Source organism: Canis aureus, chromosome 17 (assembly GCF_053574225.1).
Source record: "Canis aureus isolate CA01 chromosome 17, VMU_Caureus_v.1.0, whole genome shotgun sequence".
Taxonomy (NCBI): Eukaryota; Metazoa; Chordata; class Mammalia; order Carnivora; family Canidae; genus Canis; species Canis aureus.
The window spans coordinates 44,848,084-44,969,979 of record NC_135627.1 but is presented as its reverse complement, the minus strand read 5'-3'; the positions used below and the strand labels follow the sequence as shown (position 1 = coordinate 44,969,979).

The 121,896-nt window shown below is 39.3% G+C and overlaps 1 protein-coding gene and 2 pseudogenes across 1 annotated transcript; 1 reads left to right on the top strand and 2 right to left on the bottom strand.

The window, feature by feature from the left end:
- Window positions 1–13,506: 13,506 nt before the first annotated feature.
- On the bottom strand, window positions 13,507–15,430 carry LOC144288150 (serine/threonine-protein kinase 26-like; annotated as a pseudogene).
- A 20,464-nt stretch (window positions 15,431–35,894) lies between these two features.
- Window positions 35,895–89,822, top strand: LOC144287639 (uncharacterized). Its single transcript, XM_077854816.1, has 5 exons — window positions 35,895–36,024; window positions 54,194–54,462; window positions 54,703–54,892; window positions 78,404–78,560; window positions 89,488–89,822. The coding sequence occupies exons 1-5, from the start codon at window positions 35,895–35,897 to the stop codon at window positions 89,558–89,560; spliced, it is 819 nt and encodes a 272-aa protein (XP_077710942.1). The 3' UTR covers window positions 89,561–89,822.
- On the bottom strand, window positions 66,740–67,136 carry LOC144287944 (large ribosomal subunit protein uL15 pseudogene; annotated as a pseudogene).
- Window positions 89,823–121,896: the final 32,074 nt, after the last annotated feature.

The following is a 121,896-nucleotide window of genomic DNA, read 5'->3' as shown; positions in this document are numbered from 1 at the left end:
TCTTTATTTTATATTTTTGTTTTGGTCTCTTGAATGTTGGAGGATTTCCTCAAATACTTGGTGCTCCTAGGCTGTCTTTTGATACTTCCAGTAAAGTACTAAGACGTTTGGAAGCTCCACATGCAGGGGCAGGGCTGCCTGGCTGGTGAGTTTGCCGTGGGGTTATTGGGCACATTGGAGTTTTTCTTTGGAGTTCTAAAATATCAATATCTGTAGATCTTTCCTTTGGAATTCAGGTTTCCAGGGAAGACTCTTAGCCATAGGAGTCTGGCCGCTGGTGCTCTAGGGCTGGGCAGGAGAAGAGGAGGGCCTTGAGCTGCTCAGTAATTCTGTATGGAGTCTTTTAATGAATCATTCCACCTTTGCCCTCCACTGTATGAGGTGTCCTTGAGCCTAGTGAGCATTTGGGGGAATGCCTACCCACACAGACTGGGAAATAGGAACTTGAAGGTCTGCCTTTTCCTTAAAGAGGCTCCCACCCATCCCAGTATTTAGCTTTCAAGTGCACTCTGAATTCTGTGTTGCTTCTGATTTCTAAGACTTTGCAGCCTTTCAAAGGGCAGATTGCATGGCTTCTGGCTACCATTGCCCTCTGAAGGCACTGGAGCTTCAGCCTTTTCTGTGCTAAGTTAAGAATCAGATCCCACAGCAACAGATGCTTTGATGTTGAAAATCTCCCTTACACCTAAGTGATTAACAAGGCTTAGCTAATACCCATCTTATTTGCGTGTTAGTGGGTGTTCACGTTAATGGAATCTGACCAGTTTAATGTTAATTAATTACACTTTGTGGCTAGGTGGCTGCCTTTCGTCTTAAACACCAGAGTCTGACTTGCAGCTCTGCACATCATTAAGCAGATGCTTTGCCTCACCACTTGTCTTTCAGTTGCAGAAAGTATCTGTTTCATTGCAAAATGAGATTGGTATGTTTGTCTAATTAACTGTGAGTATCGGGACAAATTCTTTCCCTCTCTTCTTTTATTCCATAATCCTATTCAAAACCAGATCCCAGAAGGAGAAACAGCATGTTCTCACCAGCTCAGCAAGTTTATTATGAGGCAATGCTTCTTCCATTCACGCTCTGCTGCGTTAAGACGCAAGACTCTTTGGTGGCTGAGGGCGTCCCATCAGCTCTCACCCCCCAACATGTACCCCTCAGGAATCCCCCTTTATCAGGATTCTGTCTGAGAGGTCTTTGAACACAATGTGTTGGGTAGTATGACCAACCATCCTAGGTTTCTTGGGACTGGGGGGTTTCTCAGGACACAGGCTCTTCACTAAAACCAGCCGATGGGAGGTGAGTCAGCAGAGCTGTCTCAGGCCAGGCGTCCTGTGAAAGAAACCCTGTAGGCTGAAGGCTTATCTGAGCTGTTCACACAGATGGAGAGACGCTGCTCAACAACTACAAAGACAAGCACAGGGAAGCCAAAGACCAAGCCGCTACTGTCCTGCTCATCATCTGACCTGGGTAGCTGGGTAGCCCTGGATTATTGGGTACCTAAATAGGGAGAGAGAGACAGAGACAGAGATTGATTAAGGAGTCATAAACAACAGAAAGGATGATTGCTGTATTACTTAGGGTTCTCCAGAGGAATAGAACAAATAGTGAAGGAGGATCCAGTCATTGAACTGACTGACTCCATTTTGCCTTCAACCTGTAACTTTTTTGGGGGGGTAAATATTAGTTTTTTAATATATCTTATTTATTTTTTAAAAGTAGGCTCCATGCCCAAAGTGGAGCTTGAACTCAGGACCCCGAGATCAAGAGTCACATGCTCTAGGGCACCGGGGTGGCTCAGTGGTTGAGCATCTGCCTTTGGCTCGGGTCATGATCCCAGGGTCCTGGGATCGAGTCCCTCATCAGGCTCCCTATAGGGAGCCTGCTTCTCCCTCTGCCTATGTCTCTGCCTCTCTCTGTGTCTCTCATGAATAAATAAAATAAAATCTTAAAAAAAAAAAAAAGGAGCCCCACGCTCTACCCACTGAGGCAGCCAGGCATCCCTAGTCAGTTCCTCTTAATGGCTATGTTTTTCCCTCCAGCTTCTCTGTTAACTCAGGAAGGGGACACAGCTGGCAAATACCCTACAATGGGCACCCAAACTACCCCCATAGGCAGTAACGACTGCCCTGATGTCAGCAAGATCCCATGTGATTGACCCCAAGACCATGATCAATCTGTCCTTTGTTGCTCAGTTGGACATACCCACCAATCTTTGTCCTGCATTTTCCCTAAATAAACTTAGAAGTATTCTCAGCAGTTCTTGGGACACTAGTCGGCTGTCCCCCTGGTGTTGCCTCATTGAAGTAAAATCCTTTCTTGTTTCACCACTGCTCATCTCTCTGTCTTTACATTTTGTTAGCAGTGAGAGGCAAAACCTGGTCTGTTTGGGACCTTCCCCGTCTGTTGATCTTGAACCCTGGGGCTCTGGTAAAAATAGGATCTATCTATACCTTATATCTATATCTAATCTTGCTTTTTTTCTGATGTTTGAGACTTTTTCTATATACTATTTAAAGTCAAGCTCCCCAACTCAATCTGAATCCTGACTAAACCATGGATATTCATATACTTAAATTCCTTTATATTCATTTAGTCCTTTCTCTTGTGTATCTTGAGCTTTGAGGTTTGCTCACTTTCCTTTACATTGAGTCTTTAGTCAGTACAGGGAATTTTAGCTTCCCCTAGAATCCCTGAGAAACTCTCTCATTGATTTTTTATTTTTTGTAAAAATCAACAGTATTTTAATTTTGTTACTTCATTTAACAGTGAATTCTACCCAGACTCACATTTAAGAGCACCCTCTTCCCACTCAGGACCTCATTAATGCATCCTGTTTTAATCACAGGGTCTTTTTCAATATTTTTTTTCCAGGGCCCCTGGATTTAAAGTTAGCCTGTGGCTATCCTTTCATATTTTATTTTATTTTTATTTTTTTAAGTAGGCTTTACACCCAACATGGAGCTTTGACTCATGACCCTGAAATCAAGAGTCTCATGATCTACTGACTGAGTCAGCCAGGTGCCCCTACTCTTTCATATTTTAAATTTTTACCTAAGTTAGTGTTTGTTACTCTGCAGTTTTCATTTTAGTATTTTCTCTTTTCTAGTGTGTGCTTATTCTCTAAGTATATTAATTTGAAAACTTGAGATTTGGATGTTATTTTATTGTTTAGATCCATATGATTGCCATTTGTAATTTTTCTTCTGTTTTTTTTTTTGGGGGGGGGTTGCCTTTGCATATTCTCCCAGTTTAGTATCATCTAAACATTTCATCAGATGTGTTCTGTTTTCTTTTTCTGTTATTAGTGTTCAATGTTTATGGATCCTTGAGAGGCACAAGCCAGAAGAATCCCAGGGGAAGACATAATGCATGTGCTCAGTAGGACTTCTTGAAAATGATTCCACATTAGCAGGATAGTTTTAAGAGGAGTTACCAGCTCCTTGTGTGATATCACTCCCTTAGCCCTGTTGTCAAGGAAACATATCAAGACTTACTTATCATTTTTATGATTTTTGGCCAATTATTAGTACATGTGTAACAAGTGTCAAAGTCTCCAAGGGGCAGCCTCCTCAATATCTTTGGAAAAGAAGGTACTTATCATGTATTTGTCAAGGAGTTGTCTACTTGGTAGCTGATTCTTTGCATTACGAGTTCTCTGCAGTGGGCTCCACTCTGCTGTTGGTTGCTGCCCAGATTTCTTGGACTACATCCTGCTCAGTGCAGTGCTGCCACCACTTTACTCTCATACCTACTAGACTATAAACTCTGTGAGGGCAGGACTGACTTCCTATTTTCTGATCATCAAATTCTAGACACTTAGCATGATGTCTGTCCACAGGAGTTTGTAAAAGATATACTTCGGATGGATGAGTTTGTTAATTGTCTGCTATTTATAAAGCAAAATGATGCTAAGTGCTGGGGATCCAATGGCAATTAGGAAGTCCCTGCTTCTTATAGGCTATGGCATCACAAAGAAGATAAACTATTAAATAGGCACTTAGAATGGAATATGATAAGTGATGTGCCAGGTTGGTGAGGCTGATGGAGAATGAGGTAAGGGAAGACACTGGTGAGGGTTGAAGTAAGGATCTAAGTAGTGGGATAGGGGAACACCTTAAGATAGAGTATGTTGATAGGGAAGAGAGGTGTGTATTATCTGGAGGAAGCACTAAGTGAAAGAATTGGGAAAATTGAAATTGTGCTCAGAGAGTAGGGTGTTTGGCTCATTTTTTTTAAAGGTACAGACATACCAAGTAAAATCTAAGTTCATGATGTGTTCTGTCAAGGATGACCCAATGGAGAAAATCACTATCTAGGAATAGGTCAAAAAACTGAGAGGTCAGAGGCTGGGATGACTCATCGACATGCTGATAATATTTAGAATAATCAGAATCTACATTAAAAATTCAACCAAAGATCTCAAACTCTTCTTTCTCTAGGACACAGATCACCTCTTTCGAGTGGGGTTGATGTTCTAGGTGTACCCATGTGGCTTTGTCATGTCTCAGCACCCATCACAATGATTGGTCATTGCCCTTTTACATGTCATTTGAAATCAAGAACTACATTGTATCTCTGGCTATAGCAGAGGGCAATATACATAGAACGGCTTCATAAATATTTTTCAATGAAAACATGAATGAAGAATTCAGTTATTGCAAGTTGGCTTGCTTTCAGGTTTATCTTGATGAAGGGAGTCTACATCACTAGAATCTTTTTTTCTCTCCTCTATTTCTGGCCTCTACTTCCTTTGTTTTGGCCCTATTCTTAGACGTCTTTCTCTTTGTGTTAGAGAAATGGAACCAGATCTCATATTGCTCAGTCCACTGTCTCCACAATTGGGCACATGCATTCTACAACATGCAAAATAGTTATCAAAGCATAAGGACTGAGAGGAGGGAAGGCATGGTTACTTGGAGGAAAATCAAGGCATATATAGATATAGATATATCTCAAAAGAAGAGCAAATGGAAGCTGGGCAGCAGGAACAATAGATAGACAATAATAACAACAGTTGTTTTTCTTATGTTTTCTTATGACACCAATAACTTCAAGAAGCAAAGAAGTTGAATCTTGTTTTCTCTTCAGGGCACAGAGTCCTCACCTAGATGTTCCTGAGTGAAGGTCATCTGCCCATGTTCCTGATGAGATACTCACTTTGGCTTCTTGGAATCTCAGGGCAGCTGAACTGTAGAGTTTGGAGGTTGCTGGCTGTGGTTCACACTCCACACCTTCCAGGAGCCCTTTTGAGCCATATAGACAGTAGCACTGTGGCTACCATAGACAGATTCCTTTTGGGGAATCCATTTGAGATTTACTGATGGAGAGTTGACAGTGACTTCCAATTGAAGTTAGAGCCACAAGGCTTCCAGTAAATAACCTCACTGCTGAAAACAACTCCTGTCTTGGAGGAGAAATAAAGATAAAGGCATAAGGAGATGGAAAGGACTGTGTGTGTGAGAGTTAAAATGAGAACCACTGGAAGCAATAGGTGAAGATGAAGGTCTACAATAGATTTCAAGATGGCAGGAAAAAGAGAAGCATTGATGGTCAATGTTACATCTTGGAAGCCAGAGGCTAAATCTTTTCATGGCATTTAGCCACGCAGAGTGATCTAATAATCAGAATTTTTTTTACAAAATACAAGAAGCTTTAGTAGCAGGAAAAGTAACCAAATCCATTTTAGAAGAACTTAAGCAAATCTTGGGAAGGGAAAAATACAGAGTGATAGACAAGTTACTATATGGAAGGGACATGAGAACATTATCTTAATCTCCTGGCCAGGAGTCTCCCAGGCTTTGGGCCATTTTAATTCCCTTCCAATTTACAAATTACTTTAACATTTCTAAGGGACACAGATGTGTCTTAAATTGATAAGTGGAGTGTCAAGCATCACTTCCAGTAACAGGAAAAGAATCCACAGTCTTTAATTTTTACGTCTAATTGACTTCAGTTGAGGTGTAGTCAAATGTATATTATTTCTTAATTTGACACCTTCCATTTAAGAGGTCTTATTTTATATGTATCAGAGTCACAGGTGTGAAATTAGTCACTGGGAAGACTAACTGTTCCAGATTCTTTTGACCTTATGGCTGGAAGGAATTTAATTGTAACCTCATAAAAAGAAAGGAATTCTGGCCACTGGGGAAGATGATTACATGGTCATTGACAATGTGAACTTGAATGGCTACATTAGCTCTTTAATTATAATGAATCAAGAAGAAACGTTCAAGGTTGGAAAGGAGGCATTTGATAGGGGATAATGACAGGTACTTATGCAAATGGTATCAACACTGACAGAATGAAGAGGCTGGAGCCAGAAGGGAGATGTGCAACACCTACCAAAGATTCAGCATCTGTCACTTAAACTACTGTGTAAAGTGACACGTTTCTATTCACTGAATCTCAAGGTGGAGATTTTTGTTGTTAGTTAGTACTTCTGTTGTCTTCTCCCTCCTGAATTTTTCTGTGTCACTTCAGTGTGAAAATCCCTAAATGTGAATGGCGGGAGAAGGACAAAAAATAGCTGAGACCAACATGTCAAAACTCCCAGGAACAAAATGTTCTTTATATAGGTTGTGGCTAGTTAAAAAAAGAAAAATCATTTTTGTTTGTTTTTTAATTCCCAGCTTGGGCTTCAACATCTATCATCTCAAAGCACCCAGGGCAAGTTCTTAATGCATAGAACATTAAGATTTGATGAATACATTAATGGTTGAATGAATGGATGATTATGGGGACATGAATGCTGTAAAGGAGAAATAAGAAAACCTGAAAATGGAATTGAGGGAAACCGCTTCAATGTTAGATCTCAATTGTGAAACTGAACCAAGGAAACCTCATTTAAAATGGAGTGGGAAGGCCAAAAGGGGAAGCTCTCATAGAAATACCATCGGTGGGAGCTCTCTGCAGATCCCAATAGGAAGAAGCCTACTCTACTACCCTAGCAGGAGGAAAGAAGGTTTTCTCCTTGCTCAGCAACAGCCCAGCCAATGAGAGACTGTCACAAAGCAGCCAATGAAAAGACACTACATTTCCAACTCCCAGCCTACACCGAGTTACTTTGTGTTCATTACAGCCCTTTTCAACTGGCCCCTTTCCTCTATAAAAGTGGCTTCTCCTTTGTTCTTTGGGCTTGCCTGTGGTGCACCATAGCTTGCTTGTCCTGAATCACAATTCCTCTGCTATTCGGGAATTAACTCATTTTGTTGTTAAAATAACTGGCTGTTTTATTTTCAAGGTTGACACAACTTATATAACTTTTACAACACTGAAAATAGATGTATTTCTTGGAATTGTTTTAAGAAACTGTTGAGAACACTTATGAGATAATCATTTTTAGTCATAGATTACTTAATTAAGGTAAGGACATATAAACAGCTTGTACCACCCACAGGCAAAGTACTGTTGTTTGTCAGGGAAATGAAACTGATTTCTGCTTATAGAAAGCCAGGCAGTCCTCATTGGAGCTTTTTCTTCTCAACAGCAAGCACAACAACAACAGAAAGTCCCTACAGAAAATATGTTTTTTTAGGACGCAGAATCATCATCTTGGAGGGTATCTTTATGGGGAGAGAATGGTTATTACTTAGTCCTACTATTTCCTTCCTTGTGGATAGAACTTCTATTACAATAATCCTCCTCTTCTTCCCTTTTTACTTCTCTCAGGAAAAGAGACTTCAATATGTCACCTTGGGAGAAGAAACTGAACCTCACCCTCTTTTTTAGAGCCACCCTGACCCTGCTCACAAGAAGCCTACATTATTTGTTTCTCTAGGTCAGTGGTTCTCAAAGTATGTTCCTGAACCAAATGCATCAGGATTCTCCAGAGACTTGTGAGAATGTATTATCTAAATGAGCCAAAGATGGCCTCGGAATATTGGCCCTATGTGTCTTCTTCACAGCAGTATGTGACCAGCTAGCTTAATATCCCACTGGCATTACACTTATTTTTTTTACACATTCAGTTGTTTTAAGCAGAACCCTAATAAATTAGCAGATTTTTAGCCATATAGATCCTGCCCTCTTTGTGTGCCCCATGAAATTGCATTCAACATCTGCTAACCATAGATAAGTTAAAATAAACACCGGAGCTATAAAAAAAAAAAAAAAAGACCTCAAGATGCTGCTACCCTTCAGAACTCTGTGACCCAGATACTCCCCTTGGGCAGCTGAACAACATCACCTTGACACATGATCCCCTCACTGTGTAGCGGTCTCTGAATTGTCTCATGCTGTGAGAGACCTTTCCCACATGTGAACATGTCAAAATGTCACCTATATAAAGCTAACTGTATGTTATTGCAATGGTCACATCTATTATGTCTGTTCCCTAAGCAACTCCCAAATTCCTGGAACTCATCGAACAGAAGGCAGGTGCTTAACCAACTGAGCCACCTAGGTGCCCCCAGCCTCTTGGTTCTTAAGTTCCATTTTCCTGAAGGCGCCAGTTTGAGACTCTCCATTTCATATCCTCTGGTTCCATTTTTTAAATTTATTATTTATTTATTTATTTATTTATTTATTTATTTATTTATTTATTTATTCTATCTATCTAAAAAATTATTTATGAGAGACACACACACAGAGAGAGAGAGAGAGAGAGAGAGAGAGAGAGAGAGGCAGAGACAGGCAGAGGGAAAAGCAGGCTCCATGCAGGGAGCCTGATGTGGGACTTGATCCCAAGACTCCAGGATCATGCCCTGGGCCAAAGGCAGGTGCTCAACCCCTGAGCCACCCACGCTTCCTTCCTCTGGTTCCATTTTAGATTGAAATCTTTTCATACAAACATGGTGTGAATCAATAATCAAAGGTGATATTTTGCTTCTGTTTGCTCATGCCCCTGTTGCATTTGATTGTCAACTTGGATGGGGAAAAGCAATGTTATTGACCTTCTCAAAAACCAATTAAAAAATTGTAAATTATGGTAATCCCTCTCATGTCTTTCTAATTAATTGCCTACTATACCTCTCTGTCAGGAGGTCCCACAGCATCTCAAAATTAAACCCCTAGTATATCCTACTAAACCTGTTTTTGTTTTATTTCCTTCTTATAGCCGATAGCACCACCATCCATTCACCTGCTCAAGTCAGGAATCTGGGAGTCTCTTTTAGTGCCTGCCTTCTTCATCCCCCAAGGCCTGGTAATCATCAAATCCTGCTCACTTTACCTCCCAAATAGCTCTCAAACTGCTCCACCTCCTTTCCACCACAGTGCCTTTGTCTCAATAGCATTGATGTTACAATTGCCAACTCCCTACTTTTTCTGTGGAATAGTTTAGAGGTGGGACAGAGGGGAGGCCCGGGAGGCCAGCCAGAGGTTGTAGTGTCAATCCTATTGAAAGAAAAAAGTGGTGGTGGTGGTGAAAAAAGAGAACTAATCCGAGTGTCTTTTCTAAAGCATTCTCTTTCTTAGACCCCACCACCCCCCAGCCTGCCTCAGTAACTCCCCTTTGTCCTTAAAGTCCCAATTCCAAGTATGCATACAAGGCCTTCATAACCCGGTATGGTGTATATCTCCAGTTTACTCGCTTGCACACTATACTCAGCCACTCTGAACTTCCTTCAGACTCATGATTGATTATTTCTATTCACCACTGAACCCATTTTATACATTTCCCCCTCCATCTGAAATGCCTTTTGCTTCATCCTATTCACTTGTGAAGCTTTTATATGTTCTTTGGGGCTTGGTTTATACATTCTCTTTCTGGGAGGTCTTTCCTGACTTCCAAATTTGAGACAGAAGATTTTCTATGGTTTCCTTCAGCACCCCATGGCTAACGAATCCTAGCATGTACCAATATTGAGATGATGGTTTATTTGAGTCTCTCTTCCATTAAATTGCATAACACCTGAGGCAGGGACCATGTCCTCCTAACTGTTGTGTGCCCAGCCCTGTCCCGCGTTCAGCACTTGATACAATTTGTTGAATGAATGTTTTGTATTTATCAATTAATATATCTTTTACTTACACTCTCAGCAGAGGATTATCTCCTTTGATTGATGGCTCATTATTTCCTTTTACATCATCTGTCCCCCCATTCTCCCTCTTGCCCCTGTAACTCCACCACAGTCCTACTTCTTTTCTTCATCCTTTCTGGAATATTGAGTCCCTGCTGTATTCCAATAAGTGCTCTTATAGATTCTTTCTACCATTTCTTCACAGCTTCTGCACAGAGTTCTCATTTTGCTACTTTTCTATTTTTACTAAGAATGTAGCTGATTTTCAGGATCGTTCTTACCTGTATCTGCTCCTGTACTAAGTATATCAGAAAACAAGGCTTTGTGTGGAATCAGAGATGTGCTGCATTTGAGCCATGCTGATGCACATGTCTTGCTTTATTTTCTTCCTTAAATATTTAGACATATCTGAGTGAGCAGGTCTCCTAAGCACCTTCTAGAGGACCAAACTTGTGAGGAAAGGGATACCAAGGCTATCTGCAGAACTTCACAGTATGTGAGCAGATGTCAATGTGGCTGTCTCCAACATCACAAATTATGGAGACTTAGGTGACAGTGTGGTGCTGATCAAGGGACTCTGAAAAGACTAATCTGTTTTATAGCATTTGCCACTTTGTGTGGTATAAATACTTCTACCATGGTTGATTTCAAGCCACCTATACGGCATCATTGAACATGGAGTTGGGAAGTGATCAGTAGAATCGGCTCTCGCTGACTGGTACAAGCTGATCCAGCGCATCATTATTGCGTCAGGGGGCACAGGTTTCCAGGAGGGAGGTGCTGGGCACTATTATTAGTTTGACTAGCACCTTGCTCTCTTTTCTGAAACTTACCCTGCCCCTGGCAGAGCTGTCAACTGGATGATCCTGATGAGATTGGAGGTGCTCAACTCAAGTTGGGCCAACCAAAGTACTTTCTAATAAACTTAGATTTGGAATTTGGCTGGTTTCAAGGACCAAGATGTAGCTCAGGAATTACAGAGGCCATTTTCTTTCCACAGACTTAGAATAGAAAAACCCATCTGCAGCAAGAGAGAAACAGCAACAGGATATACAAAGAAGGGGATGACTGGGTTTCTAGAGGTCTTTAGCAGCAAAGATGAGGAATACGTCTGTGTATGGATATGAGAGACCACCTGACCCTACCTTACCTTTGCTTAAGTTAGCACCATGTAATTCAATGATAAAGATGTTAATAGTACAAAGGATCTGGTTAAAAAAACAAATATCATGCTTTTCTTTTCTGTGTTCATCCTCCCAACTATTTGTTCAGAAATTAACATCTAGGGATGCCTGGGTGGCTCAGCAGTTGAGCATCTGCCTTCGGCTCAGGGTGTGATCCCAGGATCCTGGGATCGAGTCCCCCATCGGGCTCCCTGCAGGGAGCCTGCTTCTCCCTCTTTCTATGTCTCTGCCTCTCTCTCTCTCTCTTTGTGTCTCTCTCATGAATAAATAAATAAAATCTTAAAAAGAAATTAACATCTAAAAATCACAGACTTTTGATTATAGGTTTTTTTTTGAAATTGAAATATTTATTTTTAAATCCTCCAAAACACTGGGGTGATTCAGCTAAAAATGGTTTACAGAACTAACAACTCCAATAATGAATAAGCAGTACAGTTCCTACTCATGATACAGTTGTGTTGTAAAGTCTCAAATAATAAAAAAATAAAGTTTCAAATAATCAGTTTATCAACTTGTTGCTTTTACTTCTACAAATTTCATTTAATCCATGATATGAATTGCAAATTATTTCCAGATCTCTATAGATTATAAGCTGTAATTGAGTTTTAGTTACATAGCAGGTGAACATTTTAACTGAACCATTACTTCAAGATACAATGTGTTACAAGTAATTATTACAGTACAGGCACCAAAGAAAAGAAATTTCTTGGCATATGATATAACCACAACTTATTCTAGTGTCCATATTATTATAGAAAAAGAAGAGGTAATGGCCCTTTCACTAAAAAACTGTATTCTTTACTTGACAGACATCTTTCTTTCTTATATTTGGCAATTATTCACATTTTTATTTTATTTATTTTTTAATATTTTATTTATTTATTCATGAGAGACACACAGAGAGAGAGGCAGAGACACAGGCAGAGGGAGAAGCAGGCTCCATGCAGGGAGCCCAACACGGGACTCGATCCTGAGTATCCAGGATCAGGCCCTGGGCTGAAGGCGGTGTTAAACCACTGAGACACCCAGGGATCCCCTTATTCAGATTTTTAAAAATTACTTTTGTGCAAAAACAAAACTGTGCAGATCAAAAAATAAAACATTAACTATAAAAACAATTAATATCAATACTACACCTACTGAAATGTAGCCCTGGTTTGGGACTTAGGCAGGCATAATATTTATACTGGGCTTAAAAGAAAAGGGGTATTATCCATGTAACAGTGCTGTAATTATAAATGAGAATTAACTGAACAGTCTAACTTAACTTTGTATGGGCAGAGATCAGCCTACTATGGTTATTTTCATGAATAAAAAATGCTTATTTAAATTTCCTTTCAAAAATGAGCACATGATGCTTATGTACTGAATGATTATAAAAAACAAAAATGTACAGTTTACAGGACATTTTACTACCATGACAAAACTATGCTGGTGTAATACCTGTCAATCAGGTATTTAATCACATGTTAATCAGCTTTTCTTAAGCTCCCCAAATCCAAGCATATTATAGGCGATATGAGTTGGAGATTTAAAAAATGAAGCCTAATTCCTCTAGTATTGTCAAAACTCCATCCATAGCTAATTAGTATTGCTTTAAATTTCCAACCATGTCAAATAGGGTTAATTGCCTCTTCTGAAAGGGAAGGTAACTACTGCACACCAAGAGGTACCTCTGTTGCTTCTAAATATTTCACACATGTGCCTCAAATGTGATCATCACTGAGCTGCCTGGAAAATCATCCCACCTTGGTAGAAGAATCAATACTTCTCCAGGTTTCATTTCTAAGAGTTTATTAAAAACCTCTGTCTTAAGAAGGTACGACTTGTTTCCACCTCTCCACCGATAGCCATTTTTAGAATGTGTTTTGCAGCTTGATGATTTACAAAAGTTGAATAGGATGACTCTGAATGACCTGTATGTTTCATGAGAGTTCATTCAAATAAAGATCAAAGCATGAAAGTAGTCATCCCAGTAACTTAAGAAGGATACCTAAAAGCAAAACTGTATCTCATCATTTAGTACAATACAGGTGAAACTATAGTATGGAAAGTTATTCCATAAAATAATCTCTTTAAAGTACAAAATTGATAGGCAGCCCGGGTGGCTCAGTGGTTAGACGCGCCTGCCTTCAGCCCAGGGCGCGATCCTGGAGACCAGGGATCGAGCCCCACGTCGGGCTTCCTGCACGGAGCCTGCTTCTCCCTCTGCCTGTGTCTCTGCCTCTCTCTTTCTGTGTGTCTCATGAACAAATAAATAAAATCTTTTTTAAAAAAGTACAAAATGATAAACACCATCACAAAATAGTTGAATAGCTTCTTCCAAATCTTCAATGCTGTAAAGATCAAAAGGCACATGGAGTTCATGAGTTAAGCATTGTTAAGCCTGAAGTAACTTTGGTGGGTTTCCCTGGTTCCGTATGGAATAGAAGCCAATAATAAGTTCCTTCGGGGGTTTCATTGGGTGGACACTTGCAAAATTTTTCAATTAATTTCCTCACCATTTTATCTGTGATGCCAGGCCAAGCGGCTTCTGTCCCAGCAATACTTTTCTCGAGTTCTTCAATTGCCTGATTCCTGCTAGCGTTATTCTCATCCTGCTGTTTAAGTTCAGCAAATGCAGGTGTGATTATCATAGACAAACAGCTCAGGGTTTGCACATGATCTTGCTCTGCCCCTTTCTGGGGTTTCCTTGGATTGGGCTTTCTTTAATACGGTGGTAAAGCTCCATTCGGGATCAGTGTTGTTTTCTCTGCTGGTGGCTTCCGAATTAGAGCCCTCAGAATTAATTTCATCATCCCTGTGCCCTTCTGCTTTCCAGCTCTTAAATCGATCTATCAGTTCCATCAGATAAGAAGTCTTCTTTGGATTTTTTTTTTTTTTACAATGAATTTGTGTTTCAGAAATTCTTTAGCTGTAGGACGAAATGATGGATCTTTGTTGATGCTTGCATCAATAAACCCCTTAAAGTACTTAGTGAAGTCTCCAACAAGAGTTGGAAGATTGTTTTCTTGGATTAAGATAACAGAACTCTCACTGGATGCATACCAGAGTTAGGTGGTCCTCCCTTGGCTAGTTCAATAATAATTCCCAATGACCAAATGTCAGGTTTTTAAAAAATATTCATTTTATTTATTTATTCATGAGAGACAGAGAGGCAGAGACAGACACAGGCAGAGGGAGAAGCAGGCTCCATGCAGGGAGCCTGATGTGGGACTCGATCCCAGGTCTCCAGGATCACGCCCTGGGCTGAAGGCAGGTGCTAAACCTCTGAGCCACCTGGGCTGCCCCCAAATGTCAGTTTTTGAGTCATGAGCCCCCTGTTGAATAACCTCAGGAGCCATCCAAGATGGTGTTCCCACAAAACTAGTTCTTTTAATTTGTATCAGCTGACCAGTAAATCCGAAGTCGGCAAGTTTAACATCTCCTTGTTCTGACAGCAAGACATTGGCAGCCTTTAGGTCTCGGTGGATTTTCTTTCCTGAATGCAGACAGTCCAGGCTTTTTAACATTTAGCACGGGAGCGATCTGGAGCTCATTAAATGGACCAGCTGGAAGAAGACCCAGTGCTGACCCACCACCCCCCAGGTATTCCATTGTTATCTGTAATTTTGAACCCTTTAAATACGATCCATAGTATTTTTTTTTTTTTTTTTTTAACATAAGAGCTGTCACACCAGCTCAGAATGGTTATTTCTTGCCAAAAGTCTTCAGTTCCATCCTCGGCCTCCTCAAGGTCTGTGATGTTAATAGCAACCACTTGCTGGATACAGTTATCAATTCCTGGGAAAACTCCTCCAAGGGAGCCTTTCCTGATGTGCTCTAAGGTTGCAAATCGTGCTTTCTGGATGGGCCATGTCGTTCTGTATCCTGGGAACTTGGACAGCTGCCCGTGAAGGCAGGTGAAGGCAGGTGAAGGCAGGTGCAGGCGACGGCTGCCCCGCACGGCTGCTGTGGACTCAGTCCCTGGGACTGGGTGGTGGTGCCCTGGGACTCAGTCTACCCTCCGGAGGGTGCAGCGCTCTTGCCACCGCTCTCTGCCCTGCAGACGGGCCCTGTGTGTGGCGGTGGCCAGGAACTGGGCCCCTATGATGCCACTCCTCTGTGCCTCCTGGCTGTATAGTTACAGATTTAAAGGAAGGAATGGTTCTTATAACAGAGAACTCTGGCCATACCAGCTTCCAGTAGGCTAGCGGTTTTCCAAGCACTTTTCTGGAACCCTAGCACCGCCTGGACTGCATCAGCAACCGAAGGGCAAGCACAGCGGGCGGAGGGCCGGGCTCCCATCCTAACACCAATCGGAGCAGCTCTGGGCTTACTGTTGCAAATGTTTTTTGTTCTATTTATAATTTTATTAAACAAATGTTTGCCCTGCTGAGGCCTTAGATAAAATTGTGGAGAGATCAGATGGCCTTCCGCGTTCTTCCTTAGTGCTCCCCTCCTGCTCCTTCTCTCCCCCCTGACATTTCTATCCTCACACTCACTTTATTTGACCTGTTCACCACTGCAGCTCTTGGGGAAAGGGACAGATAACCTAGAAGTCAGGAGTAGCTAAGGTCGAAGCATTACATTGCTAAGACTACCTGCATCCAATGGAGGACAACAACCGAAGACCACAAATGCGGCTCTAAAAATAAGAATTTCAACCATCATCCAAGAGGTGGTACAGTTTTGGTAGACGTGGGCGAGTGACATGAGGTGGGGATAATTTTCTGGAATTTTTGGAATTTACCACGTGAGTAATTAACTGCTTTGGAGAGTCATGAGATCTGTTCTGAAGTCAAGGGCATGATTCCCCATCCTTACCTGGGAACTGAGTCTGAGGTGAGCTAGCTCCAGTTTCTGTGCTGGTTTCATTCAAAGTTACTTTTATTGCCAGTACTAACATTTGCTCTTTTTAAAATTTCAATTTTCAATAGAAAATATGGAGAACTGTTCTGCTGGCGGTGGTATGTCTCTGACTTTTTTTTTTAATTTTTATTTATTTATGATAGTCACACACACACAGAGAGAGAGAGGCAGAGACACAGGCTGAGGGAGAAGCAGGCTCCATGCACCGGGAGCCCGACGTGGGATTCGATCCTAGGTCTCCAGGATCGCGCCCTGGGCCAAAGGCAGGTGCTAAACTGCTGCGCCACCCAGGGATCCCCTGTCTCTGACTTTCTTTGAGACCACAGTCCTTAATGATGTTTACCTAGTACTTGTCTTTCTCAGCTCAAGATTTGAGAATGTTTTAAAAAAGATTTTATTTGAGAAAGAACATGAGCATGAACAGTGGGGCGGTGGGGGGGTAGTTGTTGCAGAGGGAGAGGGAGAAGCAGACTACCCCTGCTGAGCAGGGAGCTTGATGTGGCCTTGATCCCAGGACTCTAGGATCAGGACCTGGGCACCCTGAGAATGTTTTTCAATAAAATTTGCAGGTCTCTAGGTGGTGGTGGCTTATCAAACTTACAGCATTAGTAAGATAATCAACAGGAAGATGGGCATGTGAATTAAAAAAAAAAAAGAAAACAGAAGACTCCCCTGAACATAATCATTTTTATAGATTCATAAGGAACCATGCTCAATGTAGGAGTCAGAGGTGTAGAGCACACATTGGCCGAGAAGTTCTAACAAGCCTTAGGCTTCAAATGAAATAAAATGCATTCCTCAGAAACCTCCAGGAGAGGAGACAGTGTGACATTTTCCACACATGTATAAAATCTGGAAATTACCTTCATTCCCGTGGGCTTTCTTTCTGGCCTTAGAAATGTAATCACATGTACTGGGTTTTGTACTGAGCACATCGACTTTGAATGTATTCACTCTAGCCCCTAGATTTTATTGTATATAACTCAATTAACGAAGTATTGAACAGATTTTCAGCTAGTACATTAAAAGCAATTGCTATTTGAATGCTTGAGAGTTTTAGGGAGACTTAGAAAAGGTGATTGCATTGCTAAACAAATATGTAATGTAAAGTATCTTGCACTCTTTTCTTGTTTTGTCTTGTTTCTTGTTTTTGGCTTGCCATGCAATCATTTAGCTCTGACATCTTGCTATAGGTTTTGTTTGTAGGTGTTCTGACTCAATTGAACAATTATATATGACTTTAATTTTAATACAAATTTCTCTCTGATGAAGATATCTTGTTTGCCTATCTTAAATTTATAGCCTAAATTTTATTCAATTAATAGTCATTATTTCCTTTTCTCATTTTTCCCTTAGGTACGTTTTTCTTTCAGATTTTCTTTTATAGTTATTTTAATGTCACTGATTTACTAGAGTGGGCTGCTATCTGGTGCTATGATTTGATCTTTTCTTACGAAGGTTTTTTGCAGCAATGGGACTTCCTGTCATTGCTTTGTTTTTATCATTCCCCCTTTCCCTGCCTCTGAGCGCAATTTGATTGTACATGGACAACTATATTTTTTAGAACTTGACACCTCCTTTCATAAGATTTTGGAAGGCTATAATTGCCTACCGTATAAACTGTTTGCTATGGTCAGAGCTTTTTTTTTTTTTTTTTTTTTAACAAGTTCGACAAACAAGGACATTGACCAAACATTTGCTACCTTCCTTCTTGCACCTCTGGGATGAAAATTGCTACCCAGATAAGCTGGAATGGAACATTCACCAAGTATCTACTAAGTATACGCTTAGTTCTTTAGCCAGGATAAGAAACAGAGATGCCATTTCTGTTACTCTTTATAACAAACCTGTATTTAAAGTAGTAATATCCTCAAGTTACCCACAAGACAGCTTAGGTATATATCAAGTGAATCACACTGATTTTATGGGACGGGGCATTTCCTATATGTTTCTGCATACATTTTTAAGACTTCCATAGGGAGATGTGAGCTCTAAGCAGTATCAAACAGCATTTCCAATATCCTGATGTCCTTGCTGCTGCACTATTTCTGAGATTCCATCTAAATATTGATGTTATCCTTGATTTGTTCTTTTCTCCTTGTGAAAAGGGGCTGGAGAAAATCCAATTGAGAGGAATATAGATAGCTGTCACTTCTTAATATTTTCACAACTGATTTTTCAAATAGGAGAGATTTCTAGAACTCAATATTGAGGATCCACTGGTTTGGAGGAAGGTCAACCATTTATTCATTTAATAAATATTTAGAGAGAACTGACTGTGTTTGTGAAGTTATTTGATTATTTGCTACTTCTAACTCTCTGCTGGTCATCTAAAGAGATTGGATCCCAACTGGAAAAGCCAAGAGACCAGCAAGTCTTTCTGAAATGAAAAGGGACATAGAAAGTTGAGGGCATGGATGGTAGTATGGAGGTTGGAAGGGTACATGAGGGGAAATGATCTAGAGCCGAGATCTGCTGGCTGGGAATTGCTAGGGACTTTTGAAGGGAGATATGTATTTATTCTTTATGGAAACCTATAAGGTATTATTAGCCTCCTTTTATAAGCCAAGAAAGTTGAAGCCGCCCAAGGGATACAGTTATATCCATGTAAAGCACTGTTCCAGAATAGCAGGATGCATGTTTGTGTGTTGGGGGTGGGGGACACACAGGTGAGCATCAAAAAGAGATGTCCTTTTCCAAACCATAATAAGATATGTGGATTGATAATGTTTTATTGTATGAACTACAACATAAAACCTTTTTTATGTGGTTGGCCACAAAATCAGTAGTGAAATATTTTATTGTTTTGAATGAGAAAAGTTCTTCTGTATTATGTGTGAATATATCTCTTGCTAATGATAAGTTGGGGCTATTTTGGATCAGGGTCAAAGTTACAAGTCTTGCTTTAGGGTGGTACTGGACAAGAAATGAGCTTTGAAAAGTAAAATGTTAGCAAGGGCTTGAACTCTGGTCTACCGACCCTGAAGCTGATATTCTTAATGATTGGCTCTTGCTCAGAGTGCATCAGTAGAGTTACCCACAGGTTTCTAATCAGAAGCATCCCAATTACCATGTCATCCCCAAGGATGTCATGGCCCTACATGAGGGGTTCTATTGCTAATAGGAGCAATGGTGAGAGGGGTGTACTACCATCTGCTTTAAACCATCGGTTAACCAGAAAAAGTTCCTTTGTAGTATTCATCAGAAATTCAACCGTAATTTGTAGGTGCTTTCTTTTCTTGATGAGATGTCCTATCTATCAACAAATCAATCTGTGAAGAGTCAGTGAGTGAGAAAGGAATGACTTTAGACAGCTTTGTTAGGATAATGAGACACCTTTTTTTTTTAAAGAAATGAAATATGTGGTGAAATATAATCTGCCCAAATACACGCACAGCTGCTTGTTTCAAAATTGTAGTTAAAAAGCCCTCACTTATTTGGAGCGATGAGTTCCCTGCTTCTCAGTGTGTGATCCTTTCACTGGCAGCCTTGCTATCCCTGGTGGCTTGTTGGAAATACAGGATCTCAGGCCCACCCAGACCTTCTGTTACAATCTGCTTTGTAACCAGGTTTACGAATGGGTGATTCGTAAGTACATGACGGGCACAGAAGCTCTGCTGTAAGGCAAATTTAGGTTCTCGGGTGGATTAAAAATATCAAGAATCGTCTTTGCCCTGCCTGAGCTTGCTTGTAATGGCAACGAGCTGAAAGCACAGGAGCTGGTAATTAACAACAGGCGTCAAGGGTTCAGTGCTAAGCCGGTGGTACCAACAGAAAAGGCTCTAAGTGTTCAGAGGAAAGAGCAATCACAGCCAATTAGGTCCACCAGGGGAATTTCAAGCTTACTGCTTTCGGGCATTTCAAGTTCTCTCAATGTCCTGTGCCTGCCATTGACGCCTGCAGCCCTAGGGGGCAGTGTGGTATAGTAAAAATCAGGATGGGTCTCCTCCCTGGTGTTCCTCTCAGTAGCCCCTGTGACCTTGAGAAATCACTTAATAATCCCACTGAACCTCAGTTTCTTCAGTGGAGGACTAAAAGAAAATAATACCTTCCTCAGAGGGCTTTTGTAAGGATTCAGAGCAAAAGAAATAGAATGTCCAACACATACTAGGTACTCCATGTCTCTGCTTGGCACCTCACCTTGTCTAATTCATACTTAGCAAATTCCTACTTCCGATGAAGAGAAAACTATATACTGCTTTTAGATGCTCAGAGTGTTAACATGTGATACTGAAGCAAATCAATCTGAAAGAAGTTGTCAGCAGTGGCTAGTTTGACAGACAGCTAGGTTTCCCAGAGGGCATTACTGGCAAGCAGTTTCTGCAACTGCCAGTGCTGGCTCACCGAGGCTGTAGGAATTCAGAAGACGCCTTCAGCTTCTTGCTGACTCTCTTCCCTTCCACAGCAGTGATAAGCTCAGGAGCATGGCTCTGTTGTAGCCATGAGAATGCCCACAGGCTCGGGTCCAAAGCAGTGCTTCGCAAGCTTTGGCTGTACCTCAGAATCTCCTAGGGATCTGCAAAAACTACTGGTTCCCAGGGCCAACACGACAACAGCTATAAAGAATCTCTGGGGGTAGGATTTAAGAAAGTACCACCCCAGGTGATTTTAATGTGGAGCCAAGGTTGAGAACCACTATAAAGCACTCATTACAGGCTTGGTACTTAAATGCAAGTGAGAGACTTCCACCCCAAAGGCTGTGTCTCTTCTGTCAACACACTTGCAAGGATTTTACAGCTCCTGAGAAAGATTTCAGTTTTATCTGTTTTACAGTGTGACAGTTGAGAAAAAAAAAAAACAAAACTGAAATAAAAGCTGAGTTTTATACATCCAGATGTTGGATTGTTTTTCCCCCCATTGCAAGTGGGATCTTTGGATCCTGTCTGGTTTCATTCTACATACTCTGTAACATTTGGAGTACTTGGTAATAAAGAGTTTATTTCCTTGAAATTTGCTTGCATCTTTCTATCTCTTTGTGATAGAGAAATCACTCTTCCCCCAGTCTTTATCAGATGAGAGATTGATTCATTTTCCCAATATTTGTATGTTTCCTAAACTTTTAACTGGTTATTTCCACTAAAATTCATCAGCAAAGACATTTAAGATTCTTTAAGTGTAATTTGAGCAGCTTAAGACACACTCTTTGAGAGGAAAAAATAAAACAAGACAAAGTCTGAGAGGGAGACAAACCATAAGAGACTCTTAATCATAGGAAACAAACTGAAGGTGGCTGGAAGGGAGGAGCAGGTGGGGACGGGATAACTAGGTGACCGACATTAAGGAGGGCACGTGATGTAATGAGCACTGGGTGTTATATAAGACTGAGACATCACTGATCTCTACCTCTGAAACCAATAATACATTATATGTTAGTTAATTAATTAAATTTAAATTTGAAAAATCTCTATATTTGTGTATATAGATATTTTAAAGACATTAATTACTTTTTAATTCATAATGTACACTATGCTACTCAAACTAGTTCTTGAGTGAGAAGATGACTGTATCTTAGCAACATATGGCTGCAGCAATATCTTGTCCTAAACTTTATAATAGTACAGAAATTGAAATTTATTTGAAATTAGACAATTTTTTTATCTGTCAAAAGCTACTTTCTTATGTTATTCTTCTTCATATTAAACAGTTCTCAAAAAAAAAATAAACAGTTCTCATTTTTAACTACAAAAAAAAAAAAAGAAGACACTCTTTGGTGTCCATGTGGCTCACAGCTCCTTCTAAAGCCTAAAGTTTCAGAAATAGTAAACATGTTCAAATTCATGTTTAGTGAATGGGAATAATACAAGTGAATTTCTCTCAGTGAGGATTAAATCTGTTAACATTTCCAAGCATCATGAGAAGTGCATGGTGCCTAGGAAGCTCTCAGTAAGCTTTGGCTTATTTTATTATGCCAGGAATTAGGGTCTGGGTGTCACACATGTGTTTGGAAACAGGGCACAGATTAGTTGGCTGTGGTAGGGAGAGACTTCAAATCACCCACCTTCAACAAGATTTGAGACATGAGAATAGACAAAATAATGACATGGTATTTATATGTATGTAGTTTTATATACATATAGAGATGACTGAAAGGGTTTGTGACATTCTGACACATTTGTGATAGTTCCATGTGTTTCTCCCCTGAGAGAAGCTGTGTGCCTTAGATGGGCATGGGCAGTGCTGTCAAATGCTATGAGTAATCAGGAGGGTTTTGGTTTTATTTCTTTTAACTTCTATCAAAGAAGACAGAAATCCGGACCTGCCCGAAGATGGCGGAAGAGCAGGGTCTCCAAATCACCTGTCTCCACCAAACTACCTAGAAAACCTTCAAATTATCCTGAAAATCTATGAATTCGGCCTGAGATTTAAAGAGAACACCTGGAATGCTACAGTGAGAAGAGTTCGCGCTTCTATCAAGGTAGGAAGACGGGGAAAAAGAAATAAAGAAACAAAGGCCTCCAAGGGGGAGGGGCCCCGCGAGGAGCCGGGCTGAGGCCGGGGCGGGTGTCCCCAGGACAGGAGAGCCCCGTCCCGGAGGAGCAGGAGCTGCACCGACCTTCCCGGGGGAAAGGGGCTCGCGGGGAGGTGGAGCAGGACCCAGGAGGGCGGGGATGCCCTCGGGCTCCCCGGGACAGTAACAGAGCAACTGCGCGCCCAGGAGAGTGCGCCGAGCTCCCTAAGGGCTGCAGCGCGCACGGCGGGACCCGGCGGGACCCGGAGCAGCTGGAGGGGCTCGGGCGGCGGCTCCGCGGAGGGGGCTGCGGGGCGGGAGCAGCTCGGAGGGGCTCGGGCAGAGGAAGAGGCTCCGTGCGGAGGGGGCTGCGCGGTTCCAGGAGCAGCTCGGGGGGCTCGGGGGCGGCTCCGCGGAGGGGGCTGCGCGGCCCGGGAGCGCGAATCCACCAGCGCAGGCTCCGGAGCACAGGGCGCCGGGACACAGCCCAGGATCCGGCCTCCCCCGGGACAGGCAGAGGCCGGGAGGGCCCAGGACAGCGAGGACGCTCCTGCCCCAGCTGAGCACATCAGCGGCCCCGCCCGGAGCCTCCAGGCCCTGCAGACGGAGTTCCTGCCGGAGCTGAATCCAGGTTTCCAGAGCTGCCCCGCCACTGGGGCTGTTCCTCCTGCGGCCTCACGGGGTAAACAACCCCCACCGAGCCCTGCACCAGGCAGGGGCACAGCAGCTCCCCCAACTGCTAACACCTGAGAATCAGCACAACAGGCCCCTCCCCCCAGAACACCAGCTAGACGGACAACTTCCAGGAGAAGCCAAGGGACTTAAAGAACACAGAATCAGAAGATACTCCCCGGTGGTTCTTTTTTTGTTTGTTTTTGTTTTTGTTTTTGTTTTTGTTTTGTTTTGCTTTTTGATTTGTTTCCTTCCCCCACCCCCTTTTTTTTCTCCTTTCTTTTTCTTTCTCTTTTTCTTCTTTTTTTTTTTTTTCGTTTTTTTTTTCTTTTTCTTCCCTTTTTTTTTTCTCTTTCTCTTTTCTTTCCTTCTTTCTCTCCTCTCTTTTTCTCTTTTTCCCAATACAACTTGCTTTTGGCCACTCTGCACTGAGCAAAATGACTAGAAGGAAAACCTCACCTCAAAAGAAAGAATCAGAAACAGTCCTCTCTCCCACAGAGTTACAAAATCTGGATTACAATTCAATGTCAGAAAGCCAATTCAGAAGCACTATTATACAGCTACTGGTGGCTCTAGAAAAAAGTATAAAGGACTCAAGAGACTTCATGACTGCAGAATTTAGAGCTAATCAGGCAGAAATTAAAAACCAATTGAATGAGATGCAATCCAAACTAGAAGTCCTAACGACGAGGGTTAACGAGGTGGAAGAACGAGTGAGTGACATAGAAGACAAGTTGATGGCAAAGAGGGAAACTGAGGAAAAAAGAGACAAACAATTAAAAGACCATGAAGATAAAGGGAAATAAACGACAGCCTGAGGAAGAAAAACCTACGTTTAATTGGGGTTCCCGAGGGCGCCGAAAGGGACAGAGGGCCAGAATATGTATTTGAACAAATTCTAGCTGAAAACTTTCCTAATCTGGGAAGGGAAACAGGCATTCAGATCCAGGAAATAGAGAGATCCCCCCCTAAAATCAATAAAAACCGTTCAACACCTCGACATTTAATTGTGAAGCTTGCAAATTCCAAAGATAAGGAGAAGATCCTTAAAGCAGCAAGAGACAAGAAATCCCTGACTTTTATGGGGAGGAGTATTAGGGTAACAGCAGACCTCTCCACAGAGACCTGGCAGGCCAGAAAGGGCTGGCAGGATATATTCAGGGTCCTAAATGAAAAGAACATGCAACCAAGAATACTTTATCCAGCAAGGCTCTCATTCAAAATGGAAGGAGAGATAAAGAGCTTCCAAGACAGGCAGCAACTAAAAGAATATGTGACCTCCAAACCAGCTCTGCAAGAAATTTTAAGGGGGCCTCTTAAAATTCCCCTTTAAGAAGAAGTTCAGTGGAACAGTCCACAAAAACAAGGACTGAATAGATATCATGATGACACTAAACTCATATCTCTCAATAGTAACTCTGAATGTGAACGGGCTTAATGACCCCATCAAAAGGCGCAGGGTTTCAGACTGGATAAAAAAGCAGGACCCATCTATTTGCTGTCTACAAGAGACTCATTTTAGACAGAAGGACACCTACAGCCTGAAAATAAAAGGTTGGAGAACCATTTACCATTCGAATGGTCCTCAAAAGAAAGCAGGGGTAGCCATCCTTATATCAGATAAACTAAAATTTACCCCAAAGACTGTAGTGAGAGATGAAGAGGGATACTATATCATACTTAAAGGATCTATTCAACAAGAGGACTTAACAATCCTCAATATATATGCTCCAAATGTGGGAGCTGCCAAATATATAAATCAATTATTAACCAAAGTGAAGAAATACTTAGATAATAATACACTTATACTTGGTGACTTCAATCTAGCTCTTTCTATACTCGATAGGTCTTCTAAGCAAAACATCTCCAAAGAAACGAGAGCTTTAAATGATACACTGGACCAGATGGATTTCACAGATATCTACAGAACTTTACATCCAAACTCAACTGAATACACATTCTTCTCAAGCGCACATGGAACTTTCTCCAGAATAGACCACATATTGGGTCACAAATCGGGTCTGAACCGATACCAAAAGATTGGGATTGTCCCCTGCATATTCTCGGACCATAATGCCTTGAAATTAGAACTAAATCACAACAAGAAGTTTGGAAGGACCTCAAACACATGGAGGTTAAGGACCATCCTGCTAAAAGATAAAAGGGTCAACCAGGAAATTAAGGAAGAATTAAAAAGATTCATGGAAACTAATGAGAATGAAGATACAACCGTTCAAAATCTTTGGGATGCAGCAAAAGCAGTCCTAAGGGGGAAATACATCGCAATACAAGCATCCATTCAAAAACTGGAAAGAACTCAAATACAAAAGCTAACCTTACACATAAAGGAGCTAGAGAAAAAACAGCAAATAGATCCTACACCCAAGAGAAGAAGGGAGCTAATAAAGATTCGAGCAGAACTCAACGAAATCGAGACCAGAAGAACTGTGGAACAGATCAACAGAACCAGGAGTTGGTTCTTTGAAAGAATTAATAAGATAGATAAACCATTAGGCAGCCTTATTAAAAAGAAGAGAGAGAAGACTCAAATTAATAAAATCATGAATGAGAAAGGAGAGATCACTACCAACACCAAGGAAATACAAACGATTTTAAAAACCTATTATGAACAGCTATACGCCAATAAATTAGGCAATCTAGAAGAAATGGACGCATTCCTGGAAAGCCACAAACTACCAAAACTGGAACAGGAAGAAATAGAAAACCTGAACAGGCCAATAACCAGGGAGGAAATTGAAGCAGTCATCAAAAACCTCCCAAGACACAAGAGTCCAGGGCCAGATGGCTTCCCAGGAGAATTTTATCAAACGTTTAAAGAAGAAATCATACCTATTCTCCTAAAGCTGTTTGGAAAGATAGAAAGAGATGGAGTACTTCCAAATTCGTTCTATGAAGCCAGCATCACCTTAATTCCAAAGCCAGACAAAGACCCCGCCAAAAAGGAGAATTACAGACCAATATCCCTGATGAACATGGATGCAAAAATTCTCAACAAGATACTGGCCAATAGGATCCAACAGTACATTAAGAAAATTATTCACCATGACCAAGTAGGATTTATCCCTGGGACACAAGGCTGGTTCAACACCCGTAAAACAATCAATGTGATTCATCATATCAGCAAGAGAAAAACCAAGAACCATATGATCCTCTCATTGGACGCAGAGAAAGCATTTGACAAAATACAGCATCCATTCCTGATCAAAACTCTTCAGAGTGTAGGGATAGAGGGAACATTCCTCGACATCTTAAAAGCCATCTATGAAAAGCCCACAGCAAATATCATTCTCAATGGGGAAGCACTGGGAGCCTTTCCCCTAAGATCAGGAACAAGACAGGGATGTCCACTCTCACCACTGCTATTCAACATAGTACTGGAAGTCCTAGCCTCAGCAATCAGACAACAAAAAGACATTAAAGGCATTCAAATTGGCAAAGAAGAAGTCAAACTCTCCCTCTTCGCCGATGATATGATACTCTACATAGAAAACCCAAAAGTCTCCACCCCAAGATTGCTAGAACTCATACAGCAATTCGGTAGCGTGGCAGGATACAAAATCAATGCCCAGAAGTCAGTGGCATTTCTATACACTAACAATGAGACTGAAGAAAGAGAAATTAAGGAGTCAATCCCATTTACAATTGCACCCAAAAGCATAAGATACTAGGAATAAACCTCACCAAAGATGTAAAGGATCTATACCCTCAAAACTATAGAACACTTCTGAAAGAAATTGAGGAAGACACAAAGAGATGGAAAAATATTCCATGCTCATGGATTGGCAGAATTAATATTGTGAAAATGTCAATGTTACCCAGGGCAATATACACGTTTAATGCAATCCCTATCAAAATACCATGGACTTTCTTCAGAGAGTTAGAACAAATTATTTTAAGATTTGTGTGGAATCAGAAAAGACCCCGAATAGCCAGGGGAATTTTAAAAAAGAAAACCATATCTGGGGGCATCACAATGCCAGATTTCAGGTTGTACTACAAAGCTGTGGTCATCAAGACAGTGTGGTACTGGCACAAAAACAGACACATAGATCAGTGGAACAGAATAGAGAATCCAGAAGTGGACCCTGAACTTTATGGGCAACTAATATTCGATAAAGGAGGAAAGACTATCCATTGGAAGAAAGACAGTCTCTTCAATAAATGGTGCTGGGAAAATTGGACATCCACATGCAGAAGAATGAAACTAGACCACTCTCTTTCACCATACACAAAGATAAACTCAAAATGGATGAAAGATCTAAATGTGAGACAAGATTCCATCAAAATCCTAGAGAAGAACACAGGCAACACCCTTTTTGAACTCGGCCATAGTAACTTCTTGCAAGATACATCCACGAAGGCAAAAGAAACAAAAGCAAAAATGAACTATTGGGACTTCATCAAGATAAGAAGCTTTTGCACAGCAAAGGATACAGTCAACAAAACTCAAAGACAACCTACAGAATGGGAGAAGATATTTGCAAATGACATATCAGATAAAGGGCTAGTTTCCAAGATCTATAAAGAACTTATTAAACTCAACACCAAAGAAACAAACAATCCAATCATGAAATGGGCAAAAGACATGAACAGAAATCTCACAGAAGAAGACATAGACATGGCCAACATGCACATGAGAAAATGCTCTGCATCACTTGCCATCAGGGAAATACAAATCAAAACCACAATGAGATACCACCTCACACCAGTGAGAATGGGAAAAATTAACAAGGCAGGAAACAACAAATGTTGGAGAGGATGTGGAGAAAAGGGAACCCTCTTACACTGTTGGTGGGAATGTGAACTGGTGCAGCCACTCTGGAAAACTGTGTGGAGGTTCCTCAAACAGTTAAAAATATACCTGCCCTACGACCCAGCAATTGCACTGTTGGGGATTTACCCCAAAGATACAAATGCAATGAAACGCTGGGACACCTGCACCCCGATGTTTCTAGCAGCAATGGCCACGATAGCCAAACTGTGGAAGGAGCCTCGGTGTCCAACGAAAGATGAATGGATAAAGAAGATGTGGTTTATGTATACAATGGAATATTACTCAGCTATTAGAAATGACACATACCCACCATTTGCTTCAACGTGGATGGAACTGGAGGGTATTATGCTGAGTGAAGTAAGTCAGTCGGAGAAGGACAAACATTATATGTTCTCATTCATTTGGGGAATATAAATAATAGTGAAAGGGAAAATAAGGGAAGGGAGAAGAAATGTGTGGGAAATATCAGAAAGGGAGACAGAACATAAAGACTGCTAACTCTGGGAAACGAACTAGGGGTGGTAGAAGGGGAGGAGGGCGGGGGGTGGGAGTGAATGGGTGACGTGCACTGGGTGTTATTCTGTATGTTAGTAAATTGAACACCAATAAAAAAAAAAAAAAAAAATAGACCTGCCCTAAGACCCAGCAATGGCACTGTTGGGGATTTACCCCCAAAGATACAGATGCAATGAAATGCGGGGACACCTGCACCCCGATGTTTATAGCAGCAATGGCCACAATAGCCAAACTGTGGAAGGAGCCTCGGTGTCCATCGAAAGATGAATGGATAAAGAAGATGTGGTCTATGTATACAATGGAATATTACTCAGCCATTAGAAACGACAAATACCCACCATTTGCTTCAACATGGATGGAACTGGAGGGTATTATGCTGAGTGAAGTGAGTCAATCGGAGAAGGACAAACATTATATGTTCTCATTCATTTGGGGAATATAAATAATAGTGAAAGGGAATAGAGGGGAAGGGAGAAGAAATGTGTGGGAAATATCAGAAAGGGAGACAGAACATAAAGACTCCTAACTCTGGGAAACGAACTAGGGGTGGTGGAAGGGGAGGAGGGCGGGGGGTGGGGGTGAATGGGTGACGGGCACTGGAGGGGCACTTGACGGGATGAGCACTGGGTGTTATTCTGTATGTTGGTAAATTGAACACCAATAAAAAATAAATTTATTAAAAAAAAATAAAAATAAAATGCAGGCAAAAAAAAAAAAAAAAAAAGAAGACAGAAATCCATTGAAATAACGAATTCACCCTTAGCAAATGAGAACTCTACGTTTCTGATGTATCACTGTTTTAATTTTCTCCACATCTAATTTATCAACACATCTTATTAGTTCCATTTTTAAAATATACCTTGAATCTGTTCACTTGACTTCTGCTAACACTGCTACAATTCTAGTTCTACCCTCTGCTTTGCTGCTGACCTACTATCACCACAGTAATTGTCTCCCTGTCTCTACTATTTACTAATTAGCAAAGTTTAATTTTTTAAACTTTTGTTTTGTTTTTTTTGTTTTTGTTTTTTTTTTGCAAAGTAGTCTTTGAAGGCAAAAATTGAATCATTGAATCATGTGGCTTCTACACTATAACCCTGTCCATTCCTTTCTATTGATCCTTGAGATAAGAATCAGACCTCCTTGGCATGGCCTTCAAGGTTCCAGTCTACTTTTTCAATTCCACTTTTGGCCTTCTCAACATTCCACCATTCAGCTCCTATGTCTGCAGAGACCAAAATCTCTTCTCTAGGCTTTGGTTATGTGCGCTTCCCTTAGCCTGGAATCCTCCCTCTTGTGGCCAGCTCTCTCCCTGTCCCATTCTTCAAATGGGGCCCTTTCTCCTTCTTCAGATCTGCATGTATATGACATCTCTTCAGAGAAGGTACTTTTGGTCAGCCTGTTGGGATTACATCCTATTCCACCCACCTGTTCATTTGTTATTTTCTATTACTGAACCCTGTTCATGTTAATAGCATTCTTCATCATTCATTGGTTCATTTCCTTGTTTATTGTCTGTTTCACTCAATAGACCAAAAGCTCAGCAAAGGCAGATGATGCCTCCAACACAGAAGATGACCATACCACTTATAATCGTCAAATATCATGGAATCTTTTCCATATATTAGGGTGCTAATTGTCTGCCACCTGCTATGAAGAGGCTGTCTGCAGTGAAAGAAGTTTTGCTTACTTCTGTTGCCCTAGCAGTAAGTGGTACCTGATGCAAGCTATTGGACAAAGTGCTAAAATGATAATAGTTCCTTAAATGTAGTGGGCATTTTACAGAGTAGATTTTTCCTCACATAATTTTTTTTAAGATTTTATTTATTTATTCATGAGAGAGAGAGAGAGAGAGGCAGAGACACAGGCAGAGGGAGGAGCAGGCTCCATGCAGGGAGCCTGACGTGGGACTTGATCCCAGGTCTCTAGGATCACACCCTGAACTGAAGGCGGCACCAAGCCGTTGAGCCACCTGGGCTGCCCACCCACATAATTTTTTAAATTTTATTTTTTTTATTTTTTTATTTTTTGTTTTTTTTAATTTTTAAAATTTTAATTGTTTGTATTGGTATCTGAGATAGTTTTATTAAGCCACAGGTGATACTCATGGAAAGTATGGTCAAAGTATGAAGTACATGTTTTCAGATGATCTCTATTTTTATTATTTTTTTGGAAAAATAGGTCGTACACACAGGGGAATATTTAACATATTTGTATGACCTAAAAAATAACAAAATAAACAGTAAGATACGTTAATAAATGGAGTAAAACAATAATTCAGAGTACCCTTATATGTCTCTCCATGACATCATCTTCTTCCTCTCTTCTCCGAAAGGGAATGAGAATTCGATTTTTTGTTTTATTATTGGCTTTTTTTTTTTAAATGCTTTTTTGCCACAGAGGTAGGTTTATCTAAGAAATATATTGTTTAATCTTACTTTTGACCTTTTTGTAAATGAGATTATGCTATATGTTCTTATATGTTTAGCTTTCTTCTCTCAATGTAACTCTTGAAATTCATCTGTGTTGATGAGTATAGGTTTAGTTCATCTATTTTTACTGCTATGTACTATTCCATCTCAGTGTCTGTGATACATGATTTTTTCCCCACTCTATTCTACTTGGACCATTGGGCTGTTTTTCAGTTTTCTTATATCACAAATAATACTCCAATGATCATTTTTAGGTCTATCTGTTGGTGGACATATGCAAATTTCCCTGAGCTGTAAACTCATGTAGAATTTCAGGGTCATGAGGAGTGCATATGTCCAACTTGGCAAGATAATGCCTAATTTCCCAAATTGCACCAATTGAAAGTCACTAGTAACGTCTCAGAATTTCTTTTGGTGTATATCTTAGTCAATACTTTCAATTTTTTATCCATCTTATGAGAATAAAATGGCATATCACTGTGCTTTTATTTTGTTTTCTCTTGATTAATACTGAGATTGAATATCTTTCTATTGGCCACTTGTGTTTCCTCTTCTGTGAAATGTCTGTTGATGTACTTTGACCATTTTTATGAGAGATTGTCTTTTTCTTATTGTTTTGTAAGAGTTCCTTATATATTCTGATTAACCTTTTAGCAGTTATACATATTGCAAGTATCTTCTCACAGAATGTAACTCGTCTTTTACCTCCTTTATTGTATGTGTGTGTTTTCCTGAATAAAAGTCCTTACATTGAATGTAGTTGAATTCATTTATCTTTTCTTTATAGTTTGTACTTTTTGAGTTGTTTAAAAGAAATTCTTTCTTATGCTGAAGCCATAAAGGTATTTCCTGATATTTTTTCCCTAAAAGTTGTACCTTTCATTTTAAAGTCTTTGATCCACCCACAGTAGATTTTTTTTTTAACAAGGGCAAAGTGGGTATTTGAATCCATTTTCCCCCCATATAGTAACAATTTTCCAGCTTTACTTTTCAGTCTTCTTTTTTTTTGGCCTATTTAGCTGTGTTATAGCTCTATCTTATAGTAGGTTTTTATATATGTGTGGTCTATTTCTGGGCTCTCTATTCTGTTTCCTTGGTTTATTTGTCTATCCCTCAGGCACCAACATACTAACACAGGGATACTCTCTGTCTCTGGTGTTGAGCACTTACAATAAAATGCGAGTTTATTTCCACTTGTTTTTGCATAAGACACATTGCTGCTGAATCTGAGAACTAGTCTTATAAATTCTGAAAAAATGAACAGTTATTTTCTCTTTGAATACTTCCTTTATTCTATTCTTTTTTTTCCTTTCCATATGATATTTTATACTTGCTATCCCTTTGATTATCTATATTAAATTCTGGGTAATTTCTTTTGGTCTATATTCCAGTTCATTAAATAATTTTTATGCTGTGTCCTATCCTCTATTTAATCTCTAATTGAAATTTTCATTTAACTTTATTTTTTTACTTCTAGAGATCACAATTTGGCCTTCTGAAGTGTCTTATTCCATTGCCATACTTTTAATAACCCCTTTTATTTATTTTTAAAATGTGTTAAACTCATTTTGACAAACTCATAGTTTTGTGAATCTCCTTCTATACTTTGTTGTTTAGGTCAACTCTCCTCCTGTTACTTTGGTCCTCATGTGTTCCAAGAATTTTGATTATGAGTTCATGTCCCTGGGTTATTCTGTCTAGGAATTCTTTGAAGTGTGGGCTTAAAGTACCTTCTCTCATGTAGGATTGTGTTAGTTTCTGCTAGGTGCTAGAAAATACTACCAATGTGAGTTCATATTCAAATAAAATTTAACTGCAATTTTTGGACTACCCAGGGATATAACTTCTATTTCTAAATGTGTGTGAGTGTGGGATCCATTCAGAACTATGCATTTAACTTCCCCATCTCACTTTGTCCAACAGGGTTTTTCTGGAGATCACTTACTTCTCTTGTTGCCTAATGGAAGCCGTAACTTCATTCTTGTCTCTGATATAAACTTTTGCATTCTGCAAGCCCCAGGCTTTGCCTCCTGTTCCCCAGAGTCATGGGACCATTAAAATTCAGTATCAAAATCACCAGAGGTTAGCATATTCCCTCAGAGTGAGTGCCTGCTTTAGAGCTTGCTTACCTCTCTGGAAACTTTCTACTTTTTTTCTGACATCTGCAGATTTCCCTTAGCTTGCTATTAGCTCAGCCATGTGGTAAAATGCTGGGTAAAGATTTTTAAACATATTTTTAGAAGGACTTTCTATATATCTAGTCTGTTCTATTCGTTCTTTTTTGTAATTTCTTTTTTTCCCAGTTTCTACATTTTAACTACTACACCATTTCGTAGAAGTATTTCCTTAAAATAAAATAATAGAAGCTTATATTTATTTTACTTAAGTGTTAGGACTTGGCTAAGTGCTTGATAATGTATAACCCAATTTAATGTTCATAATAACCCATCCTGGTATGTACAATGATTATTTTCATTTTAGGGTTGAGAAAACTGAAGTCTAGAAAGATTAAGAACTTCTCCCAGTTCATACTGCCAGACAATTTTTTTTCCAGACAATTTTGATGCCAAACCTCAACTTGTGGTGGTCTGACTCCAATTAAGATTTTGTTCTTTGTAGCTCCTACTTTTTATCAAAATATTTTGAAGTTACACCCTCAGTAATACTTACACCCTCAGTATTCAACTGTTTTAAACATTTGGTTGTATTTATGTTCTCTTTCTATACACATGTATTTTTTGCTGTAATATTTGAAGTTTATCATGACACTATGCCTCTCAATATTGAGACTTCATTTCAAAGTGAGCTTTAAGCTGTATTCAAAGTAGTCCCTTTGGTAAATTCTTATTGCTTTTTTCCTGCAATGGTGAAAATTCTTTACTTGAGAGGAGGGATTCTGTTTTCTTTGAAATTGAGGGTTTAGCAAAGTGCCTGGTACTTAGCAGGTGCATCAATGAATGGTTTGTCAAAAGAGGATGTAGGTAAATAAAAGAGGGAAAAGTTATCTAAGATAAGACATTTGTTCCAGGAAATGGCAGGAAAAAGAAATACTTTGAAGGAGCTAGTTATCTTTCCCTGAGGATCACAGTATGGCATTTCACCCTGAGAAGGAAAGCAGAAAACATCCTAGTATATCTATGTGACTAAGCAGTTATCCTCCTGTCATGCACTACTTTGTTCCCTAGCTAGATGGTGACTCCCTGGGTAGCAGCTCTGTGTATCTAGCTAATTGTATGGTTGCTGGTACAATTGAATGAATGCATGAATTCATTCCAATGTACTGTTTATATAGTAAATGTAGTTTCTACCTCCTTATTGTCACCCTTCTTGCTACTGAAGCCAATTCTGATATTGTTGTTGCTGCTGAAACTATGACTATTGCTGTTGTCAATATCTCTCTGAGATATTGCAGATACTGAGATACTTGGCCCTGGGATCCTGCAGGGCCAAACAGGGGGTATTAGTCCCATATTATAGCCAAGGAATATTTGAAGTGAATTAGTCCAAACTTGAATCTAGATATTTTAGTTCCAAGTCCAATTGTTCCTCTGTGCTATTCCTTTTGCTTTAGCATTTATCAAGGTCTCGCCACATACTGGGAACTACTCCACAGATTAAAGTAGCTGAGAAACTAGGAGTAGAAGCAGTATGTTCACGGAACTACTGATTTTGCTAACACCTGACATCCATAATGGGATATGACTGGTATTAGCTGCTTTTTAAAACTTAAGCTATTACAAATAATTATGCAATACTAATAGAATACCAAAATATACTTTCAGATGAACATATATTTAGATATATAGGTATCACTTATGAAATGTAACTATTATTTATTAAAATGTATTTTGTATGTAGATATATATGCAAGAGGTGTGTGTCTGTGTATACACTGCAGTGACTTATGTCTAGCCTTGCCCCCCGCCACAGGTGGGAAAACAAGAATAGAGAAAACTGATGGATCAGGAAAGGTCTACGGTTCCTTAGGACTGGATGTGAGATGAGGGCTAAGAAGGATTGAAGTGGTTGCCTTGAATGTCGGCCCAAGTGAGGCTCCAAGTTTTGGGGCCAGTAGGTGCCTGACATGGAAGTAGGTTGTTAAATATAGATGTAGGGATTGCTTGTCCACTTTTTACTAGAACGTACCAACTGCTGGGGCCCTGCTTATATTGTGGCATGTGTGGAACATTTGCTGGAAATGGCACAGGAAGTGGCGGAGGAGCCAGTGCAGTGAGCCTCATATTGATTGGCTTCAATGAACTGCTTTTATTCTAATCCTAAATCTATTCCTACATTTATATTATCTCTCCTTTCGAAAAGCCTCCTGCCAATGCATGGACTGCTACTAGATTGTTCTATGCTGACCTCTAAATTGATGTTCAAGTTTTTAAAGGAAGGCAAACACTGTGCAGTTCTGAGTGAATCTCCGTGACAAATCGGTGCTTAATGGTGGTGATCTGGAATGTTGATTCAACATATTCCCTTGAAGACAGAAGATTTGTTCTGTTCTTGGCTCTTTATACTCACACTTGGACATGAATCTATTACCTCTCTGGTGTTCAGTAATTCTTTGTCTGATGTTTACCTCTCCTATCACGATCATCATCTATACAGCTAGTACACAGCTGCAAAGGAATATATATATATTTAGTATCAGGTATCAAGTGTAGAGACACGACATAACTGCTGAAAATCAACTGTAAATTGGCAGTTTTATTTCGTGCAACATTCAACCTTTTGGCAGTAACTACCTCTGTGTAATCTCCAGACTCTCCTCATTATAAGGAGCTTTCCTGGCAAAATATTGTGAATAATACAAATGCAATCTTTAAAAAAAACTTGGTAATGTCTATAATTCTTTCTATTATAGACCTCAAATTTCTTAGAGGAATATCAAATGCAGTTTCAGTAACAAGTGTATTCTTAATGGCATCCTTATTTCATTTTTAAGCAAAATGGAAAGAAATAAAAGCACTGGCTCAAGTTCAGACCTTTAAATGTATTAATGTAGGAATAACACAGGGCATTCGAGATACTATGCAAACAAATCAAACAGTAAAACACCGTCGTCAAACAGTAAGGAAACAAGATGAGTTGAGAAATCTTTTATTTAGACTTTATCCATTTAGGAACCTATGGACTCTATGGAAAGCGTACCCCATGCAAGGTAAGAGTAATTGCATGTTCTTTTCGGGGAGGAATCAGGTGGCCCTCGGGTGACGAGTGGCTTATTGGAAGCCCAGGTTACTATTTAATAGAGTCAGACGAGAGAACATGCCCATCTGCCTGCCACTTTGTATAACCATCCCCCTGGGTAGGGAAATAAGATGGAAGGTGGATTTATACCAAAGCCTTGACTCTCACTGAGTGCACAGCAGAGACGAGAGGATTCTGGAGAGTGAGGGAGAAAAAATAGAAACAAATCACTGATTTGGGGGAGCAGAGAGAGGCTAGGAATGCGGACCTTCATAAAAGAAATTCATATGACTCTGTACCTTCTCAAGAACTTGCAGACTATTTCACACTCTGGAGTTGAAGACAGAAAGTTCAATTTTGAATACTTGCTCTGCCACTGAGTTCTGAGCTCTAGCTAGAAACACCTCTCTATCTCCCACATTCATTGTCTCCCCAGGTATGTGGAGAGAACTGACCCACATGGACCTCTTCCCAAAGGAAATCAACTCAGGAGAAAAGTCAGACTCTCTGGCCCCCTGCCTGCCAACTACATGAAAGGCCGGGTGTAAAAAAATACAAGCCAAGCTCCTCTCCTTCTGAGCCCAGGGCTGTAGTATTCTCACTCAGAACACTTTTTATTTATTGTTCAATCCTTGAGCAAAATGGCTTCATTTGTTAGTTTATTGTTTGTTTTCTATCTGAGCATTTAGACTCTAAGCACCCTGAGGGCCGTGGGTATTTTTCATTTTGCTTTGTGTATGTATGTATATACGTTATATATATAATATAAATTATATAAAATGATATAAATTATATAAAAATGATGTATGTAATATAAATTAGATATAAATATATATAATAACTCCAGTATTCTATTCCTAATGCTAAGTATAGCCTCTGGTATATCCAAGTTTGGATGAACAAAGGAGTGGATCTTTTCTGTTATCTGTGCTTCATTTGGGTGACTTGCTCAGTATTGTCACTTCCCTTTTCAATCCAGAGGAGCTATGCTTCCTGCAGAGCTGGGGCCGTGTCACACTTACCGTAGCATCCCCCAGCCCTGATGAATCTCCTCCCACCTGTGCTTTTTTGAGCTGTGCAAGCTTCTCTTAAGACGTGTGACGGCGCCAAGGCTGAGGTGGGCTGAGGTGAGCCAGCGCAGGGCCTGTGATGCGGCAGCCTAATGTGGCCTGAGGTGCTCTTCCCTTTCTGTGCAACGAGTAGCTGCAGTGGCTTCTCTCATCTTGGCTAGGGAATGGAATCAGCTATTTCCTGGGTCAATTCTAGCTCCATTTTCCATGTTTGTCTTAAAAGGTTAATTGCTTTATACCTGTATATCCCCAGCCTGGCCTCTCCAAGAAAGAAAAACAGTGCAACGAGAGCTGTACCTCTGCTCTAATATCATTTGCTGCATCAAGTGTACAGAATCTCTTTATTTGAGTGCAAACACACAATCCCGTTTGAGAGACAGTTGCTGTTGGCAGCAAGTTGCAACTGCTAGTTCGGAAGCCCTTGAAGATATTGCTCCTTCTTTTCTAAGGGCAGTCTTTAATGAGCCCTGGGTGGCTTTTTGATGTTGCCCTCCTGCGGACCGTGGGTAAAGGCAGTGCTTGGAATCATACATTTTCAATTGTAGAAGTATTTTGTATCGAACCCTGTCAAAAATAACACTGCTTTCGGGACACAGAAAATCCAATTTGATAGCAATGTTTCTGCTTTTTTTCTCTTGGACATGTTGTATCTGTTAGGGTGTTGTCTCTGCACCTCAGCTATTTTTCACCTGGAAAGTGATTTGGGATCGGGCTCTGTGCTGTTGGTAATGACTTGAAAAACTATATTTATAAGCAGTCATGTCCTAAAATGATCCAACTTAATACCTAGTGGTTTAAAGGGTAGGGAGAAGAGAGGAGGAAAGTAGTCAGTCCATATGCTTTTTTTGGGAACTCTCCGTGCACTCGAGGATTTCATGAGGACATTCCTCCATCAACTGCTCTACATCCAAAACATCGTTGTGGAAAGAGAGAGAGGGGATTTGGGGGACTGAAGGGGTTGGTTCTGGCACCTGGAGTTATGAGTCTAAACTGGACACAGATGATGGATGAGGGATTGTTTTCCCATATAGAAGTCGCATGGCAAGTTTACAAATAGTCATTCATATGGTTTGTTTATTAATATGTTCAACATGTGTTCAAAGTATCTACTGTATGTCGGGTAGGACTAAAAAAAAAAGTAAGATCTGGATCTCGTCCTCAAGATCTTATAATCTAGTAGGGGATAGAGACAACAAAGCATTAGAAGGACTGAAATTCAGATATGTACAGATACAATGTCATCTTGGGGCAATGTTTCTCAACTTTTTTTTTTTTTTCATTTATCCACCACCCCCAACCCAAAGAGTCTTCCTAGACATTTTTATCTCAATCACTCCTCCCCTAGGGCAGCCCCGATGGCCCAGCGGTTTGGTGCTGCCTTTAGCCCAGGGTATGATCCTGGAGACCTGGGATCAAGTCCCACATCGGGCTTCCTGCATGGAGCCTGCTTCTCCCTCTGTCTGTCTGTCTTTCTGTGTGTCTGTCATGAATAAATAAATAAAATCTTAAAAAAAAATCACTCCTCCCCACATTAAATTTAAATACCACACACATGGTGTCTATCTGTTTAAGTGCTGTATGTATATCTGTGCTTTATACGAAAAAATGCAATTTTTGTTTTTGTCCCTTAAAACCAATGTTTGCCCACTTAGGTGTCATGTCACCCTCCCCCCATTGAGAATGTAGGCCGTAAAGAAAAGATAAGTCTTTTCTCACTTAGGATGTCCAGTAGAACCTTATAGAAGAGAGATATGTTACCTAAAGTCATAAAAGGTGAGTAGGTATTCTTTCAGGTAGGAAAAAGGATAGCAGTGTAAAAATGGGAGCAACATGTGCAAAAGTTCAGAAGCGTTAAGGGGAGAGCTTAGCGTGTAGCATGTGGGGGCAGAAATAAACCTCTTTTAGATGAGGAACAAGGAGGATGATGCTGGCTCAGATTTACCAGAGCATGTTCCTCATGCCCACTGTCCCCCCTGCCTACCTGCTGAGCCTCTGCCCTTGTCTGCCCACCCTCGGCTATGGAGAGCCGGTTCTTGTTGGCAGGAAGAAGCTGAAGGGATAGCAGTGTCAGGACAGAACGTGGACTCGCTCTGAAAGCAGCTTCTTCAGTTGGAGGCTGCTACTCGGGCAGGTTTTTGGTCTCATTATGTTTTTTGTTCATTAAAATGACCATGAAGACATTGAGAGAGAAGGAATATATGCACTATAACACTAAATTAGACGTAATTTGCTAAAATCAGGCGTCATGAAAGGATAAGACATCCATCGACCCACCCCAAAACAAGGGAGGAGATGATTGGACAGTCTTCTGTGCCAGTCCCAATACAGCAACAAGAATTCAGCCTGAGAGGCAGGCTGCGAGTCAGCCTTTGTGATGTTTCTGGAAACAACTTCTTGTACTGTTTTTCCCCAGAATGGCCAAGGACCAAGAACCAAGCAGGACTTAAGGTAGAAAGCCTCCCCCTCTGCAGTGGTGATCCTGCGGCTGGGGTCCTCAGGGGACCGCTGCAGCTCTGGGGTCAGAAAACCCCAAGGCCCACCACGTGTGTCTGAGTGAGTCCCTCACCAGGTGCCTTCCACTTACAGAACCATGAAGCTCCCCTGGAGGCCAGGGTGGCATGTCAGAGGGCATGGAGATTTGTTGAACCCAGTCTCCTATGGAATTTGTAAAAACTAAATAAATCATGACAGTGACACCAGTAATTGCCCAAGGCCCAGGGACCCCGGGATCCAGACAGGGACCCTAGAACTCTCCTTGTCTGCCCCTGAAGGCATTTCCACTTGGTGATTCAGAAGCAGAGCCCCTTCCAAAGTCTGTTATATTCACTGTCAGCCTTGGCTGTGTTTCTCTGTGTCTCGAGTGGTCTGTGTGTTGCCCTGGTGAGCAGAGTTGCTGAGTCTGGAGGGGCTTCCTGTTCACTGGCTGGGGGTGGGGGTGGCCCTCTGCCTGCTGCCCACCAGGAGAACACCTGGTCCTCGCCCTAGGGCTGCCCCGAGCTGGGGCCCCGTGTGGCCAGAGAATGCGGGCCTGGGCAGGCTTTTCACAAAGTGCAGCACTTGTGGCCTGCGAGAAGCCCGGGAGAGACTTGCAGGGTGTCTGATGGTGGCTGCTGGTGGGTACATTTCTCTTCCAGCTCAGTGGTGTGATTTTCTCTTGTCTGCCTCTTGGCTTTATTCTATTTCCAAACTGCTTTAGATATTACCGGTCAGCATGTGAGCCTCCCTATATCCTGGGCAGTCAGTGCAGCGAGGACTCATGGGGACCGATTAGAGGAAGAAGCCAGGGTGTGCTGTGGTTACAGCAGGTGGTGTTTCCACACCGTTGGCCACCAGGCATGACCACAAGGCTCCTGCTCAGTGAAAGGCCCTTTCAGGACTATTGTGGCATGTTCTAACTACAGGTGGGCCATCTAGGTGAGCTTGTGCTGGAGGAGTGCCCACTGGTGCAGCTGGCGGTCTGGGGAGAAGCTTGGTCTCCTGGCACTTGGCCCTTGGGGTGAGACCGCCAGCAAGTGGAGTGGGTGCCAGCCCACAGGCTCTCACTGGAAGGGCCAGGCAACACACAGAGCTCCAGGGCCCTGCCTGTCCTTCCCTGGCCCTGGGTATATCTCTCCAGAGGGAGGGATATCAGGGTATGGCAAGAGCGGCTGACCTCGTTCCTTTCTCAACATGCTCATCTGCAAACCCATGTGACATAGGGCCACCCTGTTTGTTTTTTATTATTTTGGTTGTGAATTCTCCTGGAGGAATTGGCAAAAGCTATGTTTTCACTCTTCTTACAAGCACGGCTGGCATTGTCTGTGCTGTAGGTGTGGGCAGGGAGTGGATCTCTGTGTGTGTACATATGTGTCTATGTGTATTTCATGTGGCAGGTGTGACTGCTGCGATCCAGTGGCAAGCAACAAATACAATAAAAGTTGGTTCCCCAAAAGAAATGAGAAGAAAGCAAGCAAGCAAGCAAGCCCTTGTTGCTTGCCTGACGTGCCTATCATGTATACCAAGAGACTGATTATAATTGGCAGGTTCTCCCTTGTTCAGGTTAGTCTCTTAATAGTATCTGAAAATATTCTTACTCATGTGATTTTTTTTTGGACAAAAAGGAGTTTGTCAAGAATGAGCTTGAAATCTGGAATAAAAACTTCTTATTTCATAAATATCCATAGAAAGTGTGCCTAGGGGGAGGGACAGATGAAAAGGTAGGACACGGAGGATTTTCAGCCAGTGGCACCACCTCTACATGGATATGTATTATCATGGATTTGTCTAAACCCATGGAATGTTCACCATCAAGAGTGGACCATAATGTAAGTTATAAACTCTGGGTGATACTGATTTGTCAATGGAGATTCATCAATGGAAACAAATATACACTCTAGTGGGGATCTTGAGAACAGGAGAGGATATGCCTGTGTGGGAGCAAGGAGTTTATGGGAAATCTCTGTGCCTTCTGCTCAATTTTCTGTAAGGCTAAAACAGCTCTAAAAATAAATTAAATCTATTTTTTAAAAAAAACCCTTAAAAGATGTAACTGAAATATACTCATAATCTGTATAGCTAAGGGTCTAATTAAAAGAAGCATGAATTTGGGGTCAAATAGAGTTAGGGTTCAAATTCCAAACGTGTCAACTAACTGCATGACCTTGAGTAAGTAGTATCCCTCAATTTCCATATCTGCAAAATGGGGGAAAATATCTTTATCGGAGATGTATTATAAATACATGCTCACCCACCCTTTAAAAACACCATCTGGGAGACAGTGGTCCAGAAGGCATCCTCTTTACCAGGACATTAAGAATACATTAGTGGGAGGTGAACTAATATCTTTGAAAAGCTCTGTGGATCATTCTCTGTAGATCAGAAAAGACAACAGGAAATTCTGTCATTGAAATAGTAGGGATAACAGGAATTCCAAAAGTCTGTTTAGAAGTCAATGGGGAAAATGGAGATTTCATGGCAACAATGGGGATTTCATGGCAATACTGATGTAGGGTCAGATGGTGGTCAGGTGCTCAGAAGAGAGAAAGAGGGCATGGTTACTATAATAAACAGCAGAGATAAAATAGTAACAGAATGGTTTGATTTATAGATATTTTTGTCATTGGCTAATCAATCATGGTGTCCTTGGCCTGAAATCGATGGGCAGGCTATTGTACTTGATTCAAAAAGTGAAGAGCTTTGGATCTTGCCAGCAGTGGTCTTGATTTTAGTCACCATGGAAGAGTATTGCAGTCCTTCACTTGTTTCCTGGATGGAGCCAGTTCACAGATCGAGAGCCCCTTACATGAAGGGGGTACAGATTTTCTTTGAGGAAAAATTATGCTACGATGTCCAAAAATTTACAGTAAATCTTTCTCATAGCCTTCCTTAAAGGGACCATCACTACTTACCTAGTATCTGTGTGGAAGGAGAACTAATTAGACTTTATGGTTCTGAACTGACATTAATTCTTGGAGACTCAAAAACACCTCGATTAAGGGCTTGAGGAATTTAGGTAATTAATGGAGTCTTAGCTTGTGTCCATTTCAGAATGATCCAGTTGGTCCCCACACCTCTCTTATAGTTATTTTTTCAAGTCTGGAATTTATAGTTAGCATACGTAGCCACTAGGAGAATTCCCACATGAATTCTCTGACCCATGAAGAGATAGTTGTTTTGGTAGGAAAGATTCCATAGAAACCACTAGAAAGGCCTCTACCATCAACTAAAAGTTATAGTGCATTCCTGCAGGGATTACTGAGATTTGTGCTTTGATCAAGGACTTGAAGGATGCAGGGGTGGTCATTCCTACCACATCCTGATTTAACTCACCTATTTGGCTGTTGCAGAGGACAGATGGATCTTGAATCTTGGAGAATGGCAATGGGATTTTTACAAACTTAATGAAGTGATGAACCAAATTCAACTACTGTTTCAGATATGTTTCCTTTGCTGGAGAAAAGCAATACCCCCTGACACCTAATATACAACTTGGGTAGGCTGTGGTTCCTAGTGATCCACCCAAACCCTAATGTAGGTGTTTCTGTGAAGGTATTTTGTAGATATAATTAAATAGCCAGTTGATTTTCAGTAAGAGAGCTTATTCTTAATAACCTGAATAGGCCTAATTTAATCAGTTGGAAGACTTCAATAACAGAACTGAGGGTTCCATAGTGAAGAAAAAATTTCTTCCTATGGATCAGAGCATCAGCCCATCCAGTTTGCCCTTCCTTACAGCATACATTATGGATTTTCGACTTGCCTAGCCAGCCTCTATAATCATATCATCCAATTGCTTGCCATCAATCTCTTAACATATATCTCCTACTGGTTCTGTTTCTATAGTTCAACCCTGACTGATTCAGCAATTAATCTAGTGAATGCTCTTTCACTGTATGTGTTAATAAATATCAGAAACAAGACAGAGCCAGCAATACCTCTTCAGTGTGTTACCTCAGGATTAAAATTCTTCAGTTCTCTGTTATACTCTTGTCCGTGGGGATCTTGATTGCTTCTTTATTCCATAAGATACCATGCTGCTCCACTAATTTGAAAATATTGTGCTAATTGGACTAGTGAGCTGAAAGTAGCAACAACTCTAGACATCTTGGTGAAACACATGCAAAACATAGGGTAGGAAATAACTCCCCGCCCCCCACAAAAAAATTAGAGGCCTTCTATCTTGTGCAGGTTCCATGCATCTCATGGTACAATGACATAACACTTCTAAATTGAAGGATAAGTTGCTGCATGTAGACCCTCCTACAACGATAGTGGCATAGCATCTAATGTGTCTCTTTGGATTTTTGAAGAAAACATACCCTTCATTTTGGCCTGCTACACAGATCTGTTGATCAAATAACTTGAAAAGCTGTCAGTTTTGAGGAGCTCCAGACAAGAGAAACTCTGCAGTTGGTTGAAAGTGCAGAACTGCCCTGCCACTCAGGCTCTATGACCCAATAGATCCATTTGATGGCACTTGAAGTGAATGTGGCAGAGAGGCATGCTCTGTGGAGCCTTTACAGGACACTGCAGGTGACTCACATCATAGACCTTTAGAATTTCGGATTAAAGCTATACCACCTTCTGCAGATAGCTATTCTCCTTTTGAGAAACCACTTGTGGCTTGCTGCTGGGCTCTACACTTGACTATGGACCACCAAGATAACTATCATAAACTGCTTGTTGTCTGATTCAGTAAGGCATAATGTTGGGTGTATTTAGCAGCCTTTGATCATCAACTCTAGTTGGTATATGTGAAGTTAGGCTTGAGCAGATCTTGAAGGCTCAAGAAAGATGCATGGTGAGTAGCCCAGCTGCCTATGGTCTTTACTCCAGCCACATTGCTGCGTCCCTCTCAAGGGGAGTTCCCCATAATTGATGACTGAGGAAGAAAAAGTAAGGCCTCATTTATAGACGGTTCTGCACAGTATGTGGCATCACTAGTAAGTAGACGGTGACAGCACTACAACCCCACTCTGGGATGTCTTTGAAGAATAGTGGTGAAGGGAACCCCACCTCCCACCCCAAACAATAGGCAGAATTTTGAGTACTACTTCTGTTTTTCTTTTCTTCATTTTTCTTGGGAAGTGAGATGGTCAGAGGTAGGTAGAGATTTACATTATGTCATGGCAGATGGCTAACAGTTTGACTTGATGGCCAGCAATTTGGAAGGAACATAATTAGAAAGTAGGTAACTAGGAGATCTGAGAGAACTAGGAGATCTCTCTCCAAAACAGTACAGAGAGTATTTTATGTTCCATGTGAGTGCTCAGCAAGAGAAGGATTCCATTCATTAGGTGAAAAAAAAAAGATTTTATTCATTTTTATTTTATTCATTTATTCATCACACACACACACACACACACACACACACACACACACACACACACAGAGAGGCAGGGACTCAGGCAGAGGGAGAAGCAGGCTCCACGCAGGGAGCCCAATATGGGACACAATCCCGGGACTCCATGATCATGCTCTGGGCTGAAGGCAGCGCTAAACCGCTGAGCCACCCGGGTTGCCCCACCCCTGTTTTTCTGATGAGCCATGGTGGCAGGGATGGAAATTATGTATGGCTCAGCAACATGGATTTCTACTTATTAAGACTGATTTGTCTACAGCCAGTGCTAAATGTCCAATATGCCAACAGAAAAGATCAACATTGAGTTCCTGATTTATCACCAGTTTCTGGGAGAGCCAGGCAGTCACTTGGTGACAGGATGATTATGCTGGACCATGTCCATCTTGGAAAAGACAGCATTTTGTTTTCATCGAAATAGATAATCTGCATGTGGATTTGCCGTCTCTGCTTACAATGCTTCTGACAAATCTACCATCCTGGATTTGCAGAATGCCTTATTCACTGTCATGGTATCTTACAAAACATTGCTTCTGACAAAGCAACTCATTTTTATAGGATATTGGCTTGTGCTCATGAAATTCACTGGTCTTACCATCATCTCCCTTACCCTAGAGGAACATATTTATTTGGTGGGATGGTGAAATATCCTTTTGAAGACTCATTTATATCACCTTCAGGGTAATAAAGCTTTGTGAGGCTGGAGTAATGTCCAGGATATGGACTATGCTCTAAGTTATTGACTAATATATGGTGCTGCTTCTCGTATTCAACATTAAAAGAAAGTTTGTTCATCAGCAGTCACCTGGCAATGTGTTTCTCATACTAGTGAAACAGAGGGCAGAAAGAAAGAAAGAAAGAAAGAAAGAAAGAAAGAAAAGAAAAAAGGAAAAAGGAAAAAGAAATGGTTATTGTTGAGGTGATTTATCCTGATTATCAAGAAAAGAGCTATCACACAATTGGATATATATATATATATATATATATATATATATATATATATAATGCTGAAGAACCATGGGGGCGCCTTTTAGTACTCCCATGCTCTGTGATAGAAATAATGGGAAACCACTCCTAACTGAAATAAAACTCTCTGTCACTCCATAAGCAAGGAACCATAACCAGTGGAAGTACTTGGTGAGGACAAAGTCAACATAGAGTAGATAGTAGAGGAAGGACACAACAAATACCAGTATGACTATGGGACTAGTTATAGAAGTTATAGAGTTAGGTGTTTTTCTTTCTTGCTTTTTTTTTTTTTTAAGATTTTATTTATTCATTCATGAGAGAGACACACACACACAGAGGGAGGTAGAGACACAGGCAGAGGGAGAAGCAAGCTCCATGCAAGGAGCCTGATGTGGGACTTCATCCCCAGGTCTCCAGGATCACGCCTGAAGATGGCGCTAAACTGCTGAGCCACCCAGGCTGCCCTCTTTCTTGCTTCTATATAAATATATTTGTATATATAATCAATTAAAGCATTTCTTTTTCCCTCTTTTCTTCTCCTACTTGCTGACAGGTTGATAACTGTAGTAACTTGTCTTTTCACTAATATAAGATTAATAGTAGTTAATTTTATATCTCAGCATTTAACTTACAAGCTATCAAAGCAAGAGTGTGACTCAGGTAGAAGAGGAATGAATTTCACCTAGAGATGAATTAAGTATATGTATTCTCTTTTGGGAGAGGGTTGTCAGTTTTTAATTGTGTGACAGTTGCATTTATTTATTTATGATAGTCACACACACACAGAGAGAGAGAGAGAGAGAGAGAGAGAGAGAGAGGCAGAGACATAGGCAGAGGGAGAAGCAGGTTCCATGCACCGGGAGCCCAACGTGGGATTCGATCCCGGGTCTCCAGGATCACGCCCTGGGCCAAAGGCAGGCACCAAACCGCTGTGCCACCCAGGGATCCCAACAGTTGCATTTATTAAGTAGAAGCATCCTTTTGCCACTATCTTTATTTGAAAGTTAAGCATGGCTAAAAGAGTCATTTGTGGATGCTAAGTTGAAAGGAGTGAAAAGTCCTGGATTATACTGTTATTAATTTAGGAACTACATTTTCTAGATTCCCATGTATGGCTAGATTAGAAGTGGCCAAAAGGTGAAGTTGCACAAGATTTAGTAGGCAGAAGTGAATTAGAAGCCTTTGCTTTAGGAAAGTTGCAGTGCTCAGATACTGTTACCATCAGATGTGGGGTGTCTAGTGGTCTCAGCTGGTCTTCACTCTCCTCTGTTCCATGTGCAGCTCATCTTCTTAACTGCTGGCCTTGTTGACCAGTAGTGGCTCCAGGCCAACCACCAGATGCTTGGCTGTGAACCTACACAGGTGGTAGCTACACAGAAACAGCCTCTTCCATAGATCCCTCCATGAGCTCCTCCTTTGTGGTCCTATTTTGGCAGCTAGAAATATTGTTTTCTTAGATTTTTCCACACGCTCCATGCCATCTAGGCAGGCTGACTACTAACTTGTACTCTGGCCCTACAAATTTCCCTTGAAGACCTTCACTTTCTCGGCATCTTCTACATAAGTATAAATTCTAATTTCTAAATAAATTTTTTTATTCCCATATTGGTCATCATGTCTCTGCTTGACTGACTGAATTCTAAACAATTATCTTAAGAACACTGACATTGCAATTGTCTTCTTTCTCCTCTGTATCATAAATTATCTCCTCTTGAGTAGATCATTCCCACCAGGCAAACAAAGTTTTCTTCCATTTAAACGACAAACATTCTTAAATCTACAACCCTTTTCAGCCACCAGTATATTTATTTGCTTCCAGTTATAGTAAAACTCTTTAAGATATTTGTCTATCATCAATGTGTCTGGTTCCTATCCTTTCTTTTCTCTTTGGGATTCATTTCAATCAGGTTTCTCCCCAGCACGGTTTCTCCCCAGCACTTTCTCCTGAAGTTCCACGGTGGCTCTCCCAAAGCTAATTTTATTTTATTTTTTAAGATTTTTAATTTATTTATTCATAGAGATGCAGAGAGAGAGAGAGAGAGAGAGAGAGAGAGAGAGAGAGGCAGAGACACAGGCAGAGGGAGAAGCAGGCTCCATGAAGAGAGCCTGACGCGGGACTCTATCCAGGGTCTCCAGATCACGCCCCGGGCTGCAGGCGGCGCTAAACCGCTGCGCCACCGGGGCTGCCCCAAAGCTAATTTTAACAGGCAGTTCTAATTCCTCATATTACTTCACCTGTCAGTTGATCATTTATTCCTTCTTGTAACCCTTTTTTTCACTTGGCCAAGGTCTCTCTGTCTCTGTCTTTCTGTGAAACAGATGGTTTCTTCTCAATCCCTTTTTCTGCTTATTCCATATCTTTCCAAACTTCATTGGTGGAGTGTCCCAGAGTTCAGTTTTTGAACTTTTTCTTCCCTTTTTATTTCCACTTCTTAGATAATATTTACTCTCATGGACTTATTTAACTTTGTGTGTGCTGATGATGCCAAAATTTAATCCTCTATCTCAGGCCTCAACCCTGGTCTTCATGTCTTCATTTGGATGTCTGCCAAGAACTTAATATGTCCAAAACCAAATTCCTAATCTTCCTACCTATCCCCAGTTCTGTTCCTTCTACAGCTTTCCCTCTTCAGTAAATGGCCATTTCAGACTTCTAGATGCTTAGACCAAAAACTTGGAGTCATCTTGACTTCTGTTTTTGATAGCCCATCTCACAGGCATCAGAAAATTCTGTCAGCAAAATGCATTTTAAAATCCAATCTTTTCTCACCACTGTTGTCACGGTGGTCTAAATTGCCATCATATTTGGCCTGAAAAACTGCCATCAACTCATAATTATGATTATTCTTCTTGGTTCTGCCTTTTTTTCTCCTCCTGATTTATTCTCAAGGCAGCAGTTAGAGCCAGTTAAAATGCAAGACTGATCATGCCATTCTTCTGCTCTGGATTTTTCCAGGACTTCTTATCTCCTTCAGGGTAAGGTCTCAAATCCTTATAAAATCCTTTAATTATTGGAACAGTCTACTTTTATCTGCTTCTTTGTCCTAAAACCTCTGGCTCATTCCACCCTAGCAACTCTGGACTTTGTGTCATGTTTTTTTTTTTTTTTTTAAGATTTTATTTATTTATTCATGAGAGACACATAGAGAGAAGAGACACAGGCAGAGGGAGAAGCAGGCTCCCTGCAGGGAGCCCGATGTGGGACTTGATCCCGGGACTCCAGGTTCACGCCCTGGGCCAAAGGCAGACGCTAAACCGCTGAGCCACCCAGGGATCCCCTTGTGTCATGTTTTTGAACATGTTAACATACTTTTGCCTCAGAGACTTCATACTTAGGTCCTTCCTGGAATGTTTTTTCCCAGGTATCAATAGTGCTTAGGTTTCTGTTCAAATGTCCCTGAATCAATGAGGCCTTCCATATTCAGTTTAATGGCCACCTTATTTCAAAAGGAACCTTACCCTCCCTGCATTTTCTAACCCCTTTTCCTACTGTATTTTTCCTCCACAGAATGTGTGTATGTGTGTGCCAATGTGTATGTGTAAAGTATCTGATATATATAGGAAATAATATATCTAATATTATATATTATAGCCACTATTTTTCTCATAACAGAACATGGGAGTACTCTGAGGATCCCCTGCATTTCACACATACTGTTCTCTGATCCAATTTTGTAATAGTTATTCTCTTGATAGTCCAGTACAGAAACAGCTTCCTTTCCTCCTTTTTTTCTTTGTTCATTGGCAATCAATGATTTGTCTTTGTTTATAATTTGTTTTTTACTCTAGAATGAAAGATCCCCCTCTTAGAATGTGTATAGCTCCTCTCTTCTCCCAGAGGACATAGTTTTTATAAAATAGACTTCATTTTTTAGAGCAGTTTCAGGTTGACAGCAAGATTGAGAGGGAGAGCCAAAGATTTCCCATATACCCTCTGCCACCACACATGTGGAGCCTCCTCTATTATCCACATCCATTTATTGTAATTGAACCTACATGGATACATCATCACACAAAGTCCATAGTTTACATTAAGAAGGTTCATTTTTAGTGTTTTATATTCTATAGCTTTTGACAAATGGATAATGACATATAACCATCATTATAGTATCATAGAAAGTAGTGTCACTGACCTAAAAATCCTGTGTGCTCCACATATTCATCCCTCCCTCCCTCCAAATTCTTGGCAACTGCTGGTCTTTTTGCTCTCTCTATGGTTTTGCTTTCCTTAGAATGTCATATAGTTGGAATTATACAGTAGATAGTCTTTTTAGATTGGTTTCTTCACTTAATAATATACATTTAAGTTTCCTCCATGTCTTTTCATAGCTTGATAGCTCATTTCTTTTTAGGGCTGAATAATATTCCCTTGTCTGGATGTACCACAGTTTATTTATCCATTTGCCTGTTCAACATGGTAATACTAGCTCCCAAAACACCACCTGGCACATGGTAGGTGTTCAGTACATGTCCCTTATCCTCATCATGCAACTATTCTTCCTGTGAATGGCATCACCTTCCAGTGAGTTGTCCAATCTCAGAGTATAAATGGACATCAAATTTCCAGGGATTTTGAGATTCTCTCACCTGTCTTTTCACTCCCACTTCTCAGATCTGCCTCTTGACTATTTCTTGAATTCATTCTTTCCTCTTCATCCCAAATGTTAATGATGTGACTCACTCTTCATCAACTTCTTCCCAAATATCACATTAGCCTCCTAACTTTTCTTTCTGAATTTTATGTATAATTTATGTTCCTAAAACACACACCTTATTACATCGATCTCTTGCTAAAAATATCCAGCAGATAAAAGTTTAAACCCATTTACATCTGTTCCCAGTTTCTCAAGATCTGATCCTTATAGTGGATATAGCTTCCTGTTCAGCTTCTTTTTTCCTAAACTTTCGCCTTCTACCCTGTGTTGTTCTGCATTATTTGGAGTACTTAAATCAATGTGTGGCATTTGTAAAATGCCAGCACACTTGTAAGAATCCTAAACTGCTCCCTGCTTTCTTGGAAGTTTCTCCCTGATTTACTCTTGCTGTTTTTGAAGTAATCCATTTAATTCCTTTATCAATCCCCTTTTTAGGAAATGAATTTCACATGAATCACAGAAGAAAATGTGGTGCTTTTGAAACCTGGGATTGATGATGTTGGCTTTTTATTACTGCAGATAGCAGCTGAGTGGTTATTTCATTAGGTCACATGCTAGAAGTTAAAATCCCTGTCTATAAACTCATGGAAGCTTTGTGGCTCTACATAATTGTACAAGGAAGGACTCTAGATTTTGCAGTGGAATAGGAGCAAATATTTGGAGACTGGACTGACCAGTCCTTTAAATGGTTCTCTGCTTTAAAGCACTTGTATCATTCACCTTTCATTTTTACAACACTCATTATCCTGATGTCAGATTTTCATTTTTGTTTAAGGAAGCAGAAAAAAACTTCTTGAAAAAAATATTTAAAATGTCTGGAGAAATGGAATTCCTTCTGTGAAAAGAAGAAAGAGTGCGTTTTTCAGATTCCGTGAGCACCTGCTTTGCTTTGAACATTGTATGCTCTTTTTCTCTCTCACACACACATGCACACACACCTATTATTAAATCTAAGAAGGTTTGGAATAATGTTAAGAGCCAAATGTATGAGGTAATGCACAATGAAGGGAAGAATGTCAGTCTATCTTCTAAACAGGGTAATCTTTTTTTTTTTTTTTCTTTTTTTTCTGTAATAGTTGCAAAGCCTAGGAACTAAAGGATCTGATGTAATGAGATACAGCTGAGCTTTGGGAAATTTCATCAACCATTTGATTTCAAGTGATTTCATTCTGTCTTTAACTCGCGCATTGGGCTTTGATATTGAAATAGGAATAGAACATTGAATCAGATATTTTTCCTTCTAGTACTTGCCATTTCAAAGAACTTTACATTATTATTGCATCCCCAAGAAGCAAGTAGGATTAATATCCTTATAAAGTGCTTTGGTTTTCTATTGTTAGAGTATGAGAAATCCTAAAATGATAAATGACTTGGACATTAGCATAGAACAAATCAGGGCCAGAACAGTGTTTAACATTCAGATATATTAGTTTCCAGGATTATAGTCACTCAACTGATCTATTTTCCTCTTCAGTTTCCTGAGGTATTACACTTTGGGTTCTGAATGGTTGAAGTTAAAGTCTAGTGAAACTATCTCACCTGGAATGAGAAATTTTGAGTTCTAATCCTTATTACAATTCTTACTTTCCAATAATGCTAACATTTCTGGAATTCACTTCATAGTCTGTAAAATAAAACAATTAAATTGACAAAACAATTAATTTGACTAAAGTTAGGGGACTGTTTCAGATGATTTCCTAACCTCAGAGTTTTTAAAATCAATGTTGTTTATTCAGGTGGAAAAGAACATGCTCCAGAGATGGCACCTCCCATGAACATGAAATTGACAGAATGTTGATGTTTACTTTTTTCCCAACAACATTTTTTTTACTTAAGTAAGCAAAGCAGTGAATTCCTTTTACAAAGAAGATACAAAGCCACTGAATGGATTCCCTTTGCCTATATTTCTACTCCCCTGGTGCCAGGGGGTGGGGGGATGAGCAGAGGGAGAGAGAGAATCCCAAGCAGACTCCCCACTCAGAGCTGAGCTGGATGCGAGGCTCAATCTCACAACCCAGAGATCCTGAGCTGAAATCAAGAGTCGGACGCTTAACTGAGCCATCCAGACACCTTGAGAATTGATAAGAATCTTATGTTCATTCCTAATTGCTTAAAGAAAATTAAAATTCCAAGAACCATAGTCAGTATTTTACCCCATTTTCTTCAAGAGCCAAGTTCTTTAAACACATCAAATTCCAGCTGAATAGAAAAGCAACATCTTGTGTTGATAGCTGTCCTCTGTGGAAAACAAAGAACTAGAATCAATTTAACTATTGCTCTTTAGGAATCGTATCCTTGGGGAAGCCTTCCAGGATCCTTCTAGTTTGAGATAGTCCCCCCTACAGCACCTCATGCTGACTTCTGCTGGACTGGACACACTGTTTGGTAATCGTCTGTGAGTTTGTCTGTCTCTTCCACTGGTCTGACAGACCTGTAAGAACAGGAGTTGTGTCTTCATCTTTGCAGTCATCTGCCTAGTAGATATTTTGTCCATAACATGCATTTAATAAATGTTTATCCAAATAAAATAAAGGTGTGTTGAAACTAGTTTGGAAATTCCTGGAAAGATAATGCTTTATTTCCTTATTCTAACCACGTCTAACTTTTACTGTTTCTATTGAATATTTACTTTATGCAGGCATAGCATTTGTCATCTATTTACCTAGCATATTTGTATATAGTAGATATTTAATGTGTTGTTAATTGAATTACACTGGAATAGGTTCTTCAGATGTATTAAGGAATTGGAAATAGTCTAGATAGTTGAGGCTAGGCTATGTTGTAGTAACAAACAAGCCTGTAAATGTTAGTGACTTAACACACAAAGGTTTATTTCTCAGTCATGCAAAATGCACCACAGATCTGGAAATTCTGCAGACCAGTTCCTTTTCAAATGCTGACTCCAAGGTCGGGGCCTGTAACGCCTTGTAACTCTGCCATCTAAAACAGGAGGCTTCCAGGTCCCCATCACAGGAAAAGAGAGCCACGCACTGGTTCCCAAATACTTTGGTCTGGAACTGACACACCTTACTTCTGCTCACAGCCTTTTGGCCACAATTGAGTGACCTGCAAGAGGACAGAGAAATGCAGCAGAGAACAGCAGGAAATGCCTCTTCCATAGAGAGAGCGCAAAGGTGAATCCAGGGATCAATATCTACATTAAATTTTCAGTCTGATGTGTTCATTTAAGGGGCACCTGGGTGGCTCAGCGGTTGAGCATCTGCCTTTGGCCCAGGCCCTGATTCCCCGGGGGGCCGCGATCGAGTCCCACGTCGGGCTCTCTGCATGGAGCCAGCTTCTCCCTCTGCCTGTGTCTCTGCCTCTCTCTCTCTCTGTGTCTCTCATGAATAAGTAAATACAATCTAAAAAAAAAAAAAAAAGACAAATCAGGAAATTTGTTAATTATTATTTGAACAGGTAACACATTATTTCAAAAGAATTCATGACCTCAAGATCAGGGAGTTAGTTCATCCCCTCCCCTTTCTGTTTTACAGGAAGGGACACAGGGTGCAGTGGAATCAGGCGCTTGCAGGGGTCGGAGAGAGCGCGGGTCCTGAGGGGGCGGGCAGGGCGTGCAGCACCGCTGGGGACACAGCGACTGAGCATCAGGGGCGGGTCAGCAAAGGGTACGTTCGGCCACGAGGCACACGCGGCCCCAGCACGCGTCCCGGAGGAAACCGAATCTCGCGGGATCTCAGGAGTTCCCGTGGGACGAGAAAAACCTGGCTGCGCAGCGGAGTGGAAGGCGTTCCTCTCAGACTTGTCCCAAAGGCCTGTGGCTCAGGCCACTTCGCACGCAAACCCCAGTCCTCGTGGCCGCCTCGCTCCCTCACTCAGAGTCACGGTGCCGCGGTGCTTCTCCCCAGAGGCCGGGAAAGGTGAGTGGGAAAGGCGGCGGCCCACAGGCTGAGGGGGCAGCGACGCCGGAGGCAGGAGCTGGGGAGCGAACTGCGCATGCGCGGGCCGCAAATCTCTAGCCCCACGGGGTCTGGAAAGATGGCGGCTGTGCCGGCGGAGGGCGCGCAGCCCTGTGCTCCCCTGGGGCGCGGGGGCCTTCTTAGACTGCGGCAGCCCCAAAGCACCGCTCCACTGTGTCCTTCGTGTCACTTTTCCTCCAGGCAGCTGCGGGGGCGTCTAAAGTTCATCTCAGGAGACCATTGCTGCCTGTTCCTTGCACCTTTCCCCTGAACGTCGTGTGTCTCGGAGCCTTATCTCTGACGGAGCTCGGCTGTCAGCACCCGGTGATGGGGAAGATGGCGTCTTCACCCACTCCCCTTCATCGCTCCCGACTGAACAACGGAACTGTCGGTGAGAGGCGTTCCTCTGCCGTAGAAAAACAGGTATGTCCTTCCAGCTGGTCTTCTGGGGGGAGGGGCCCGGTGTGCTGATTCTCAGGTGTGTGCACTGTTGGCGGGAATGTGAGCAGGTGCAGCCACACTGGGGAACTGTGTGGAGGCTCCTCGAAGAGGTAAAAATAGATCTGCCCTGCGACCCAGCAATGCACTGCTGGGGATTTACCCCAAAGATACAGATTCAGTGAAACGGCAGGACACCTGCATCCCAGTGTTTACCGCAGCAATGTCCACAATAGCCAAATTGTGGAAGGAGCCTCGGTGTCCATCGAAAGATGAGTGGGTAAAGCAGCTGTGGTCTGTGTATACAATGGAATATTACTCACCATTAGAAATGACAAATACCCACCATTTGCTTCAACGTGCATAATACCCTCCTTCAACTGGAGGGTATTATGCTGAGTGAAGTAAGTCAATCGGAGAAGGACAAACATTATATGGTCTCATTCATTTGGGGAATATAAAAAATAGTGAAAGAGAATAAAGGGGGAAGGAGAGAAAATGAGTGGGAAATATCAGAAAGGGAGACAGAACATGACAGACTCCTAACTCTGGGAAAGGAACAAGGAGTAGTGGAAGGGGAGGGGGGTGGGGGGTTGGGGTGACTGGGTGATGGGCACCAAGGGGGCACATGATGGGGTGAGCACTGGGTTATATGCTGTATGTTGGCAAATTGAACTCCAATAAAAAAATACATACAAACAAAACAGGTATGAGTTACTCATTTTGTAAGGGGATACTTGGAAAGTCATGAGTATGCAATGTACAGCATGGTGATTATAGTCAATAATACCGTATGGCATATTTGAAAGTACCTAGGAGAGTGGGTCTTGAACGTTTTCATCATAAGGAAAAAAATTTGTGACTATGTGTGGTGATGGATGTTAACTGGACTTGCTGTAGTGATCATTTAGCAGTCTCTACAAGTATCGAATCATTGCATTGTGCACCTGAAAGTAATATAACGTTCCGTCAGTTATACCTCATTAAAAAGGGTATTATATGTTATAATTGATAGAATCCAATTGTCTAATTGTCAGTTAATTGCTTAATACTCCTTTAATTGATAGTATCTAAAGTAATAGTTTTAAAAAATGACTAAGCCAATGAAAGAGACAAATATCAGAATTTTACAGCCCAAAAGTTTTTCTTTAATGATAATATCAAGAAATCGGTAGCTGTTACTCCTACTAGTTCTGAGCCCCCTGATGAAGTCTCTGTCCAAGCAGAGATGTGTGACCTCTCTTCTGATTTCAAAGTCCAGGGACACTTAGGCGAATAGGGGCTTGCTCATCCATGGACAACTGTGGTCAGTATAACGTGGTCATTGCTTTTCATCTCAAGAAAGGTGACCTGCCTTCCTTTTTTGTACTTGAGAAAATTGCCGGTGAAAACATCTAATAGCAGCTTTAACTTTCTCATTAAAGTGCTGAGAAGTGAGCTTCCTCAACTCTTGAGTAGAGATATTAAAATTGAAAGCACACAAAAAGCTCTTATGATAGAGTGTAAGATATGAAGACTAAAGTAATTCCTAAGCTCTTTTTAGTTGTATCTTATATCAATTGTCAGATAGACCTGGAGTAGCCTAAGCTTTCATATACCATGCTTTTATACAGACAGGTTCCTAAATCTATATGTGCTCAGTTAAAGGAAACATTGTAGCATAGCAAATGGCCAAGAAAGTACCCTCTGCTTGTTTCTTTTGTGTTGTCAGGGTTCCTAAGACATCATGGGAAAGGGCAGGTGTTCATCCAGATATTGAATTTCCAGGAACATAGGGCTGAACTACATTTCTCAGGTCCCAGAATCTCAGTGGGGTCATGGCAGTGAAATGGGAGCAGTGATGGCAGGGGAGAAAGGGTGTGCCTTTTCCATTGCTCTTTCTCCCCTTTGTACTGCAGTCAGTGAAGGAGGTGGCAGATGAAGCAGTCTGAGTTCTTGAGTCACCTTGTGGAGGAGCTGCAGGCAGAGAGTCTCCAGCTCCCTGTCAGACTCTGATGTTAATGAGAAATAAACTTCGGATGTGTTAAGATTGAGATTTCAGGGCTAATTGATCACAGTGTAGTACAGGATGTATGTATGTCGGAATGCAGATGTACAAAATTCAGGAGATGTAAAAGGCCTGACAATCTCTTTTGCCAGAAGCAAACAGTATTCCTAGATTCTTATATATCTTTCAGAGATAAATTATGTGCTAATAACAAAAACAGTATAGTTATGGTAATGGTAGCAAACAGTAAGAGCTTGACGTAACCATTGCCCCTAAAAGTTATTCTTTATTTATTTATTTTTTATTTTTTAAAGATTTTCTTTATTTATTCATGAGAGAGACACAGAGGCAGAGACACAGGCGGAGGGAGAAGCAGGCTCCATGTAGGGAGCCCGATGCGGGACTTGATCTGGGACTCCAGGATCACACCCTGAGCCAAAGGCAGATGCTCAACCGATGAGCCACCCAGGCATCCCAAAAGATATTCTTTTTTTTTTTTAAATAATAAATTTATTTTTAATTGGTGTTCAGTTTGCCAACATACAGAATAACACCCAGTGCTCATCCCGTCAAGTGCCTCCCTCAGTGCCTGTCACCCATTCACCCCCACCAGCTGCCCTCCTCCCCTTCCACCACCCCTAGTTCGTTTCCCGAGTTAGGAGTCTTCATGTTCTGCCTCCCTTTCTGATATTTCCTACCCATTTCTTCTCCCTTCCCTTCTATTTCCTTTCACTATTATTTATATTCCCCAAATGAATGAGACCATATAATGTTTGTCCTTCTCCGATTGACTTATTTCACTCAGCATAATACCCTCCAGTTCCATCCACGTTGAAACAAATGGTGGGTATTTGTCATTTCTAATGGCTGAGTAATATTCCATTGTATACATAAACCACATCTTCTTTATCCACTCATCTTTCGATGGACACTGAGGCTCCTTCCATAGTTTGGCTATTGTGGCCATTGCTGCTAGAAACATCGGGGTGCAGGTGTCCGGCGTTTCATTGCATCTGTATCTTTGGGGTAAATCCCCAGCAGTGCAATTGCTAAATCGTAGGGCAGGTCTATTTTTAACTCTTTGAGGAACCTCCACACAGTTTTCCAGAGTGGCTGCACCAGTTCACATTCCCACCAACAGTGTAAGAGGGTTTCCTTTTCTCCGCATCCTCTCCAACATTTGTGGTTTCCTGCCTTGTTAATTTTTTCCATTCTCACTGGTGTGAGGTGGTATCTCATTGTGGTTTTGATTTGTATTTCCCTGATGGCAAGTGATGCAGAGCATTTTCACATATGCTTGTTGGCCATGTCTATGTCTTCCTCTGTGAGATTTCTGTTCATGTCTTTTGCCCATTTCATGATTGGATTGTTTGTTTCTTTGGTGTTGAGTTTAATAAGTTCTTTATAGATCTTGGAAATTAGCCCTTTATCTGATACGTCATTTGCAAATATCTTCTCCCATTCTGTAGGTTGTCTTTTAGTTTTGTTGACTGTATCCTTTGCTGTGCAAAAGCTTCTTATCTTGATGAAGTCCCAATAGTTCATTTTTGCTTTTGTTTCTTTTGCCTTCGTGGATGTATCTTGCAAGAAGTTACTGTGGCCGAGTTCAAAAAGGGTGTTGCCTGTGTTCTCCTCTAGGATTTTGATGGAATCTTGTCTCACATTTAGATCTTTTATCCATTTTGAGTTTATCTTTGTGGATGGTGCAAGAGACTGTTTTTTTTCTTTTTTTTTTTTTTTAAATGCCCATTTGCTGGGTACTTTCTTTCTCCTTATCTTGAAAAATAATAAAAAATAAACACACGGGAAAAAAAATCTCAAAAAAAGGAAAGGAATAAAACTCTAAGAAGACGAGAGATGGGAGGCAGGAGAAGCCTGACTGCGGCGGGGGGCATCTGCCTCACGCTCCTCAGCCTCCTCCCTCCTTGGCCCTTCGGTGGGGCTCCCGACACCCTGCGGGTGGGTCCATGAGAAGAGGTGCATGTGGATGTCCATTCTTCTGCATGTGGATGTCCAATTTTCCCAGCACCATTTATTGAAGAGACTGTCTTCCAGTGGATAGTCTTTCCTCCTTTGTCGAATATTAGTTGACCATGAAGTTCAGGGTCCACTTCTGGATTCTCTATTCTGTTCCATTGATCTATGTGTCTGTTTTTGTGCCAGTACCACACTGTCTTGATGACCACAGCTTTGTAGTACAACCTGAAATCTGGCATTGTGATGCCCACAGCTATGGTTTTCTTTTTTAAAATTCCCCTGGCTATTCGGGGTCTTTTCTGATTCCACACAAATCTTAAAATAATTTGTACTAACTCTCCGAAGAAAGTCCATGGTATTTTGATAGGGATTGCATTAAATGTATAAATTGTCCTGGGTAACATTGACATTTTCACAATATTAATTCTGCCAATCCATGAGCATGGAATATTTTTCCATCTCTTTGTGTCTTCCTCAATTTCTTTCAGAAGTGTTTTATAGTTTTTAGGGTATAGATCCTTTACCTCTTTGGTGAGGTTTATTCCTAGTATCTTATGCTTTTGGGTGCAATTGTAAATGGGATTGACTCCTTAATTTCTCTTTCTTCAGTCTCATTGTTAGTGTATAGAAATGCCACTGACTTCTGGGCATTGATTTTGTATCCTACCACGCTGCCAAATTGCTGTATGAGTTCTAGCAATCTTGGCGTGGAGTCTTTTGGGTTTTCTATGTAGAGTATCATGTCATCGGCGAAGAGGGAGAGTTTGACTTCTTCTTTGCCAATTTGAATGCCTCTGATGTCTTTTTGTTGTCTGATTGCTGAGGCTAGGACTTCCAGTACTATGTTCAATAGCAGTGGTGAGTTTGGACATCCGTGTCTTGTTCCTGATCTTAGGGGAAAGGCTCCCAGTGCTGTCCCATTGAGAATATTTGCTGTGGGCTTTTCGTAGATGGCTTTTAAGATGTTGAGGAGTGTTCCCTCTATCCTTACACTCTGAAGAGTTTTCATCAGGAATGGATGCTGTATTTTGTCAAATGCTTTCTCTGCATCTATTGAGAGGATCATATGGTTCTTGGTTCTTCTCTTGCTGATATGATGAATCACATTGATTGTTTTACGGGTGTTGAACCAGCCTTGTGTCCGGGAATAAATCCTACTTGGTCATGGTGAATAATTTTCTTAACGTACTGTTGGATCCTATTGGCTAGTATCTTGTTGAGAATTTTTGCATCCATGTTCATCAGGGATATTGGTCTATAATTTACCTTTTTGGTGGAGTCTTTGTCTGGTTTTGGAATTAAGGTGATGCTGGCCTCATAGAACGAATTTGGAAGTACTCCATCTTTTTCTATCTTTCCAAACAGCTTTAGGAGAATAGGTATGGTTTCTTCTTTAAACGTTTGATAGAATTCCCCAGGGAAGCCATGTGGCCCTGGACTTTGTGTCTTGGGAGGTTTTTGATGACTGCTTCAATTTCTTCCCTGGTTATTGGCCTGTTCAGGTTTTCTATTTCTTCCTGTTCCAGTTTTGGTAGTTTGTGGCTTTCCAGGAATGCGTCCATTTCTTCTAGATTGCCTAATTTATTGGCGTATAGCTGTTCATAATATGTTTTTAAAATCGTTTGTATTTCCTTGGTGTTGGTAGTGATCTCTCTCATTCATGATTTTATTAATTTGAGTCTCCTCTCTCTTCTTTTTAATAAGGCTGGCTAATGGTTTATCTATCTTATTAATTCTTTCAAAGAACCAACTCCTGGTTTTGTTGATCTATTCCACAGTTCTTGTCTCGATTTCGTTGAGTTCTGCTCGAATCTTTATTAACTCTCTTCTTCTGCTGGGTGTAGGATCTATTTGCTGTTTTTTCTCTAGCTCCTTTATGTGTAAGGTTAGATTCTGTATTTGAGTTCTTTCCAGTTTTTGGATGGATGCTTGTATTGCGATGTATTTACCCCTCAGGACTGCTTTTGCTGTATCCCAAAGATTTTGAACGGTTGTATCTTCATTCTCATTAGTTTCCATGAATCTTTTTAATTCTTCCTTAATTTCCTGCTTGACCCTTTCATCTTTTAGCAAGATGGTCCTTAACCTCCACATGTTTGAGGTCCTTCCAAAACTTCTTATTGTGATTTAGTTCTAATTTCAAGGCATTATGGCCTGAGAATACCCAGGGGATGATCCCAATCTTTTGGTATCGGTTCAGACCCGATTTGTGACCCAGTATCTGGTCTATTCTGGAGAAAGTTCCATGTGCACTTGAGAAGAATGTATATTCAGTTGAGTTTGGTTGTAAAGTTCTCTAGATATCTGTGAAATCCATCTGGTCCAGTGTATCATTTAAAGCTCTCGTTTCTTTGGAGATGTTGTGTTTAGAAGACCTATCGAGTGTAGAAAGCACTAGATTGAAGTCACCAAGTATAAGTGTATTATTATCTAAGTATGTCTTAATTTTGGTTATTAATTGATTGATATATTTGGCAGCTCCCACATTCGGGGCATATATATTGAGGATTGTTAATTCCTCTTGTTGGATAGATCCTTTGAGTATGAGATAGTGTCCCTCTTCATCTCTCACTACAGTCTTCGGGGTAAATTTTCGTTTGTCTGATATAAGGATGGCTACCCCTGCTTTCTTTTGAGGACCATTCGAATGGTAAATGGTTCTCCAACCTTTTATTTTCAGGCTGTAGGTGTCCTTCTGTCTAAAATGAGTCTCTTGTAGACAGCAAATAGATGGGTCCTGCTTTTTTATCCAGTCTGAAACCCTGCGCCTTTTGATGGGGTCATTAAGCCCGTTCACGTTCAGAGTTACTATTGAGAGATATGAGTTTAGTGTCATCATGATATCTATTCAGTCCTTGTTTTTGTGGATTGTTCCATTGAGCTTCTTCTTAAAGGGGAATTTTGAGAGTCCCCCTTAAAATTTCTTGCAGAGCTGGTTTGGAGGTCACATATTCTTTCAGTTGCTGCCTGTCTTGGAAGCTCTTTATCTCTCCTTCCATTCTTAATGAGAGCCTTGCTGGATAAAGTATTCTTGGTTGCATGTTTTTCTCATTTAGGACCCTGAATATATCCTGCCAGCCCTTTCTGGCCTGCCAGGTCTCTGTGGAGAGGTCTGCTGTTACCCTAATACTCCTCCCCATAAAAGTCAGGGATTTCTTGTCTCTTGCTGCTTTAAGGATCTTCTCTTTATCTTTGGAATTTGCAAGCTTCACTATTAAATGTCGAGGTGTTGAACGGTTTTTATTGATTTTAGGGGGGGATCTCTCTATTTCCTGGATCTGAATGCCTGTTTCCCTTCCCAGATTAGGAAAGTTTTCAGCTATGATTTGTTCAAATACATATTCTGGCCCTCTGTCCCTTTCGGCGCCCTTGGGACCCCAATTAAATGTAGGTTTTTCTTCCTCAGGCTGTCGTTTATTTCCCTTAATCTATCCTCATGGTCTTTTAATTGTCTCTTTTTTCCTCAGTTTCCCTCTTTGCCATCAACTTGTCTTCTAGGTCACTCACTTGTTCTTCCACCTCATTAACCCTCGTCGTTAGGACTTCTAGTTTGGATTGCATCTCATTCAATTGATTTTTAATTTCTGCCTGATTGGATCTAAATTCTGCAGTCATGAAGTCTCTTGAGTCCTGTATGCTTTTTTCTAGAGCCACCAGAAGCTTTATAATAGTGCTTCTGAATTGGCTTTCTGACATTGAATTGTAATCCAAATTTTGTAACTCTGTGGGAGAGAGGACTGTTTCTGATTCTTTCTTTTGAGGTGAGTTTTTCCTTCTAGTCCTTTGGCTCAGTGCAGAGTGGCCAAAAACAGGTTGTGTTGAGAAAAGGAGAAAAAGAAGAGAAAGAAGGAAAGAAAAGAAAAAAAGGAAGAAAAAAAAAGAAAGAAAGGAAAAAAAGGGGTGGGGGAAGCAAACAGAAAGCAAAAAGCAAAAAACAAAACCAAACAAAACAAAACAAGGGGAGTATCCTCTGATTCTGTATACTGTAAGTCCCTTGACTTCCCCTGGAACTTTCCAGTTCTGCTTAGTCAACAATCTGTTTTTCCCCTGTCGTCTAGCTGGTCTTTTGGGGGAGGAGCCTGTTGTGCTGATTTTCAGGTGTTAGCACTTGGGGGAGCTGCTCTGCCCCCTGCCTGGTGCAGGGCTCAGTGAGTGATGTTTATCCTGTTTATCTGGTGAGGCCCCTGTGAGGCTCATTGGGGGTTTGTACCCCGTGAGGCCCCAGGAGGAACAACCACAGTGGCGGCAGCCAGCTCTGCAGCCCTAGAGTCAGCTCCCGCAGTAACTAGGGAGCTCTCAGTCTGCAGGGACCTGGAGGCTCCGGGGCGGGGCCGCTGATCTGCTCAGCTTGGGGCAGGAGCGTCCTTGCTGTCCTGGGCCCTCCTGGCCTCTGCCTGTCCTGGGGGGAGGCCAGATCCTGGGCTGTGTTCTGCCCTGTGCTCCTGGGCCTGCGCTGTTGGATTCCCGCTCCCAGAGGCGCAGCCCCCTCCCCGCAGAGCCTCCGCCTGAGCCCCTCCGAGCTGCTCCCGGGTCCAGCTGTGCGCATGCTGCAGCCCTTTAGGGAGCTCAGCCGCGGGGTGTGGGGCTCTCCCCGGGGCGCAGGTGTCTGTTTAGGGTCCCAGGGAGCCTGAGGGCATCCTCGCCCTCCTGGGGTCCTGCTCTAACTCCCTGTGAGCGCCTTTCCGCTGGGAAGATTGGTGAAGCTCCTGCTTCTGCAGGACGGGGCTTCCTGTCCTGGATACACTCGCCCCGGCCTTAGCCCGGCTCCTCGCGGGGCCCCTCCCTCTTGGATGCCTTTTGTTTCTTTATTTCTTTTTTCCCCCGTCTTCCTACCTTGATAGAAGCACGCACTTTTCTCCCTGTAGCATTTGAGCTGTTCTCTCTTTATATCTCAGGCCGAATTCGTAGATTTTCAGGATGATTTGAAGGTTATCTAGGTAATTTGGTGGGGACAGGTGACTTGGGGACCCTACTCTTCCGCCATCTTGCCCCTCCCCTCCCAAAAGATATTCTTTAGACCCAAAGGAGAGTGATCTAAATCAGCAATATGTTTGTGTGGTGAGGGGAATCTTTGCTCTCATCAGTCATTAAAGGGACCCCAACTAAAAGAGGCCCTATAATCTTTAATATGTGAATTTGAGGCTGAGCTGGTCAGTAATATCTGTCTGGCAAGAGGGCAAAGAGCATAAAGGACGGCATGTGAAAGGCTTTTAGAGGTCAGGTCCAATCATTGACTAGAGTTCAGTTATATCCCTACATCTTAGGGAAAAAGAGGCTTGCAAGTATAATTGAATGTGCTCTTGGAAAAAGAGGAACTGAGGGGCGGCCCCGGTGGCTCAGTGGTTTAGCCCTGCCTTCAGTCCAGGGCGGGATCCTGGAGACCCGGGATCGAGTCCCATGTCAGGCTTCCTGCATGGAGCCTGCTTCTCCCTCTGCCTGTGTCTCTACTTCTCTCTCTCTCTCTCTCTCTCATGAATAAATAAATCTTAAAAAAAAAAAAAAAGGAAAAAGAGGAAGTGAGTTTGGTGATCAGCAAGCTGTCTTTGTCTTATATGTTCATTCACACAACAGTTTTGGGATCAAGGGGCTGCTATTCCCACTTTATGGAAGTACAGTTGACATACAATATGCTATTAGTTTCAGATGTACATCATGGAAGTTTGATTTTTTTATACATAATGAAATGATCCCCACTATAAATGTAGTTACCGTCTGTCACTATACAAAGTTATTACAATATTATTGACTGTATTCCCTATGTTGTGCATTATATCCCTGTGACTTATTTATTTTATAACTGGAATTTTGTACATCTTAGTCCCTTTCTTTTGTTTCACCCATTCACATAAGCCTTCCTACCTCTGGTAACCAATAGTCGATTTCTGTATCTGTGAGTCTCTTTCTGTTTTATTTTGTTTGTTCATTTGTTTTGATTTTTAGAGTCTACATACAAGGTATGATATTTGTCTCTCTCTGACTTTTTCATCTAGCATAATATCCTCTATGTTATGTATATCCCTTTTGCTGCTAATGGCAAGATTTCATTTTTTTTTACAATGGAATAATATTCCACCATGTATATGTGTATATATATGTGCATATATATATATATATGTATATATATATGCACCACATCTTGTCTATCCATTTATGTATGGATGTTTAGGTTGCTTCTGTATGTTGATTGTGTATATAATGCTGTGATGAACATAGGGATGTATATATATCTTTGAGTTGGTTTTGTTTTCTTTGGATAAATACCTAGAAGTGGTATTATCCTATCATATGGTGGTTATATATGTATATATTTTAAAATATTTTATTTATTTATATTGGGGAGAGAAGGAGCATGATCAGGGGAAGGCGCAGAGAGGGAAATGGAGAAGCAGACTTCCCAGTGAGCAGGGAGCCCAAAACAGGGCTCAATCCCAGGACCCTGAGATCATGACCTGAGCTGAAGGCTGACACTCAACTGACTGAGCCACCCAGGTGCCCTAGTAGTTACAGTTTTAATTTTGGAGGAACCTCCTACTGTTTTCTACAGTGGATGCACCAATTTACATTTCAGCCAACAGTGTATAAAGGTTCCCTTTTCTCCATATCCTCACCAAAATTGTTATTTTTTTGGTCTTTCTGACAATAGCCAATCTGACAGATAATACCTTATTGTGGTTTTGATTTTTATGTCCCTGATGATTAGAGACGTTGACCTTCTTTTCATGTGCCTGATGGCCTCTTTGTGTCTTTTTTGGAAAAATATCTATTTATTCTCTATTTTTTAATCAGGTTGTTTGTTTATTGATGTAAAGTTGTTTAAATATTTTGGATATTTACCCCTTTTTGGATGTATGATTTGCAAATAACTTCTATTCAGTAGGTTGCATTTTGGTTTTAATGTTTTTTTTTTTTTTTTTTTTTTTTTTTCCACTGTGCAGGTATTTGATAGCTTTAATTTTTCTTTTTATTAGTATAATTTAAACATCTCTAGATATACTTAAGTCCATTTTAATTTCTTTTTAGCAGTGGTTCATATCCCTTATTTACTAATTTTTTAGAATTTTAGATATTTTCCTTATTGATTTATAGAATAGCTTTATATATTAAGGAAATAAGCCATTTATCTATGTTGCTATATTGTTTTGGCCAATTTTTCATTTCTCTTTTGATTTAAATTATGGTGGATTTCCCCCTATATGTTACTTTAAAAAATGATTATGTTTATCATACTTCAATGTCTTTTCTTTTCTTGGATCAGGTGCACAAAAAAATCGTTTTTGCATTCTGTCATTATAAAACATTTTCTTTTGTGTTTTCTTATATTTTTCTTTTAATTTCCTTTTTATAGTTAAATCTTTGCACCATATGGGATTTTTATGTTGTAAAAGGTAAGATAGAAATTGAATTGTAGTTGTCCTTATGTATATCCTTTTAGCCCAACATCAGTTAGTGAATACTAACTATACTTTTTTGTCCATTATCCTAAAATGTCACTTTTTTCACATGTTAAATTCCAATTGGGTCTACTTCTGGATAGTCCGTAGATCTATTTACATTTTACTATTATGCATTTTTACTTACTGTAAATTTAAATATGTTTCAATATCTTATTGTAAACACCTCTATTATTCTGAATTTTCTTGGTTTTCCTTTCCTTTTTATTTTTCCATATGAGCTTTGACTGTCAATTAGAGTAGTTCTATATATTTTTTATTTTTAAATTAAAAACTTTTTTGAAAAGCACTTGTTAGCATTTAATGAACCTCTCCCTATGTGGCTTCAAACTACTGGAATGCAGGCCACCCCCCCCCACCCCCCCCGCCTTATCTTCTCCTCAGCTCTTCTAACTGAAGAATTTAGCCTTCACGATGACAGTCTGTTTGGGGAGCTTACCAACTTTTCCAAAACTGTAGTAGCCTGATCGCACCACATCAATAATAAGAGCAGCTCCAGTCTTGTTTTTGGTGGCATTTACCCATGTCTGCTCAACAACTAGGGTCCACAGTTTATCAAGGTTGACAGTTGGGCAGAAGCTGTGGTTCCTCTTTAAGTGGTAATGTCTCATACCAACTTTTCCAAAGTAACTTGGGTGATATTTGTCAAAGTTGATCCTGTGGTGATGCATGCCACCAGCATTATCCCAGCCTCCTGGGTGCTTCTGGTGCTTGCTGATGCGGCCGTGGCCATGGCTCACGTAGCCTGGAAGTTTCCGGGTCTTCCTTAGTCTGGATGGCATGTTGAAGTAGTTCTTAAAAAAGTAGGCTGTTGTTATTTTTCTAGAGGTCATGTATTAACATAGATTTGATATCTGTCCACCTAGGTGTAGGTTATTTCTTTTAATTTATTACAGGTATCTTCTTTAGTTGTACCTTAATGTTTTCTTCATGTAAACTTCTTTTAAAGCATAGTAGGCATTTTATCTTTTCTCCTTATTTTTCCATTTTACTTTTATTTGGTTGTTATTTTTACACAGAAAGCATACTTATTTTATTTTTTTAATTTATTTATTCATAGAGACACAGCTAGAGAGAGAAGCAGAGACACAGGCAGAGGGAGAAGCAGGCACCATGCAGGGAGCCTGATGTGGGACTCGATCCCGGGTCTCCAGGATCACGCGCTTGGCTGCAGGCGGCGCTAAACCGCTGCGCTACCAGGGCTGCCCAGCGTACTTATTTTTGTATACAAATTTTGTTCCAGTCATATAATATTATTAAGAGGCTGTGAGCGTAATGGGTAAGATCACATGAGTCAGTGCCAGACGGCCTGTGTTTGAATCCCAGCTCTACCATTTACTGGCTATTATTGTGAGGATTACAGATAATCCATGAAAAATGCTTAAAATAGTACTTAGTTTAACCATTGTTTAGATCAGATATTGTTATAGAAGTTAGCTTGCTTCTGGAGAAGAATTTTGATGGTTTCTTGTTTCCATACTTGGGAAAAGCTTAAGTTAGATAGGACACATTTTCTTTGCTTGTGGGGAACTCTATTTTCATTTGCTAATTCATTTGGTCCTCCAACTCTCCTTTGATAGACTAATAATTATACTAAATTTCACAAATGTGAAATTCTACTCAGAGTGATTAAAAAAAATATCTGCACCAAACTTTAAATCCAGGTTTCCCAACTCTAAAGCCAAAATCAAAATTTAAATGTGCCAATATAGTAAAAGAAAAGATTTGTTTGAAAATATAAGCCTTTTTAATCACAAAATTTGTTCTTATACTTACATATTCATTGATTCATGGAATGTTTTTCTGTAACATGCTTTAATATAAAATGTGCTTTAATTACACAAGTTCAGTTTGTGGGAAGAAGCTCTTAACTATGGCTTCAGAGAAAGAAAAAAGTAAAAATAGTACTACCCATTTGACCCACTTTAAAACTATCTTTTCCTCTTTGTGTCTTTCCCACCCTCTCTCCTCTCTCTATGCCTATTCCTACTCACTGTAACCCATATAATACCTGACCTGGGTTACTACAACAGCTATTATGTGGTTTCTTCATCTCTAATCTTGTCCTCAGAGCATTCTCTGCACTGTCACCAGAGTGGTATATTGCAAGTAGTAAGCATTTCCCCTTCTACCCAAGTTAGAGCTCGTTAGGGCAGCTTTAAGGCTCCCCCTGCTTACATCTGTTATCTCTCCAGCCTGGAATCTCACTAGAATGCTCAAGCAATAGCAAATGCTCAAAGTTCTCTTGAGCACACAAAAGTACCTTTTCATCTTTGTGAATTTGACCCCTCATTGCCCTACTACTTTCTTTTTCCCCCAGTAATGAGCAGTGTGCTTCATATACCAGAGATTCTCAGTAGATGTGTTTCCTGAAAGAATAAACACATGTTTCCGCTTTTCTTTTAAAACATCTTTTAGGGAAGCAGTTTTTGTTGTGGAAAATTTTGAGAAGTTTAGTTAAGCACCTGGAGTCCTGGCATGCATGCATGCATGCATTTATTTATTTATTTTAAATTTTTTTAGTCTTTTTTTTTTTTTCAGTCCTGGCTTTTAGTTCTGATTCTGCCTTTGGCTCACTGTGAGAGCCTGGACATGTGTCTTTAGGTTTGGGCATTTAAGTGTCCAAGCAGATTTTGGGACTGAGGCAGCTCACTATTTAGGGGAAAAATTAGGAAGCACCGAAGAGGCAGGAAAGCTTTGCATATTATTTATTTCAAGTTTTACAACCATCAGGGAGTAGGAATTAATATTCTCATGCTAGTGGAGAACAGTGACACAAATAAATGGTGTTCGAAGGGGAGAAGAAAAATGCTTCTGGTGCAGGGGTTCTGAGGAATGAAGAGGAGAAAAGCCAGAAGTGAGACTGTCTTCATTCTTGAATCTATCCCCCTCTGCCACCTCCACAATCAAGTCTTTGGGAAGGAGGGAAATGGTAGGGAGGGCCAGGGAGATTTGGGGAATCTAGAACAGGGGGCCTTCCTTGTTTCTCAGGGCATGGCCTGAGAAGACTGCACCTCTTTTAATGAAGTTGAACATTCAGTATATTCAGTGTGTAGGGCTGTTCACTGCAGTTGCTTTGAAATGTCTGAAGAAGGGTCTAAGCAAATCAGTCTGTGCTAGCACTTCTGGTTCCTATGGCATATATGTGTCATCTGGGGAGTCAGCCTTTCTCATGGCACTTGTTGGGGATGCCCAAATGCTAAGAGGACTGTAAGAGCAGAGGGTCAGGACAAGAAGACTGTAGAATGTGGGACTCTGTGGCTGGAGTCTGGAGCAGGTTGGAGACAGGCAGGACCAGACTCACTTTAGCAGGATGCTGAGCCAGCTAGGGCAAAGCTAGACCAGAGCACATTACTGCCAAAACCTCTCTGCTTCAAATCTGTAAGAACTTAGAAAGTTGTTGGCAAGGAGGCCATCAGAAGGAAGGAGGAAAAAGAGGTAATTAATTTACTGAGGTCAAATCCTGAAGCAACTGAGAGAATACCTGAAAAGTACTGGCTAGAACTGGGGGAGACTGAGTAATAATCATTGACGAGTCAAAGATGGTTGTTTTTGTTCAATGGGCTCAAAATCAAGATGAAATTCCTTGCAGAACATAGTTACCTTTTTAAAAAAACATTTGAATTGTGGCATGTATCATCAGTATATTTTTAATAATTCCTCAGTCATTCAACAACTATTTATCAGTCATCTACTATATATAGGAATTCTGCTCATGACCCTTCCTGATGTTTCAAAGCCCTTTTTGAAACAACTCTTTCTGTGACCATATGCTCTCTTGAAGTCTCATGGAGACCTCCTAAAGCCCAGCTTCTGAAGCCCACCCTACCTTTTCTTACAGCAGAGGTTCCTTACTCTTCATAAGTCCCCCTTTAGTGTTGTTTACCTGGGGATTTCCATTATTATTTTTCAAGCAGTAGTCTACACAGAAAGGTGTGTTAGGCTTATATATGTAAATGTATAGGATATAAATTTGAAAATTTATTAGTTGTAAACACACTGATTCCCCTTGCATTAGCTCTTTGGTGACCCCACCCTTCTCCCCAGATGTTAAGGGTAAAGCAGTGCATGGAAGTTTTTAATACAGTAACTCAAAGCTGGAAAAGGAAAAGCTTCTGCTTTAGCAGAATAAGGTTGAAGAGGTATGCCAGCAGGGGATTATCTTTCCCGCTACAGGGTTGCTTGGTTGTTTTTTGGGTATCCTACTTGAAGGTCAGACCACCACGGAGAATAAAAGGATCATTTTTGCCTAAGCAGTGAAAGAACCAGACAGAGAAGAGACTGATTGAAATCTCTGTCTGGAGGCCAACTAGAAGAGAACAAAGGGCTAGCATTGGAGTGTGGGAGTGAGAGATTAAAAGGAGTGATTGGCACGGAGGAGCAGGAGAGAATTCCTGGAGTATCTGGAGGAGTGTCTCTTCTGGTCCAGGAGAGCTTGCATGCTGTTATCCAGGAGACCAGGAATGCGGCCCCAGGCCTTTCGTAGGACTGTGACTCCTTTGTAGGACACCTCCTAGATCTCTGCCCCCCCTTTCTTTCCTGGCAAAGCAAACTTCATTATGGCCCTGAGGTTGGAGCTCCCGGTTCAGCTGAACACTTGGGAGTTGGGGCGAGGGCCTCTCGTGTTGGCCTCAGCAGCTCCATCCCATTCAGATTCAGGTGGAGAGAGGCTGGGTCAGGGAGGCCTGGGGTCATAGCACACGCCAGGGAGGAAGGCCACCCTGCCTGCTGACCTAGCCAGCTCTCTCTCGATCGGTTTGAACCTACAGTAGATAACGAACTGGACATTTGTTAAGATCCTGCATATGTGCTTCACTGCCAAAATAGATAATAGATGCTCTTTTCTTCCTTCTCCCTAACTCATGTCCGGACTTCCTCAGGAGTAGAAGGCAGCAAGCATAGTGAAAAGACCCCCGAGGGGCCCCATCAGACTGTAGTAGACAGAGCATGCTGTTTACTGACTGTGCCCCTGTTACCTTCCACAGTGAGAGGATTCATGTCCAAGTAATGCTGTGGGGAGCAGCAGAAGAGTAACACCGCAGCATGGTTTTAAATTCAATTCAAGAAATTGGCTTCCTCCTCTCCTATCTTCTCCTGTCTTCTGTTAAGCATTTGTAGTTGCTTCAGGCTTCAGAATTGCCATTTCATCAAATTATACTTTCATATATTGTTATAGAATACATAACAATATATTGCCATGCCAAAGCTATTTTATTATAGAAGTTAGGGGTATAGAAAGAAGGAAACAAAAGAATAAAATAAAGTCATTGGAAACATTTCAATTTCAACTTCTTGGATTTTTTTACATGAGATGATGGGACAGGGAGGTAAATTCTTTTCTTCATGTCAGTATAAAGTATAATTTTCCTAGGGCAGTTTTTCCATTTTTTGATTGTGGGATCTATAGTGAGTGCTGTAACCTAGTCTTGCAAAAATACTGTGACAAAAAATCTGAACACACAGAGATCTTGGGGAAATAGAGCACTTTCTACCAAAGACCTGCTGCTGACCTCTGCTTTGATATTCTTTCAGGTTTCTTTGGAGGTGGAAGGTAAGTGCTTGAGAGTCTTAAATCAGCCTTTTTCTGATTGTATAGACACAACCTATGCACAGCCCCTGCCATGGATCTCCTGTTGCTTTTTTTCCTTTTTTTTTTTTTCTTCCATTTCTTCTTTTATTTATTCAGGTGAATTATTTTAGAATAGTCACCGTTGTAACTGCCATCCAACCTAAGAGATAGAACCTTTTCAGCTACCCCAGAATCCCCTTGGTGAGGCCTGTCCCAGTTACAAATGATCTCTTCTGTTAGATTAGCCACTATTCTGACTTTTATGGTAATTATATCCTTGCATTTTTTTTTTATCACCCAAGAGTATATCTTTATACACTGTATCTTAGTCTTTTTCATTAAAAAATGATGTCTTTAGATTCTCTTTTAATCTAGTTTTTCTCTCCACCTCTACCTACCTCATCCCTTTTTTTTTCCTTAAAATTTTCTTGTTGAAGGACCTAGATAATTTGAACTGTCAAGTTTCTTGTTGTCTAGATTTTACTAACTATATATTCTTGGCTAAGTGAACATGTTCTATTCTCTTTTCTAAATCTTGGCTAAGTTAACATGTACTAATCTTTCTATTTCCTAAAAATCTACAGGATTCAGAGGGTTGGTCACACTCCTGTTTGACATTTTAGCAAGTTGATAGAAGGCATATATGTCTGGTTGTCTCTTTTTGTCAGCAGACGTTGATACTCATTATATAAATCCATTAATTCATTGAGTGGAGAGTGTTGCAAATGGTGATAGCCTATCATTTAAAAATTCTCTTAAATATATTTTTAAAAATAGACACTTACCCTCATCTATTATTTGGTTATCCAGTGGTCTAGTCATATAGGAAAGACAGAATAAAAGCTTGTTTCCTTCTCTTTATTTACTATCCTTTGAAAGTGATCACTTAATTTTAGTAATTTAAATATTAATGAATGGATTTATACATATCTATGGGAATTGCTTTCCTATTGAAGCTGAATTGTCCCATCTTTGGCCAGTGGAAACCTCATAAAGTTACCTGCTGAGTCCTTTTGACAGGTCCAATAGCCTTTTTTTCTTTTAGACAAGGTAATTCAAGATCATTTTCTACACATCCTGCCCCAGATATGGAGTTAACCATTTGTCCAAGAAACCTTGGTTCCTTTTATTTTTTATTTTATTTTTTTTTAATTTTTTTATTTATTTATGATAGAGAGAGAGAGAGAGAGAGAGAGGCAGTGACATAGGCAGAGGGAGAAGCAGGCTCCATGCACCGGGAGCCCGACGTGGGATTTGATCCTGGGTCTCCAGGATCGCGCCCTAGGCCAAAGGCAGGCGCTAAACCACTGCGCCACCCAGGGATCCCCCTTGGTTCCTTTTAATAGGAAAAGGCAACTCAAAACTATAGTCTTATTGCCAATAATCCTTTCTAACTTCAGAGTGTTCCTTCTTCCACTGCTGTTGAGTAGTGTTCAAAACCTGGTGGCTTGCTTTCTGAGATTTCCTGCATCGGTTTCTGTCTACATTTTCCTCTGGACATGCACTTTCTTTCATCTCTGTCTTCCTTGTTCTGTGAAATTTTTTTAAAAAAGATTTTATTTATTTATTAATAAGAGACAAAGAGAGCGTGAGAGTGGCAGAGAGAGAAGCAGGCTCCATATAGGAAGCCCAATGTGGGACTTGATCCCGGGTCTCCAGGATCAGGCCCTGGGCTGAAGGCAGCGCTAAACCACTGAGCCACCCGGGCTGCCCTGAAATTTTGATTCAATTCCCACCAGATTCTTGTCAGCATGGGAGTTCGTTTGAGAAGGAAAGCCTGTGTGGTCAGTTTTATAGGGTCTAGACTACTCTGTTTCTTTCAGCCCTAGTTACTATTTCCTTGTACTCTCCTACAATGAGATTGGACAAAATCCTTCCAGTTTCAGGTACTATTTTAAAATTTACTTGTCATGATTTTTGTGAGTGTGTGTTTGCTATTATTGACATTTACTGTGCTCAGGACCATTACATATTGCATTGCTTTCTTCTGTACAAACACTGATACCTTGGAGATCTTGTGGTGGTTGGTGATTTGTCCTTACTTGCAATTTACGGTTTGTGGGGAAGTCTTGTCACTTAGCTTGTTAGAAATGCTGTCCCTGAATTTTTTTTTTCTGCTATCTATTTAAGTGAAGATTTAAGGAGGTTCATAAACTATGTGGTTACCATGTTCCCAGAATATTATTCTATTTTTCTCAATTTTATTCTCTTGAGAAAAGGAACAGAAATAGGACCCTTAATTTTGCTTCTTTACTTCTAGGCATTTTAGATCTTTTGCTTGAAGTTCAGTAGTTTTATGACCTGTATAGTTAGTGTCCAGTTGGTGTATAATCATAGCATGAATGATAAGATGATTACTGGAAAACAGGCCCAGGGCCTGGTCCTGGAGACCTGGGATTGAGTCCCACGTCGGGCTTCCTGAATGGAGCCTGCTTTTTAAAATCACAAGATCACCATCAGCCATATTGTTATATGTTATTCTTTTGTCTAATTTTCCTTTTTTTAAAAAAAGACTTTAATTATTTGAGAGAGAGAGAGATAGAGCGTGCGCGTGTATGAGGAGGGTGAGGAGCAGAGGGAGAAGGAAAGGCAGAGAATCCCAAGCTGACTCTGCATTGAGCATGGAGCCTGACACGGGGCTTGATCTCACTACACTGAGATCATGTTTCAGGGTTATAGGGTTCTTGTCTCAAGGAGTCAAAGAGACTAAAGGATGAAGTGAAGTGAAAGTTTATTAAGTGAAGGTGAGAACAGAAAGGAAGGAAAAAGTGCTGTCTAGAGTGAAAGGGGCCCTGAATGGGTTGCCACTGAGGGCTTTTATGGTCTGTCTTATATAGAAAACCTACCAGGAAACTAATAACATGGTAGATTCATAAATATCATGTGACTGTTCTGTCTGTATTTAGAATGAACAAAGTGTTCTTGTAAATATCATGAGAACAAATAAGTTGTTCCCTTCTCTCTGGTTAATACGTTTATGTCTCCACATCTGGGATTTTTATGAGCCAGCGTATCCACCTTTGTGAGCCTAGTCAGGTTGCCCCCACCAGTTTCTTCCTACCTAGCCTCACTTGTCCCTTACTGTCCCTGAGCCTAAATCAAGAGTCTGATGCTTACCTGACTGAACTACCCAGGTGCTCCATTTTTGTCTCTCTTCTTTCTCTCTCTCCTTCTAGATGGTGCCCTACTACTTTCAGGGTGGTATATACATCTTTCAATGCTTTATAGCTTCCCTGGGGTAGCTTATAAAGAACCAGTGATTTTCTTCTTGTGCTTCTCTCTAATTCAACCCGGGCCTGTCTTCATATACATAAGAAAGATGCCTCATGGGATAAAATAGTGACTTTATTTGATTAGTCTCATCAAAGATAATTATGCAAAATTAGTTTGGCCTATAATATAGATAGCAATTTATTTTACCTTCCCTCCCAGTGTAAATTTTAAGTTTAGTCATTAAATATTTGCGACCGGGTTGGAGAATTATGGCCAGAGGAAATATCTGAGGAAGGCTGTTTCTCTTGGCCCCTGTAAATAACCTGACAAAGAGACTTGTTGCTTAACCAATGCCTAATGTGTTCATTTGGAATGCTCCGATGCTCAATTTTATTAGGCATTTGCAAAACAAAGGCTGTTTCCCCCCTGCATTGTAATTAGTGTAATTAGAGTTTATGTGTGAAGTATCGTATATCTACTGTGGAGGTATTTCAGGGTAACAAGGGTACTGAATTATCTCACTAAGATTGTTGGTTTAAATAATTTGTTTAGTGTATTTGATAATATTTCACGTTAGAAAATTAACATTCCTCCAGTCAAAATAGCATTGAGCTATGGATTGAATAAGTCGCAGGAATACAAGGCACAGTATAAGGAATACAATCAATGATATTGTAATAGTGATGTACAGGGACAGATGGGAGCTACACTTGTGAACACAGCATAATGTATAAACTTGTTGAATCACTGTGTTGTACACCTGAAATTAACATTGCGTGTCAGCTATACTCAACCCCCAGCCAAAAAGACCTCCCTGCCAAACTCCAAAATAGCACTGAGTGATGGGGAACCAAAATGTATTCTTGCTTATACTCTTCTGCTTTTCAGGGCTAACTGGTTCTAATATTTATATATGAAATGAAAAACAGACTAGAGCAAGATTATAGAGTGATTTTTTTCCCTGAGAGGCTAACAAGAATAAGCAAAGTGTCATGCCATGCTAACCTAGGGAACAAATTGTAAATACATAGAGAAGAAACAGGCTTCAGAGTTTATATTGCTGCTATCTTTTGGGGATCAGCTTCCATTGTTACCATAATGTGTTATGTTGAAAAGGGCAGATGAGGTTGTGGAGTGGCTGGTTGGAGAGTCCCCAAGAGAATTTCCAGGAAGCTGAGTTGCAGCACATGTTGGAGCAGCCTCACAAGTGAAAATAAATCCACAGCATGAGGTTTTCTGCCTGAGAGTACTTGCCATTCACTGCACAGTTCATTTGGATGGAGTACCAGTATATTTTTCTCCTTCAAATCACAAAATGCAAAATGGAAAATGTTTTTTGTTGTGTAGACCAGTACTGGGTCTCCAGTTTCTTAGATCTCATGTAAAAGTGGAATCTGTAGACAGTAGCCAGGTGATGCCTTTTAGAAAATCACATTTTTCAAATGTAGTTGGAAGTTCATCTGAAGTGGCTCCTGTTATTTCAGACCAATTTTTAATTGATGTGCTCAGTCTATTTTCTCTTTACTCCCAAATGTTACTATTGATCAAAAGTTAAATTGGACCAAATTGCTATGCACAACATATTGTCTGCTCTAAAACCCTTCCCCCATCCCCCACAAACTTAGTATCCTTAATTATACTTAACCAAATCAATGTTAAATTGAATTCACATTAGAGTTCCTATGTAGATTTGTTGCTTTTGTGAATTTCAGAGAGAGAAGTGCTTTGCAAAGATATGTGTACAATTCAGTGGAGTAAGTAGAAAATATTGCAGAGGGAGTTAGTGATGTGTGTTGTGTGAAGAAGCGAGAGGTTTCTCGTATCCATTCATTCTGCCTGAAACGGATGAGATATTGTGTAACCTACCAAGAAGGTTCAGTGATTATAACTCTTAACCTGTGTCTAGAAAATTTAAATCTCAGTTATTTTTACCATTTACCATGGCGCAAATATCCCCAATTGCCACTCTTGCAGATTACTTTGTTCTTCAGTTTTGTTCAATAGCAGAAATAGGGATCCCTGGGTGGCGCAGCGGTTTGGCGCCTGCCTTTGGCCCAGGGCGCGATCCTGGAGACCCGGGATCAAATCCCACGTCGGGCTCCCGGTGCATGGAGCCTGCTTCTCTCTCTGCCTGTGTCTCTGTGCCTCTCTCTCTCTCTCTCTCTCTGTGACTATCATAAATAAATAAAAAATTAAAAAAAAATAGCAGAAATAGCTGCATAGTATTCTTTTTTTTCCCCCCTGTGGCAGATGACTTTCATGAGATGTAGACTGAATCATTTATAACTCCTCTTGGAAGATTATGACCTAATGCTCCACTCAATTTTTTTTGAAATAGTTTAGGCAGTAATGATTTCTAACTAGTGCATTTGCTATGGATTACTGGTCACTTGAAAGAGTTCAATGTTTCATTAGATTTATTCAGTCCTCTTGGAATTGCCAGTAAAAAGACGAGGGCCAGAGGCAGAGGTTGATGTCATTAAAAAGTTTCAAAAATACCTTTGTGGAACTCTTCAAATTTGACTGCTAGAAATACAAGTTTCTGCTGACGTTACGGCCAGATTTCCTTTAGGAGAAAATGGATAGGTCATGTTTGTGGCATATAACTTTTAAAAGTATGGGATGTATAACTGTATTAAACACCATTAAAGACTATATTAAAGACCTACTTCTTCACTGATTTAAATTGGAAGTGCCTTGGATATCACATATTCCACTACAGTAGATGACAGTTGATTTCTGTTACCACTTCCTAGTTTCCTATGCATTGAAGCTAGTAGTCACATGAAACAGGAGAATTGTATTGTCAACTGAATTGTAACCCTTGATGGCTTGTGGATGTTACAATAACATTTATTTTCAAAATTACTTAGCAAATGAAAAAAATCATCTTGAGTTTCTTCATGGTTTCTTTTTTGATGTGTGTCTCAAATGTAACTTACAGGTAAACTGAGGTTGACAGCATCAGGCAGCAGCCAGCCAGCCCTGGGCCCAAGCTGCCTTAGAGCTCACATCTCCGATGAGGACACAAGTATGACAGAAAATGGAACTGTCACACAAAATATTTATGCTCTCCCTGTGCCCTTCAATTTAGATGTTATAGAGCTCTTGATAAGAAGTGGCTGCCCAGCTGGGTCCACATTATCTAAGACTTTCTTATAGTTAGATCTAGCCACTGATTGGGTTTTAGCAAATGGAAAGCGATTGGAAAGTGATGCACGTGACGTTCAAGTGTGACACATACTCTTCTGTCATACTCTTCTCCAGGCTCTCCTTTCCCTCTAGCCAGTTGGGAAGATGATGACCCCCAGGATGAATTTACAAGCTCCATGGTGAAGATTGGCAGAATTTATGTAAACCTGAGTTTCTGTGGCCTCATGGAAGGACTGACTACTCCTTCTGTTTTCCTGTTCAGTATTATTAGGTAAGCAAGAGGGACATTTTAATTATTTTGAGTCTCTGAAATGTTTGGTTTTATTTGTTTGAGCAGTTGGGGTTTCTCTAATAAAGCATATAAATTCATCCAAGCATATATAGGCCAAACCTAATAACTGAGCTAAAGACAGGAGAAGGTTGGTAGAGAAGGAGAAAGAAGTTATTTTGGGTCCTAAGTTGTTGAAGATAACCATGGAAAAAAGGTATGTGCAACCCATTTCAATTTTAAGACAAGAAAAACTATGGTAAACTAATTTTAGAATTGGGGCCAATGCAGAATTCAAGTATATTCATTCATTCATTCATTCATTCATTCAACAAATGCCAACTGTATATAGGCATTGTGGATAAGTCAATAAAAAAGGCCATGGAATTTGAGGCTATCTCCAAACCTATGCTGCTTCTACTCATTAATTCTTTTTTCGTGTTTGGTTAATGAGGGAAATTATAACAGTTGCAGGTGTTGTCTTGGTCGGTAAAATGCCACTGTTGTTTACTCTTATAATTTTAATTCCTTAGGAATGTTAAGTGATTTTCGTTAGGGTTTTTCTTAAAGGGAAGGGAGTACTATATGTGAATTTCTTTGGTGCTTTTTCCTAGGCCTAGCTTTTTTGGCCCTAGGTTCTGACAGCAGAATAAATGGGGATATGCATGAGGCTGTGAAATAACTGCTGTTAAAATGTGCAGTGTTCAACATTTAAAAGGAATTGCATTTCAATACATGATAAAATTTCCAGATTACCTTGAAAATTGGAGCTGCTACTGTCAGTTATATTGAAAGAATTCTAGCATGCTATATTACCTGACAAGTTGTGGTGTTTTATGTGCTATATTGATATTGGAGTATTTGTTTTGCTTCAATGGGTACTTAATTATTTGTTTCTTTTTGACAGTATACTAGAATTAATTTGCAGCATTATGAAACTACATTAAACATCCCCTTGAGAGCAAGGGCTGGATCTTGTAACCCTAGTGCATCATCTGAATATTTAGCTCACAGTTTAAATATATTAAATTAGAGTTATGAATTAATTTCAAGGGAAAGAAATTATAGCTTTTCCATCCTAATGAAGATTTTAGGGATGTAAGATGAAAGGACACAACTAGGAAATGGAGACAGTAATCAGAATCTGGTTTATGATGGGTTCATGGGGACATGACTTTCAGTAGAGCATGGCACAACAATGCACATTTTGCCCTTTGGCAATTAAAATTCTTTTATTTTTAATAGTTTATTTTTTAAAAGATTTTATTTATTTATTCATGAGAGATACAGAGAGAAAGAGAGGCAGAGACACAGGCAAAGGGAGAAGCAGGTTCCATGCAGGGAGCCCGATGTGGGACTCCAGGATCATGCCCTGGTCCAAAGTCAGGCACTAAACCACTGAGCCACCCAGGGATCCCCAATATTTTGTTTATTTAGAGGGAGAGCAGGAGCAGATTCCCTACTGAGCATGGACCCCCACCCCCCATGATGTGGGGCTTGATTCCATGACCCTGAGATCATGACCTGAGCCAAAATCAAGAATTGGATGCTTAACTGACTATGCCTTCCAGGAGCCCCTAAAAAATATTTTCTGCATGCAAACAAAGCAAAACTTCTGGGAAATAGTTCCTTTTTTTGAAACATGAAATAAGTTGATTTAAGGTTTTGTGGATCCTTAGTGTGTTAAATCTCTATTAGTAATAATCTATAGGATAGATATGAATTAATCTATTAATTATCATCTTGATATGTTAATGATTATGAGCCTTTTAGCAAGAAGAAAAGCCTCAGAAAGCTAAATGTTACCATTTTTATTTAGAGCTGAAATGACAAAATTTGGTTTTTCTTTTATCTGAAAGGTTATTGAGAATACCAGAAAGGTAAAATAATTTCCTATAGATATTCATGAGAATGCTTTTTTTTCTCTGAAGAAAATGAAGTCCTACATATAGGAAAAACTTACTTTCATTTCTAGAGATATGATCCTTTACTGGGTAAGCAGTATTTTCTAATCAAAATGACACTAATGGGTCAGATTTCATGGTTAGAAATTTGAAAGCTTAAGTGAAGGCCCATACTTTCATAGAATTGTGTTAGCAATTTTGAAAGATAATGGTGGTGTTTCTAATTTATTTTTTGATGAACTCCTAAAAATGCATTTAAATGTGACTCTAATAATGATACTCTCCTTTTACTAAGGATCTTAGCAGAAGCTGGTTTTGTGAGAAAATGCCTGTATGAAGAAGTCATCCTGTGATTTTCTGAAGTATGTATTCAGGAAAAACTTATGGAAAAGAAAGAAAAGGAAAGAAAAAATATTCTAACATTCATATGGGTCATAAGTGTTTTTTCCCTATTATAATAGCAGAAACAAGCTAGTTATAGGTCAAGAAGAATAATGGAGAAAAATGTTACAAAGTAGAAGCCAAATTCAGCCTTTTCTTTGTGCCCCTTCGTGTTGCTAATATATATATATATATTATGATAATAACAATAGTCATGACAATAATTACACCTGGAACTGTGTTCCAAGATTCCCCATGTATGCTCTATTTTTCTAGTTTGTTCACTTTGTGAAATGGGTATGGACAAAATATTGACAGTGTCTAAACCTAGCCCCTGCTGTGTTTGGAGGAAGTAGTTTTATATTAATTCTTTAGTTTAAATGTGTAGTTGAAAAGGAACATCTTCCGAAAATGGAGAGCCCACTAAGAAGTGTGGTATCTACATCTGTTTGCCAAGAATGGCTAACTGATGCCATTTTTAGGAGGGAGAAAAGAGAAAGGAACGCATATTCAGAATATTTGAATCCACATCTCAAATCCATGGTACTTAGATGTTCTTTTCCAAGTTCAGGAGTTCTTATTGTAGGGAAATAAATAATCAAGAAACTTGTCAAAGAATATAGTATTAAAATACTAAAATGTAGTACTAAGTTGAAACTAATGAACGTTTTAGTCAAAGTACTATTAGTGAGACCAGTTACATTTTGCTTAGAGTGGTTGTTAATTTTTTTAATGCTCATGTAAAAGCTGGTGACTTTTATTTATTTCCCAATGGTATATTTGAGATGAAAAACAGAAATCTGTTCTAGTATTTTGTAGGAATTAGTGAACGAGATTTTAATAAGTGGAATAAGTAGTTCTACATGATAAATTTTTCAGGTACTCTTTCAGTTTCAGATATTGTAAGAAAATAAGCAAAATAAATAGGTATGGTGTAAAAATAACTATATATGAGTCACTTCTTATACTATTTCACCTAACAGTCGCTAAGGGACTATATAACAATAAGAGTTGTTAATATACTAGAATTAATTATAATATGCCCCATTTATGTATACTGAGTCCTTTTGTGTGTAAGAGAAAATAAGAATGTGTTATCATTGTTCTCAACATAGTAAGTTCTATATTATTTTTTATTAAATAAGCAATAATGTACAATAAGCAATACTTTACACCTTTGGGATTAGTTAATGGAAATTTCTTTTATTTACAGACCTCTGTAAGGAATATTTTTAGATTGGGCTGCGTGGGTGGTTCTGTCGGTTGAGCATCTGACTTTTGATTTTGGCTTAAGTCATGATCTCAGGGTCTTGGGATTGAGCCCAATGTCAAGCCCCACATTGGGCTCCTTGCTGTGCAGGGAGTCTTCAGGATTCTCTCTCCCTCTGCCCCTTCCCTTGTCCTCCACGGTTTGCTCTTTTTTTCTCAAAAAAAAAAAAAAAACTTAAGAAAGAATATAATTACAAAGGAGCTTTGTTCATTTATGTTATAGACTTAGGGTGGGTATATAAGTATATTTCTTTTGTTGCATTTACATGTCTCCAGCATTGTTGTCCTCTTTCTATAGATTATTCTCTTAGGGGCTGTATAAACAGCTGAGCAGTGAAAAATGTGAGTAATAACAAGGGAAACATTTTTACTTACATATTTCTTGTATCAAAATGCCTGATGGCAAAAAGGGAGAAGCTTTTCACTGTAAGAGGAAGGTTTTGCTGAAAGAAAGTAAAAATCTGTAATAGTCAAATTAATGTAGTATCTTAAAATTCCCTAACAGCTCTGTTTCTTAGCATCCACCAATGAATTTTCTCCAGTGAGAAAATTCTGTGTTGGTCTGTGTTGGACAAACTTTTCACACTGAAAATTTCATGATTTACCTTTTAGCATGATCTGGTTGTCCTACCATTTTCTGTTGGCCAATTGTCCCTTTGCCCTATCTCCACCAGATAACTGAGCATCAACTCTGATTGGCAGCAAATACACAGAGTTGGAATAATCATTTTTGTCTGAATTATCTTTCCATAGTGCATATTGGATCATGTCACTCTTCAATTTATGATCATTCAGAGGTTTCCTCATTGTCCTAAGCTTGAATTCTCACAGCTCTGCTGAGTTTGCTGTCCTCATGCCTGTTAGTCTTCAAACGATCCTCATTGCCTATGGAATAGAGTTTGAGTAGGAAAGAGAGCTTGGAACCAGGTTAGAGGAGTGCCTCATTGCCAAACCAAAGATTTTATTTCATCCAAATGTTTTCACATGAGCTCCAGCCAAAATGAATTCATTGTTGTTTCCCCAAAATGTCAGATATTTTCTGCTTTCATAATTTCAGTCTTGTAGACTGTTCCAATGGGTTACCTGGATAAAAAAGATCTGTACATATTCAAATTAATTAGCTATTGTTAAATTACCCTTTAAAGTGATCACACCAATTTACTCTCAATGATAGCAGGTTCCTATTACTCCGTATTCTTCTCAAGACTTGGTAATATTAGATGGTTCTGTTCTTCTCTTGGTTTGCTTGTTCCAGATATTGATCTCTTCTGGGTTTAAACTGGTTATAGGTATCTTCCTTTAAGGCTTGACTTTTGACATTTTTTTCTTTTAATATTGCCATTTGATATGAGGAAATTCCTAATTTTAATGCAGTTTAACTTACTAATCTTCTATGATTCTTTTTTGGTCTTTTAAAAGGCAGTATTCTATTTTTTTCCTCTCTAAATGTTCTAAAGTTGTCCACATTTAAGTCTTTAACTACTTAGAATTTATTTTTGTTTATGAGGTGAGGCAGGGAATCCAATTTTTATCTATGCATCTAACCACTTGTATGAGCACCATTTATTGAATTCTCTATGTTTTCTAGGCTGATCTGCAGTAATACTCTTCTCTTATATCAAGTTACCAGATATGTACAGATCTGTTTCTGGGCTCTTTGGCTCAATTTTATATCTATCTCTGCTTTAGTATTATACTGTCTTAAGTAATATAGCTTATAATAAGATTTGATGTATGGCAGAGTGACTCCCCTCTTCTTCTTATACTTCAAATAGTTTTTTTGTTCTTTTAATACAAATTTTAGAATCAGCTTGTCAAGATCCAAAGCAAAACAAATCCATTGGGATTCTGTTTGAAATTGTATTGAATTTATAGATTTCTCTTTTCAAACTGCAGAAAAAATGGGTTTGATTGCACTTTATTTCCTACCTACCCTTCTAGGAATTATTTTGTATCTTGCATTCAAAGAGCCCTCTGTCCACTCTCTGGAGGCAGGCTGCCTTCAGTACATCAAAGGAGATCTGCTCCATTAGAATGACCATTGGGGACTTTCTAGCACCTCCTCTCTAAGTAGCTCAAAGGAGGAAAACTATGCAAGTTTATTCTCTCATGAGGCCCCTCTTTGGAGATAGAATGAAGATGGCAAAAAAAGAACAAATCAGCACAAATCAGTACAGTTAGGGCAGAGGTTGAGATTTCATTTACATTCTTTGCAGGCCTCCTTACTATCTTTACCATTATATAACATCCTTTACCATAGGAAGGGGGAAGATAGAGTTAAAAGAAATTGGGCATAACTTTAAGAAGGGAAGGGGTGAAGTATAAAATTGTTATATGGAAGAATATATATAGATACAATTGTAAAGATTGTCTGATCTAATATACCCATTTTATAGTTAAGCAAAATGGTGGCCCAGAGAATTTAAGGAGCTTTTTTAAAGTGGCCTAACTGGTAAATGAAAGAGCCAGGATTATCAAATTATCTGGCTTATTGTCCAATGCTCTTCAAATTCAAACTTTTAAAAGACTATAAAAAGTAATGACTACTATTTTATTGTATTTTAAATAAAAGAGTCTCTACTCATTTTACCATTATTTCTGATGCTTTTATGCTTTCTGAGCTTTGACTCTCTCACAGTATAAAACAATGCTTTGATATCTGGTTAGATCACTCTATATGTCTATCTGTCTATGTATCTACCTATCAATCATCATCCATCCAATCCGTCATTGCATAAATAATACAGAACAATTATTATTTATTTCATGTATGTGGGTATGTAGCTATATTCCTTTTCCTGATTGGCTTTAAATCTGTTAGGAAAGTATTCACAGGCATTTTTATTTATTAAATACAGGTTATAAAATGTGAGGTTTTCATAAGTGTTTTAGTAAATGAACATTTCTACCTGCTTTTCTTTTGTTTTTTTTTAATCTGAAAAAAATCTCTTTTTTATTACTGTTACTAGTTCTCAGATATAATTTTTAGCATGCAGAAGAATCCTGTTGTATCTCATTTTCAAAATGGTAAGCTATTGTATTTAAATGTGTTTTAAAAATTACATTAGGGTAAGATGGAATTATAACTGGAAATCATTAGGTCTAGGAAGGTGAGTAAGATGGGAATATGGAGCACATGCTCAGTAGAAGAAATGAAATAGGAAAGAGGCTGTACTTTTGAGGGGCAAAGTGATACAGAGAGGGCAAGACTGCTCTTTTAGTGTAGAATCTTGGGTAAGGTTTATTTTAAACCATTTTTTAAGGATATGGCAGATCCGTTTACTTCTCTAGTTTCATGTATTAATAATTCAGCCCCACTTGTCTAATTTAAAGTTCCTCCTTTTTCCAGGTGCAGAAATATGCGGGGGAGAATGACAGGCATTTTTGTCCCTCCCCACTCACTGCTGTCTGAGGCCTTCAAGGTCAGAGAGAAGGATGAGCAGGAACTGAAGGAAAAGGGCTTATTTGATTGGCAGCTGTGTGGTCTGTCATATGTGCTCTCTGTGAGACGATGCCCTAAATCTCACTCTTTCTTTCTGGGGCACTTCTGGGGTTTAGGGTGACACCTTATCAGAATTGCTAACACCTACTTCAGCCCTACTTCCTGCTTTGAACCGTACCCAGTGTTTTGCAGTGGGGGACTCTGCAAGGTAGATTTCCTTGTCAAAATCATTCAAGATGACTCATTTCTGGCCGCTCTCTATAATACTTATTTGGCTTGTGGGGTAGATTCAACCCCCATATCCCTTTAAATGATGGAAATGCAGACCATTTCCATTGCATCTGTTTCTTTCCTCACTCTGCTCTGGTTACCTGCTCACTTTGGACTATTTCAGGCACCAGCCCCTGTGCCTTTCAAATACTAGGGTTATGTGTCAGTCTCTCCAAATGGTTCTCTTAGGGGAATCATTTGGCTTGAGGAAGCAGTGGGAGTAGGAGAAAGTTTCCAGCATACAGTACTTCTGCATCTCACCATAAAGTATTCTTGACTCAACAGTCTTTGCTCATCCATACAACCTTCTGGCAGCTTTTTCTTTATATAACCTGAATGAGGGGAATGAGTTTAAGTTTGCTTACCTAGCTTGGGGCTGGTTCTTAACAAATCATACATAGGTGTTTTGGTATAGGTGTTTTGGCATATCTTTTTGGAGTATGTACTTTATAATATTCATCTTTACCCTTAGGGCTTTAGTTAAAGTTTTGAGACAACAGGAAATATTCTACTTATTATACTGTTAAACATGCCAAGATGCTTTCCTGGGTTATTTTATCATCCATCATTGAAAGATGTCAAAATTCATTCCTTGGATCAAGATAGAGCTGCCATTGTGGCCAGACAACATTTTGATGTTTTGGGTTTGTATCCCTGGGGTGTGTTTGTGTGTGTATGTTGTGGAGGATGCATGTGTAGTGTAGGGAGAAGAGTATGTAGTGGTCAGGGTTCCCCAGAGAAATAGAACTCTGCTTTGGAGTTGGTTTCTTATAATTGTCTGGGGAGGGGGGAATTGGCTTATGTGATCATGGGAGCTGGTAAATCTGAAATCCTTAGGGCAAGTCAATAGGCTTGAAATTCAGGTCAGAATTGATGTTGCAGTCTTAAGTCTGAGATCTGAAGGGAAGGCTAGCAGGCTGGAAACAGGCAGAGTTCTGTGTTGCAGTTTGGGGGCAGAATTTCTTCTTTGGGAAACCCCAGTCTTTACTCTAAAGGCCTTCAACTGATGAAATGAGGCTTACCCAATCTGAGGCATACTGCTTTACTTAAAGTCAACTGATTGTAAATGCTGATCATGTGTAAAAAATATCTTCAGAGCAACACTTAGATTAATGTTCAACCAAACAACTGGGCAACAAAGCCTACCAAATTGACATATAAGACTGACCATCACAGGCAGGTAGCAGTGGTCCTCTTTCCTTCTTTATTCTGCTTCCCGACAATGAGTGAGGCCAAAGTATGTCATAATATCCTAAACACCCATTCCCCCCCCTTTTTTTTATTAAAGCCTGAAACTACCCACTTACTAATGTGGCTCTGTGATTAAGAACTCTCTTCCCTACTAGACTCTGGGCTACTTGAAAACAGGTAATGGGTCTGCTTTTAGTTGCTGTTGTATTTCCAGTGCCAGAGTTATTGTTTTTGGAGAATCAATGAAGAGTAGTTACAGTTGTTTACCCCATTTCACTGGGGTAGGAAATTAGAAGGTTGGAGACCTAGAAAGAGACAAGATGTATTTGGTATAGAGTTACCAATGTTTCATTCTCCAATACCAATCAAGCAAAGCAGCTGGCAGTGAAATGGGATCAGGACTGCAGGGTGAGGGGACCCTTAACCAAATACCTTGCTCTAGAATATATATATGTTTTTTTTTTTTTTGGCTTGGTCACTATATGTTAAAAGAAGCAAAGAGAAATTATGATGAATGAGTGAGGGCCTGTGCTCCTATAATTTATAAACTGAGGATTAAAGTTTACTTGTTAAAAGCTGAAGAGGAAAAATGTTTCAAAGAATTTTTGAAGCTAAGCTGTTTGAAACTGAGAAGTCAAGGAATAGGAAATATGGAGAAAGCATTGCATATATGCCCTAAAGGGGTGATGGACTGATCTGAAGGCTGTTACGTGTGTTGTGGTCATTGCATGAGAAGTCATGACATTATAGGAAACAAATTACAGACTCTCCTGCACTTTGTTTTCATAATTAATTTCTTGAATTTTTTCGTTATTCTTCCTTTAAACACCCTCTTACTGCCACCTAATACAGAAACAGTAAATAATACAGGATAGAACAAAAGTGACAAAATAGATTGGGTTAGATTTTCTGGAATCAATATTTTTGGGCAGTGGACTATTCTCCTCTCCTTTCTCCAACAATCTTCCCAGGCAGGCTGTGTACAAAGGGATGAGTGCAGTGTGGATAACATTGTGTTCATATTTGAGTTCAGAGAGAGGTGGTGGAGGGAAGATCACATTACTCATTGCCTACCAGGGTCAGACATTACAGTGGGTACTCTGTTGTGCAACATCTCACTTAATCCATGGAAATCAGGTGTTTGTTAGTATTTATTTGAGAAAACAGGTTCAGAATAGTTTTTTTATCATGATTCTCAGCTAGAAAGTGGTAGATTCAGCATTGAAACTTAGATCTGATTTCAAAGCCTAGATTTTTCTTGCTCCTCCACACAGGACACAAAACAATATAGATTCCTTCTTAAATAAGGAATGCTGTCTGTCATTCCAAAGGACAAAATGCCAAGGCTCAGATTGCTGTACCATATCTCCCAGGACAAGGCAATTGATTCTGTGATATAACAAGAAAGGGCATCACTGCCCCAAATTACATCTTTCACTTTAATCTATTGCTAGAATGTGAAATTACACTTACACATTTATACATACATATTGCACACACTTCCACCCCCGCCGTATGATTTATTGAATGTGCTAAGTGCTAAGCACTTTAAACGCTTTGCATGTATTGTCACCCATAATCCTGCCAGCAGTCCTGAAGGTAGGTAATATTATTCCTATTTTTGAAGAAGACATTGAAACTCAGCTTATTTGTTCAAGGTCACACAAGTAGTTGAGCTGGGATGGATACCCACATATCTGTGACTCCAAATTGAATGCTTTAAACCAGTGTATTGTATTAATTGATTTATTCATTATTTATGCAAAAAGTTTTTACTGAGTGTGTTCTCTGTGCCTGCACTATGCTGGGTTATGTGGATACAATAATGAAAATTACCAACTTCTATCCTAAAGTTCAATCAGGTGAGGAAAACAGAAACATAAGAAGGCAATAGTGGAGACATTTAGTAAGGCAGTGATGGATATATATTCAGGGCCATCATATGCAGATATGTGTAGGACCTGTATGTGTTTCCATTATGGTATCTTAGTGAAAAGACGTCTAATTTGCCCCCCCCCCTTTTTTTGAGGGGAGTCGGTGGTAAAGATTATGTCAGGGAAGGATGCTTACTGGTGGAGGTGACTTTATTATACGAATCTTAATCAATGAGAAAGAGTCTACTAGCTATAGATAGCCGAAAGAGAGCACTACACATAGAACTATGTGATGAAAAACGCAGAAGAGAGACAAAGTATGCTACATGTGGAAGTGGGGTGGTTGATGATTGACTTCTTTCAAAGAATAGTTTTATGTGTGTTCATTTATTTGAGGTTCTTTAGCCATCTTTAATTTTCCTCCACCTATTTTGGAAGCCATTCTGAGTCATGAACTAATATAGGAGAGAGAAATGGAGAAGGAAGAAGGAAAGACATTACCATTTTTCTTTGGTGTTATGGAGTACCAGGTACTTGTCAAATTTTATCTCATTGAATCCTCATAATATATCTTCAAAGCAGAATTATCCTTATTTCAGAGAAAAGGAAATTGAAGTAAAGCTCGAAGACCTTGTCCAGTTTAGCAAGTTAAAGGAAGAGCCAAGGATGTGAACTCAAAATAAGCCTTTACTGAAGTCCCATCCCATGTCTTATTCATTCTCTCTGGAATGAGAAGAATATAATTGTTTATATGACATTTTCCTCAACTTCTTCTTACCCAACTAAGGTGCTTACCAGAGAAAACCTCAGAATCGTTACCACTAAATGCCTGTGTAAGAAAACAGTTTTGTATTTTAATTGTCTGTCTTTTGCATTTGGAGTTTTATTTACTGTATGAGTTTTATGTAAGTTCATAAAAGTCAATAAACTCAATATTCCAGAAATCACTTGCAATTTAACATCTAGATAATTAGGGTAACAAAAAGAAAGTTAATTCAGTGTGGGTTTATGATGGTGATTAACTTTGTCCCATTTCTTTCCCTGAAGAGAGGAAGAGTTCAGAAATAAGGTAATGTGTGTCTGCTGCATCCAAGGAGATAGACATAAGAACAAAAGATTTGTTATGAAACCCTTAAAATCACAGTGCCCTTTTAGCTAATTATGGTAGCTTAATTAAAGTTATTTTAAGTAATAGTTAATTATGCTTAATTAAGGTAATTATGGAATTAGCCAGGGGAATTTGAATGAACCACAATGCAGACATGTTTGGCCTCTGAGGATCAAGTGTGCATATAGGAGAAAATATGAAGTAAAGCCTAGATTATAGTTTTGACTACACAAAGCCACTGCTATCAGTAAAGTTATATGCATGATGTTGCAGACTAGTGTATCTTCAAAAAGTATAACAAGTGAGATTGTATTGAATTTGATTTTTTTTTAATGTAGGTTTACTTTTGGAGGCAAAGGAGGCTTAAAGGTCTAACAGTCATTGCTATTTATGTTTTGAAAGTCTAAATAATCCTTCTCTGACCATGCATTATTTAAATTTACCAGATGCTTTTGGGACTGTGGCTGACTTTAGGAAAGATGTAGCATTTTTTACTTGGAGATATAATTTGGACTGAAATATCTAGGTCTGGCATTGTTGCCATACTTTTCTTGATTCAATAAAGGCATAGGATGCTTAGACAAATGTATAATCTTTCCTGTGCATTGGTCACGTTTGTTAAAAACCTCTCTAGTGCCTTCTTGGCTTTATTGTGGCTGAAATATATGATTCCATTTGTTGGGAGAATTCCCAGTGAATTATTTTTATCAGGTCAGTGGTTCTTAAAGTACAGTATTCCAAAATCTTCTAAGTGGTGTGTTTACAGTCTAATTTTAGTCTTTTCAGGTTAAGTGATCATTTTTCTCTAGATGGACTTCCCCCACTAGTTTGTGCTGATTCAAATTTCCACCTAGATTTTCAGGATTTCCCAAACTTCTTACTAGGTTTTCTGCTGAATAATTGTTATTCCTCTTTAACAAGAAACATTATAAAAAAATCAGTGATCTCTGCCTATAACTGAATGTTAAGTAGAGAGAGAAAGCATGCTTTTTTATTTTTCTCTTGAGGATAAATTACACTGGGATGGAGGAGAGGGACAGAGAGGCCTCAGAGAATCAAGCAATGAAAACCTTATGAGGTGCTTAGGTATCAGACTCAGTTCATCCACAGTGCTGACATTAGCATCAGCTCTTGATGACTGCATTTATCAGAGGTGGCTGCATTGAGAGTTCCGTTAGGAGAAGATCAGAATTATAGGGACTTCTAATAGAGTCTCTTACCTCCTCAAAGACCATGAAACAGTTCATGAGACTCTGTGAGACCCTCTAGATGGGAAGTACAAAGGATTGATGAGTTTTTATGATGAATGTTTTTCTTACTGAAAATATATTCAGTTACCACTTAGTAAAAAATGTGTTTTAAGAGAAATGGATCTTTATTGTAAAAGATCAAGAAAACCCAAAGAAGCATGAATAGAAACCAGTTTACAGATTATACCATTCCATGGACCATCGAGATTGGCTAAGTAGCCAAAAAGAATAATTTAATGTACTGATACATGGATATCCAGAGATGGAAATGCCTTTATCCACAGGGCTGCTAAGTTGACAGAGTGTGAATCTAGAGCACTTGGTCAGTCATATTCCAATCTACATATAGAAGCACTGTGCAGAATGAAACAAACACAGAAGCAGAGTTAGAGGGAAAGAGATTTAATGGTGTTCTTTGAGCCCAAAGATTTGACAGTTCCTGAACAAATCCACTATTGGACTTCACAGTTATGTGAGCCAATAAATTCCCTTTTTGACTTAAGCTAATTTGAACTGGGCTTCTGTAACTTGCAGCTGAAAGAGTTCAGATAGTACTTGCATGCCTTTGTCTCTTAGTGAGGCACCTGAGCCTTATATGAAACCCCAGTAACCTTGGGAATGACTGTTGTGAGGTCATGGTCGAGCTGAAATGTAAAATGTACTTGGAAGTACAGGTGAAACGAGGGAGTTTCTAATACAAGAAATAAAAAGAAATCAAGGAGACTTAAACTAAATATTTATTAAATACAGAGAGTAAAATGATAACTTTATAGCGGACAAACATTGGATGACCTTCACCAAGTGATCAAGGTTAACATCACCATTTAGGACCTATCAGTTTTGGGTACTCCTCAAGGTGAGGCACTGGGAAGGGCATGCCATTTCTCCAGTTTCATTTCCAGTAATGCATATCTGCAGTCTAACTATGAGATGTCATCAGACTAACCCAAACCGGAAAGTATAGTATAAAAATAACTGACTAGTACTCTTTCAAAGTGTTAAGGTGGGCAGCCCAGGTGGCTCAGCGGTTTTGGCCCAGGGTATGATCCTAGAGACCTGGGATCGAGTCCTGCGTCGGGCTCCCTGCATCAAGCCTGCATCTCCCTCTGCCTGTGTCTCTGCCTTTCTCTCTCTCTCTCTCTTTGTGTGTGTCTCTCATAAATAAATAAACCCTTTAAAAAGTTAAAAGTGTTAAGGTGATAAAATACAAGGAAAGACCAAGGAACTGCTACAGATTTGAGGAGACATGACAACTAAATGTAATCTGAGTTCTGGTAGCAACCGTCTAATTTAATTAATTCAGTGCAACATTAATTAGATCCTTTAAAAAATTTTTTTACATAATATTTTTTTATTTTAAAGATTTTTATTTATTTATTCATGAGAGATGCACAGAGAGAAGAAGAGACATAGAGAGAGAGAGAGGCAGGCTCCCTGTAGGGAGCTCAGTGTGGGCCTTAATCCTGGAACTCCAGGATCATGCCCTGAGCCAAAGGCAGACACTCAACCGCTGAGCCACCCAGGCATCCCTATTAATTAGACCCTTAAGCATAAAAAGGACATTAGTAGTAAAACTGGTGAAAACGGAATTTATTCTGTTATACTACTTTAGTCTGTAGTGTAGTTAATGATAATGTATCAATGTTAATTTCTTAGTTTTGTTATTTGTATTATGTAAGATATTAATTTCAGGGAAGCTAGTTGAATATGTGTGGATTCTCTGTACTATGTAACTCATCTGTAGGTCTAGAATTATTTGAAGATAAAAAGTTAAGAAAAACAATGTACATAGAAAAAGAGTGGAGGTTTTGATGAAGGTCATAGAAATGGCAGAGAAATGATACTGGCTGACCTAGAAAGCTCAAGCATGGGCATTTCCTAGCTTTTCTTTTGCAGAGGAAGAGCTCTCCAGTAGGGGTTGCTGAATGGGATCTGTTCTTCTACCTCTGCATTCCTTTAGGGTACTGCTTTCTGCCTCATGGCTTTATCATAGATTTGGCTAATGTCTGGTAGATCACTTGTCAATATTTAAATATCCTTAGTTTTTAGAACTATTAAAACTCTTAATTTCACTTTGTGCATTAGTATTTGGTTGGAAAGTTGTGAGAAGGAAAGCCAGGCATCCATATTTTCTCATTTTATTTGGTAGAAATATCTTCTTTTTTTTTTAGATTTTATTTATTTATTCATGAGACACACACACACACACACACACACACAGGCAGAGGGGGAAGCAGGCTCCATGCAGGGAGCCTGATGTGGGACTCATTCCTGGGTCTCCAGGATCACACCCTGGGCCGAAGGCAGATGCTTAATGGCTGAGCCAGGCATCCTGTGGCTATTGTTGATAATGCTGCTATAAACCTTGGGGTGCATGTATCCCTCCAAATTAGTATTTTTGTATTCTTCAGGTAAATAGTGGTGCAATTGCTGGATTGTAGGGTAGTTCTATTTTCAACTTTTTGAGGAGCCTCCATACTGTTTCCCAGAGTGGCTGTACCGGTTTGCAGGTAGGAATATTTTCAGTATATTTCAAGCAGCCCTTTACATAAATACAGATTTCATTGAAAGCAAGACACTTTCATTATTCTTTATAGTTCCCATGATTAAAATAGTACTTGGAACAGAGTAGGTTCTCAGTAAATGTCTGTAAATGTCACTAAAATATTTTTTGATATCAGCTGTACATTTAAATCTTACTAAATAATTATAAAGATATGGTGAACTTTACAATTTATATCTTTTAGTAAGCATGTAATATGTGCCAGTCACTATGCCAAGTGGTTTATATGCATTTCCTTATTTAGTCCTCACAACATCAGTGGGGCAGATATTATCATTTTAGAGATGAGGAAAATGAGGCCCAAAGTGGTTAAATGACTGGCCTCAGCTCACAGAATTAATAAATTACTAGCCTAGGCTTCCACTCCTTCTATGTCTGTCTGTGACACTTTGCTGCCTCTCTGAAAATGTGATGCATTCACAACCAGTTTATAAGATTTACATGGTAACATTTAATGTATTAAAATGAAAAACTATGATTTTTGTTTAAAAGTATATATGGGAGACTGTCACATCTTAATTCTTAAACTAGAGGCAATGTATATTCTTTGTTATGTGATATGCAAGTATATTTGAGTCAATTTTTGAATGTTCTTAAACACAATTGGAAAACACAAAGTATAGAGTCAAGGAAAGTTGCTACAAAACTCAAAAAGTAGAATAGAATATCTTAGAGCTTTGTCTTGATTTTTTTTTTTCCTGTATGCCCATTTTTTATGTGTCTTAAGCACTTAAGGAACTATGTAGGGGTTCTTTTTCTTGAAACATGTTATTTTCTTCCTAATTGGTCAATGCAGGACAAACACATCATTAAACACACAGGAGCCTCGCTATAGCATAAAATTCTGTGTAAGGCAGATCTGTTTCAAGCAGCGAGAGCAGTTTGTTCTTTTAAGTGCCAGAAGGACCTTGTTATAGCTTCACTTCACCTATTACAGAACTCTGCAACAAGGGCAGCCTTATGGGATCTTTTCAGGATGCCATTTGATGAAAATGATGATGAGAATTTCTTCAACCTCTAGTAGTCTTGTGTTACTGCTAAAGAATTAGATTTTCTGTTGCTGTAACAGGGTAGTGTCCGGTTAAAGGATTCTGTGGTCATTTTGAAATTAGAAGTGAATTGTTCTAATCAGGATTCCCAGCCCTTCCTTCCCCCACCCTCCAGAAGCCAGGGTGCTTTGGTGCCATTGGCGTAGTTGAAAGCTTTGGGCTTTTCTTGCCTGATGTAAGGTTAGAGCCACCTGATCAGGGCTCAAAGGCATCTTGTGTTGTCTGAGACCAATCCAGTGAATCAGAATGGCAAAGGAGCGGGAGTAGCTGAAATGGAAAACAGCCAGCTGCTGGCCCAACATGATGAAGCTCAGAGTTAATTTGCAGAAAATGAATTATTTCTTTTCAATGTATGACTCTCTCTGTGAATGGAACATCGTGACAAAGAGTAAAAAGGAAATGCTTTATCAGGACTTGGCTGAGTGAGTTATGGGGCAGGTGTGCATGCTTGGAAAACCTGGGATGGATGGATTGGAATAAAATATGATCACTGGTCCAAGCTAGCTCACAGCACCACAAAGCCATCTGTTAGGGTTCAACCTAGCATGACTGTCTGTCTTTTGTAGGAAGAGACTTGGCATAGGAATGCAAAGTTGTAGGTATATAGAGAGAGTTCAAGAAAAATGCCCACTTGCAACAAAAGAAAATGAAACATTAACCACAAAATTAACCAGAGCTAACCACTAGTTTTTACCAAGTTAGTATCAATACATGGTCATCTGCAAAGGGACAGGTCAGCAATTTTTTTACAACTAGACATTTTTTCCAGAGAGGAAAATGACTTGGTTAGAGTTATGTTTTTTATTATTTTCTGTTCTCTTATGTTGTGGACATTTATGGAAAGGAGGACCAAAATTACTCAGGTTAAACTGGGTGCTCATATTTATCTGTATAGGTTGGATCAGAGAGAGCCCAGGGCACCCTGCAGCCCATGCAACTCCCAAGTGCCTGGAGTAGGGAGAGAGGACTTCCACTGGCTAGTGTGTGTTTAGGGACAACATGGAAGATATGGTTTAAGCCTTTTTGTTTGGTACTTAGAATTCTTAGTAAAGGAATACTCTAAATTATTTCTTAGGAGGTTTGTTAAGTATGAAAATTTTACACCCCTCTTTCCCTCTAAGCCACCTCGTTAATTCTCATATAGTAGAAGATTCCCTGGGATACTACTCACACTGTCCCCCCCTCTCCCCCTACCACACCACCATAATCAGAGGACACAACTCTCTGTTCAGCAGGAGGCTCAATAAACAGTTGAACATATGAAAGAAAAGCATGAACCTTGTGAATCTAGTGAGAATCTAGTGAATCACAAGAGTAAAACCTAGAACTCTTACCCTGTGTTTGTCCTCCCCTTCCAGCATGTCATCCTTTGGAACATATTTTATGATTCAATTCTCTGATTTCCATTTTAAGAAATTTCTGAGGTACAGCCTTGTCAGAGGATAAATTACTTTCATTAGGATTTAGTCATCCTTTGTGGATATTGGTAGATTGTGCCATTAATGGTCCCTGGAGATGAGATAGAAGGTCAGGGAGAGCTGGAGATGAGTTGGGAGTTTGGTACAGATGAGATGGACTATAGCCACATATAAAATTGGTAGCCAGGTTCACAGACGTGTAGAAGCGAATTATGGCAATGTGCAAGGCATGGAGGAGCAAGTCTGAATGTCCAAGCAAATCATGTTGGAAATGGGGTGTGCTAGAACATGCTTTCATGGACCTGCTTCAGTAGTTGGTAACTAGTTCAGTTCCCCATATCTTACCTCACTATACTATTCAGCACTCTCAGGGTGTAAAAGAACCTCCACTTACATGATGCATGTATGAAAAAGGAAAAAAGTAGCCTGTGTCTTCAACTGCCCTTCTGCTTCCATTTCTTTCACTGAAGTGGGATATTCTCATGGATGTAGGTATATTTACCCCTGGGTTGGACAAGGCTTCTTGGAAAGGTAGCTTAGCTGCACAGGTGTTTCATATTAGAGGTAGAATTAGGATTCAGGGCTGGGATGACAATCTTTCTGTATTCCCAGGACTGAGGAGGTTTCCAGAATGTGTTTTAGTATTATAATTGAGTCATTGCAGTGGCAATTGTCCTGGTTTGTCCTAGACTGATGAGTTTGGGGGTCAACTGACCGGACTGGTATGGTCCTTGGTCAACAGGGATATGGCATTGTGTAGACACTGTACAAAATCCTCCCATTTCACTTTTGTGCATAAAACAGATCAGCCTCTCTCTAACCTCTGAGGCTGTTCTGTTGAGCCATTTGGAGCTTATTCAGTCCTCAGACCATGACAGAGGAAGCAGGATCATACTATTGGTTTAACCACTTCATCTTATGCAGGGAAATAACATTAATACATTAGGACACACATCTGGCTGGGTTTCATTTACCAGGACAAAATTACTTTTTGATTCATGATACCCACTATTAAAATTTTGATACTGTATTGTGGTCTCAGTCTGAATCTCTCAACAGAAGGCGAGAATATACCTGTAGAGGAAGACCCCCATACTCTGCTTCACCTGTCTCATCCCACATGTAAGTTTTGATAATCTCCAATAGAACTTTAAGAAACATCCTCTAAGCTTGTCAGGCAAAGAAGGATGAATTCAGAATCAGGAACAAGAGTGCCAAGGCAGGAACAAAGATGGGGGAAGATTGAAAGTGGCAGACAGAGCAAACCTGAGTTGCCCAGAGTCTGCTGTGCATTGCTGCCTGTGTTCCATAGTTTCCACTCTATTTTATTACATTTGCTCCTTGAATGACTCAAATGCTCTTGAAGAGCCTGCTGTGTTCAGAGTGGCTTTCTAGAAGGACTGGATGTTTTTTTTGTAGAATAGAGTTCTGGTTACCTTGGATTGCATGTTAAAGTTCTTTCATGCACATTCGAAACTATTGTTTTAGTAAAGATTTTATTTTATTTTTAAAAGATTTTATTTATTAGAAAGAGAGTGAGGGAGCATGGGTGGGGGATAGGAAGGGAAGAGAGGGAGAGAGAGAAGCAGATTCCCTACTGAGCAGGGAACCCCATACAGGGCTGGATCCCAGGACCTTGGGACCATGACCTGAGCTGAAGGCAGATGCTTAGCCAGTTGAGCCACGAAGGTGCCCCTCTTTTAGTAAAGATTTTAAGTCATCAGTGGCAGTAAGGAGAATGATTGGAATGAGGACTTTTTTTTCTTTTTTTAGTTCATCACCTTTTCAGATTACCTTCAGAAGACCTTGTGGGGTGAAGGCATTCTTTTATACTTAGGTATCATAATGAGGCTATGAGTTCCAGAAAGAATTTACCTGAGTTCTTTGTGTGCTATGTATGTAGTACCGTATTACTTACAACTCAAAGTGTGCTTTGAAGGAGACATCATCAGTATCACCTGAGAGCTTCTTAGAATTGCAACCTCAGGCCCAGGCTCAGACCTACGGAATCAGAATTTGCATGTTAACATGTTTCCCAGGTAATTAGTAGAAGCACATTAAAATTTGAAAAATAGTACTGTAAAGAAATTGGAGGAAAAATGATGGGTTGACTCTAGCAATAATACAGGAGTCCAAGCAATCTGTCCTATAATTCTAAGGCTCCACCTCCTCAGAATATCCATCCAAGACTTGATGTATTTGTGGTAGGAATACAAATCCTGTTATAGAAGAGAATTCCTCCAAGCATCAATGTCTGCTGTTTTATGAATGTTGGTGCCACTTTTACTGTTCTTGAAAACACATTACTACATTTGGAACTTGACTTTTGGTCTACTCGAACAAAATGACAGCTGCAATCCATTTTCCAAAGCAATCAGTGCTTTGGGTGAAGTGCTTGTTTTTGTTGTTTGGAAGAGACAGATCATAAAGGAGCAGAGTTTGGGAGGGGAGTGGGCTGCAGTTTTCTCAGGGGAGGTCTCAGGAAACCTCCAGGAAAGAAATAGTAATCATTAGGTAGGTAATTAGGACCTATAAGCTCTTAGCAGCAAAAGATGCAATGCCCTAGAATTATACTGTTAGGTAATTAATAAGGTGGTAGCAACTCTGCTGTAGTCTGAGATTATTGAGGGCAGATTGGAGATGAGAGAAAGGCCAGCTTCTTTCATCATGATGAAAAGTTTTCCTTTTGATCCATGCCAGAGTAAGTTTTCTCATTTTAAATATATTATTATTTTAAATTGAGATATAATTGACATGTAATTTTAGGTATATGACATGATTTGATAATTTGTATATTTTGCAGATGATTACAATAAATCTAGTTAAACACCTATCACCACATGTAGTCACAATTTTTTTCTTGTCATGAGAACTTTTGGGATCTACTCTTAGCAACTTTCAAATATACAATACACTATTGTTAACCAGAGTTGCCATGTTGTACATTATATACCCAGAACTTATTTTATAACTGAAAGTTTGTACCTTTTGACTCATTTTACCCTTTCTGCCCACCCTCCACTCCCAGCCTCTGGCAACCACCAATTTGTTCCCTGTTCTATGATCTTGGTTTTGTTTTTTTTTTTCTTTTTTGTTGTTTTAGATTCCACATGCAGGTGGATCATATGGTATTTGTCTTTTCTGTCTGATTTATTTCACTAAACATAATACTCTCTAGGTCCATTCATGTTGTCATAAATGGCAAGATTTCCTTCTTTTAGTATCTGAATCATATTCCACAATTTGTGTATATCTATATATCTATATCTGTATCTATGTATTTATATTGTATATACACATACCACATTTTCTTGATCCATTCATAATTCGATGGACACTTAGGTTTAGGTTGCTTTTATGTCTTGGCTATTGTAAATAATGCAGTGAACCCGGGGGTGCATGTATTTTTTTTTCTTTTTTTAATTAGTGTTTCTTTTAGATAAATACCTGAAAGTAGGATTGCTGGATCATATGGTAGTTGTATTTTTAATTTCTTGAGATTCCTCCATGTTCTTTTCCATAGTGGCTGTCTCAGTATGCATTTCCTAGGGGTAGGTTTTTGAAGGTATAAGGTCTAAAAATGTGGAGATATCAGCAGAGTTTTTCCTATCAACTTTGTGTACTGGGCCTTTATGTACCTTCTGAGCTGCTGTGTCACAGAACTCTGAGGAGTCCCATCCTTGCTGTAGTTTATGTGAGTGGTGCCCTCTAGAGTTACACAGTGCCACAATTCTGTTTATATTTCCCAGTGTAGGCAGTAGGTAAGAAGGATAATGAGAGCTATTTCTTTCATTCGACATCTTTTTAATATAATTATTCTCCACTCTTGCTGTATATCAGAATCATTCTTAGAACAATAAGAAATACAGCTGCTCAGGCCACATTCCTATAGATCTTAATTCAATAAGATCTGGCACCTATTGAGTAGGACCTGGAAATCTGTGTTTTTATAAGACTCTAGGTAATTCTGATGTGCTGTCAACTCCATGCTTAGTGCTTGGGCACATAGTTAAAAAAGTAAGACATTTTATGCCATTAAGGGATCTGTAGTTCTGAAAGAGCTTTGCATGTAAATCACACATGATAATATAATATTTTAGGGCGATGATAGGGGCAAGTACCAAGAATCCTGAAATGATTGTAGTAGAGAATGGAGCTGAACTCTTACTTGGGGACATCTTTGTATGTTCATGTGTATATACATCTCTAAGCAAAACTGAGACCTCTTTAATAATCTTTGTTAGCTTTAGTGTTCTGTGTCCTTCACTAACTACAGATTGCAGATGTCTGGAATCCTCTGGTCTTCCTCTTCTAACCCCGTTGTTAAGAAATGAGCTACTTGTTCACACTGAGGTATATATAAATGATGATCCTATTGTGTTACTTCTCATGGAAAATTTTTATTTTAATAGAACATAAACTTCTCATAGAAAATTTTCATTTTATTTATTTTATTTTATTTTATTTTATTTTATTTTATTTTATTTTATTTTATTTTATTTTATTATTTTTTTTTTTTTTATGATAGTCACACAGAGAGAGAGAGAGAGAGGCAGAGACATAGGCAGAGGGAGAAGCAGGCTCCATGCACCAGGAGCCCGACGTGGGATTCGATCCTAGGTCTCCAGGATCGCGCCCTGGGCCAAAGGCAGGCACTAAACCGCTGCGCCACCCAGGGATCCCCGAAAATTTTCATTTTAATAGACAGAACATAATGGGACTTGAGAGTGGCAGCCTGGGTTGAGGAGGTATGTGTAAGTATGTTTGAGTAGGAGCGGGAGTCCCAAATCTCCTTGTAATCCCACAGGGTGTCTACCTTTTATTACTGTATTTGAGGCCAGCTGCAAAATTTAGGAATTTAAGATAGGAAATGAGGGGTGAGAGGAGTATCAACTGCTACTAATAGCTTACAGTGGTCATTAGTTCGAAATGAAGCACTAATTCAGAGAAGTGCTGAGTAAGAGGAGAAGAGGAAAATTAGGGGAAATGAAACTCCAGTGAACAGTCGATCATGTCTTAATTAGCGGTGGAAATCAATGAGGTGAAAAATGTCAGCTTGCTCAAAAAAGAGGTTTTCCTGGTTTTTAAAATAACCAGTAGGGTGCCAAATTCATCCTCCATTTTAGTAATGATTAACGTATTCATATTTTCTTGTTTCTTTGTCATCGCACTGGCTTTCAAGTTATTATATTCTTGAATGCCTAAAGGTGACATTGCCTTATTATTATTATTTTATTTTATTTTTTTTAAAGAAATGTTGCTTTTTTTAAATTTTTATTTATTTATGATAGTCACAGAGAGAGAGAGAGAGGCAGAGACACAGGCAGAGGGAGAAGCAGGCTCCATGCACCGGGAGCCCGACGTGGGATTCGATCCCTGGTCTCCAGGATCGTGCCCTGGGCCAAAGGCAGGCGCTAAACCACTGCGCCACCCAGGGATCCCTGCCTTATTATTTTTATGTTGTATATGAATGAATGAATGTTTATGTTATATAGGAGGAATGATCATTGCTCCAAAGCAAACTAGATTCTTGATCTTCAAATTCCGTTTATGGTTTTCTGGATAGTAAAGTCAGAACCTCCATATTGTGGTCTCAAAGCTATATAATACGGGGAAGCTATGGTGATGGAAAGGTTATTAATACTATTCTCAGGCAAGCATCTCTGAAAGTAAATAGACACACGGCAGTGGAGAGTTCATATCTTTTGCGTGGGTTGTAAAAAGTTAAAGAATCTAGGATCCTTTCACTTTTAGATTTATGTTCATTTTTTTTGAAGTTTACTTATTAAAAATTATTTTAAAAAAATCTCTACACCCAAAATGGGCTTTAAACTCACAACTCTGAGATGAAGAGTTGCATGCTCTTCCAGTTGAGCCAGGCAGGTGCCTTAGACTTATGTTCATTTCGATAGATTATTCATCCTATGCCTTACCTACAGAATCAGAGAGTGAAGTTAAAGAATCTTGGAACTTTTCCTCTGAGGCCTCCTTCCCCAGAGGTTACTTGCTTCTGGTCGATGGGATGCTGAGGAAGTTCACAGTGGACTTCTTGTGTTGTTTTAGCCTCATCACACCATACCACAAATGGCCATGGGTTTTTAGGCTTAACATTTTGCTGATAAGACTGGACAGGACATGCAGGTATTCCAAAGTACTTCAAAATGTATTTATGTCTGGTAGGGGATGTATATGTTGCTTGTCCTGAGATTTCACTTGCAATGAATTTCATGCTTTCCTTTCTTGGAGACACTGTTACAGCAGATGAAAAATACGACACAAATTTCATGAGCAATAAGCACACATGCTCTGAATTATCTGCTTGAATTCTTCCCTATTTGAAATCAAGGAACCTATACATGGATATTGGTAGGTCTGCTAACCTGCATTGTTTTAGCTATCAGGAAGGTCAACCACAGTTTGAATGTAAGTCTGACTTATACTGCTATTTAGAAGATATGGGAAAGCACTGCATGACCTTCTGATTTGTTTGTCAAACTTGTCTGAGATGACGTGCATCTCTGCCTGCTTTTATGTGAGAAAATATAACATAGCTGGAATTCAAAACACTGAGAGAAATACTCAGGTGAAATATTTGTTGATAGATTTTTTTTCTCCTCTTTTTACTTTGAAATGAACAAGGCCGTCACTTTATAGCAATGTCAGGATTGAAAGTCCACAGTAAGTAAGATAGAAATGGAAGTGGAGAATGCTTTTGTACTAAATGAATCATATGTTTAGCAGCAGCTAATTCGTTTGTAGACCACTTTATAGGAAATACAATAGGCCTGGATCTCTTTGACTGCCTGTCTTTCAGAATTAGGGCACATCTTCAAAGCAAAAACTTTAATTCCATGGCAGGGTTTGGGATTATACAAATCTAGGCTTCATGAAGATAAGACCACAGTAGTAGAAAAATAAATCAACCACCCAACAATATAGACAGCATACCAGTATTTTGCAATCAATAAAAGCTAATTAAGTATAGTCAGTACTAATCTCAGGAGATTGGAGCATTGATAACCCATAGTGTATGCAACTAAACTTGTTAAGAGTACTGAAAAATACCACTTTAACATTTCTCAAAGACCTGTATAATTAAGCAAATGACATATTCTTTGATTGCCCGTGTGCTGGCCTGGAACACTGAATTTCATAGTTCATTAGCACACATTGTTAATTAGCATGCATTGTTAGAAGTTCCAGTTTCCAGCCATGGTGGTGTCTGGAACAGACAGCCTCTGGAGGAGCAAGTAGATTTTGGAATGTTTTTATTTTTATTATTTATTTATTTATTTATTTATTTATTTATTTATTTATTTATTTTAAATTTTTTTTTTTAATTTATTTATTTATGATAGTCACAGAGAGAGAGAGAGAGAGGCAGAGACACAGGCAGAGGGAGAAGCAGGCTCCATGCACCGGGAGCCCGATCCCGGTGGGATTCGATCCCGGGTCTCCAGGATCGTGCCCTGGGCCAAAGGCAGGCGCCAAACCGCTGCGCCACCCAGGGATCCCTGGAATGTTTTTAAATGAAAAGTAACAAGGAATCTATAATATGCTTTGATTTGCTTATGCCCTTGTTAATAAAATTTCTAGAGTAACAAGAAGATGCTTCAGTATACTTTATAATAAAGACTTTTTTAGTGCTCATTCCATAGATATTATTTCCTAATGATTAGAGGCCACTTCCATTCCATGCTAAGGCTTGATGTATAGGGAAAAAAATCTCTTTATCCTGGAATAGGTTGAAATTAGCAGTTGTCAATTTCTATTTCATAGGAAGATTGTAATAGTAATTGTGGGTGAGGTGTTTATCTTAATCCTTTCTTTTGACCATTTTAAGATCTCTTTGCTGAAGGAAGCCAACTCAGGAATCAGCAGAAATGGAGTAAGAATTGGACAAAACTGAAATAGTTTGGGGAAAGTGCCATGGATGCAGGATAATTGGAGGCAATGATATGAAGAAAGACTTGGGGTCTCACTGAATGTTAATCCAGGGGACAGGGGGACTGAGACTCAGACTCTGAGGCTTTGTCTCCTTTAGTTTTTATTGAGAGCTAACAGGTTGGCTATAGGAAATGATTAACTTTGAGAAACAGAGAAAAACCTGTTTACTTCAAAAGGTAAAAGAATAGGCTATTGACTCAAAGAGGGGAGAGTGGAGGAGCTGTACCTGGAGAACAATGGTCAAGATTCAGTGTGCCGACTCAGGACTTTCCATATCCCCAGTGTGCTGAGGACTATGAGATTCAGTTCTCAGATAGGCTCTGCAGCTGGTCACCCACAGGAAAGAAAAGACTTCAAGCTGTATTCTGCACTGACTATTCGTTGATACCATTTTAGTTTTAGGAAGGTTAGTATCCATCCATAACTTCTTTTTAGTTTTGGGAAAGTTAGTATCCATCCATAATTTCTTTGTAGTCACAGGAAGCCTTATTTCTATTAATTCTGCTTTAGTAGCAATAGTAACGTTAATTTGTATATTACCTACTGTGTGCCCAACACCATGCTAAATGTTTTAATTCACATTATTCCCTGATTTTGAAATCAAACTTCTGAGGTATATATTGTAATTCTCACTTTACTAAGGAAAATAGTTGGCCAAATAGTTTGTCCAGAGTCATTGCTAATAAATGGTAGAGAACTTTTAAACCTGTCTTAGCTTGACTCCAGAGCCCATGCAGTTCCAGCTGCCATCTGTTCCTTCCTACCCACCAACTTACCCAAGTGTAGGAACTGGCCTAGTGAGTAGCTGTGTCCCTCCTGAGCCCAACTTAGTACATAGAAGTCTGATTTTTTGGTGTACGATAAAAAAATGCCTTCCTATTTAAAATTCAGTGTCATGCATTATTAGTTCTTAGAATAGATGACTCACTTATTTTACTACTTTAAAACAGGCAGGGATACAAATGGCAGGACAAATGGTTGCTGTTCATGTAGTTTTTCTTAATTTGTGAGCGGATATTTTACTACACTGGTTGTATTTATGGGTACAAGAAAAAATATAAGACTTGATGTGATCAGTCTGAAATATGCTAATTATTTATTCTGTGAATATGCATCCACACTATACATAGTAACATTAAAGGAACTTTCACCACACAATCCATCAATATTAGCTGTCAATCTGTCAGTTAATTGCTATTAAATATGCAGTTGGCAAGGTGGAACTCCAGTGCATATTAACAATAGTTTGCATTCTTCAGTCATGGCTTTTGAGCCATCATAGAGTGTGTGATGAATACATATTAAAAATAATGCAGCCTTTTCAGCTAAGCAATTTTGACACAGTGATGACATGTTTTTCCCTCTTTTTCTAAAGTGCTTATATCATTTCTCTCCTCACTCAGCAAAACAAAAAAGAAATAACTTACAAAAGGACTAAGAAACTACTGACTTAATTTCCATGTGCTGCACTGAATGGTATCCTAAAAGCAGCTCGGGAAAAGTTTCTTGCTCTCTCTCCCCTGATTTCATTTTATTTTTGTTTATAATAGGCTGAAGTGCTTATAAGGAAGAGAATTTTGGCAGAACTGTAAGACAGAAATGATTAAAAAGAAATGCTATATATTGACAAATGTTTGCCTCTAAAAGATTTTTTCCTTTTAGTACCTAATCACCTAGGCATGTGGGATTTTTTTTTTTTTTTTTTTTTTGCCTAGTTATGTGACATTGTGAATGCATGGCTTGTGTTCAACCTAGTATGAACATAGACCAATGGGATTTTGAGAGCTTGTATTTGAGAAGGCCCAGAAACTCCCACAAATGGGTGTCATAAGCCTTCCTTACTTTAGTGATGCAAAAACCCTCCACAGGATTCTTTTGGTCCTTGGTAAAACGGACCAAGCCAAGCTTTCTAGTGTCCTGAGTGCCTCAGAACTGAGCAGCTGCCCCATCCTCCAAGAAACCTTTACTTTGACTTCCCAACATGCCAGCTGCTTGAGTGGCTCCAGAGACAATGGCCAGGTGCTATTCAAACTATACCACCCTTTCTAACCTCTCCTCCATTTTGTTGTTTTGTTTCTGATTTAGCCTTGTAAACAAATTGTCCCTTAGAAGGAAGTTCAGAGAGGGGGCTTTACTGTGACCCCTTTACACTCTGAGAACTACCTATTGCATAGGTGCTGATGTTCTCGTCTAGGCTCACTTGGTTTTCTGTTCCTGCTCAGGGCAGTCAGCAGCTGATTGTCAGTGAGCTGAAGGTCATTATGTAGAAATGCCACTGCTGGCTAATTGCCAGCTTGAGGTCCCTGGCAGCTTGCAGCCACTGCATCTTGTGCCACCAGAAGCCTTTGTTAGGAGGTGTACCCAATGCCATTGAGCTGTCAGTATCTTAGTCACCTCCTAAGGAGCACAGCAGGGCTCCTCTAAGTATGTTCAAATTCTTGCCTTGCACATAGGGCACAACCAATCCTGACAGTAATGTTCTTTCTAGAAAAGGCTCAGCTTGCCAAAGCACTTAGTAATTTCAGTAATAGGTTGAGCATGAAAAAAAATCTAATATAAATTTAGGGCTAATGATTAAAGCACTTTAAAACCTCCACTCATGGAAAAAAATTGCACGTTTGATTTGTCTTAGTCCAGTGATTAAGTCTTTTTGGAGGGAATTATTTAAAACAATGTACTCATAAGAATTATTCTCTTTTCCATGTTAAGAACACTTTACAATTAAACCCATTGCATTCTACAAAGTTTTCTTATTAAAGGTTATAACTCATTCTTTTCTCCTAGTCATAGAGTGTTTCAAACACCTTCCTGACAGTAAACTAATTTTGTTTTCATGTTGTCAAATGTTTTTGAAAAGACATGTGTGACAAAATTACAATGATTCCTTATTATTAAAAGTGAAAATGAAATGGACAAAAATATCTTTCTATATAGTGACTAAGTTTGTAGGAAGAACTTGAGTTTCAAAAGCAGAGAAAAATGCTATTAAATGTCACTTATCTCTTAAAAATTATATTGAGACTCTAATAAAAATCCATCTAGTAAATTTTTATTTATATCACCTTCAGCCATGATTCATGAAAATTATTATTTTCACTAATGGTCATTTGTTATTTGAGTATAAAGAATAGTATTTTGAAACATAGGTCCTGCGAAATGAAAGCATGCATTTTCCTTGAGTTGTGATTTATCTATGCCTTGTAATATAGAACAAAGGATATGTTTTTAATTGCATAGCATGAATTATGGTGGTCCTTTGGACCAGATTGTGATCCAGAAAGAGCATAATTATTCACCATACTGGGTGCCCATTTGCTTTATTTCTCCCATAATCATTTATTTTCACCTTTGACTTTGTGTGTAAATAAAATAAAATCTTGCAGCTTCAGGACATAATATTTTGGTCTAGAGCTACTTAGAAATTTCCAAACTGTTATATCACTATTCTCAAAGATCTCATGAATTTCCTCCATTTTAGTAGCAGTGAGAATAAGAAAACCAGTTCAGTCATGGATAATTTGGCATTTTTCAAATAGGTGAAAAGGAAAACTAACTGCCTCAATGCTGATGATCTGTGTCAAATCTGAATATTTTTCTCATCAGTTTTTTTCTATATTAATCATCTAGAATGAAAAAAATCTTGTAGTTTGGAGAGTGCTTATTTTAAATTCATTATACATTTGTTTGTGCAAAACAGGCCTGATAGCCTAAGGCTAGGGAACCCTAACATCATCATGCTCCCAGTGCCTTTGAAAGTTTGGAAAGGGCTCAGGTTCATTGTACCTTGAAGCAAATAATTTTTCTTTAAGGTTTTCATAGCAAATTGTTTTTTGTTCATTTCAGTGGAGTGTTTTGCAAAGCCTAAAACTGACTGAGAAATGGGGGGTGGGTGTCCATAGACACCATAAAAAATCCGTCAAGAAGATTTCATCAATTTGGAAGATTAATTTTTGGTCGATATTTTTCCTTTCATTGGAATGAGTTACTTCTGGAAAAAAGGAAGAGAGAGGAGGTCTGGGGAGAGGGAGAGAAAGAGAAAAGAAAAGCAAGCTTTCTATTGAGGTTTTATCTATATAGACTAGAAAGATAGAATAAAAGGATAACTAATTTATTAACTTGGGGCATTTTGTGGCTGATAATGATCATTGTTGATGGATCCAATCCATTGCATAGCCCAGACTGACTAATTTAATTCTACTGAGGTCAGCAGATAGAATGTACTGTGGTTTCATCTTGCATAGGTAGATATGGTCAAAGTCCATTGGCCTTCTTGGAATAATGCAAATGAAAATTAGAGGTGGCATGAAATCTCCATGTATGAAAAAGTCATTTTGCTTTAGAGCTTTAATTGACATGACTAATCTGTAAGGTATTACTTTTCAACAATTATTTAATTTTTTATTCATCTTTTTTTTGCTCTTTACAGTGAGAATCTTTTAGTATTTACTTAGAACACTTTCCCCCCCCAAAAAAAACTCCCATAAGTTAGCTCTGAGGAGCTTACCATCATCTTCATCACTGTAATTCTCTAGAAGATAATTAAACATGACTTTGGACCTTGAAAAAGCGAGTATAACTATAATTTTGTGCTATGATATTAAACACAAAGTCAGTGCAATTATCTTGTAGGCATACGCAAGTAGAGGCAGCTGCCAAGTGTGTGTAATGTCTGACCAAGCTATAACTCAGCAAAGCATGACAGGCAATTCCCATTATCAAGAACCTCATGCGGCATCACAGTTTCATTGTATTGGAATTTTGTTATTTTCAGAACCTTGCTCAAATTTTCCAGTTTTCAAGACTACAAATGACATATGTGGCACCCAGTTTCTCCAGAGATAACAAGGCAGTAGAAAAGACCTGCCTTCTTAGAAGTAATAAAAGAGTCCAGCAAGATCAGCATGTAAAAATCAATTGCTTCCCTATATCCTGGCAATAGCCCATTAGAAAAATGGAGTCTCAAAAAATATTCTATTCAAAATTGCAACAAAACCTATATGGTGTCTGGAAATAATCCTAACAAAGAGTGCAAATGCTTTAAGGAGAATCATTCAATGAAAAAGCAAACTGTAAATAATACATTCACCATGATATATTTATATCCAATATCACCCACAAAATATACTATTATATTTCAACGTATTTATGTAAAAGAATAAAAATGGACTGGAAGGATATACACAAAACTTCTATTGTCTTGGAAATGAAGATTGGGACTAGTATTGGAGTGATGGTCAAAGGAGACTTTAGTTTTATTTTTATACTAAAAATAAGACATTTAGCTTTGTGATTTTCACATTCTTTTTTTTTTATAAATTTATTTTTTATTGGTGTTCAGTTTGCCAACATATAGAATAACAGTGCTCATCCCATCAAGTGCCCACCTCAGTGCCCATCACTCAGTTACCCTCACCCCCCACCCACCTCCCCTTCCACCACCACTAGATCATTTCCCAGAGTTAGGAGTCTTTCATGTTCTGTTTCCCTTTCTGATATTTCCCACTTATTTTTTCTCCTTTGTCCTTTATTCCCTTTCACTATTTTTTATATTCCCCAAATGAATGAGACCATATAATGTTTGTCGTTCTCCGATTGGATTTTCACATTCTTTTACAGATAATTTATTCATATATTACTTCTGTGATTAAAAAATTTATACATGGAGAAAATATTAGAATACTAGAAGTAAATAGATCATAACACTGATTTTGTATGCTAAATATATGGGTGATTCTTACTTTCTTTTTTTATATTTCCCTAATTTTATTTTGCATTCTCCCAGAAAAATAACCTGCTACAAAGTTAGTTAGAGAATATTAGGGGCTAGTCTATGGCCATACCACCCTGAATGCGCCCCATCTCATCTGATCTTGGAAGCTAAGTAGGGTTGGGCCTGGTTAGTACTTGGATGAGAGAATATTAGGGGCTAAAAAATAGAATGCCAAGCAGAGGAGAAAAGAGCCGGGAGCACCATAACATGCTAGGGAAAGCCAAAACAAAACAATTTGGACACATCAGGCCAAGGTTCAAATTCAGTAATATCGCTCTGAAAATTCTGGCAAAATTTTGATTAGGTTTCCCCAGCTAAGTAACTGGAGAAAATGATAGCTAATTGAGAGGATTAAGGATAATGAACTTAAAGATCCTCATATAACACCTGTTATATAGGGGAGATTTTTTTTTGGGAATCAGATGATGAAAGTCTAAAACGAGATGTGAAAAATTTAGTAATCTTAATCAAGTTTTCAGCCTATGGGAAGCTAAATATCTAGGAAAAATATATCTTATAACCAGCCTCAGGACCATAAAGATGAAGAATTAACCAAAGTGAGTCATATCAAGATGGATTAAGTGGTATTAGGATTACTCTAGTAAGAGAAGCAAGGCAAGTTAGAATTCCAGACAGAAGCTGATGGCCAATTAATAAAGACTCTCAGGTTCTCTGCTCCATTAGGGACAGCCTGTTATTTTGACAGATGAATAAAACCAGCCTCATGGTGATGGTGGTGACATTTTATATACATATATAAAATATATATGATGGCTCACACTTACTGAATACCTATTGTGTCAGACACTGATCTAAGAACTTTGTGTTCTTAGAGCTTTCATTAGTTCCTCATGACAATCTGTGTTTACAGAAGAGAAAATAAGCCCTGAGAAGTGTAGTAACATGCCCAAGGTCACAGGGCTAATGAATGACATCTGCCCATTATTGAGGTGATTCTGAGCCAGTGTGGTAACCCTCTGTTAGGTGGCTCACTCCTAGAGATGATGTTTTATTCCTCCAACATAGATGATGATTATTATACCTCCCTTTCCCACTGTTGTGCTTTTTCTGGTAACTATCCCATGGAAAAGGTGTCCTCTCTAGAAATCTTCCTTCTAACCGGTTAGTAAATTATTTGTCATCAAGCTTATATCTTTATGGTTGCTTTTCTAGGTTAAATAATTATAGGTAAAAATCCTAGTTCCATTGACTAATGAGTACCAAGCATCTAGCTGGGTTGCGTTTTCAAATAGAATTCCATTTCTTTGTACCTGATGGAAAGCAGCATTATTATCCAAAGAATATTGAGACCACAAATGACCTGGGACTGGGGCGGAAAAAATAGAGGGAGGGAAAGGGAAAAGAAACACTGTAATTCACTTGAGCAATGGCAGCAGGAGAGCATAACTGTGACTGGGCAACCTTGAAAAGTACAATATGTTAAAGGAAGTTAGCAGTAATACTTTTTTTATTGGACAGCTTTATGTAGGCACTGAAGCGATTGGAATCTGGGGAAGGCAGAGATGAAGCCGAAATGCCCAGGGTTGCAAAGCCTTTTATCGAGTTAGTCAAAATATTAATGGAACTGTTTATGGCTCTGCAGCAAAAGTGGGTTTCATTTCCCTGATGCACAGTGTCCCCTGGGTTTGTCTCATCACCTCTCAGTTCTGCCTGGCATCGCTCTATCTGGGGTTCACCATGAGTAACTGAGTCTTAAGCTTTTCCTTTGCTCTGGCTCCCATGCTCTGCAGACAGAGCCCTGGAAACTTTTTCATGCCTTCTACAAGTTGCAATTCCCAGCTAGTTTTAACTGTTCAACTGAGAGTGAAGGCTGAATGTATTTAAAGAGGGATATCAGGGTACTCAGTTATTTTGTAATCAAAAACTTTCATTATCACATTATAGATTACTTCAGTTAGAAAGAAATCATGGCTATGGCAAGTAGGAGTCCTGCATCCCTCATCTTCTCCCATCTAGATGTATTTTAAATATGAGATAGATGAATCCTTTCCATAAAGCACAGATATAAAAAAATCAATAATCAATTTACTTTTACTTATGCTGCACAAATAATAAAGCCAACGAATTTAAGTTTTCTTTTTTCTTTTTTTTTTTGAATTTCAGTTTTCTTGATAAGAGTTTTTCTTTCCCCCAAGACCACCTTTTACTCCAAAGCTTTTCTTTTACTGCTATCACAAAAAGTTAGCTTCAAATAGATGCTAATATGTTAATTCCCACTGATTCATTTTAACAAGTGGGGCTGGTTTGAGAGGCAACATTACAGCCACTAGCCTGGAGCCTAGAGCTAGGGTCCAGAGTGGCTCCGGTGGATGGAAGCCGATTGCAGTGGAGGGAAAGAGATTGCCAGTACTGAGGGTGAACATTCAGAGAGTGAAACCAGGGAGCTCCTACTTACCAGTATTTATGAACCCCACATTTATGGACATGGTGTTTGTACTTCAGAGAAAATAAAGGCTACTTTGTAAAAGGACATTGCTCTAAAAATTCCATAGAAGATATACTTTCCATAATAGCAACAGGAAGTGGACATTGTCTAGAAAATACAATCAGCATCTGCATGCAGAAAAAGGGTTTAACAAAAAATTCAGTAATGAATAAAATAATAAGCAGAAGGTATTTTATGGATTTTTCCAAAATTATCCAATGCTGATTTGGTCTTCGTGTCTCTGCGTTTGAAACTGGTTACCATTCCTGTAGTGTATGGGCTGGAATCTCATTTGCTCAGCATCATTGGGTAACGACGTGTTTTGTGTATTTCCTAGGTAATGGAAGATCAACCTTTTAAGGATACAAACTTCTAAAAAAAAGTTTAGGTAAAAACAGAGGGGATCCCTGGGTGGCACAGCGGTTTAGCACCTGCCTTTGGCCCAAGGCACGATCCTGGAGACCCGGGATCGAATCCCACGTCGGGCTCCTGGTGCATGGAGCCTACTTCTCCCTCTGCCTATGTCTCTGCCTCTCTGTCTCTCTCTCTGTGTGACTATCATAAATAAATAAAAATTAAAAAAAAAAAGTTTAGGTAAAAACATTTTTACTTTGTAGTTCTTCAAAGTCGACTCCACTGAGCATTGTTTAGCATTTTCCTGACATGTAAGATTCATCTTGAGAATTTCATTTATTGTATTATGCTGAAATGCAGTGATTTTTCTGTTTAAATTGGTTTACAGCTATACTAACTGATGTTGGATTGCTGTGTTTGAGGTCTGCTGCTCCTTTTTTCCCCTAATTCTTTTTTTGGGTCAAATTTTAGAGTTATAATTACTATTTGTAGTGTGTTCTCCTGATTTTTTATAATAACTTTGCATAAAATGAGAAACCAGGCAATGAAGCATTTTAGAAGTACAAAATAACAGTAATGATGAATGGTTACCAAGGAACTTTAATGAGTAACTTAAAAAAAAATTATTCATTCATTCATTCATTCATTCATTTATTGCTCTTGAGCAGGGGGCAGAGAGAGAGGGAGTGAGGGAGAGAAGCAGACTCCCTGCCATGTGGGGAGCCCCATTTGGGGCTTGATCTCACACCTTGAGTTCATGAACTGAAATCAGGAGTTGGACACTTAACCAACTGAGCCACCAGGCACCCCTCTAAATGAGTGACTTTCATGGTATATGTGTTGTGTATTTTGTGTTCCACTTTTTAGGACTAACAATCAAGCTTCTAGAGAAATGACCTACATTTTCTACTTATTGGTCAGTTTCTCATACTCTTCAGTACATTGATTTTTTTTCTTTCCTTTAGAGACAAGGCTGCTCTTGCTTTGATTATCAATAACATTTTATCTTTTGATGATTTGTTTTCATTCCCTTTGGGACCTCTTTTTTCTCTCCCCTCTTATGTAACATTTTGCTCTGTCCTCATCTCTGTACACTGTCTTGGTGAGCCATCAGAGGGTGATTGTTTAAGGTTCTTTGGGCTTAACATGGGAAAGGAAGATGGCTAGTAGGAATGTTCATGAGAATAAGGAGGAGCCAGGGTCCAAAAAAGACTGGTAGTGGAGCAAGCCGTGACCTTGGAGAAGGGCATGGGTGACCTGGTCCATTAATAATAGCAGGGCAATAGAGGAAAGCTAGTCTGATCACATGCAGATATTAGAGCTGGATTCAGTTCTCAGATTTAGGCACTGAATGTAATTAAGCAGGGAGAGGATGCTCAGCAGCTGGCACAGTGGGATACTGGGCACATACTACTCCTGGATGGGTTTTCAAAAGCTACTTGTGATCTGAAGGTGGAGATAATACATTCCATTTATCTATGTTCAATTCTGGAACAGTGACTAGTGGACAACTCTGCTAGCCCTCTGGGTGGGCTACTCTTTCTCACTTTTATTGATTTTTGAGATTGGATCATTGTAACTTGTATGCCTATGTAGAAAAGGGATTGAAGAAGGGAAAAGCAAGTATTAAGTATTTATTGGGAGAAGTGTTATAAAATGCATGACTGCTATCTCAAACTGATGACTCAAATCAGTTCCATTCCAGAGAGCTGGATATAATATAGCCAACTTGTGAAGCACAGTATATCTAAAACTGACCTCCTCTTCCCACCCACAGACATTTCATGGCACCACAATCCATGTAATCATACAAACCTCCTTAACTTTCTTTTCCTATTCACGTGATCACTCAGCCAGCAGCTCTGACTCATAAATCTTTTAATTTTGCATCTCATTATCCAGCTGCTATTGTATCAGATTTACTCTTTATGTAGTCTTTTATTTATATATATATATATATATATATATATATATATATATATATATATAAACTGGTTCCAAATTGAGGGTCCTTCAGTATTTTTGAGTGCTTACTATGGGCCAGGCACTAGGCTGGGCATATTGTGGATACAGTGATGGGTAAGCTGACATGGTATCTGTTCTTAAACTGAAACCTTCTAAAATAGACAATCTTTTCTCTCTCTTTCTCTCCTTTAAAGTAGGCTCCATACCCAACATGGGGCTTGAACTCATGACCTTTAGATCAAGAATCACATGCTCCACCAACTGAGCCAGTTAGGCACCCTGAAAACCAACAACCTTTTATTTATTTTTATTTTTTTATTTTTTATTTTTTTTAAAATTTTATTTATTTATGATAGTCACACACAGAGAGAGAGGCAGAGACATAGGTAGAGGGAGAAGCAGGCTCCATGCACCTAGAGCCCAATGTGGGATTTGATCCCAGGTCTCCAGGATCGTGCCCTGGGCCAAAGGCAGGCGTTAAACCACTGTGCCACCCAGGGATCTCCCAACAACCTTTTAAAGAGCAACAACAACATACATGATCCTGCCTCAACAATGCATCTGTTCTCCATATATATGAAGTCCTTTCCTCAAAAGGTAAGACCTCAGGTCCCATTAGTCACTATACCATCTCAGTGACATTTATTCCTTTTCTAGTTTAGGCACAATCCTATCTTGATATATAACCTGAGGATTAAATTGTAAGTTCAACATCAGCAAAAATTAATATAAAATATTAGTGGAAGAGAGAACATGGTTAATAAATATAATACAAATATTGTACATATGATATTGTATATATAAAGAACAAAGAAGAAAAATATATAGCTCCTGTAGTCTGTTTTTTTTGCAATTGGCCATGAGGGTATTATTGATATTTATATCTTATTAACTATCTCATCTTTCCTTTCTTCCAAAGCCAGCACCTAAGTTTGTTGTTGTGTTTTTTGATAGGTGGGGGAGAGAATCTTAACTTAAGCGCCAGTGTGAAGCCCAACATGGTGCTTGACCTCATGACCCTGAGATTATGATCTGAGCCAAAATCAAGAGTCGGACACTTAACCAACTGAGCTACCCAGGCACACGCCCCATTAAGTTTGTTTCTAATTTATATTCTATTTTATTTTTAAGACCGTGATTAGTTGGGATGACTCCAAACCTCAGTCCTGAGGCAGTAGGGACCTTGGTAGGCCTGCTTGTACATGAACTTATATCAGTAGACATGGCATTACTAGAAAAGAGATGCACTTCTCCACTTTCTTTATGTAGAACAAAATATTACTCCTTGATAATCAAGAGCAATCACTTAAAACACCACAAAAACTTTCTTCTTCTTTTTTCTGTTTGTTTCATGACTTAAACTGCTTAAAATGCTTATAAGGACCATATGATTGCCTCAACTTCAAGTTCAGTGGAACCAATAACTTGGTCCTGTCTGGAGGCCTTCTTTCTTTGTGTACTAAGATAAACTAGTAAAATCTAAAGTTATGTGTTGTGAAGCAAAACTTTCGTTTTGTGGTATATGTAAGAAGTGCCACCTCCGCCAGACACATGAATTCTATCTCTAGAAGAAACTGTACCATATATGATTGCTGATTCACAGCGTATATCATGTACAATTCTTCAGTAGGAGAACATGCTCACTTTGCAAGGTGTTGCCTAGAAGCGGATGCTATAACTGAGTCTTCAGGAAGCAAGTATATTCTGTGAAGTCACCTGCTTTTATTTGATGATACATGAAAATATCATAGGTGTCACCTGATTACCTCACAGTTTTTGGTGATAGAATGCAGTGATTGGTCAAGAGGCAGAGCTGCTTAGAATACTATCAATACTAGAGTAACAGTAACGGCATTGCAATAAAGATTTCATAAGCCCATGGTTAGTGTTGCTGACAGAACAGCAGTCTTTGTTGCAAGGTAAACAAGTACTCTCCATGATGACAGTTTACTATAATTATCATGCAGACAGATGGCTGGATAGTTGATGTGGAATCTATGGTTGCAAATAGGGCACTCAGCAGTTATAGTACCAGATAAACAATGGTTATGAGAAAACCATGTTGTTGATTCTTTCTATTGTATCCACTCATATGATGAAGGCCACTTTTACAAGGCTCCACTGATTAAATACATGTACACTTTTCAGTGCTAGCTGTCATTCATAGAATGGCTCACCCTATTTTCTTGCTTTGTATTTGACTTCTGGTGAATATCTACACATGCACAAATACAACATAAGAATTTTCATGCTTTGTGTCCTTTCTGTGAAGTCCATTCCATCCCTCTTCCCCAGGCCTTTTTGTCAGTTACCTATTATTTTTTCTAAGACTGCCACTCATCCAGCTCCTGCTCATGGATCAATGTGGATCCATACTTCATCTCTCCTTCCACAAGAACTGGAAAATTGGTCATAACACTCAAAGTTCTTTCCATTTTGATGGTTGCCCTTCATACTGTCTTTCAAAGTCACCAAGAATGTTTGATTTGCATCTGGATGGCTGTTATTCACAGTGCCATTGTTCCTGCAGCCTATTTGGTAACTATTGTAATTTGCTGTTTGTTTTAGATGTTTCTTTTGTTAATAAGGTGCTTGAGTAGGGAGGAGTTTTTAATTTACTATCTTCCTACAAATTGTTATGTATATATACAACATTAAGCAATTTTTTGGGGGGTATTCATTGTAGTTTAAAAGAAGAGTGAAAATACATTTATTTCAGAATCCATTGCACTCTCCCTTACTTAAAGAAGAATTTTGAGAAAATTTTCTATTTTGAAGGCCTCATGAAAGGATTCCATTTTAGAATTTCTCATAAAATGTCAACAGAGTAAGCCTAGCAAAATGCCCTCCATTTTCTTCAATATAAATCATATGTCAGGTAAAATATCTGAGCGTATGACAATGTGTTGCAGGAAGATTTTTACCTCCAGTGTGTGTAGTAACATTGTGGTCACAGGAATACATTCTAGTAGGTATGATTCTTCTTATTGGTCAACTATATGACAGCTTCAAATTTTAAAACATACCAGTTAGACTCCGTTTTTAATATGTGGTATTAGATGGAAGATAATGGGCTCATAAATTGCATGAAAATCAAAATAGTGTCTTATAGTCTGTAATATAGATAATCTTACTCTAATGGTATTTGTTTTGTATTTATTGAGTTGTGTATGTGGCCTTCAGAAAACAACACTGAACTTTTAAAGGGGAAAAAACCGACTGAATGATATCTTCTCTTTTGATGAAGAATTTCTACTTGGCTATCAATTATGAAGCATATATTTTTTAAGATTTTATTTATTTACTCATGAGAGACACACAGAGAGAGGCAAAGACTTAGACAGAGGAAGAAGCAGGTTCCCTGCAGGGAGCCTGATGTGAGACTTTATCCTGTGACCCTGGGATCACACCCTGAGCCGGAAGGCAGATGCTCAACCACTGAGCTACCCAGGTGCTCCAATTATGAAGCATCTTAATAAGCAAGATGGATTTACAGCTGTTCGAATATCCATTTCTTTGTGCAAATAGTGGTAAGTTGAAAAGATAGATTTTCAAGAGTGAAATAAAATTTTAGTAATGAAATAAGCTTGACAATTCCATTCAACTAAGAAATGTAGTAAATGAACACTATACTTTTTTTTTTTCCTTTTGAAATGCATGTTTCTTTAATGTGGATTAGTTCATATGCATTTGGTAAAATAGGGGGGTGATGTCAGCATAACATGGAACATATGCAATGTTATGTTCCAGCATGTCAATTTTATAGCTATCAGATAAAAACTTTTTCACAGTTGAGAAGAAAGTCTTAACAGTTAGAAAGGCCTTAAGAAAATAACTGAACAATACTACAGAAGTGACTTCCTTTCCTGCAAGAAAGTGCCTTTTTGGTTTAGTAGCTTCAGGAAATGGGATGATCTCCACTGTGTGAAGTTGTCTGGGGAAGCTGCAAATGCAGAAGCAGTGGATGAGAATACATTCTTCCAATGTTGAACAAATTAAGGAACAAGAATATACGTGGAATGAACTTTTAATTTTCACATAGTTGGCCTCTAGTAGAAATGAATTCTGCAAGGGTCTACATCTCAAAGTAGAAGCACATGCCCAAGGGTGTAAGATTCAAAGGACGTACTGGGGATGATTTTAGGTGAAAATGTCAATGGAGGTTTAGCTGTGCTCCTGGATTTGTCAGGATTGGGATTGGTTTTGTCTGTCTTTTGGTTACAGAGTCTTATGGGTTTTGGCTGGTCTGCCATAATCCTGTTTCTCTCCTAAGAACATGAGGTTTTTCAGAAAGGCATAGTTGGCCATAGAGTGAAATGCCTCAACTTTGTCTAGGAAGGTTGGAGTAAACCTCTCTTAGACCAAGGGATGGTGATTTCTAATTTCTAAAATGGCAAAGCACTATAACCAGTTCATTTTATAAGCTATTGTGCAGATAAAATGAGATTACATATGTGATTTCTAACTTTTAAATAATTTTTTTTTCTTGTAAGGAAATTTCTCAAGATTGAGAGTCTGTGTTAAACCTGCTTTCTACAAATCTTTAGAAAGAACTACCTCTGTGTAAAGCACTGTGCTATGTATTATGGATAAAATGAGCAAAATTACCATGGTCCTAGCCTTGTGAAGCTTATAGTCTGGCAGGGGGGATGGAGTTGAATAGGATAATCACAGAAATGATTATTTAGTTAAAAGCTATGAAGAAAATGAACATAGAACATAGAATATACTGATTATATAGTAAAGCATCTTGATCTTGACTAGGGCACTGCAGAAGTCTCCTCTGAGGAAGAGCTAATTATGAATTGGATTAGCCTGAATAGGAATTAATTAGGTGAGTGTGTGTATGCACATGTGCCTGCACACATGTGCAGGCTCATCTCAGGAGGAGAGGCTTATCACAGACATGGAAGCAGTGTGTATAGAGGACCTATGTTAGAGTGGAGGATAGACACTGGAGAGAAGGCTCATGTTCCTGTGGTCCCTGGAAAGGAAGGGTATGATGGACAGGAGCCAGACCTGGCAAAGCCTTGTGGTTCATGGTAATAATTTTGAGCTTAAACCTAAGAACAGTGGAACTCACTGAAGAATTTTAAGCCATAAAATCAGATTTGTATTCTGAAAACATATTTCTTGCTGCTGAGAATAACAGATTAAAAAGGTGCAAAAAAGGTCTTGTGGAGTCTAGCTAGAGATTATTGTAGTAGTCCAGGAACTTTTCATCAAGAGTGCCATGCTGTCCCTGTCATTTCAGAATAGGATGATGGCAGTGGAAATACATAGATGTTGGAATTTAAGATCTAAAACCAAATGAACAAGCTATATTGGATATAAGGGGTAAGTAGAAGACTATAAAGATTACATCTGTTCTACCTTGAGAATTTGAATTATAGTGGTGCAGTTCATGGAGTTGAACACTGGATTTCTGAGAAAAGATAGTGAATTTGGTCTTGGACATGTGTCTGAGGTACCTTGGAGATTTTCAAGTAAAGATGTTGAGTGGCAAGTTGGATATATATATCTGGAGTTCAAGGAAAGGTTTAGCCTTGGTTGGAGTATGAATTTGCGGAATACTTCAGTTTTAATTGCTCACTGAATTCCTGTGCCCTAGTAAGATTACCAAAGGAGAGAGTACAGACTGAAAAAAAAATAAGGCTCACCTTAAAGGTACCACTAAGAACTAGGTAAAGGAAGATGAACCAGCAGATTTGAATGAATAGAGAAATAGGAGGAATGTGTGGAATGACTAGAGCCAAGCTAAGTGAGGATTTCAGGAGCACTCATTCTCTTTTCATGCTGACGGGAATAAATGTTTCAAGTAAGAGGAACAGAATTTATAGTATGGTTTCCCGTGTCTTAGTCTCTGTGGATAGAGATTGGCAATGTTTTAAATTGTATGAGCTCAGTATAGACGAGTTTCTGACACATAAAGGAAATCTACATTTTAAACACTTCTGTTGGAATTACGTTTAATAAGGATGGCTTTCTGATAAAAGATAGCTCTTTCAGGTGTTTTATATACAGCAGGGCTACATTCTGGCTGTGTATGTATGTATGTATGTGTGTTTGTGTGTCTGTGTGTGTGTGTATATATATACATATATATATATATGGCCCCAAACTCTGTCATCTATTGTGGGTATATAGTACCTACATTTGTAGATGTTATATATAGTACCTTCTGTACCTTCGATATAAATGTTCTTCTTGGTTTTAGATTTTGTCACTTAGCTATAATAATCTTCAGCAATTACCATCTACTTTTGACATTCCTTAATTTTGATTAATGTCCATGTGATCAGAATGATCTTAAAAAAAAACAACTATGCACTGGCAAAATAAGGAAACTTACAAAAATCGTGTTTGAATAGTAGATCTGTGAGTTTCCCCTTCTTTTTACCTTCCTGAAGTTTTGCATTTCTGTTATGAGCAGGTATCTCCTTTATAGTGGAAACAAGAAGATTGATTCCTTCCCTGAAACAAAAGAAAACTGCCCCTCCCATATAGGGGTGTATTATGTTCTAAAACATTTTAATGATACTTTAAGAAGATGGTTTTCCTTTTTCTTCTTTTTTTCAACCCATGCTCCTAGTGGCAATTTACCATCTGTGTGTGCAGGTGTGGTTGAGAAGAGCACAGGAACAACAGTTTGTTCCATACTCTGCTGTAGTGACATTTGAATATTTTTGTAAGTTTTTATTATGTTGCTGGCTATTCCTCTCAGTTGCTAGAAAATGAAATGCTTTCATTATATTATTAATTACCTAAGCAATGATTTAAGGAGATATTTATACCTTTTTCATTCTTTTGTGAAATTCGATATACATTTTATCTTGCTCTAGCACAAAGCAGTTATCTTGTTACTTTGTTACAATGACTGAAATTAATATTCATTTCCTTTATAATTTAATAAATAAAAAGACTATGTATAGCATCTACTATACATACCGCAGAAAGAGTATGTAATTTCAGTATAACATCTCTCCTTTTCCTCACAATGGTTTTGTATCAGTCAGTCATAAATGAAAGTTCATCAGGAAACATTCCTAGGGAAGTAGCAGGTTGAACTTTCTATAAATTCCAGCTTTATGTGACTAAAGCATGAGTTTAATGAATCTGCTGCAGTCTGTAGCTTGGA

Coding starts and splice junctions, on each gene's coding strand:
- LOC144287639 (XM_077854816.1), top strand. CDS start 35,895: ATGCAAACAAATCAAACAGTAAAACACCGTCGTCAAACAGTAAGGAAA. Junction 54,893..78,403: donor ACTGAACAACGGAACTGTCG/GTGAGAGGCGTT, acceptor ACTCTTCTCCAG/GCTCTCCTTTCCCTCTAGCC. Junction 78,561..89,487: donor TTCCTGTTCAGTATTATTAG/GTAAGCAAGAGG, acceptor TCCTTATTTCAG/AGAAAAGGAAATTGAAGTAA.